Genomic DNA, 143,156 nt, shown 5'->3' with positions numbered 1-143,156 from the left:
TTCAGCCACCAATGTTGCTAAATTGGTTGAGAGGTGCCATCTTGTGGTGAACCAACACAGAAAGCCTGGTCTTTTAATTGTAGTAATTTTGCTAGCAGGATCCTGTCGCAGGGAGGCCCCCCCCCCGGTCATGTTATACATTATGTGGACATACCTCTTCCCCTATAAAATGATGTGAATCTATCAAGGGGCTTTCTGAAAAACTTTGGCTGAGCAGGACTCTCTGAACCTACCTTAAATTTTGCTTCACACAAAAGCCAGATACTCCTTAACCCCTTCTTTACTGATGTCTCAGAATAATCCCATGCCATCTACTTAGAAGTAACTCCTATTGAATACAGGACTGCAACCTAAAATACAGAACCCCCATCTGTTGAGTGTCAGGAATGGCAGTCAGGAGCAGGTTGGCAATAAATCACACAGCATCAGTGAAGTTAACTCTTTATTCAAGGAAACACGGTCGTTCACTCCTCCTCTCTAGCCTCTGCTTCTGTCTCTGATTGTGAGCTTCTCTCTACCACAGACTCTACCACAGACTCTGCCCACTCACTAAACCCAGTTATTTCTTCAACTTCCAACACACAGAGCCAGTGTGGTGTAGTGGTTAAGAGTGGTATACTCGTAATCTGGGGAACCGGGTTCGCGTCTCTGCTGCTCCACATGCAGCTGCTGGGTGACCTTGGGCTAGTCACACTTCTTTGAAGTCTCTCAGCCTCACTCACCTCACAGAGTGTTTGTTGTGGGGGAGGAAGGGAAAGGAGAATGTTAGCCGCTTCGAGACTCCTTCGGGTAGTGATAAAGCGGGATATCAAATCCAAACTCTTCTCCTCCTCCCAGTCTTCTCCCTCTGGGCACTCATGGTTGTCCCACCACCAGTCCCTTGGCTCTGAGCCTTCTTCCCTTGGGGGCTCCCTAGCTGGCGCCTCTCACCACTCCTCTGAATCCAGCCAATCCTTGAAACTGAAATAGTTTAATTTAAACCTTTAAATAGACTCAATTTAAACCTAATTTGTTCCAATTTTAAGAAGGCTTCTATCAACGGATGATTTTGTTGCGGTCTGAATTTTATAGTATTTTCCCAGCTGAGCTTTGGAACATAAATTAACAGCTAATCAAACAGCAGCCTTCTCCCTCCCCCTTTTTATTAAAGCAGAAGCTTCAGTATCTATGTACATCATCTAAGTAATCCCCCTAGTAAGTGTCAGGGCTTGCTAATATTAAATAATTACTGTATTTATTACTGCCTTGATTTTTTTTAGATAAGGCTTGAGAAAGCATGAAATTAATAACACAAAGTTGAAAAGAGCTGTCTACAGGCAGTCATCAAGTCATTTATATAATTTCCCCTTTATTGCTTCAGGCTAGCTGTGTTTGGATTGCTGTGTGGGGAACTACTGGCGCTGACTGCAAGCTTGCAGGCTGCTGATTATCCGAGGTGCCCTCTTCTGATTTGGCTATTATACAGTAGGAACAGACAGATTTGCCCATTTCCAACCTGTGTCAGTTTGGCAGGCCATTCTGTCAGAGCTTTTCAGTAATGATTAAAAAACGTACTGGCGGAACTATGTGGGGGAAGTTATTTGTTGAAATAAAAGCAGTTACTGGACAAAACACTTTCAGATATCCAGAGCTGGCGCTGCTCAATCTTTTCACGGGAGATAACACCCCTAGTGCAAATTCCCTAGTAAGGTCTCTCTTAGTGTCAGCCTGGCTCATAATGAGATACGGGAAGAAGGGAGAGGGGAGCTTCTTTGTACAAACCGGTGTAATAAATTAGGGTGAATAATGCTTGTGGGAAGTTAGCACAATGTATGAAGCATAAAGACTCTTGCAACTGACTGGTGCAGGTTTATTATGACTAAAAATGAAAAGTGGTACCTCGCAAGACGAATGCCTCGCTAGACGAAAAACTCGCTAGACGAAAGGCATTCGCTAACGAAAGGGTGACTCGCAAGACGAATTTCCCTATGGGCGCGACTCGCAAGACGAAAAATGTTCGCATTTTTTTTCGTCAAACCACGCTTCCCCGTCCGTGCTTCGCAAGACAAAATTTTCACTAGATGACAGCACTCGCAGAACGAATTACCATATATACTTGAGTATAAGTCTAGTTTTTCAGCACATTTTTGGTGCTGAAAAAGCTGCCCTCGGCTTATACTCGAGTGAGGCGGGTAGTGGGGGTGGCGAGAAAGAAGCCCTTTCTCTCCGCTCGTGCCGCCACCCGCTCTCCCCAGTCAACCATTTCTTAAGAAGTGTACAAGAACGGCGGTTCTTTACTCTCCCCAGGCAGCTTGTTCCATTCCTGAACTGCTCGCATAAATGCAAACTTGGCAAAGGAAGAAGAGGAAGGAGCAGCCCAAAGGGTTGCTTTCGGGGTGCTCGTTCCTCCTCCTCCTCCACAGCGGCAAAGGTGAACCGGCTTATACTCGAGTCAATAAGCTTTCCCAGGTTTTTGTAGGAAAATTGGGTGCATCGGTTTATATTCGGGTCGGCTTATACTCGGGTATATGCGGTAATTTCGTCTTGCGAGGCACCACTGTAAAGGATTCCCCTCACATTCTAAAACTTTTAGGTTAGCATGAGCTGTAGGGTAGAAACTTGTGTTATTTTGGATGTGGTGCCTAAACTCCATCTTCTGGAGATATTTTATGTATGATATTGTTATATGCTGCAAGAATTTTTTTTTAAAAAAAAACATTTATCACAAAATAGGCATTTAGAATGTCATCTTGTTTAGCATTGTAGGAAAAACAATTGTTGGGGCCTCTCCTGGCCTGAGATTGCCCAGCCAGAGTTATTCATGCTCCTTTTTCCGAGCACAATTCAAAGTGTTGGTGCTGACCTTTAAAGCCCTAAACGGTCTCGGTCCAGTATACCTAAAGGAGCATCTCCACCCCCATCATTCTGCCCAGACACTGAGGTCCAGTGCCGAGGGCCTTCTGGCAGTTCCCTCGCTGCGAGAAGCCAAGTTACAGGGAACCAGGCAGAGGGCCTTCTCGGTAGTGGCACCTGCCCTGTGGAACGCCCTCCCACCAGATGTCAAAGAGAAAAACAACGACCAGACTTTTAGAAGACACCTGAAGGCAGCCCTGTTTAGGGAAGCTTTTCATGTTTAATAGATTATTGTATTTTAATATTCTGTTGGAAGCCGCCAAGAGTGACTGGGGAAACCCAGCCATATGGGTGGGGTATGTATAAATAAATAAATATAATAATTTCTTACTGTTACATGCGGGTTAGATTACCGCAATGTGTTGCTTGTGGGACTTGCCACTTAGCTCAAAGACATTCCTTTGGTCCAAATAATGCCAGGCTCCCAGCCTCATCGCCACTGCCTGGCTGTCAGAAACTTGCCAACCACCCAGAGACCTACCAGTAAATCCCAACCTACCTTCTGCCTACCTTGGCTCCAAACCTTTGAAAGTGGGCACACCATAAATGAGTGTACAAAAAAATCCAGGTGCAAAACGTTTGGGCACCCATATCAAGCTGGGTTATTTACATTTTATTTGTCAAGTTACTGGAGTCAGTTTTAAGTTAAGAAATAATTAAAAAAGAGAAAATAGTTAGCATGATGGAATATCAGAACACACAAAAACATTTGGTACAGTATACATATTTAACCAATGAGCACAGGAAGCCTCATGTGTTGTTACTGCGGCCACCCACGTATAATGCTGGCCGTGACTGATGTTGGAACATCTGCAGGTGTAAACTAATTCACTGCGAATGTCCCCGGAAGCAGCAAAACTACTTATCAGCTGTGATGCAGTGAATGGCATATCCCAGAGATGACTGCACGATTCAGACTGTGTTATTTTACAAAGCTACCTGGTATTTCCGCAATGTGACACCCACCAGTTGCATCGCAGTAAAGACAAAGGAGAATTTTTTAAGCAAACGGGTCTTAAATGCAATCTTCATTTTTTTTGGGGGGGGGAGGGGAGGAATAATAGCTACTATTATTTCTGTTTATGTCTGCATGCTGAGTGTTTACCCAACTCACCTGCGGAAGTCGTAAGGATGTCGGCAACTAGCAGGTCAAACTACTGAATGCCATATTCATTAAAATGGTTGCAATACTAACAGAGGAAGCGACAAACATAAAACTCTCAACTTCCTTGCATGTATTAAAATTCCATAATGTTTGACAAAAAGATGAGCAACAGCTAAAATGGTAAGGGTGAGTTTTCTTAAATGGGTCCAGATGAAATAGCTTGAATTTTAGGTGAAACGGGGAACAAAGAGCAGGTTTATTTTTTTAAGGCAAAATTCCCAATTGCAAAACATGTGTCACAACTGGACACTACATGCAAAGTGACACTCTTGCAAGTGGCAAGCCATATAGAGAGCCCATGCCCCTAACCCCTATGGAAGCACTTTCACATCGTCACTTGCCAATGCTTGCATGGGCCAAAAGCTGCAACCCTCTGTCGTTATTCTTGAGTAAGCAGCAGTGAGAACGGCGGTAAATTTCCAAGTAAACCTGCATGGAATTTCACTGGGTCTCCCATAACTTCCACAAGCCTTGTTGGTGCAACATACTCTAAGGTTCTGAAGAAAACCCTTTATCTGCTAAAGGTGAAATTTATTTTAACTCAACTGCACAACTTCAATCTACTCCAGCTAGCCTTTGTAGCTAGAACCTGCCTCCACTTCTTACGTGACTGAATCAACTCATAGTCACTGATCAGTTTAAAGAGTAGCTGCAGTTAGGTAGCATTTCCATTAGTCTTTGGGCAAGTCCAAACACTGGTGCAGGTTTGTGAATGATAACGTTGTTGTTTTTGTACAACAAACAAGCTTGCGCTAAGGAGAATCAGATCAGATCTGCTTAAGGTTGCCCACTTGGGTGCCAGAGAAGCATTTTGGCCTCCCCCTACTCAACTATCTCAATCCACTGTAATTGAAAGCTCTTCAGTCTCTGCTTTGGGGGTTGTTTGTGGGCTTGGGAGAATCTTGAGGTCATCGCCACCTGCTCTTTACAGCATGAGTCAATGGAGAGTCCATGGCATCACATCTCCCCACCAATGCTTCCATAAAGAAAGGAATACTTTCAGCTCAGGTGAACACCCCTTCTCCTCCAACCAGACTTCCAGGGATCTTCCCTCGGCCTTTTGGGGGACTCTGACTGACATCACAATTCATTTAAGAACATTTTAGCACAGGCTGGGGAACCTCGGGCCGTCCAGACGTCATTGGATTCCAGCTCCCAGTCAGCACAGCCAATGATCAAGGGTGAAGGTAGCCCACCAACATCTGGAGGGCCGGAGGTTCTCCATCTCTGTTTTCGCAGGAAATGCTCATGAACTCAGCACACAGCTAATGTGCGTAGCATTTCAACCAAACTCTTCACCACAGCCAAGCTTGACTGGGATGCAGGAGGGGGCTCGGCGGGAAGAGTACTTGGCCTGTAACCGATTGGATAATCCAAAAGGCGGAAGCTACTTGGTGTGGACCAAGCATGTGATGTGCAAACATAGCTGGAAGAGTGCTACATTGTCGGCAGGCGCAGTGCTACTGAATCAGACTGAGGCAGCAGGATTGCTTAGGGGATAGTGTTCTCCATTTTCCAAAATGTCAGGAGGAAATGATTACAGGTGTCTTGCTCAAGAAGCAGTGAGCTGGACAAGAGATACCAATCTAGCCAGAAGGGCACCGTGCCAACAAGCTTTCCCTGAGTCCTCTGCGTCACACTGCTGAATGCTACATCGAAAGAAAATCTAGGCAAGCAGTAAGTCCTCATCAACTCCAAAGTCACTGTGCTTCTTTGCTTTGAAGGAGAGGTCATTACAGCCCTGTACAGTCACAATTTTGCCCACTCCTGAAACTGCCCGGTGGATGATCCATTCCTTGGTTCAGAGGGAACAGATAACAAGTGCTAGCTTTCCAGCCATGCAGCTATGGTACGGACATTTCACCAACCTGCCGGAGGGATGTCTGGTGCCCTTCCGCATCTTTGAATGAAATGTATCTTAGCTTCCTCCCTAAGTGAAGCCTTTTCAGAATATCTATTACAGAGAAAAACCAGAGCCATCAGAAACAGGATAAAAACTTCAAACAGGGGTCACCAACGTGGCACCTGCAGGCCTTTCCAGGGGCTGCTCCGCTTGCCTCCACTGAAGTCTTGAAGGAAGCATTTTACAGGAGCCAATAGGTTTCAGTAGGGGCATGGTTACATTACACGGGAGTGCGGTGCTCACGAGAGTTTCACAAATCTGAAAATGTCTGGCGAACCCTGAAAATCAGCAGGTGCAACACAGAGTCTAATGGGAGGCAGGGAACAATCGGTCATTGGCTTTCATGGACAAATAAGTTTTGAGCGGCATTTTTTTTTTAAAGCTGATATCATCCAGTGGACTGTTGTTATATAGCGGTAAATCTGATAAGGCAACCATTTGTGGGACGGATTGGGGGGGGGAGAGAAAATGAGGCAAATTAGTCTGAAAACAACTGGCATAATTTAATTTCAAGTATTTCCTGCCACCACATCCACCTTAAAGAAGCCAGTTGCAGAAATATTTTTGATACGCCAGGGTTTTCATTTGCAACGTATTCAGATTTAAGAGCATCGTTGTTTTTTTACGTGCACAGAGTACAGACCCAGGTTTTCTGTCGTGCAGTACATGTAACAGGCCTGTACTGCCATGTTCATTACATGCTTCAATAGATGTTAATTAAAAACAGAACAAAGAGGAATTTCCAAGAAAAGAAAAGAAAAGAAAAGAAAAAAGAGCAGGGCAACCACTTCAGAGGGTGGGAAGATAGGAGCCATTGATGGGTTTGTGAATATTGTCATCTTCAAATTGCTGTTTGATTTTCCAAAGGGTGTCCACAGGTAACTAGACAAGGAACAAACAAAAACCCCAAACAAACAAAGCTCTTAACGCAAATGTTACAACTCCGAAGGAGGTCACTCAAGGTTGCTGTTCAAGATGAGGAGTCTATAGATAAGAGTCTTCAGGAGGGCTTGATTTCAGCTGCTATCAAGCATTAAGACACTTTTCCGTAGTCGTTGCTGAGCAAAACTGCAAGGAGTTGAACAAGAAGAAAGTCAACACAATTCAACAAGACACATCCTGGAGTTGAAGGAAAAGTCAGCCATGAGCATCCTGGGTGGCATCATCATCTCTTACCTACCACTGGTTCAAAGTCAGTATCAGTTATCTTCTACTGCGGTTACGGGTGCTAGTTTTATGCATTTTATGCATACTGAAAGCAGTGTCAATCAAGTGGGGGCTCCCTTTGCCCAAAGGCAAAACAGAAGCATTTGCTAAACTGATCATTTGTTTGAGGAACGAAAGATGCAAAGGTCCCAGTCATACAATTTAGCAATAGGGCGAGACTATGGTTAAAAAGCTGCCCCCCAGAGGTTTGTCAGTAACTCGTTTCAACTGATTTTTGGTGCAAAGGATGCAAAAAAAGAAGATTACTAACTAACCAATTAGTTAGTGCCTTAAAAAAAAAGACATTCCATGAAAGATTTGTAACAGATACTCCTGTCCTCTCTCCATTAGAGAAATAAAAAAAAAGGATTTGACGACACATACACACTCGTGCACAAGCCTGATGAGATCTTAAAAGCAAAGCAGAGCAAGGAACTGCTGTGCATTGAAACGAAAATGCTGTGTTTCATTGCCCAATTACGTTTAAGTCAGTTGTCAAAGCCTCCACATGAGCCTAACAGCAGATTTAGCCTATGGACGGAGGCACCCTTTTAGGTCACTGACCAAGGCAGAACACCCTTGCGTAAGTGGATAAGGCTGAAGGAAAGACACGCTTCCTCTTTGCAAGACGCAGAAATGAAGGATCGCAAGAGATGCCACCTGCGATGAGTCGCAGTCTTATGCAAAAGCAGTCAGTAACCATTTTCAGCTTTGGGAAGCTCACCCACAAATTCACGCTGGGCCTAACCATTGAGGAACAGATCCAGGAGTGTCACTCCCTGCCGACTCTTCTCCAGAGCAGGGAGGAGCCATTTCTGCTCCACTCTCCTTGTTTCTCTTCGGTCCCATCTTGCTCTCCATTAAAATCTCACCGGAACCTCTTCTGAAGCAGTGTATAGTTAAATTCCAGGAGTAAAGGAATTCACAAATACTTGGCCGTCCTCGTTTGGCGTATCAGCAGTACCAGACTACTAAGCCACAGAAGAGTCGCCGGCTGCCCATCTCTTGAGGATTGCCCAGGAAGCTCCAATTAAGTTGCTTCTTCAGCAGGTGCCCTTCGCTGCCGGGCAGATCTCCTCTGCGGTGTGGGGAGCACATCCTGCTCTGCTTCTGGCTCAACCACGGCGTTATCCCCTTGTTGAGATCCTGTGTCTCCTATCAGCTCTCGTAAGAACCGGAACTGCGATAGGAAGAGGTGCCAGACAACGTACCAACCTACAGAAGGTGCCAGGAAAGGGAAAAAAGTTGATGTTGTGAACATCTACATAGAAAAACAAGAAGAGGCTGTGCCAGGGCAACTAAACACACACACACACACACACACACACTGCCCCATACATGAATAGATGTTGTATGTGTAGATGTTTATGTTACCTTTGGCACACACAGAAAGTTTAAGTGCCAGTGTGATGTAGCTGCTAGACTGTCAGGCTCTGACAGTGAAGACCCAGGTTCAAGTCCCCACTCCACACATCATCCTCATCATCATAACAACCATTATTACTTTATATACCGCTTAATCAGCAAAGTGGCTTCTAAGTGGTTTCTAAGTATAAAAGACAATTACAAAATATTACCAGTAATGCTTGTTAACTGAAAATAGACAATAAATACATACAATTCCATCAAAACATTGAACATTTTAAACACGCACATTTAAAATGCGCAATAAAACAAGCCTGTTAAAACGGCATAACAATTAAAGCAGGAGGTTGGAGTCAAGAAATCGGGGGCATGCTTATCTAAACTGATATGTCTCCAAGTGCCAGTAGGATGATAAAACTTCAGAGGCAGTGCTATTTTCCTAGAAAAGGAGGTGCTGGAAATCACTGTGAACAACTCCCTTGTTCTCTTATAATGGCAATGGCACCCAACAGAGAGGTGCCAAAACTGAGTTCCTGTAAGTTCCCCCGGGGAGCCCTGTTGCCCTGTTCAGAGGACTGTTGTAAGGATAAAATGCAGACATGGGAACATGTGTGCTGCCTTCAGCTCCCTGGAGGAAAAGCAAGACAATCTATCTAACTGTTGAGAATCAGCGTGGTATAGTGGTTAGAGCAGGGGTAGGCAACCTAAGGCCCGGGGGCCAGATGCGGCCCAATCACCTTCTCAATCCAGCCCGCAGACAGTCCGGGAATCAGCGTGTTTTTACATGGGTAGAATGTGTGCTTTTATTTAAAATGCATCTCTGGGTGATTTGTGGGGCATAGGGATTTGTTCATTCCCCCCCCCCAAAAAAATTATAGTCCGGCCCACCACATGGTCTGAGGGACGATGGACCGGCCCACTGCTGAAAAAGGTTGCTGACCCCTGGGTTGGAGTGTCAAACTAGGGCCAGGGAGACCAGAAAGTTGTATAAATCCAGACTGTAAAATACATAGATTTCAAGTCAATGATAAAAGAAACTGAAAGGCAGATTGTCAAAAAGGACAGCCGTACTGCAAAAGAAAACATAGCAACCCTGAAGGCTGGTTGTTAAAGGCTTCCAGGTGCTTCTGCACCTGCCGGCTACATGCTCACATCTATTTTTGTGGTTTTACAATCCCTTGTTTCCCCCCTATCCAGTTACACCTCCTGGTTGCTGTGTTAATAAAAAATCAAAAATCTAGGCCACAAATCACTTGTCCGCAGGAAGCAAATAAGGTACTACATTGTCACAAGACACCATCTAATGTTCAAAGCCTTTGGTGGTTTGGTGGAAAGAAGCCCTTTTTACCCAGCACCCAAATGCTGAAAGAGTTAAGCTCGAGCGTGTCACCTGGAAAAGCAGCAAAGCAAAAGTAAACAAAACCCAGCATGTTTTAAAAGGACAGGTGTGTTGTAGTGCATCTGCCAAATTCCTCCAGGGGCACAAGCAGCTGCTTTCGGTTATTGGCAATGAAATAATCCGGAGCACCTCCATCTCAGCATAAGCAGCTGTATCCATCTTGGTCACAGCAGGACCAGAGCAACACATGGAGAGGAGGGCAACCACCTTAGAACACAACTCCCTTAACAAGTCTGCGTTCTGTTCCTAGAATCAAAGATCTGGGAAGAACCTTGCAGGAGGAGCGACCCCCCCCCCCCACCTCTCAAGGCAGGCTGTTCCATTGGCAAACAGCTCTTGCCCCTAGGTAGTTATACCTAATGTTTGGCCGAGATCAGTTACCCTGTAACATCCACCCACCGGTTCTAGCCCTGCCCTGTGGAGTAACAGGGAGCAAGCCATCTTCTGTGTGTGGCAGCCTTTCAGATATTTGAAGGCCACTCCCAGTTCCAGCCCAAGACATTCTGCTCCCTGCCCATATTCTTTAGCAACATGAATTTAAATTTAAATTTCCCAATGTCCACAAGCTTCTGTTTGCCATCGATGAAGGCCTTCAGTGAATACATAAAAGGTCAGGAAATTACATTCCATGCATGATACACACTGTACTAGGTGAAAATTTGAAAAGATTTCCAGTTTCAGGTATTAGCAATATAGATTCCCCCCCCCCCAAACTTGATGCCATGTTCAAAATGCTTTTCTGAAGCAACTCTAAAAGGTCTAGGATTTGCATTAAAAGGAGAAAATTTCCACCAGGTCCTGCTTCATCTATCACTTGTGTACTACTGCTGTTGCAAAAGCCGCACTTGGCAATTTTCTACCCAAGTCTTGTTGGGAGAGGAATCTTGCAACTTACGTGGGGGTTACTTTCTGGGGATCGCACCTAAAGCCAAAATTGTGTATGGTCAAAACCCATCGGCTTCAATGGTAGGTGGGATTGCCAAAGTCATTTTTCCTGGAACCCCACCCCCTTTATTATTTATCTATATCGCCATGTATGTAAAGCTGAACGCGCACAAATAAATGCGTGTAAGTTGCATGCTTACTGTATTTAGCAGGTGTTTGTACACAAGCTGTGTGTCTCCATGAAGTGTGAGAGTATCAGAATGTGGGGGGGGGATCTCCTGTCAAGAAGGGAACCCCTTCCCCGTTCCATATAAAGCCATCTGGACACTTACTTAACAATAGCTACAGGATAGCATCCTCCAATGCACCAGAGGCAGCAATGTCATTCTGTCTAATGATAAGGGTCCAGCTCCAACTGCTATCATATCACCCCTGAAGTGTCTCGGAAGTCAAAACATGCACAGCTTTTTCAGCCACTTACCGTATTTTTCGCTCCATAGGGCGCACCGGACCATAGGGCGCACCTCGTTTTTAGAGGAGGAGGATAAAAAAATATTTTTTCTGGTTTTCCTCCTCTAAAAGCCGTTTTTTTGAGGATCAGCTAAACGTTTTGCAGCTTTTTTGCAAAGGGAAAAGCCCTGTTTTTTTGAGGATCGGCTAAAGGTTTTGCAGCTTTTTTTGCAAAGGGGGAAAAGCAAGGAGGAAAAGCCCCTTTTTATGGGGGTTCAACTCACATTTCTGCAGCTTCTATAGGAAAGGGAGCCTTTTCTACAGTTTCCAGACAGATAATCTAATCAGCCAGTCATATGTCGCTGGGGAAACAAACAACCTCCCTCTGCAGCACATTCAACAATGGAGGCTGGGGCTGAAAGGGAGCGAGGACTCTTATCTCTCTCCCGATCTCTTGCTGATCAGCTGCTGAGCGGGGTCCTTTCAACACCCCCTTTTCTCTTTGTAAAATAAAAAGCATGATCCTCATTTGGCCCCTGGGCAATTCAGCTCCAGGGACCACCATTCGCTCCATAAGACGCACAGATATTTCCCCTTACTTTTTAGGAGGAAAAAGTGTGTCTAATGGAGTGAAAAATATGGTATCCCCCCCCCCAATTTTATAAACCATGCCTCCATTTCAAAAAAACGCTGCATATGGATGAATTTAACATATACAGCTGTAAATTTTGTTCCACGAAAAGGTGCTTTCAATTCGACCCACATGGGTATTGAAACAAAAACATTCATGGCAATTTAGTCATAGAGGCTAAAATCTTGCAAGTGTCTTATTTTAACGCACCAGGTGTTGTGGCTTCATTGCAAATGTAAAAACCCTGCAGGGATCACTAACTTCTGTCATTGTCACATACCATCACCGGCGATAAGGCAGTGGGAAGGGAGCAGTGATGCCTAGGGGTTGTGAAGGTTCCATATTTCTGGATCGAGGAGCTTGGAGCTGCGAGAAAGCTGTTGGTTCAGCAATTGAATGCCCAGATCAAATGGCTCTTTCTCCTCCTTTTAGGAGACCTCAGATTTCAGCTGGGCAGGACTGAACTCCAACAAAAGGCTCATGGTGAGCTTACGTGACACTCACTGAGTCCTAAGAGACTGCAGAATGTGACACCCCTCTATGCTTCTTAAGTCTTGGTTCAGCACTTGGTTCAGCATTCCTTTCATTTTTATGAAGGCTGTCCATCTATCCAAGGACTATCTAACCCCAAGGGCCCCACCCACACTATCCATTTAAAGCAGCACCATACCACCTTAAACAGCCATGGCTTCTCCCAAAGAATCCTGGGAAGTGTAGTTTATTAAGGGTGCTGGGAATTCTTAGGAGGCCTCTAAGTGCAACAGTTCCCAGAATTCCGTGGGAAGAACGGCCACCTATTAAAACCACTGTCCTCCTGTGAGGGGAACAGGGGTCTCCTAACAACTCTCTAGCAACCTTAAGGAACTACAGCTCCCAGGATTCATTGGGAGAAGTCATGGCTACTTAAGGTGGTATAATATTGCTTTAAATGTGTAGCACAGCAGGGCAGCAGCTTCCCGCATTACCTGCTACCGATCCTTTTAACCAGAGGTGCCAGCAACTGTGCTCCCCCCCCCAGTGGTGCACATGCTCACCCCCCTATCATCCCTGCCAGGCAAGTTTCTTTCTGCGCTTTGGCCAGTTGCAAAACCTGTATGATTAGAGATAAAACAGGGCAAAAATAAATGGATGCCAGCTATCATAGCACCTGCGGCTGTCGTAAAAACCACCAACTGCTTCCATTCAAGCCCAAAGCTCTTAAGGGTTAAATAACTACAAACTGTTATTCAGATAACACAGACTCTTCTTAACTTCATTCCTGGCTATTTTTGGACATTGAGGGTGATTCCTTATTGCTGCTGTTTTGGGACTATAAGCTACTGCCTGGACACCAAGATAGACTCCATCTAGCAAACTTCCACGCCACCAAAGTCCTTTTTTATCAGTTTGGTCTTTTGAAAAGAAATCTAGATAATCAACTCTGGTGACAACTTACAATCTCAGTTGGAATTATATTTTTAGTAAGTGTTTAGGTTTTCATCTTTTCTTCAGTAAACAGGGAAAGGTGACCATATTCTTTCCTCCACTCACTTGCTTCACCACAAATCCGGGGTGTGTGTGTGTGTGTCCTAATACACCCACACAATTAGAGCAACAGGTTTAACGTGAATCCATTTAAGGGCCTCTTGTCAGAGTATTCACCCCGAATAAGTGTGTGGCTTGTTTATTTGTATGTCTATCACGTATATTTATATCCTGCCTTTTTTCTAAGGAGCTCAAGGAAGCATATGCTGTTCTCCCCTTCCGTTTTAATATTAGAACAACCACCCTGTGGGGAATTTGAACCCACACCCCCCCAGGCTTATTGCAGCACTTGTGGCTTTCTAGCTGGACCATAATGAGGATGATAATTTAGCATCGTTCCCAAAATAAAAGCGGACAAAGAAAGGCTGGGAAAATCAGAATTGTTTCACGCTATTGCACCTTTCTCTTCTTTCCTTTTTCTTTTTCCACCACAGGAAAGGGAACGGAGAGGAAAAAGGCAATACACTTCTGGTTACTGGAAGATACAGTAAGATAAATAGAAAGTACTCACCGCAAAGCACTAGCAGCAGAAAGCAAGCGAGGGCGGCCACGACGACCAACAAGGACAGGCCAATGCTTTGCCACATTTTCGCAACTAAGAGCTGGGGCTTTGCTCTTCACGGTTCCCTTGGGTTAACTGCGGGAAAGACGTCGAGAAAGAGAGAGGCGATAGCAACATCGCTGCCCGCCAGGAGTGGGGAATCCACCGCGACAAGCAAACGGATGGTTTGGAGCGCGCTTGCCCCCTTTCCCGAGGGCTTCGCGCTGGAAATCAATAGGCAGGGAGTTCCGCAGGACGAGGGTTCCAGGAGACCCTAGAAGGAGCTCGAAGGGTGGAAATGAATGAAGCCCAAACTACACGGATTAAAAATCAGCCAGGGCAAGGGGCTCCCAGGGCTTTGCGGAGTTAAGAAAGCAAGAGGAGCGGCGGCACCGGCGGCGAGCGGTGGTCCCGAAAGGGAGACGTGCAGCTGAGAGTGGGCAGAGCGCTATTTCCTCCCGGACCGGAGGCTGAGAGGCGGCAGCTCCATCGCTCCTTCCGCGGGGGGGAGGAAGGGCGCCAACACCGTTGGCCCCCTCCACCAGCCGCAGAGTGGTTTCTCCCCCTCCCTGAAAACACCCCCGGCAGCCGCAAAAAAAAGAGCCGGGCGAAGGAGGGAGGGAGCTCAGCCTCCCATCACCCGGACATGGCTCTCTCTCTTTTCTCCGGACTCTTCAGCGAAGGCATCATGGGAAGTGTGGTTTCAACGTAGAGGGGAGAGCCCTGGCGGCGCACGGAAGAAAGAGAGCGACTGGGACTTCGATTCCCATCGGGCCTTGCGGGTGAAGGCCCGCCTTCCCCGCTCTTGGCGCAAGTTGATTGAAAGACGCGGGGGCGGGGGGAAGAATTGTCATAGATCCAAATCAGGGCAGTGGTTTTCTAAATCAGGGCAGTGGTTCTCTAAATCGCTTCGGATGGCTGTGGAGAGCGTTTTAGATATAAAAATTTTGAACTTTCACATACACGCACATTTAAAACAATGTATTCTTTCTTCCATGTCTGCAACCTGGCTGGAAGAGCAAGAGGTTTAAATGTACACAGTATGTTTGCAAGGGAGGAGGATGGGAGGAAAATCAGAAAACCGTGCCCCCTGTAACTTGGTTGGCCACAGCCCCCAGTGTCCAGTAGACACCCAGACTGAATATCTTCATGCAAAAGTTAAACTCACTGGGCTACAAACACAGCTTTATTAATCGTGAAAGGATAGCATGGAATTTGAGAGGGTTGAGGAATACTTTTAAAAACATCATATGTAAGAATGAATATATCACAAACATAAATGCCACTAACAAGCATAGCGTACTAGGTTGCCAAATACAAAAATTGGACAGAGCGCTCCTGCTTATTAGGGCTGCCAACTTACCAAAACCATGCTTAAAATTGAATTGTTTTGGATATGGTTGTTTTCTTGTATCTTAATTATTGGTTTTGGTAGATTTTATGTAGGCTACTGCATTATTCTAAAGCGGTTAGTCACACATACTGATGAATTAAAGCAGATTAGCAGAGATTAAATCCCGCCGCCTTGGCTGTGCAAACCTGTTCCCTCCTGAGAACAAGGCACATAGCCAAGGCAGGATTAAAATCCATAGCTGATGGGCAGGTGAGCGTGGTTTGAGGGAAATGGCCTCATGGGCCGAACTGGATCTTCTGGCAGGCCAAGATTGGCCCAAGAGCCAGGGTTTCCTTACCCCTGAGTTGAAGCATCAAACAGTAGGAGTGGTATTAATGGTCAGGCAAATATCTGAATAAACAGGTATGCTTTAAGTTGTCAGTGGAAACAAGCCATAATTGGGAACCACCTGATCTCCATGGAGAGATCATTCCCAAACTAGGCACCACTGTGGAGAATTAGGCAAGAGTAGGGTTGCCATACAGTATTTCAAAAAGTAAACTTCCTGACACCCACAAAATTGTTGAGCTTTTGTTGACTTGATCCCATTTTGTTCAATACATGAAGTGTTATCCTCAGTAACCATGTGCAATATGAATGAGTAAACGTGAACATTTTTTAAAACTGTCGGGACTTAAACTACCAATGCTATACTCACCTACCTGTAAGTTCCACTGAACACAATGGGGTTTACTTCATAGATATAGACATATCTATGTATCATTTATTTATTTTTATTTGGCTACTGAAAGAGCTTAGTTGGTAGAGCATTAGACTCTTAATCTCAGGGTTGTGGGTTCGAGCCCCATGTTGGGCAAAAATTATTGCAGTGTAGGGGGTTGGACTAGGTGACCCTCATGGTCCCTTCCAAATCTATGTCCCACCTTTCTCCTAGTACAGGACGCAAGGTGGCTCACAGCATGAATTAAAACAAATCCAGCTACAAACACACAATCAATAGAAACATTTTGAAAAGCACAATTAAATAAGTAACCATATTAATGACAGCACTAGAAAAAAAACTTAAAACTATTTAAAAGCACATGAAGAATAAGAAAGTAAGTACAACATCCACCCTCAGAAGACCTAGCCACAACAGCCAGTTGGTGGCCAAAAGCCTATCTCAAGAAATAAGTGTCTGCCAGTGAAAGGAAAACAAATCCTATACAGTGGTACCTCTGGTTACATACTTAATTCATTCTGGAGGTCTGTTCTTAACCTGAAACTGTTCTTAGCCTGAAGCACCACTTTAGCTAATGGGACCTCCTGCTGCCGCTGCGCTGCCAGAGCACGATTTCTGTTCTTATCCTGAAGCAAAGTTCTTAACCTGAAGTGCTACTTCTGGGTTAGCGGAGTATGTAACCTGAAGCGTATGTAACTCAAGGTACCACTGTATATCTGTTTAGGAACACACTGCACATGACAGTGAAATTTAACAGACAGCAGGAGGCATACACAACAGAAGGCAAATATGGCTATAATCGTTATGATAATACGTATAAAATGGATAAGAAGGCAGCTGTTAATCCACTCCAACACACTGAATAGACGGGGTCACATTCAGTTGACAGCCTCCAATGATTCATGCCAGGGTAGCTAAGGACAGCAGCAACCTTATTTTTGATTAATGATTTTCCACGGACCAGTTGTTGTCCTTAACCTCAGTGCCTTGTGTTTGCTTAGTATATAATGTGGCAGCAGGATCTAGCAAACCCTTTGTGACCTGACGTTTTCATTTCTATGTCTTGAGGAAGGCAACAAGAATTCACGTGACGTGGTATTTGCAGTTTGGCTTCTGTCCATTTCTGACACAGCAGCAAAGCTCTAGGTCCTCTCTCTTAAAATAATATTCACTGCAGTGCGTGCCCCAGTCTCTGAGCAGTGAAAAAATTCAGGGGTGCCAGCACATTCCTCGTATTTGGTTTCCTTGGAATAAAGGGGGCCAGAGATTGTAACACATGCTTTTACTTACACATACATCCAGGCTGAGTATAAGTTGGAAGGTCTCACAGCATTAACATTCCAACAAATCTTGGTCTCCGATTGGGTTTCTAGGAGGAGGGGCAAAAGCCATGGCTTTTGTTTCAGCACAGAGAGCAAGTCAGGCCTCTATGTCTTCCCAGCTATGTCTTCCCAGAGCAGACAAGACTGGTCCTTGGCCTATTGTTCTCTTACTTCTGGTATACCTTGGTCTACAGCCAGGTGAGGGAGTTAAGGCCTGCCACATTTTCTGGAAGTGACACTAAGCTTGTTGTTTCTATGGCAGCACACCCTGTACTTGGACAACTCTTTTTGTTATGTAAAAAAGAGTCTTAACAGGCTTGTCTAGGGCCATTAGCTTAACAAAGAGACTGTCTTAAATGCAATATCCCCCCCAAAAACCCATATATCTTACATTACACTCCTTTATCGTTCTCATTGCTTTGCTTATACAGTGGAACCTCAGTTTTTCAAGTGTCTCAGAAGCTGAACGATTCAGAACCTGAATGACAAAAACCCAGAAGTAAATGCTTCCATTTTTGAATGCGCCTTGGAAGTTGAACGGCTTCCGAGGTGTGTTTCTCCATTTTCTCAGTGGAATTTGCTGACCGCCCATTGCGCCTTGGTTGTTGAATGTTTCGGAAGTTGAACAGTTTTCCGGAACAGATTACGTTCGACAACTGAGGTACCACTGTATTTCAAGTCCCGCCTATGATTTCATTTGACTATAGTATTTTCTAAGATAGTCTGAGAAGGGTCTGCATTCTTCAAAAAGCATTTTGTCTCTTATTTTTGCTCTCAATTTTGCCATCTCCACATAGTCCAATAGTTTTAAAGTCAGTTCCCCTTGTGTTGGAATGTCTTCTTTCCATTTCTGCAAATACAGAATTCTGTATTTTATGTGGTAGTATACATAAACAATTTAACCAGATTTTTTTGGGGGGGGGGATCTCTGCCCCTATTATTCCCAGAAGAAATGATTCAGGCCTTTTGTGAATAACTATTTTAAACATCTTCTTCAATTCCCCAAAGCCTGTTGCTTTTTTACAAGTCCACCACATATGAAAAAATGTCCCTTCAGCATTCAGCACAGAATGAACTCAGGCTTGCTAGAGAGGTTAAAAGCAATAAAAAGGGCTTTTATGGGTATGTCTGTAGCAAAAGGAAGAACAAGGAAACAGTGGGGTCACTTAGAGGAGAAGATGGTGAAATGTGAACAGGGGACAGAGAAAGGGCAGAACTCCTCAATGCCTTCTTTTCTTCTCCAAAAAAAGAAAGCAATGCCTGACCTGAAGAATATGGAGCAGATGATTCAGCAGGGCAAACACAGCCCAACATCATATGTAGGGACAGAGCTTTTCACCTAAACATTGACTCAAGGAGGAGAGTGTTATAATTCAAAGGCCCACTAAGGGGCGGCATAGACTCATCAACATTCAACCAAGAAGTTCTAAGTGGCTGAACAGAGCTTACAACATGCAGAGGTACCTTGGTGTACCCTCAAGGTGGGATGTTACTTGGTAACTAAATACAGGTTCATTAACAACACACTGCAGGTTCATCAAGTTGCCTCAGCTATGGCCCTTGTGTGGTTTGTCTAGGACAATTACTTAAGCAGATCATCTAAGGTGGTTTGATTACTTCTTCTGAGGCTGTGTCTTGAATTTGCTTTTTCTGTTGCTTTTTTGCTTCCTTTTTGTCTTGATTTCGATTTACTCGTTATTTGCTTTACTATGCATTCACAGTGAGCTATCATAAAGGCATACGTTGCATTAGTGAGGTGCAGTCTTGCCCTCGGGTATCCTCTCCCCAAAAGAAGTGCTCAACATTCTTGCACAGAGGACCTTGAATTTCGGATGAAGCACAGAGGTCAAACTAGGACAGAGGTTACACATGAACGGTTTGATAAATAAGCAATTCAAGTAGGCTCAATGGAAAGCTGCTTACCGGTATTTTCAACAGTATAGCAACCCACATAATTTATGTCATGTGTTCAACCTGGCACGAAGATCATGTGAACGAGTGCCAAAAACCGTATCTATAAATCTATCCTGAGATTGTGCATTGTCTCTAGAACTTGTCCATGCAAATCAGCCTGGGAACAACAGCTTGCAGATTATTATTTTATTTTTCAGTGGCACCACCCTGACTCCTTATGAGCTTCCCCCCCTTTTAGCAATGGCTGATGGTTGGGGTGCCTCCCTTCCATAGGTGCACACAGGGAAACAGGGATAGTTGGACACCAGTTTTGCATAGGCACCTTATCGGTATATCAATACAGAAGTCTGTAAAAATGACAGGGCACCCTCCAAACCACTGTCCGCAAGTGTTCAGTCAAATGGGGGGGGGGAGCTGTAAGTACTACGTTGTTGCTGCAGAACAAGTTGTTACCAGTTTGCACTTTGTACAGTTCTACAAGCCAACCACCACACCTACACATAGTGCCACAGCAGATGCCCTCAGGTCCCTTGGAAACACGTGTGTGAGGACCAGTGTGTGTTTCCTGAGCATTCCAGTAGTGGTAGTAAATTTTGTCACACCCATGTGCCCAGAGACCAGCATGTTTGGCAGAGGGCCAGCTCTCCATAATAAGGTGACTGTTTACATAAGGGAGCTTCTATGTCAGAGACTGTGTCCAGAGACTGTATCCAGTGACCCTGGACCTCCTCCAGAGTCCAGCACCAACCAGCATATTTTTTTCCTTTTTAATGTAGAATGCTAAAGAGGCACAGGAAATATACAGTAGACAGAGAAAGTAGACTGCATTCCTAGAGCACCAGGAATGGGTACCTTTCTTTCGCAATAAAATTAATTAAAATGGGAGGTTATAAGCTGAATGTATATGTATTAATTCAACTATGAATTTAAGCACCATACCTGAAAAAAATAAAAAATAAATAAATAATGAACTGGAAGATGGAATTAGAGGAAGGTTCCATCAGAAATGAATAGCAGCGAAAGCAAAAAGGTAAATGAGGGGCAGAGGGGTGAGGCCTTGTGATGAAGGTATGCATAATGCCAAATAGGTGGAATTTTGAGAGGGGCAAAACAGAGATAACTGAAGAACTTTGATATGGCAGATGCATGCATGCTGCCAGGCAAATCACCATGTAATCAGTTCTGGGGAAAAAATCTGTATTACTGCCAGTTAGTCAAAAGATGGATTTTGATGGTGTGGATGAGATCTTGGTCCTTTTCCCCCCAGTAGTGATTTTGTAGAAGAAAAATCTTAGGGGGAAAGGAAACTGAACAGACAACAGCAGTGAAACAAAAAACTACCAAACTGCCCAATAAAAAGGTAAAGGTAAAGGGACCCCTGACCATCAGGTCCAGTCGTGTCCGACTCTGGGGTTGCGGTGCTCATCTCGCTCTATAGACCGAGGGAGCCAGCGTTTGTCTGCAGACAGCTTCCGGGTCCGAAAGTAAAGTTTCCTTAGCAAGCAAGGAAGTGAGTCTTGTGTTAGCACTGCATCTAAAAGCAACACCAAATAAAAGCTGGCAGCAATCAAAAGGCAGAGGTGGAGTACAACAAAAATCAATATGACTACCCTGTTAGAGCTCTGATGGAAACCCGGCTGTGTCAATCTGATACAAGCACACAGTTTAAAAGTCATGCCCAGAAAACTGGAGGGAAGATTGCCCTATCCTTTGCCTGGCAAGCGGTGGTAGATAAGCACTTCTCTAACCAAGCAACATTCACACTAACTCTTAACAGGAAAACTGCACTTTAAACTCCCAGTAAACCCCCCCCCCCAATTGCTCTATCATGAAAAGCTGCATGGTATTTGGAGCAATAATTACCCCCCACAACCACATGCAAACCAGAACATTAACCAACCATTTCATGTCATCAGATCCTTCCCAATAACACATGCATACCTCAAGGAAACAACATTTAAGACTAATATTGAGATGAACAGAAAACCTATTGGGAGGTGGAGAGGTGAAAGAGAGGTAGAGAAAGAGTTTGTAGGTTATTGTGTGCCTGGGGAGCAGAGGTTTTTCTATAGGCATGGCAAGATAATTTTTTTCTGACACACAGACAGAAATAGTTATTACGCCGAGTTACACTTTTATTAAACAAAAAACAAAAACACAGTACAGACCATCATGCAAAATGTTTGAAGCCTGTGCAGCCCCATGCTGAGTATTCACACAGATGCATGGAAAACATTAGCCATCTGTTTCAACACTTTTCCATTCCAGAAATCTACCGAAGAGCTTTTAGTAAACAAAAACAAAGAGAAAACTGGCCAATTTTCTAAGTCGTGCTTCCTTGCAGCAGAAAAAAAAAATCATCTGGGTGGGAATGCTTCTCTCCCAAGTTGGCTTGAAGGTATGGAATTATTTGGAGAAAGCAATACAGTTATTGCACTATTTACAGCAGCAATACCAGCCAGGACTGGAGCGGGGTGCAACTGCAATATGTACCACAAATCTGATTGATTATTAGGAATTATTATTGTTGTTGTTGTTGTTGTTGTTGTTGTTATCAAATTTCTAAATTACATGACAATCCCACAATATATAACTGTAGATTTAAGATCTCTTCTTCTATGCCCTCCTCTGCATGCTGTGTTCCATTTATCCCCAGTTTTGTTCGTTTCTCACACTCTGACCTCCACACCTTCTGCCAGCTTGTTCCAATGTCTGGAACAGGTTGCCTTTAATAGGCAAATATCCTCCTTGGAAATCCCTTCCTAACATTCACTGCGTAGTTTCACCTGGCCTCTTGCATTGGTTACAAGCCACTTTACATTGGGGTCTCTTCCAAATGTACAAATCTATGATTTCATGGGGCACAAATTCCCATGAACAAACCTCAGTGTGAAGAACAACTCCTGGTGGACATCACACGAGGCCTTGGTTAAAAATTAAGAGTATGAAGCTTGCCTTAAGGGTAGCCTTGCTCACTTTGTTTCCGGAGAGCTATTTAGAAAAGTGTCTCAAAAAATGAGCCCATTTATGGCTCCTTCCTAGTAATCTTAAGTGACAGAAGTTTACAAGTTAAAGTCTTTGGGATTTATTTTAATCTTTCTAAACTGGTCCTTATTACTGGAGCTTGTTTGCAGAGATGATGTCTGGTCACGTTATTAACCTAAGAAATGAAATACATAGGTTTTGCACATCCCAGCTTCGGGCATTGCAGATTTGGTGCATTTCTCTAAAAACTGCTGGCTCCAAATAATTGGGAGCTTTATAATTATCTTTGTACTTTAATCTTTGGTGATGTAAGCAGGCCCTTTGGTGTCATGAAAAAGGGAGATAAAGACAGTGGGAGGAAAGTCCACATGAAAGGCAAATAGATGCTTGCAACTGGTATTGATGCAAGGTAAGGGTAAAGGTAAAGGACCCCCGGAAGGTTAAGTCCAGTCAAAGGCAACTATAGGGTGCAGAACTCATCACATTTAGGCCGAGAGAGCTGGTGTTTGTCCACAAACAGCTTTCCAGGTCATGCGGCCAGCATGACTTAACCACTTCTGGCACGATGGAACACTGTGACAGAAACCAGAGTGCATTGAAACACTGTTTACCTTCCTGCCACACCCGTACCTATGTATCTACTTGCACTGGCATGCTTTCGACCTGCTAGGTTGGCAGGAGCTGGGACAGAGCTATGGGAGCTCACTCCGTTGCGGGGATTTGAACTGCTGGCCTTCTGATTGGCAAGCCCAAGAGGGCTCAGTGGTTTGACCATGGAGCTGTCCAACACCAGATGCAATATAGAGGCTTGGAGCTGCAGACGAGGAACTCTGTTTTTCCCAAGTTGCCACCATCATTTTGCCTAAAGTGAAATTTGTGCCATATGTGCAAACTTTTGAGTGGTTAACTGTTGAGGTAGATCAGAGGAAGCCAAGGTGGCATCCTCAGATGTCTGGACTGCAACTCCCATCATCCATGAACACCAAGTTGCTTACCCCTTAGATAGGTGTTGTTGTTCAGTCGTTCAGTCGTGTCCGACTCTTCGTGACCCCATGGACCAGAGTACGCCAGGCACGCCTATCCTTCACTGCCTCTCGCAGTTTGGCCAAACTCATGTTAGTAGCTTCAAGAACACTGTCCAACCATCTCATCCTCTGTCGTCCCCTTCTCCTTGTGCCCTCCATCTTTCCCAACATCAGGGTCTTTTCTAGGGATTCTTCTCTTCTCATGAGGTGGCCAAAGTACTGGAGCCTCAACTTCAGGATCTGTCCTTCTAGTGAGTACTCAGGGCTGATTTCTTTGAGAATGGATAGGTTTGATCTTCTTGCAGTCCACGGGACTCTCAATAGTCTCCTCCAGCACCATAATTCAAAAGCATCAATTCTACGGCGATCAGCCTTCTTTATGGTCCAGCTCTCACTTCCGTACATTACTACTGGGAAAACCATAGCTTTAACTATACGGACTTTTGTCGGCAAGGTGATGTCTTTGCTTTTTAAGATGCTGTCTAGGTTTGTCATTGCTTTTCTCCCAAGAAGCAGGCGTCTTCTGATTTCGTGACTGCTGTCACCATCTGCAGTGATCATGGAACCCAAGAAAGTGAAATCTCTCACTGCCTCCATTTCTTCCCCTTCTATTTGCCAGGAGGTGATGGGACCAGTGGCCATGATCTTAGTTTTTTTGATGTTGAGCTTCAGACCATATTTTGCGCTCTCTTCTTTCACCCTCATTAAAAGGTTCTTCAATTCTTCCTCACTTTCTGCCATCAAGGTAGTATCATCAGCATATCTGAGGTTGTTGATATTTTTTCCGGCAATCTTAATTCCAGTTGGGGATTCATCCAGTCCAGCCTTTCGCATGATGTATTCTGCATATAAGTTAAATAAGCAGGGAGACAATATACAGCCTTGTCGTACTCCTTTCCCAATTTTGAACCAATCAGTTGTTCCATATCCAGTTCTAACTGTAGCTTCTTGTCCCACATAGAGATTTCTCAGGAGGCAAATGAGGTGATCCGGCACTCCCATTTCTTTAAGAACTTGCCATAGTTTGCTGTGGTCGACACAGTCAAATGCTTTTGCATAATCAATGAAGCAGAAGTAGATGTTTTTCTGGAACTCTCTGGCTTTCTCCATAATCCAGCACATGTTTGCAATTTGGTCTCTGGTTCCTCTGCCTCTTCGAAATCCAGCTTGCACTTCTGGGAGTTCTCGGTCCACATACTGCTTAAGCCTGCCTTGTAGAATTTTAAGCATAACCTTGCTAGCGTGTGAAATGAGTGCAATTGTGCGGTAGTTGGAGCATTCTTTGGCACTGCCCTTCTTTGGGATTGGGATGTAGACTGATCTTCTCCAATCCTCTGGCCACTGCTGAGTTTTCCAAACTTGCTGGCATATTGAGTGCAGCACCTTAACAGCATCCTCTTTTAAAATTTTAAATAGTTCAGCTGGAATATCATCACTTCCACTGGCCTTGTTGTTAGCAAGGCTTTCTAAGGCCCATTTGACTTCACTCTCCAGGATGTCTGGCTCAAGGTCAGCAACCACATTTCCTGGGGTGTATGAGACCTCCATATCTTTCTGCTTAGATAGGTAGCCTGTGATAAATCCAGCACCCCAGGTAGTCTACTAGATTTACTGGATTTGACCTGATATTCTCAAGATTCAATTATGATCACCCAACTACATTATCCAGTGCTTTAATGCATGATTACACCGAGGAGGTCTCCGGCTAGGCTCCAGTCACATCCAGCAATTGATAGTGAACAAGGTGAGGCAGCAAAGATCGTACACATTGGGTCTGGTATTTTGCTTTTCTATAGTACAGGCCATGTGGACAGCAGCCTTGGACCTTGCTTTGCTGAAGTGTGCTCAGTTTTATCAGAAATGAGATAAAACCTTATCCTTCATGTTCAGAGAAACACAGCAGAAATCCTAAAATGGCCACTGTCAGTAACAAAGCTTCCTTGAAGGTACTAAGGAAGGGTTCTACAATGCTGTCTAATAATAATAATAATAATAATAATAATAATAATAATAATAATAATTTATTTGTACCCCGCCCATCTGGCTGGGCTTCCCCAGCCACTCTGGGCGGCTCCCAAACGAATGTTAAAACAATACAGTGTTAGATATTAAAAACGTCCCTAAACAGGGCTGCCTTCAGATGTCTCTTAAAAATAGGATAGCTGCTTATTTCTTTGACATCTGATGGAAGCGTGTTCCACAGGGTGGGCGCCACTACCAAAAAGGCCCTCTGTCTGGTCTTAGACATGGCCATACAATCTGCTAAAGGGAGATTCCAACAGCTACAACAACATTAGGTCCAGTCACAAACAACTCTGGGGTTGCGGCGCTCATCTTGCTTTACTGGCCGAGGGAGCCAGCGTACAGCTTCCGGTTCATGAGTAAGCCGCTTCTGGTGAACCAGAGCAGTGCATGGAAATGCCGTTTACCTTCCCACCAGAGCGATACCTATTTATCTACTTGCACTTCGTGCTTTCGAACTGCTAGGTTGGCAGGAGCAGGGACCGAGCAACAGGAGCTCACCCCATTGTGGGGATTCGAACCGCCGACCTTCTGATTGGCAAGCCCTAGGCTCTGTGGTTTAGACCACAGCACCACCTGCGTCCCTTTTAATATATACAGTATCAACAACAAATCTACTGAAGATGCACTTAAGGCCTGCAAGAATTTGGAAAAATAATTGATGCACCATGGAAACAAATATATTGATGCTGAAGATCTGTGCTGTGAACTTATAGCGATAGCTCGAAGACTTCCAAAGTCTTTGCTGCCACAAGGAATACTTCTCTTCGTACTACAACAAAGACTCCTGGATAACGTGCCTAACGTTTCTGTTGATCTAAGTATCCTTCCCACATTTTCAGTCTCAGTGGCAAGTGGTGGACACAGTTTCTCAAAACTCAAACTTTTACAAACTTACATATGCTCAACAATGTTGCAAAAGAAACTGGTTGGCTTGGCAACTATATCCATGAAAAATGCCCAAGCATCAGCACTCAGTTTGAAGGAACCAGTGGCAAAATTTGCAAAGGAAAAAGTGAGATTTTGATGTGCCTGAAATTGAAACTTAAATTTTAACACCACAATTCACAAGATTATTCAAAATGATTTGTGTGCTAAAACATTTTCTTTTGTATTTGAGAAGCTAATCAAAGATTGTTGTATTAATTATTGCAATTTAAAATAAATTTAGCAGATTCAAGTTTGGTGCTTTTCATTTTTTCTGCAAGACGTCTGTTTTCGAAAACTGAAGTGAGTAATTTAGGATGTGTTTGTGCAAGAAGTTAGCCTTGCCTAGGGTACTAAAGAGTCTTGTACCAGTTCTGCTTCTGTGCCTCAGTGGTACAGTACCAAAAGTTGCCTTTATGCAGTACAGGTTGTATTACTTTGAAAAGGCCAAATATTCCTATTAAAGTAATAATCTTAGGTAACTGTCTGAAGGTAGAAATAAGCCCCATTGCAGACACCTCCATACTGGCGCTTTTTTGCAGTTCTGCAACATTTCTTTATTTTTTTTAAAATTACATTAATATCCTAATTTAAAGGAGGTCATGGTGGTTCACACAGTTCTCCCTTCACCATTTTATCCTCACAACAACCCTGTGAGGCAGCTCACCTAGGGTCCATTAGCATCCTAACCTGCCTCACAGGGTTGTTGTGAGAATAAAATGGTGAAGGGAGAACTGTGTGAACCACCATGACAAACCACCGTGAACACGCAATGGAAAGCATGTCTGAAGGGGCCCTAAGTTCCATGGCACTTACTTCCAGGTACCCACAGGAGTGCACAGGAGTTGCAGGCGAGGGACCCTCGAAGCTGCTGCTGCTTGCTTGCTTGCTGTTGCAACTTTCTTTTTAATACCGAATTGTCTATCTATTGATCGATCGATCGATCGCAGTTTGCACCCCACTTTTTTCTCCATGGAGCTCAAGGTGCACGGTTCTCCCTCTCCTCGTTTACTACAACACGGCGAGGTCGTTTAGGCTAAGAGAAGATAGCCCAAGTGAGCTTCATGGCAGAGAAGGGATTAAAACCCTGGTTTCCCAGGTGCCTAACTCTAACCACAGCACCACAGTTAGGGAATCCATTGCAACATTCAAGATCTGCAACTGGAGGTTGCTAAACTCGCCGCCCCTGCAAGAGAAACGGGCTGGCAGCCTTGCAGCAGCCCCGGAGCCAAGTGGGCCAAAGGAACCCCGCGGAGGGGCTGCAAAGATCAAACGTCCCCGCAAAAAGCGGGCGCCGCCGGCTCCCTTTCCCTTGCAAACCCACCAGCTGGCGCGCGCAAGCTGAGCTCTTGGCTCGCGCTGGGAAAGGAGGAGGAGGAGGAGCCTCCGAGCCTCCCCCGGGGCCGCCTTTGGCCCCGCCTCCTCTCTGAAGTCACCCCAGCAGCCCCTCGCCTTTCGCGTGAGGCCGGGGGGCGGGGCGGGAGCGCGGAGCATGGGGAGACCGGAGCTTGGCTTAATCTGCAGAGAGAGAGGCGGAGGCGGAGAGAGCGGGAAGCCAAGCACGCCCGGCCGGGGAAGGAGCCGCTACTCGCTCGAGCGCTTGCCGAGCTGACGGAGAGCCGGGATACCCTGGACAGCGCCTCGCCGCGCCTCCTCGCCTTTCCCCTTCTGCAGCCGAGCGCGCCCCGCCGCCTTCCCGCCCAGAGACTCCCTTCGGCGGCGGCGACATGGTGAGTGAGGGAGTGAAGGGACCAGCCTATTTCTGGCGCGCCGGGAGCGGACAGCCGCGTTTCTCCCGCCGGGAGACGCTAAATCCCTCCGAGGAGGAGGAGGAGGAGGAGGAGGAGAGCGCGCTCTCTGTCTCTCGCGCGCGCTCTCCCTCTTCAGCCATGGGGGCTGAGAAAGAAGCCAGGAGACCCCACGGACAGGAGCCGGGCTCTCTCCTCCCAGGCGCCTACCCACAGCAGCGCCTTTCCCACCCCAACACCTGCCACAGCCCTCGCTTCTCTGTGCATACTCGCCCTCACGCGCGCCATTCATGCTTTCCTCGTAGACGCTTACCAAGCGAAGGATACACACACAGCATCTCTCTCTCTCTCTGCCCACGTACACAAACGCAGGTGCACACATTCCGTTCATTCTCGTCCACACATGCTTCCCTGCCCTCAACACACACACACACACACACACACACACACACACCCTCCTCCTTATTCCTCTGCCTCATCCCCTCATTTTCTCCCACATCATTACCCGCAGGCACTTTTTCTCACACCTGTACATGACATGCTGCCTCACACTCCTATACCCCATTTTCTCTCTCTCATGCCCACTTTATTCTTTGTCTCACATCTAGCACAAAGCCATCATTTTTTTTTACACCTTGAGCCTTTTCCTTGCATACAAATGCTTGTTCTCTGCAAGACAATGCACCTCGCGCAACATATGCACCACATTTTCTTGATATGCACGCTGTTCTCGTTAGCACACCCACACAGTCCTCGCACAGGCAAACACCATCCATTTCTCTCACTGTCTCTCATATATATAGCTCTCTCTCTCTCTCTCTGTGTGTGTGTGTTTGTCTATAGGCAACAAATGCTGTGCCCACATTACTTTATCCTCTCTCTTCCCCGCCCACACCTGACCTCCCCAACTAATGTTTCCTCACACACAGAAGGACACATGTTCTTATCTGCATACAGGTATTTGTTTCTCAACACATACAGATTCACAGTTGTTCATTTCCTGCTCTCAGACCCATTAACAAAACCACACTGAGGACCTCATGGAAGCCATATTTTACATACTGGTTTCACCAACAGAAGACACTGAGCTCCCTCCTTCCCCTCCTTTTCTGCCCCACAGCTTATTTTTTTTAAAATGCATCCTATGAAGAATCAGGGTGCAGTTTTGTGTTGCTCTATCTATGAAAAGCTGCTCTACTCATGCACATACTTGCTTCCTATATGGTGCAATCTTATACAAGTCTACTTGGAAGTAAGTCCCATTAAGTTCAGTAGGGCTTACTCTCTGATAAAGGGGGTTATAGGATTGCAGGCTTAATCGGCTGCCCTTGCAGATCTTCTGTCTTCGTGTGCACACTTGAACAGAAAACATTCATGGTGCCACTATAGTAAGGGTTAAAAGAAGAAGAAACTTTCCTTTTACCTAACTCTATTGTAGAAATGGGTGAAGCAGTTAGTTTTACCACTCCATTGTCACAAACTGGCCCTAACATCAGCTTAGGCAGGCCTTGAAGAATTCTAGGAGGAATCCTTGGCTGCCAATAGTACTTCCAAATTACTCCTTCCCCACCTACCCTAGTAGTATGCAAATTAAAGATGAAAGGGCAGTTTAAAGGGACTTAAAAAACCAAGGCAGACATGTAGGTTCCTTAAAAAAAAAAACCCCACCATACATAGTGGGGCCATATTTTTATTGGAATCAATCAAAATATCACAAAAAGCTCCACACTTTTGTGATGTTTTCGTTGGTCCCAATAAAAGTATTGCCCAGCAGATTTTGCACTTTAAAAGGCAGCACTCTGGTCCTTCCTCCCTGCTGCAGATCCAAGCTATTTAGAAAATCCTAGGAAATTCGGATCTAGCTACTAGCTTTGGGAACGAATCCATTTGAATGTAACAAATGCATGTTACAGAATTAGCATTCCAACTTCGCCACCATTACCCTTATTCAGTTGGGATCTTCATGACGATATTTGGATTAGATCTTTTATGTGAGTGTTCAGATTGTATATGTATTCTGTTGCGGCAAAATTAAAAACTTATGTTAGGATAACAGCTCAGGGAATGTTTTCAGCCTGTAAGACGAAATGAGGACAATGACATATTTTATTTTATTTTTGGTCAAAATTTGGGTCTTATTGTGTGAAAAGCCCTTAGTTACTATCTGGAAGGTTGGTTACCAGACCAAAGGACCATTGTAGCCAGATGACAGGTATGTACCTATTCCCTTCTGACAGTAACAAAGCTAAAATGGGATTTGTCTCCCCACCCCCATCTATCTAAAAGAACACTAAGCTGTACATAATGAGAAATAAATAATAAGTATTCAAAGACCTGCAATGCCTAGTATGTTAATGAATGTTGTAACAGCTTACAGACACATCACAGAAAAAAATGCAGTAAGAATGGAAGGAGAAAGGGTGTGTTTGTGATAAAATTCCAGTTGTATATAGCTTTATCCCTAATAGATTTCATGCCTTTCATAGAATGACATGAAACAAGAGAGAATTAGATAAGCTTTGGAAACCCCTTAAAGGTTATTGTATACATTTCTGGCTGTGCCAGTTCCAAGAAACAAACCTAGTTCTGCACTGTTGATAGCTTTAAACAGGTACTCTCCTGGGTTCAAATCTTTCTTAACTAAGGCAAGTTTTACAAATGGGGGGCTAACAGATGAATGAAAAATGCAATCTTACTGGGTGACTTTTGTGCCTGTAATTTTTTTTTTATAACCCCTGCCAAGCGTACACCTTTTGAAATGTAAGAGCATTTGAAATGTAAGAGCATGAAATGTAAGGGTGATCCACAAAGGGGATTGTAAGCCTCATGTTAGACCTGTTAGCCGGGCCTATCAGTCATCTCAATGAATATACAGATGAGAAAAGGAAGGTTCAAAGTGGCTCACTAGCTAACCCAATTATCAGTAATGTGTTTGTGTGTGCGTTTGTAGTTACACCATTGAGCCTGTGTCCCAGAGGATCACAGGGACTGCACTAATGATATGATGAAGTTAATGATGTATGATATAATGAACAACCTAGTGCACCTAACCTGAAACCTTTGGTTTGCACAAGTTACTCTGAACTTTCCATACACCCAAGTGGTTTTGGGAAATTAGATTTTGGACAGCATAAATATATTCCATGCTTGTGATTTATCCTGGCAGTGTTTTATGTTACAGGTAGGTAGCCGTGTTGGTCTGCCATAGTCAAAACAAAATAAAAAATATACATGACAAAGCTATCTTTAGCCATCTCACCCTTTGCTTTTTCCTGTAAGACCAATTGCAGTCGTTAACAGTCCTCAACAGGTTTTCCACACCCATCAGCCAATCACCCATTCCCAGCACCCTTCTGAGTAATACCCCTCCCCACTATCTCACTATATATAAGGGTCTGGTGACTTCTGTTTCAGTGTATCTGAAGAAGTGTGCATGCACACGAAAGCTCATACCAAGAACAAACTTAAGTGGTCTCTAAGGTGCTACTGGAAGGATTTTAAATATTTTTATAGTGTTTTATATGTTTTATAGAATCATAGAGTTGGAAGGTAATATGTTTTCCTGCTTGGCAGGGGGTTGGACTGGATGGCCCTTGTGGTCTCTTCCAACTCTATGATTCTATGTTTCTATGTGCCAATCTCCTGCCCATGGAGGGAACTCACTGCATCCAAAACATATTCAGAAATGCCAACATGGCTTTTTGTTTGCAGTTGGTTTTTTAAGTCAGTAACTTATTGGAGAAAATCAATGCAGGAAATGAGATGGACACACTTTTTACACAGAGACATGTGTAGTTGAACTTATATCTTTTGATATAGCCATGCAAAGTATTTGTGAGAATCAGGATACAATGTTTCACCCCACTCAACCATGAGAATCATTTTGAAGGCATCAGGGTGTTTGTTTGTTTTGTGTTGCTGTTTATGGAATATACCTCCCATATTAACCAGCATTCTCAGCCTCAGTTGTATGCTTATTCTGAGCCATGAGCCTGATTTCCCCCAGGATCTCCAGTTAAAACTGGATCATCTCAGGTAGACAGGCATGGAAATACATTGGAAATCCGCTGCCAGTAAGAAGATACCCTGCTGAGCCAGATGGACCAGTAGAGGCAATGGGAGCAGATTTTGGAATGACTGGGGAGCTGCAGCAGGGAGGGGAGGGAATAGGCAGGAGAATCTCCATTTATGCAAATTGAATTTTTGTTGTGCAGGCAGGCTGACACCATTGGATGTCACCCCATATACTAGACTTCAGGAACCACCACTGTTTTCTGCAGCAATTGCAAACTGTGAAACACCCCAGACATGCCATGACCATTGCCTATCTCTGGCAAAAGTGACTGATGATAACTATCAGTTTGTCTAGTGACAAAGGACCAATTTACACCACAAGTTTCCTCACACCCACTGTGCAGCGATTCTTCACAGCTACATAGGATGGGGTGGCCAGAAATGTGGCCCTCCAGGGGTCCCTGTCTGGCTTTCAGGATTGTCCCCAGGACACACCAAGCCAGACACTCAATTGGCTCTGTTTCGTGCCTTCCCTGAGTGCCTCTGCCTTGCTGGAATGTGTCCTTGACCTGTGACAATGCCTCGTGCTTGCCTGGATAGAGAGAGGGTGGGGAAGCAGGCACCCGTGCGCAAGAAATGCGCTCCGCTCCCCACAGCGGACCCATGCTCCCTCGCCCTCTTGAATTTCCCCTCTGCAAGCTGCATCCATAGATAGAACATTGCACCTAAATATTTCCATTCTGCACGACGTGCAGCATTTGCACGACCCCCACCTGACAGCACTACACACAGAGGGATAATTCCCACATACAGCTTGATGGGCACATGTGGCCTCTTTCCGTAGCATGGTCCTCCAGCTGCGCGGGCGGGGAGGTGGGTGGGTGGTGGACTCTCCTCCTCCTCCTCCGGCTCCTCCCTCAGTGGTGCTCTAGGATTGCGGAGGGGGAGAAGCTCTGCTCTCCCCGGACTCCAACTCTCCTTCCCGGACACTCAGCTTGCCGCCCGGCCCTGGTTCCCCACACCACTGGTGCCACCGGGTAGAGACGTGCCTGGGGAGAGGAATATTCCCTTTGAAATAAGGGAAATTTAAGGGATATAAAAAATCAGGGATAGCAGCGGGAAACGGCTTGGAATAAGGGAGTTTTCTGCAAAAAAGGGAGACTTGACAGCTATGATCAACATTCACGATACTTTGCAAGAGGACAGGCCCCCTCCCCAAGGAGCATTCAGTCTAAAATTCAACACAGGAAAAGGTAACAGAAGAAGGAGAGAGGAGTGAAGGCAGGGGTGAACAGGAGCAGAATGTGCAATTATTTCAGTTATACATACTTAGGATTAGTTATAGGCTTAGGCTCTTATTTTGGAAAATCATACAACTTGTGTCGGGAGCTTGTGCTTCACTTAAATAAATAAGTGTTGCTAAACTGTGGATTACAGCACTCATCTTGAACTATCTGGCAAATACTTCAGGTATTCAATTTTTCACTGATATTTTTCCCTGTAAAAAGAATGTCTCTGCATTGATTTGCAGCCAGCACGATCCAGATTTGGGTCCAAGTTCACTTACTCCTCAGCTGTTTGACTTGAGATAAAATTTGTTGCCTTCAACTTCCCCATCACCAAAATGGGAATAACAGAATTCCATTGGACGGGGTTAGTTGCTAGCGTGATGAAGCATGGAAAGTTTTGTGCAACATCAGTGATTAAATTTATAAAAGGGGGAAAAGTAATCTTGCATTCTCAGTTACCTGTTCCTTCCTTTACCTATCCCTTTAAACCATGGGTAGGCAAACTAAGGTCCGGGGCCCGGATCTGGCCCAATCACCTTCTAAATCCGGCCCACAGACTCAGCATGTTTTTACATGAATAGAATGTGTCCTTTTATTTAAAATGCATCTCTGGGTTATTTGTGGGGCATAGGAATTTGTTTGTTTGTTTTTTCAAAATATAGTCTGGCCCCCCACAAGGTCTGAGGGACAGTGGACCAGCCCCCTGCTGAAAAAGTTTGCTGACCCCCGCTTTAAACAGTCTTCACTGGGCTAGTTTTTTAATTTATACAATAGCCTATGTAATTGTACTTGCAAATCTAGGCTTAAGTAACATAACTGGGGCCCACTTAGTTTTAATTTAAGAGAGGGTTATTTTCCAGTATTCATTTCATCCACTCAAGTGGCACTGGGTATCTGATTCTGCAGCTTCCACTGCCTTCCTCACACATGCATTCTTCCCAGCCAGTATTAAGAAACTAGAATCTCTGCTGCAAACTCTGAACATAATCCTTCCAAAAAGCATCATACTGGCAGCGAGTGAATGACTGGCACAAACCTCCAAAAGGGGGTGGGGAAAACACTGTTTCAAGGAATTGGCATTCTCTTCATCAGGGTACAAGTTCCAAATAATGGCATCCACAGCACATTTGCTTTCCAGTTACTTGTTATGTAATGGCTTGCTTTGGTTAGTTGTGTAGGAAGTCGAATAAATTATATTGCGACAGTGTCTTTAATAAGCATTTGCTGGTACAAAAGGACATTTTATTTAGCTTTGTTCTGAGCCAGGGGTGGTAGTTTAGAGGTTGAAAAAGACAGCCAGGTATGATTCTGACTGTTTACTCCACTACAACCCCACTGATGTTACTAGATCACAGCAAGAATTGTAACCTTGGGCAGTAGTTCACAATTCATGAATTAAAGTCAATGGGACATCTATGTGAAACTTTGGACCTCTAATGCTTACTGACATTTAAATTTTTAACATTCACTCTCATAACTAATTATTTCAGAGTGATTCCATTATAGTTGACAGAGCTCCTCCTCAGAGACATAAAAGGAGTCTTGATAGATGTGCGTCTTAATGCATGACACATCAATGGAAGACCATAACATGATGTCAGAAGTCATGTTGTAAATTTACAGATTCCTAACCAGACAAGGAAATTGACACTGTTCCCTGCACCAGAAGTCTTCAGCTCTAATAATCCTGCACTCTGGAAGAAATAGAAGAAAATATTTGCTTGCTTTTGTCTGGCCTCAGAGGAATAGTGCACATAAAGCTCATCATTTTATGTTTTGGGGGAAAGAAGCCAACAATGGCTGCTATTCATGTAAACTTGCCTCAGAGTAAACCAATTGGATTCAACCGGTTGATTTCAGTGGATATAGTCTGAGTATGGCTAACAGTGGATATCGCCCAATGTTTGCAATTCTTTATCTTTGCTGAAGAGGGCAACAAGCACAACCGTAGATACCCATTTCACTCCCAAGAGGAATGTAGCTTATGAGAAGTCTGCTGTTGAAGACTAGTCAAATCCCTGAGTCATTTTTTAGGGCTTTGTCTGAACAAGACTGAATTTACTGCTAAAAAAAGAAGAGCGCTGGTAGAGATAGAATGGTGGCTGTAATTCTAGAAAAGGTCTCTCCAATCTTTTGCCCTCCATCAGTTATGAACCACAGTTCCCACCATTCCTGACTATGGGCCATGCTTGATGGGGCCAGTGGGTACTGTAGAAGTGGCATTACCCATTGGGACTGGTAACCGTAGGAAGAATCTGAGCCAATTGCAAGCAAAACCAACTAATGCTAGTTTTGCCTCCATCCTCCTCTATGTTGAGTTCTACAAGAGCAACATCAAGACAGAGGAAGGGCAAGTGGACAGCCAGTGCCACCCCCCTGGGCTGGTTGCGTGGCAATATCCCGACCCCTCCCGTGGTGACATAAAGACACAAGACACCATAAGTAAGGTTAATGGGCATAAAAAGGCCACAACTTTATTGGTTACGGATGTTGAACGGTATTGGCTTAGGCATTGGACCTAACCGACTATATCTGACTCCAGTCCATTGTACTGGCAGTTCAGGAAGGGTTAACCACCGATAGGTGAGCCCTGCCGATGCACATCGGCTAGGAACTCACCCTGGGGCCACCGATGGGGGCATGCCTTGGGACAGGGCCACGCCCCTCAGACTCCTGTAACGAAATACCCTTCAGCATTTTGGGGGAGGTGATGGCCCAACCTCCTCCCCACCTTCCGCCTTTCAGAGATAGTCCAATGCCTAACCACCAAAACTAAAGCTGTGACAAGTTGCTATGAGGTAGGCAAAAACCACCAGGCCATAGCCAATTTGCCAAGTGGGAAAATTCCTACCAGGCCCCTCAACAGCGACCAACCAAGGTCCATAGCAAGGTCGAAAATGGCCCTGCCCAAAGGGTGGGCGGGCGGGAAAACCGGAGCAGCTGGGTGAAGAAGGCAAGAGGCTGAGCCCCGGCCACGCGCTTGCTTAAATGCAGCAAGCCACGCCCACCGAGTGACCAGATTGGTTGCTCTGAGCAGGACCGCACCCGGGGCTCAGCCAATGGGCCAGGGGATGGCAGCCATCCCCTGAGCATGTGCAGGGCTTGTGGTCGCCCGCAACCCCCCCCCCCACTTGCTAATGCGGAAGGGGCTTTGTGAGAAGGTGGGGGCTGGCTGAAGGCAGAGTGAGGTTGGTGGGGGACTGCCTCATTCACTCCAATGAATCATTATCCACTGCACTGTAGACTCAAATGTCTGGAAAGCACTAGGACAGGGAAGGCTTTTCTGCAGAAAGGGTTTCTGAAAGAATGGAGCTAATAGAAGACTCAGTCCTTCACCAAACCATGGAGATAAGCAAAGGAATCAGAGTACATCAAAAACCCAGAGCAGGATAGGAAAGATAACTTGGGAGCAACTTGGAGAAGGTAACCTTTGCTTCACAAAACATTAGAAGAAGAGGTGGTCATTTTGAAAAAGAGTAGATTCATACCAGAAGCCCAAGAAAAAGCAACCCTGCCATTTTAAAAGCGTTCTGCGACACAAGGACAGCCTTTCAAACAGCATGCACAAATTGTGGAAGAATTTACAGATAGTTTAGCAGGGTATTTTGCTGCGTTCAGAAGTGACCACAGTGGTGGGTGTCTTATTTTTCTTAGGTTCCATATTTTGTAAAGACAGTAACCCTTCCTGAAGAATATATTTGGGACAATCACCGTCCCAAAAGTGATTTATGAGCTGATGCCACAGCAATTTAAGAGGGATGACCTACAGAAGATTTCACAGCACCCCACCCATATTTACATAAAGCAGAAACCATTTTACACAGCCTACTAGGTGTCACTTTTTATGCTTTACAACACAAACAAGCTACAAAGAGAAGCAGATTTTGTTCACTGAGTATGCAGTAGTCATAACCTGGATAATCTCAGTCATGGAGAAGCTCCCATGTATGAGACTACTGAAAACAGTGGTGGGGGGGGGGAAGAGAAGATATGTTTGGGGACACTGGTCTACTTAAAAGGAGATCCTGTGGACATTGTTTTAAGATCAGATACCAAACCATACTTGTCAACAGGTTTTCCACCCCTATCAGCCAATCACCCATTCCCACCATCCTTCTGAGTAATACCCCTCCCCACTCTCTCACAATATATAAGGGTCTGGTGACTCCTGTTTCAGTGTATCTGAAGAAGTGTGCATGCACACGAAAGCTCATACCAAGAAGAAACTTAGTTGGTCTCTAAGGTGCTACTGGAAGGATTTTTTGGTTTTATATTTTGTTTTTTCATATAAGATACAAACACCCTGGAAGGTAGAAATTGAGCTGGAACAGATGAAGAAGGAGCATAACATAATTAAGGAGATCATGTTAAATTTTCAGGAAGCATGCCTCCCAAGCACTGTGGAAGGCTACTGTTGGAATTGGGGATGTGGAAGCTAATGTGTGCGCGCAGCATGGCCTTCTGGTTTCTGAAGCACTTGGTTTATTTGAAATGTGACATCTTAGCCAAATGTTTAAATGAGTAAGCAGGGGAACATTTGCATTTCCATCTAGATCAAGCTCTTTAAGTTACAGGTGGGTAGCCGTGTTGGTCTGCCATAGTCAAAACAAAATCGAAAATTCTTTCTACTTGCACCTTAGAGACCAACTGAGTTTGTTCCTGGTATGAGCTTTCGTGTGCATGCACACTTCTTCAGATACCTGAAGAAGTGTGCATGCACACGAAAGCTCATACCAGGAACAAACTCAGTTGGTCTCTAAGGTGCTACTAGAAAGAATTTTCGATTTTGTTTTAAGCTCTTTAAGGTGGCAATACTGCACTGTGTGGGGATGAGTGGTAGAAAATCCTTTATGATCCTGCCTGGCAGCAAAAAGAGGAGGAGCCCCTGGTACATTAACCCCAGTCTTGGGGACACAGTGTTACATTGCAGGCAGCTGGAACAGCAACCAAGAAACCTCCTTCTTAAACATAGAGCCGCCTTTGTCTCAAGGCTAGACAGGGAGCTGTTGTAAAACTGAAGGCATTCTCTCCCCCTCTCTCTTTCTATTTAAAAAGTTCAATTGCTGAACTAGCATAGATATCCTGTGCACAAGCTGTGTCTGAAATGCGTTAAAATGAAAGATGTGAAAAAGATCGTCAATGGGATAAAATTACTCCCCACCCCGTTTCCATTCTCTTGCAGTAATCCAAAATGTGTTTCAAATAGCAAGAATGGAAACAAGTATTTTTTGTTAATTCCAAATGATGATGGTACCAATTTTGATAGCTTTCTGTTGAACGGAGGCATAAGAATAAGTTAGTGTCATTCTGTTTCAGATAGTTTATCGATAGCATGAAGAATAACACTTATTCATTCTTATGCCTCCGTTCAACAGAAAGCTATCAAAATTGGTACCACCATCATTTGGAATTAACAAAAATGTATGGACAGCATGACTTTGACATACTCGTTCAAAACTTTTTCTATAAATTTTTGCAATGTCTAACTATTAAAACACATGCATTATTTATGTAGCATTTTAGAGTGCTGAAATGCACCTATGGATTCTTCTGGTAATCCTTACAGCAACTCTACAAGAGAGGACAATATCACCATCATCATCATCATCTCCATATTGCAGATATAAGATGGTGGGTGACATAAAGGGGCTTGCTTAAGCCTTGATCACTTAATGAGTATGTGACTGAGAGAAGATTTCAGCTAAACACTTCCTGGATCATAGCCCGTACGCTTAAGCCCTAGAGTGCACTACTGTCTCCCTATTCAGACATCGATCTGTGTACAGTGGTACCTCGCAAGACGAATGCCTCGCACAATGAAAAACTCGCTAGACGAAAGGGTTTTGCGATTTTTTTAGGTGACTCGCAAGACGTAATTTTCTATGGCTGTGATTCACAAAACGAAGGCGTTTCGTTCCGCAAGGCATTTGTCCGCGAGGCATTCATCTTGCGCAGTACCACTGTAAGAAGAAGCACAGGAGCCTGAACCCCGCTGCGAGGAGAGCGGTGGTGATGGTGGTGGGAGAGCGGGGAGAGCGAGCGGGGAGAATGGGCAGCAGGACAGCAAGGAGAGCAGCCTGCCCGGCAATAACACTCCTCCTCCTGCTTGCAGCCTGCCCGACAACAACACTCTGCGAGGAGAGCTGCGGCGGGAGAGCGAGCGGGGAGAGTGGGGAGAGCGAGCGGGGAGAGCGGGTGGTGGGAGAGCTGCGAGGAGAGCGGTTGCGGCAGCGGGAAAGCGGGGAGAGCGGCCTGCCTGACTACAACACTCCTCCTGCTGCTTGCAGCCTGCCCGACAACAACACTCCTCCTCCTGCTTCCCCTCAGGCACACCTTGAGCCCGGTCAGGTGTATTCGCTTTTACTAAAGTGTGCTGAGTTGCATCACTATCTTGAGTGATATATTTAATGAATGAAGTATGAGTGTATGATGAAAGTGTTTTATATTTTGTTGCAAATGGTTGTGTCCCTCTCGATATTGCATGTAATGAGAGGCAGGATATGAACCTTATAAATAAAATAAAATAATAAATAATAGATGTGGCCATTAGGCTGCAGTTCTTGGAAGTATGTCCCACTGAACTCTATGGGGCTTACTTCCAAGTAGACACACATAGGCTTGCATGGTTAAAGAGCAGACTTTCCTAAAGTCCAAATCCAGCTAATCTGATTAGTGATGTTTACCGCTCCTAAATGGATAATTACCCTGCATCACATTGACTGGATTATTTCTCATACTCCCCCCCGCCCCCCCCACTCCTTTTCAGTTTTCATAAAATGGAAACATTTTATGAAAACTGAAAGTGTGGTGGAGTCTCCTTCTTTGGAGGTCTTTAAGCAGAGGCTTGACAGCCATCTGTCAGGAATGCTTTGAGGCTTGACAGCCATCTGTCAGGAATGCTTTGAATGCTTTGATGGTGTTTCCTGCTTGGCAGGGGGTTGGACTGGATGGCCCTTGTGGTCTCTTCCAACTCGATGATTCTATGATTCTATGATTCTACCATTAGCCAACTCAGTGTTGCCATTCAGCCCGGCTGCTTAGAAATACTTGGTTACACTTGTATGAGTAAATATAGACTGCAATGGAAAGTGCAGAAATTGATACTAATTTAGATAAGCATACCTGATCTGCTATTAAATTTGAATGCATGGAACTGAACCTGAGCAGTAAAAGTTAGCAAACTATTTTCCATCTGTAGAGCTTGCCGGGTCTATTGAACCTACTCAGGCAACCAAGATAGCCACAGTATGCGGAATCCAGTATGTGGATACCCAGTGCAGTGTACATCTATGACCAAGCATGGGATTTATGTTACAGCACTCATTGGGACGCTTACCCCTAACCCAACCCCACCAATGCTTCCCCAAACATGCTGAAAGCTGAATACTGTGTGTAGTAATACCTTACTACAGACTGGCAGTCGTCACAAGCATGGATGCCAAGTATATGTTCTGAAGTTCCCACATGCCTGCTGGTTGTGTGAATGTGTCCTGGCTGTAGCATAATAGCTTTTGTTGTTTGTGCCAGAGATTTTACATTCAGTTGCACTATTAGCTAGGAGATACGCCAAAGGCACCATAATTTCTTAAACATCCAGTACCTAAACATATGCACTAATGTGCATTTGTCTGTGTCAGCAACATAACATGCATCAGCCTTCTCTCTTAATATTTTGTTATGCTAGCTGCACAGATGTATGCATAAATGATTTCCTTGCAAAACTGATACGATATCAAAATCCATAAAACCATCCGAAAAGCAACTAGTAATCAATTGACTGCTCAGTTTTTCTTAGCGTCAGATCATTGTAAAATATTCTAAGAATGATGCTGTGTAGATGTGTGCCAAATAATTTTTACTTAATTATGGTTCCATTTGTCAGTAAGGGCAACATGTCTCATAGCCTGCAGCACTCAGGGGTAAACCTAGCAGCACAGCAAGATTTCTCCCACACTGGCCCACTGCTATAACTGTAGGAATCACCAAGCAAGATCACAAGCAGTCTTCGGGGGCAAAGGTCATTGCCTAGTGGATGGAACAGAGCCAGGGAATTATTTTCAGCCTAAGGGCTTTACTCCCTCATAGGCAGGGCTTGCCCAAACATTTCGTCACCTGAGGCAAACCAAAAAACAGTGGCCCCCTTCCCACCAGGGATGAAGGGGTGAGGGAAGAAGTTCATCAGGAACAAGGGGCAATAAAGATTTACAATGGAACCTGCTGCCCTTGTGAATCCTGCCACCTGAGGCAATCACTTCAACTTGCCTCATAGGTGGGCTAGCCCTCATCATAGGCAATTTTTCAGGGGCTTCTTTCTTGAGACTGGTAGGCAGGGCCAGAAGGAAAAGTAGCCAGAGCAATTAATGTGACCCTTCCTTGTATAGTAGGCTGCACTGCAGTCACACCAAAGCCAGAGGTTTCTATATGCACATTCCTCCAGCCAGGCAAGCAAGAAGCACATTATTACAATTAAACAATGTCTTCCAGACATGCAAGAGCGCTCATGGACCCCATGGACCAGAGCACACCAAGCACTCCTGTCTTCCACTGCCTCCCGCAGTTTGGTCAGACTCATGTTGGTAGCTTTGAGAACACTGTCCAACCATCTTATCCTCTGTTGTCCCCTTCTCCTTGTGCCCTCAATCTTTCCCAGCATCAGGGTCTTTTCCAGGGAGTCTTCTCTTCTCATGAGGTGGCCAAAGTATTGGAGCCTCAGCTTCAGGATCTGCCTTACAAATAGTTGGAGATAAATCTTTACTTTTCATGCAGGCCCCAGTTGAACAACAAGTATTATTTACATATGCATTCATGAATGGAATGCATTTCTCTCCCTTGAGCTCAAGAGAGGGTTCAGTCCTGTTCTGTTTTCAAAACTCCTTCAGAGCAATGCATACATTATTCACCCATTAACTTGCCTGTCCTCACAGTGTCCTCCAGACAGCATCCCCACAACTCTCACATTCACAGTTAAAGACAGAACTAACAAAATAACCAGCCAACTGCCAACTGCCATCTCCATCTGCCAACAGCCACCTCCTTTCCCCAATACCATTTATGCTACAAATACACTACAAATAACTAACAATGCTGAGCACGTCACATACATTTCCTGCCTAAGGAAAGGGCAATTTGTGAAGATGAACGGCAACTATGCATGCTGGGCTAAGCTCCTTGCAGAAACGGCAGGGCGAAAGTGTGATAAAATAATGTATTCTGTTTTAAAACCCATTATTTCATGGTAGCAGCCATCTAACTTGGTTTTTGTAGCTAGCGTAAGCCTCAAACTTATTGGCAGTTTTCTTTGATGTTGCACTCAAGTAGAAAGCCAACATTTTAAATTCTAAGAATAAACAATAGAAGTGATTTATTTATTTACTATACACATTTACTTATTATACAAATTTATAGCTTGCTTAATAAGATAATATTCAGCAGTGAACAACAGAAAATCTCACGGGACAATATTTGTTCAGTATGTATGTAAAATACAATTCAGTGAGAAAACGATACACGTAGTTTTAACTATGCACTGTGTGAAGAAGTAGTTCATTTTATTAATCTGGAACCTTCCAACATTCCGTTTCATGGGATGCCCACAGTTTCGAGTGTTTTGAGAGAGGGAGAAACACATTTCTCTATCCACTTTCCACAGGCCATGCATCAGTTGCAAACTTCTGTCATGTCACCTCTTGCACACCCTTTCTTTCAATGAAAAAGTCAAAAATTCTGGAACCTTTCCTCACAGGAAAGTCACTCCATCTCCTTGATCATTTTGGTTGCCTGTTTCTGAATCTTTTCCAACTCTGCAATATCCATTTTGAGGTGAGGTGAGCTAAAGCCAGCCTCCCCCACTCTGATAACTTTCAGGCGTTAAGACCAGTGGCGAAGCTTCATGCTCCGGCACTGGGGTGGAGAGCAGGCGGGGGCATGGCTGGCGCGCATCCTGGGGGGGGGCATGGCGCGCATCCCGGGGGCATGACACATTGCCCACGGGGGTGTGGCATGTTTCCCAGGGGCGTGGCACGCTGCCCCGTAGGGGCGTGGCGCCCGGCGCGGTGGGGGAGGTGCACGTCACGTGCCCTGGTATGGGCCACGATGGCACCCCCTCCCCAATGGTGTCAGGGCGGGGCGCTTCCCCTGTCCCTCCCCATTCCTCCGCCAGTGTTTAAGACTCCCATCAGCCTCAGCCAGCATGCCTGCAGCTGACGAAAATTGCAGTACAAAACATCTGGATGGCACCAGATTGGGGAAGAAGGCTTCATCAGATACTCTCTCCCCAGATAAATCTTCCTTAATTACAAATTAAGCTGATGTTCCACTATGAAGTAGGTAGAATAGAATAGGATTACTTTTAAATGGATTGCAGTAATCTCCTTTCCGGGCCAGGCTCATTTTGCAGCGTTAAGAGCAGGGAGATTCCAGAGCTGCAAACATCATATTTTCTTAATTTGGCCAGATCTTATGTGTGATACGTATGTTTGCAACACTTCATTATAACAGGGTTGTTTTCTTAAAAAAAAAAAAGATAGTGGAATGGGTACTAGACAATCGTCTAATAAATACTAGAATCATAGAATTGTAGCGTTGGCAGGGATTCCCAGAGTCATCCAGTCCAACCGCTTGCAATGCAGGAATTCTGCCCACAGGCACACTGACCACAGAGATGACTTACTTACTGCAGTATAAAGGGTACACACAAACCCCCTTTTTGTGTTTTTATTTTGAAGGAAAGGCTTTAGTGCTGGGACTCTGGGCTCAAAGATACCAACATCCACTTTTTCTTCTTTGCTAATAGATTTTGATCAATGTCACTTCATTTTAGTCTTTCCAGGTAGAGATGGTGTACGGAATGCTTTTTGTGAAATACCTGGTATCTGTGGCTATCCCCTCAGTGCCACCTTCCACTCAAGTTTCCCAGATGCATTCCCACTATTAATAAAACACTGGGTTAGGATATTCTACTAGTTGGTTCATAAGTTTCACCATCTGGACAGGAACAAGAGTCGGCAAAACTAAGCAAATATGCGCTAATGGAAAAGAACGAACAAGCATTTTTCATTTTGTTTTTTCTCAAACTTAAATTAGAGTATTGCAATTAAATTCTGGATTTGGAAGCAGAATAAAATTAGGATGCAAATATGCACTCTTAATAGTAGGCATACAAAGGAAATAAGCTTATAGACCAGGGGTCAGCAACCTTTTTCAGCCGCGGGCCGGTCCACCGTCCCTCAGACCATGTGGTGGGCCGGACTATATTTTTTTGGGGGGGGGGAAATGAACGATTTCCTATGCCCCACAAATAACCCAGAGATGCATTTTATATAAAAGCACACATTCTGCTCATGTAAAAACACCAGGCAGGCCCCACAAATAACCCAGAGATGCATTTTAAATAAAAGGATACATTCTACTCATGTAAAAACATTCTACTGACCATCCGCGGGCCAGATTGACAAGGCAATTGCGCCGCATCCAGCCCCCAGGCCTTAGGTTGCCTACCCCTGTTATAGACTCAGTTGCTTTTGGGTCCCTTTCTCCCAAACAGGTCCAGGGATGGTCAGTATCTACAGAAGTCTATCCTTTCACACTCAGCAAGAAGGCTGGCCACAAGTTCACTATTTTCAAAATTGCAATGTGCAGAATGTTAGCTGCTCTGCCCTCCTCTGAAGCAATATTATTGCAATAGTAATAGGCATATGAGGCTATTAATCTAGTGGACCTTGCCCCATTTTGGTTAAAAGAACACTATTCAGCATGGAATCTCTTGACTTAGATCAGTTCTCTTTAAAAAAAAACCACTGTATTTTGCAAAAACACAGTTGGAAGTTTGGAAATGGGTTATACAAGAAAGGGTTAATGGAACCTGAAGTCATCTGTCAAAGTTAACAAGTACCTCCTTTGTTAGATTGATTGGCAGATTGCTCCCAATAGCAGGATCTTCTTGAGTCTTCTGAATGGCTTGGACAGTGATGGCGAACCTTTTAGGGATGGAGTGCCCAAACTGCAACCCAAAACCCACTTATTTATCACAAAGTGCCAACACGGCAATTTAACCTGTATATCTCATTTTTTCCTGTGTGTTTCACATTTCTTCTTTATGACTGCTGTTGTAATAAATCATCCTTCATAAAAGTTATTGCATTACATTCTTCATTAAATTATCTTTCCATTGATATATAATTTTATGGTAAAACTCAGTGCTTTTTTTCTAAAAAAAAAAAGTTTAGGGGTACTCTCATTTTGACTCACCGGGGGCGGGGGCAGGAAATAAATACAGTGGTACCTCAGTTTTCTAACAGCTTAGTTCTCAAACTGCTTGGAACCTGAATACTTCAAACCCGGAAATGAGTGTTCCGGTTTTGGAACTTTTTTCGGAAGCCGAACGTGCTCTGTTCTGAGTATAACTTCTGTTCTGAGTGCCACACTTCCCTTACACGAGCAGGCACGGGATGTCTTTGCCACCCACTCCCCAGCCTGCTCCTGCATGCAGGCAAGTAGGAGTGGGATCGGGCTGCTCTGCTAGGCAGCGTTGCTGCTTGCATGGGAACAGGAGCTGGATCGGGGCTGCTCAGCTGGGGAGATGCAGGCTCCATCACACTTTCCATTGAGCACAGGGCCGTCTTAGAGGGATCGGCTGCCGTGGCGTGTCGATCCCTCGGCGCCCCCGGCGTGCCGCCTCTCTGCCCACCTCCCTCCCGTGCTGGCCGCCCCTCGGGAGGGGGGGTGGGCGAGCAGGGGATGAGGGGCATGGCGCTGGAGCGGCGCGGGGCTTTGCGCGCCCTTCCAGCGCTCCAGCTGGGGCTCCGGGAGGCGAGGGCGGCTGGCTTGCAGCCCACCCGCCCACCCGTGGGGGCGGGGGCGGGTTGGGGAGGGGGAGCCCGGTATGCTGGTGGGCTTGCGGGGGTGCCCCTGGGGGGCCCGGCGCCCTGGTGCGCCACACCACCAGCCCCTATGGACGAGATGGCCCTGTGGCTGCACTCCCCTCAAGGGAGAAGTTTAAAGGAGCCCCCACCTCTGCATCAGATCCCCTGCAACCCTGTGAAGGCAGCCAGGCTGGGGTTGGGGAAGGTGGAGGCAGCCCAGAAGCTGCATCTGAGAGCCCCTGCACCACCTGAAGGCAGACAGGTGCTCCTCAGCTAAGCTGCCCGATCCCACTCCTACTTGCGTGCAAGCAGGAGTGGAGGTGGGAATCTCTCAGTGCAAAGCCTCCACTCCACTTCTGAGAGATCCCCGCCTCCCCTCCTTCTTGCACACAAGACCTCCTCTGCTCCCCACCCCCCAGCACAGAAGCTACGGCCCTGCACGTATGCCCACTGAGAGGCCTCTGAGTGCCCTCTCTGACTGGTACATGTGCCATAGGTTCGCCACCATTGGGCTAGGAGATACATGAAACAGGGCATGACTTTCTCCCTCAAGTCCTAGGTAAAGATTATGTCATCTATGTCTGTATATGGGAAAACACAGACCACACTTTTGGAGTGTGGAAGAAGTTACAGAAAGAGCCTTCACACATTACATTCAACAACTGTGCAGTCTGTGTGCCTCCGTACACAGTCCAGGAGTACTGTACAAATCAAGAAGTGTTACACACTTGTAAATGTGTAGAAACAGGTTATGTTCAGTGTAACCCTAGAAAAAAGCTGTGTTTGGGGGCTCGGTAAGCTAACAGCATTTAGGGTGCCATCTCTGTCTGGGGAAATGGATTTGGCCCTCTGTTTGACTGCTTAAGCTAGGGCTCAACCTGCATATTTGTAATTAAACACAAATATTAGAAAACTCCATAAGCCTCCAAAGTAAAATTAGACCTGGGTAGCAAGCAGGCATCAGGCGGAACAATGAGGGAACAGCAGTGAGGAATTGCAGGATAGATCTCCTTGTGCACAGCCTGTCCTCCCTAAATTAACCTGCTCCCTGCCCCCCTGGGTAATAGATTCAGCTGCCAGTCTAGTCAGCATTTTTCTGTGGAATGGGGTGGTGGCACTATATTGTTCCTCAGCTCGGGCAACTACGGTAAATTTCTTGGGCTGGTCCTATTTCCCAACATTGCTGTTCTATTAGAGATATGGCCATTAGGGTTTAATTGCACCCATTTGTCTGTAACATGTAGATTTGCCATCATGCACAGCAGATGGACAAAAGGAGTCAGAGACAGCATAGTTGGGGAGTTTTTCAAGAGAAAAGACATGCCCTACTTATCTGAGCTCTGATTAATCACTAACATGGAACATCATAGCTCCACTGTTGTATTCTGCTTACCGGTAAATAGCATAACTCAATATGGTTCACTTTTGGGTTCAGGGAGAGTTGAGAAACAGAAGCATCTGCACTGTGTAAAAACCTAGACAGAAAGTGGTTAGCTTTTTTAAAAAAAAAAAAGTTTAAGAAAAGCTTTTAGAGTACAAACAAATTGAGAAGCACTGAATAGCTTGATCTTAATTGCATGTGACACATTTTGAGTTAGAGAAGCAAACTTAAGAAACACACCACATCCTCCTTACATGGTCCTGTCTCTTTTCTCTCCCCTCATATCTCAGGAGATATTATTTGCTCAGTCATGTGGGAAATAGTTCTGCTGTTACATAACTTTTCGTTCCAATGTGTGTAAAATAAAAACTCTATATAGTATGAAGTCTTCAGCTCTGAAATTGAGGAAGAGACCTGAGTATTCCAGAATGGAGAGATTTTTTGCCATGGTGGAATATTGGCAGATCATATAACGTTGGTTCACACATGCACACCTGTCATTTGATAACTGTGCCACCAACTGATAACTTGCATGTGTGTGTGTGAATAGACCATCACGGATCTGAAACCATTCCACATACAGAACATTATTGTGATCCTGTGTCACTTTAAATGCAATGCTTTCAGATGGAGTCGGATCACACATTCAGCACCAGCTGCATCAAGTGTTGCTGAGTAATCAAATAATGGGAAATACAGTAATAATTCATAAGATAGCTGCAATCTTTACAGCAATGCCACAAAATGAATCAAAATGGTTAGTATTCCCCATGTTGTAGAAAGGCTGAGACAGAGAGAGCAGTTTGTCTAAGAAGGCACCTAATGAGTTCATGGAAAGGTGAGAATTGAGCTGGGAGCTTCTTGCTTTGTATCTCAGTCTCTTCGTTGCTGTGCAATGCCAAGTAGCTTAGTATTGCAGTCACAGCAATTGCACTAAATTCAACAAGTTCTCTCATTAACAAGGACTGAAGGAAAAGCAGCGAGCGGTTATATAGATTTCGTTCACACCAAAAGAAAAAGCTTGATGGAAAATAATTTCATGTGGTTAATGTGCACAGTAAATGGAAATAGTAATTTTACAGGAAAGCCGCTTAGATGCAGAAGTTTTTCTTCCCAATGAATTCCCATTTTGCATTTCCCAGCTTTCATCCACCAGTACCAATAAACCAACATGTCCCTCATACGTATTAAAATTCAGCCTTGGGCAGAGATTAGTCCACTGGCATTAGAATTCATGTTAATAGTGATATTGTTCCTATTTTGTGTAAATGCCACTTATGTCACCTAATAATAAATTCAAGCTTTTGTGCTTTGATTTTCAATTTGTTATAAGCCACGCAGAGATGAACAAAATATTGTTACATTTTTAAAATGTCATGTTAAAACTTTGGACAATGGGATCTCTGTAAAACAGAAGGCTGTAAGAGAAGGCTAAAGTTGAGGTTCTCTGTTTTCTCACACTCCACGTTTCCTGGCCCAGCTCCTCATCTGAAACTTTTTGTTGTTGAAACCAGCTAGCCTTGTGAGCACAGTTCCCTGATAAGTTTTAATATGATAGACATAGTTGGAAACTTGTATTTATCACATTTGCATCTTACATTTCTAAAAAGGTAAAGGTAAAGGACCCCTGACAGTTAAGTCCAGTTGCAAATGACTCTGGGGTTGCGGCGCTCATCTCGCTTTACTGACCGAGGGAGCCGACGTTTGTCCGCAGACAGTTTTTCCGGGTCATGTGGCCAGCATGACTAAGCCCCTTCTGGCAAAACCAGAGCAGTGCATGGAAGCGCCGTTTACCTTCCCGCTGGAGTGATACCTATTTATCTACTTGTACTTTGACGTGCTTTCGAACTGCTAGGTTGGCAGGATCTGGGACCGAGCAACGGGAGCTCACCCTGTCATGGGGATTTGAACCACTGACCTTCCGATTGGCAAGCCCTAGGCTCAGTGGTTTTAGACCACAGCGCCACCAGCGCCCCTATGTGTACATTTCTAATTGTACATTTAAAATGTTTTAATAGTAATGTAGGGCAGATGCAGGCAAATGTTTGAACTCAAACTATTTGAAGATATATTCTTATGGATATAGGTTAAATCATCTTAAGGTAAAAGGTAAAGTACAGTTAATCCAGTCAAAGGTGACTATAGGGTTGCGGCACTCATCTCGCTTTCAGGCCGAGGGAGCTGGCATTTGTCCACAGACAGCTTTCCAGGTCATGTGGCCAGCATGACTAAGCCACTTCTGGCACAACAGAATACCATGACGGAAACCAGAGTGCACGGAAATGCCATTTACCTTCCTGACACAGTGGTACCTATTTATCTACTTGCACGGGCATGCTTTCGAACTGCTAGGTAGGCAGGAGCTGGGACAGAGCAACATGAACTCACCCCGTTGTGTGGATTTGAACCACCAACCTTCTGATTGGCAAGCCCAAGAGGCTTTAGTGGTGCCACCCACATCCCAAATCATCTTAACAGAGCAAGTGAAAGTATCGTTTTGATTGAAACATTTTAAATCAGTAGCACTTTTGTAGAATCGGGCTGGTATTTCCAACCAGATAATAGTATTAAAAAGGAGTCTCAAATTATCTATTCAGAATACAAACAGAGCATTCTGATATACAGGCAGCCCTGGGACCAATGGCATGTATGCTTTGTAATGATGATAACAGCCAAACCATGAGCTGAATGGCAGTACAATTAAAGAAGAAAACTAGAAAACATACATTGGTCTCAAAATGAAACAATCCATGCCTCAATCACTATACCTTTCAAAGGTACTTTAATGCTTCCCCATCTTTCAACTGAACGTATCTTCAACAGCATATTTGGGACATCCATCCTGCCTTTGCTTTTGGGCATGCAGATTTCACTAAATAATGCAAACTGTGTATGTAGATCCTCTGCAGAATATAGTCTGCCCCAAGGAGTGTTTGAAGAACACATTGATCCTATTGATACCCATAGCTGGCAGAATTTGCACAGAAGCTTACTATGCTGACAACCCTTATGGAACAAGTCTGCCACTTATAACATGTTACTGCAGTACATTAAGTGCATTGGGATGCGTCCTCCATACAGGTGGTGGTTTCAGTAGAAGCTGAAAGGCCTGTAGGATAATATATTAGGAGATCGTCTCAAACTTTGCCCCCATCCTCTCATGCTCTGTCTATTCTGTGTTCATTTTTGTGCTGTTGCATAATCATTTCGCAAATCGCTGCAGCACCTTGTTGGCTTATCTTGGTTTGTAGTATCAACATGACATTGGTGAAATGTCCTGGGTCAACTCCTGTTATGAACCACTTGTTTGCTTTTATTGATTTGCCCCCCCCCACCCCACCCATCCTAACTTGTAATTTTCAGTTGCCAGCCACAGCAGATCATGCATATGCATCTGTGCCTACATGGTGACTTGCCCATTCAAACCCTCCATAGTGTCAGGCTGTGTTGGCAGATACTTTTGAGGCACTTTTGCAGAAAAGAATCTCTGCCAGTCTCATCTGACCTCAGAAAAGGCAACTGCTAGCAACTAGCAAAAGAACATTTCAATCTCTCAGGATATGTTGCTGCCCGCCTAAAAGTTGCCGCTCTCCTACAAAGGAATTTCAGGGGGAGACTTCAGTGTGAAATAGCTGAATTATAACAGTTTGAGTCTATTCATTTGGAGTTGAATAGAGACAATTGTTTCCTGCTTTTACTAAGGAATGATAAGGTTATTGTGGAATCACCAGTTACAGCTTTTGTGGTCAATGTGATTATTGCTCATTGGGCAGTATTTAACTAAGCTTATTCAGAGAAGACCCACTAACATGACTAAGTTATGTCTATTAATTTCAGTGGCTCTACTCTGAGTCTTCCTTGGAGCTTTAATTCTCACAAACAGTACCTTTTGCAATTCACTACCACAACCTCACTGTTTACATTTCCTCCCCTCTGTACTAGTGGATCCATATATGCCTGTCAACTGAGGGTAGCACTTCATGCATAAAATGGAGAAGTTTCTAGATCATGAGAGTTTGTGCCATAATAAATATGTTAGTCTTTGAAGTGCTTCAGGACTCCTTGTTGTTTCTTGCCGATCTTACGTTTGCATTAAGATCCTATGAAGAAGATCCCTTTTGGATCAGCCCAAGGATCCATCTTGTCCAACATTATTTTTCCAAAAATGACCACCCAGATGAAGAAATGCAGAAAGACAACCTCTCCCCGTTGTTTGCTGCTAGTATTAGATGTATGTTGGTACTACATGTGGAGGTCAATTTACCGGTAGCTGTCATGGCTGTAAAAAAGGTAAAGGTAAAGATAAAGGAACCCTGACAGCTAAGTCCAGTCGCAGACGACTCTGGGGTTGCAGTGCTCATCTCGCTTTACAGGCCGAGGGAGCCGGCGTTTGTCCACAGACAGTTTTTCCGGGTCATGCGGCCAGCATGACTAAGCCGCTTCTGATGCAACGGAACACCGAAACCAGAGCAGCACATGGAAATGCTGTTTACCTTCCCGCCGGTGCGGTACCTATTTATCTACTTGCACTGGCATGCTTTTGAAGTGATAGGTTGGCAGGAGCTGGGACCGAGCAACGGGAGGTCAACCCGTCGTGGGGATTCGAACCGCCGACCTTCTGATCGGCAAGCCCAAGAGGCTGTACATCTCTGTAAATGAGGACTTAACAAACCTGACCCTTGCTTCCTTCTGCTTTCTTTTTAGGAACACCTGAAGGCATTTGACCATGAAGTAAATGAGTTTGTGGACTATATGTTTGGAGCTAGAGGTAGGTGTTTCTTTCATGGTGCTACCAGGCTCCCCTCACCTGCACCAGCTCTACTGGAGGGTCATTATAATATCTGTGCCATGGTGATTAAAGAAAACTGGGAGATAAGTGCATTTAGTTCAAAAAGAATATATAGCTGGTTCTGATAACTCCTAGTGGAATGTATAACAGGCAGCATATCTCATTTATTTACTCCCAGGGAATTCTTTTACATGTAACTTCACACTTTTAAGTTGTTTTTTTAAAAATAAATAAATAAAGCCCCCTCTTATTTCCTGATGTAATATTTTAGTTAAAAATTTGGAAGCTAGCGCTTAGTTTAAAGAAATTATTGACACTTTTTGCTCTCCTAATTGCCAGTGCTTTAAAAAAAAAAACCTTTCTGTTCAGAAATGCAACATTGTTCATTGTGGCTAATAAAAATCACTTGTTATAGCTCCCAAGGGACTTAAAGTTACTTAAGTCTAATGAATTCTACCTGTGCCAATTTGTTCATTTGATGAAAGGGGAAGCTTGCTTGACAGGAAGAAACCAGTGTTTCCTGTGAAAGCAAGTTGATGTGAATGACTTTTACCTGGTCGTAGGAGGATACAATTGTGAAAACATTTGCTTTGTTGGCTACAACAAAAAGGGAAACTGCCAGGATTTAGTAGAACCATCAGGATTTCTTTGTGGGAAGAGGAAACTATTGCATATCCAGCCATTGACTAGTCCAGCTATTGACTAGGTAAGCATAGAGGGAGCATTGTGCTGTGTTGAATTTTGAGATAATTCCTGCTCTTGCTGCTTTTTTAGGCAACTTAAAGAGCTTAAACAAAATATGGTGTGACGCTAGAAACGTGAATAGGCAAAATGCTTTGTTGGGTGAGGATAAAAGTCTATTTCAACTGCAGCATTGTGTTTTAAATAGTGGCAATTCAGATGCCCCTGAGAAGCGGGGCTTGGAAGCAATAGCCTTTTGCTCTTTTTTGTCCTTATCATCTGGTGCAGAGAGGGATACCTCAGCTGATCACAGGGTTCTGTTTTGATACACTTTCTTAAAGTAGGCCTACAGGGTATTGGTTTGCAACACACATGCCTCTGTTTTCTCCTCTTACTTTTTTAATAGGCTAGTGCAGGGGTCAGCAACCTTTTTCAGCTGTGGGCCGGTCCACCGTCCCTCAGACCATGTGGTGGGCCGGACTATATTTTTTTTGGGGGGGGGGGGATGAACGAATTCCTATGCCCCACAAATAACCCAGAGATGCATTTTAAATAAAAACACACTTTCCGCTCATGTAAAAACACCACGCAGGCCCCACAAATAACCCAGAGATGCATTTTAAATAAAAGCACACATTCCGCTTATGTAAAAACACCACGCAGGCCCCACAAATAACCCAGAGATGCATTTTAAATGAAAGAACACATTCTACTCATGTAAAAACACGCTGATTCCCAGACCGTCCATGGGCCGCATTTAGAAGGCGATTGGGCCGCATCCGGCCCACGGGCCTTAGGTTGCCTACCCCTGGGCTAGTATCAAATGTGTTAAAAAATCATAGCAGATGTTTTGTTGTTGTTGTTGTTTGTTGTTTGTTTTAAAAGGGTGCTTCCTTATGGGTGTTTTTACCTGGAGCTGTTACCTAGCAGGTTCAGAAGTGCAATCAGTGATTGTTGCAGCATTGCAGTCATTAAATCACATCCACAGAGAGGATGGTACTATCCAAGTTGATTGCTGGTATAGTTAGTTGGCTTTGCACAAATAGTCACCTATTTTGGGAGACTTTGAGGTAGTTATGCTTGGCATTCGTCAAGGCCCGATAAAGAAAAGGAAAAAAATGCAGCATGGATAGCAGGAAGGGATGAGTCACTTTATTTTTTTATTAAAAAAATCCCTAGTGATCCAAAGCTTCACTTGTGCAAAAGCTTCAGGCCAGCTACCTTAAGAAAGTGCCAAAGGCATTTAGTTGATAATGTAAGGGCTTATAGCTTTACAAGGAAACACATAAAGATTCAGGTGTGAAAGTCCAAGCTTAGAATGGAAATGAACTGATGCTTTTGCCACAGCTACCCAGGGGGTGTGCAGTTGACAATATTTGTGGTTTGGGGACAATAAATAATGGGGATCAGACACTGGCCAGGTGTAGTAATAATGTAGTAATAATGATTAAGCAGAGCCCCACTTGCTATGGTCAAATAAGGTAGTGATATAAGAAAAAATCTGCCCTTATTCCCTTATGGGGTATACAAGAGCCCTTTTAGGTTCTCCATCGGTAGGAGAATATAACAGAGGCCAACCAGAGAAGATTGAGAAGCAAAGTCTTTATTATTGCTGTTGCAACAGGGTGTTTTGTAGGCAAAAGACCTCGAACAATGGAGCACAAGCTCCTATATAGGTTTTCCTATATAGGATCACCCATTCCCACCACCCTTCTGAGTAATACCCCTCCCCACTCCCTCACTATATTTAATGGTCTGGTGACTTCCGTTTCAGTGTATCTGAAGATGTGTGCATGCACAGGAAAGCTCATACCAAGAACAAACTTAGTTGGTCTCTAAGGTGCTACTGGAAGGATTTTTTTTATTTTAATTTGTTTTGATTATGGCAGACCAACACACCTACCTACCTGTAACTGAAGCTCCTATATAGACTTTTGAAATTGCCCCCCTCCAGCTCAAGACCACCCCTCCATACATCACACATACATCAGAATTACATCACAAATTGGGAGGGTCAGAGGAGGTAACCTGAGAATTCTCACACCTGTGCCATCCCTCCTTGACCCCTCCAAGACACACATTTCTGCAAAACAAAAGGTTTCCTGCCCTGGCTGGTAGGGCTAATGCGAGGCTAATGGCCCGTCCTTTGTGAGGGAAATGGCCCATCATCTGGCACTCAGGCAGAGGGCTGCTCACGCCTCTCTCCTTGCAGAGAAAACACTTGGTCAGCTGGGAGTCAAAAAATGGTGTCAGGCCTGCTGCTTCAGACATGTGGCCTTGTTTGCTTGGTACATTACCGGTAATAAAAATTATTATATATAAATAAAAGACCTTAATATTCTTACAACAGTAGGATCTTATTTTTCTGATTCTAAGCTTCCTTCTTGATCTCTTAGAGCAGGCTTTGTGCCCCCAAACTCCACTCTGGATGACCCTTCAACCCTCTGGAGCAGATTTCGGGGGCACGTGGGTTCTGTAGGGGGTTGAGAAGAAAGAGAAGCCCTGTTGCACAAGAAGACACTTGCTTGTGCTACTCCAGAGCTCACCCATTAAATTTAATTGAATAATCAGTTGTTGTTGTTGTTATTTATTAAAAATTGTATGTACCACCCTTCATCCATAGATGTCAGGACGGTTCACAACATAAAAGTACTGGGGGGGGGGCGGGACATAATAAAAACAAGAGCAAGAACAAACTAATAACCCCACATTATAAGAGCATCCTAGGAGAAGGTTGTAAAGACTGGAGGGTGGGTATTACTGGGAGACTGAACAGGCGTTGGCCACCCATCAAATGACTGTATTGAACAAGAAATATTTATATGTGCTGATTTCATGAGGCTTTTTGCTTTGCTTTGTTCCTTCAGATCCCAGGGTCAGAGGATGGCTCATGCTGGATTCTTACTTGCCCACTTTTTCCCTCACTGTTGCGTATCTTCTCTTCATATGGCTGGGTACCACATTTATGAAGAACAGGCCTGCTCTGTCACTCAGGGGTCTTCTCATCCTATATAACCTTGGAGTCACCATGCTTTCGTTTTACATGCTTATAGAGGTGAGTCTTTTCAGCGTTGGCCCAATTTTGTTGTTGGTCTCTGAATTGAACAGATTGGGCAATTTGGTAAAATTGCTTTTCACAGGTCTATATTTTCTGGGAATCCTAGTGTTTTACTTTCTATATTTTGCTCTTTATTTTAACCAGTATCACATGACTCACTTGCCTGAGCCATCCAGACATGCACAGTTTGAATTATTCCTTGCTCTACATTCAGGGTGCATCTATTGCTACCATTTCCATAACTGACCTTCTATGATCTCAGTGATCTTATAGGAGCTGTATTGAATTATGTGTGCAAGGACTGGACTGGGTGACCTTCTGGTGACTTCTAGAAATGAGTCTGTAATGAACTATATTTTGAAGCATGAACATAAGAGATGCCTAACATTACCATTTTTTAGCCATTTGCTTTACAAAAGAAAGGAAAAGGGGGAGGATCTGAAGCACTATCACCACACATGATACACAAATTATGTACAAAACAGCCCCAGTGGACACTTTTCTGCATTGGGAGAAGCTCATTTTGAGCAGAGGGGCCATGCATAACTCTGTTTTTTTCCTCCACACTGCAAAACAAAAGCAAAAACAAACCCACACAATGCTTCTTCCTCCCTGCATTCCAAGCATTTAAATTTGACTCGGGCAGGTGGGGTGGGAGGTGGAATCTAGCACCTCTCTCCAGCCTGAGAGTCATTATATTAAGTAACACATGGCCAGAGTAATAATATCTTCCTGTTTAGCTAAGGCTGCAGTCCTAACCCCATTTACTGGAGGAGACGTAAGACCCATTGAATTCAATAAGGCTTACATCTGAGTAGGCAAGGTTAGGACTGCACTGTACATCTGTGCTGGTGTTGTTGTTGTTTAGTCGTTACGTCATGTCCAACTCTTCATGACCCCATGGACCAGAGCACACCAGGCACTCCTGTCTTCCACTGCCTCCTGCAGCTTCATCAGACTCGTGTAGTGTTTTTAAAAGGTCAACCATTAGTCCAGTTAAACTGTGATGGTTGCCTTCAGAACATGTGGGAAGTGACAGTCCTCGGACGAAAACCCATGACCGCATGAGGAGGAAAGGAGGAGTCTCCTTTCCATAAATCTCATTATACAGGTTGCCAGAGACAAATACCCCTGGCTCGGGTGTGCAGCTGGATGCCAAGATGTTGCAAATCCTTCAGGCAGCTTCTGGACATATAAAGGCAGGCCAGTGAATGTGAGCAACTACATAATGTTTATTGTCCACATTTACTTGTGTAGCTCCATTTGGGTTTTTTTTCAGGCACCCCCCTCACTTCTTGGTGTGGGGCTGTTTGCCCGTGTTTGACAGTCACCACATTGTCAGTATTGGACCGTCTACCCTATTTTGGATATATACTGTAGCATATAACGTCCGCTGTGTTCAAGTAATATTTGAGGTCTCTGGGGCACGCTAGCAGCAGTCTTTAAGTACGGGCTGCATTATATCTCAGCAGCCCATCTAAAACCACGGATTAAACAGTGGCTCTTCGAAGATCATCTAAAAATAGTCAACCTACATAGAAAGCAGGGCTTCAGTGAAGCAGGAACTCTGGAGTGCTGAGTTTTCTCTAACTTCCTGAACAAATAGAAATGCAGGGCCTTTTCTCTCTCCCCGCCCTCCACCTCCAGCTTTTGCTTGCAGGATCTGTTCTGGTTCCTTCCATGGATCCCTCCTAATCCATCCTAAAAGAAGCAGACTTCACCTCTTAGCCAAAACGCAAGGCTTTAGTTTCAGTAAACCCTTTGCTTACCCCAAAGCGTGCTTATCCCAAACAGAAGAGTCTTGCCTCATCCTCAGGTTCTAAGGTGCGACAAACCTCCACTTCACACTCTCCCCTTGTTATTAAGTGAATTTCTAATCAGGTGTTCTGGGTCAAATTTCAATCCACCCCACCTGTCCCTCTGAGGTCCGTCTGTGATGTCAATCCCCTTTTATTAATAATCTGGGAATCTCTTAGTAACGGGAGTTTTCCTGTCCAGCGGCCGTGGCCGGTTATATCCTCTGCTCTGGGCTTCAGGGGTTAAACTCTTCTTTGCCTACAGTTCGGGGTCTCCCTTTCATTAGATCCCTCACTATATCAGTTAGCTAAGCCCTCTTAGCAACTCTGTGGCAATACCAGGGTTTCCGCCCACTAGCCCCTCCTGAGGGAACTCTAAGACACAAACTATCACCCTGCAGGTCAGTTTTGTCCTTTCCCTGAGTTCACCTCCTCATGAGCATACATAGCTCGCTGGACCAAATGGAGGACGATATTTTCTTAGCTCAACAATAAGAAGTCTTTATTTCTTTCAGAACATAACGGTTTCAGTAATGGTTTATAAGCTTAGTTTCATAACAGTGTAAACTCACTCTTTCAGCATCATATACACATCTTCAATGATCCTAACCTAACCTAACCCACCACTATCCTGGCCCCACGCCCTCCTTCTTCCAGTCACCACTCTCCTTCACTAACGGCTGCTCCCTCCTTTTAAAGAGCGGAATGTCCCGCCTCCCAAGGGATATCTGCCACTCAAACTGGGGTGCCCATTAACTCCTAAAACACCGTGGGTTTCTGAAAATCCCTTAACTTATATCCGATTCGTTACAAGGATACAAAGGAATAGAGCTGACAGGGGAAACCCCAATAGCAAACCTTTCTTGGGTCCTCAGCCAGCTCAGCTCACGCCTGTTGTGCATGGCCTCCAATGTGGTTGCATGTGGAGCTTCATTTACAAATGCAGACACACACCCATCAAATTCAGAGAGTTGTGAAGCAGTTGTACATGAGGGTGTTTGTATTCATATGCGGTACTTGAGTTGTTTGCTTGGACTGTTGTCATGGAGTTCTTGCCGGGTTGCAGTGGCTATTTTGGGCCTGTTCACTTTGCTTGAACTTCTCCCTCAGATAACTTTGCCAGGTCTTCTTTCAAGCCAGCCAGTAAAAGTATATATACTGCCATCTTCAGCATAGTTTCACTTCCCCGTGTCAGTATTCGGAAATGACTTCAAATTAAGGGTGTTTTCTTTCCCATATTCCCACATATATTCAAACAGGCAGGATAATTATGCTTAGAACAAAGCTGCCATTGTGAGTAGAGTCTATTTATACTTGAATTGTCAAACAGAGGCCATTTACTCATATTACAATGGAGATTTGTTCATTAGGGTTATCCGAGTTGAGGTAATTTGTCCCCTAAAATTAAATATCAGGATGTTTTGCTGTTGTGCAGAATTTTATAGTATTTCATTATTCAGGAACTAATGACAAACATAACTATATATCATGATAGCTGAGATAACATGCTACAAATATGCTAATAATAATAATAATAAATTTATTATTTGTACCCTGCCCATCTGACTGGGTTTCCACAGCCACTCTGGGCGGCTTCCAACATAAAAACGTAATAGAACATTAAACATTTTAAAAGCTTCCCTATACAGAGCTGCCTTTAGAAATAATAATGATCATTTATTATGGATTGTGTGCTACAAATTATGAAGGGATGTTGTCCCAAAACAAAACGCTGTTCTACCATTGAAGGGGTGTTAAGATAGTTTTTTAGAAACAGACAGGTGTTTAGGACTGGACACTTAAGATGCAGCCCTGAATGTACTTTTCTGATGATTTAAAAACTAAGGTCTAAAGCTGCCGTTCAGATACCACTTGCTCCAGCAGCACTGGGCTATAGGTATTCTGGCAGGATCACACAAAGTAAAGGGCTTACAGGAGTGTCTAGGTGGAAATAAGACAATAGATGCATACAGTGCTGGAAAGGGAATACAGAGACAAGATCACCCACACGGTCACAGCTGAGGAACTTGGACTGGGATGGTTGAAATTAGGATGCAGGGGAAGAGTGGAAAGAAAGACTGATGGGGAGGCAAGCAGAGAATGTGGCAAGAGAACCAGCCACACAGGCAAGGGCAGAAGGTAGCCTCTAACCTGGAAGCATTTATATCCTGTCCAGCTTAGGAATGCACAGTGGAAAGTTTGATGCACTTCTGGAGGAACAGGGAGCTTTAGTTTCCTTTCACTCTCTGAATTAGCCGACCAGCATGGCTTGACGTTTGGCGGACTCTTAATAAACTGCATGCTGAATCAGTGCAGGTATGCAGCCTTGCATTAGATCATGGGAAATAAATATTACTGACTCACTGAGTCACACTCTCTCCAACCACTTGCAAAAGACATAACTTTTGCAGCTTTCTAGGGCTGTGGTTGTTTTTGCAATGGTTCCTATGGCGATTTTTGCAGGTGGCCTCCCCCACTTCGTTAGTGCATGTAGGTATTTTCTCTGGTTTTAGTGGGGAATAAGGGGCAACACATAGACAATTCAGAAGTGAAGACTTGCTTGTCTATTTAACCCTCCCAAAGAAATTCTGACACAGTACATTCTGCACTGCATGCTTTGCCAGCCTGGCACCGACCAGATGTTTTGGACTACAGCTTCTTTCAACCCCAGACAGTCCAAAACCTCTGGAGGTTATCAGCCAACAAGTTGGCAAAGGCTGCCTTAGAGCCACAGAAGACGCATCCCTAGCATAGAGGAAACTGGTGGAATGTAACAAACAGGGAGAGAGCAGGTGCTTCTTGGCAGAATTAGTAGGATTGTAGCTTCATCGGGCCTTTAAATGGGACCTCCTAGCTCTATTTTGAAGACAGAATCCCCAGCCTCCTTGCCTGCCTTTGTGCCCTCACACCACCCTGCAAGCAAGTGAAATGATATGCAGGCTGCTCTAATGAATAAGAAATCTATGCTCCTTCAGTTTCCATCAAATATATTTGTCAGTATGCAGTGGTCACATTACTCTTCCCACCTGCCTCTCCTGCACTCATCTGGGTGCTAGCCACTGCTCTCTGGATTATTCTGACTATAGGCATGTGACATTTCAGAGTTAAAGGGGCTGTGTCCGATAATGACCTATTTCATTAACTCCATGGATTCGCAGAGTAAAGGTATAATTCCTAAAAATTAAAAAATTAAATAAAATGCTGCAGTCCAGTCCACCTTCAGCTCGACTTCAGCACTTTGCAAGCCTCCATTGAAATGGATGGTGTTTCCACATCTACAGTGCTGAGTGGATCCTTTTGACTTGTCATCTTCTAAGCTGGAACACCAGTGAGTTACTTTTGTAAAGAAAACAGGGTTGTTTGCCTTTCAACTCTTGAAACAGAGGTCTTGGGGCTTTCCCAGACACTGGGGGGGAAAACAACAACATATTCACCCTACGCCACTACGCTCTGAGCAGGCAGTATTTAGAATTTACTAAATGTTTGATTTAAACAATAAAATAAAACAATGCCTACAACAATACAAGGTGGCAATGAAGGGCAAAAGAGATAAAGAGTTGTTGAAGGTCACTGCTTCGTTTTATTAAGTGAAAGTTTCTGAAATGTGTTAGCACGCAGTGTGCCTTTGAGTAAGGATATCTGTCTTCTGCTTCCAAAGAGAGGACAAGTGAAAAGCTGCTCAGGCAAATAGCCAGCGTAAGGAATTACTAATGGGCAATATCAGTTTCAGCTCTGGCAGCAGAGTAAGTGCAGCGTTTGCCATGCTATTACCAACTGGAGTTCATCAATTGCACTGTTGTGGAAAGTGATGAGAGTTGGAAATGGTTTGCAAGCCCTTGGCAATTAGTAACTGGCAATGAGCTTTGCAATCGGCATCAAGGACCTGGCTTTCAAGAGCAACTGCAGGCCTAAAAATAAAAGGAATACCTTGCTTTAGCAAAGCATGGTTTGGCAGCGCACGCCTATACATGCACACCTATACATGGGAAGTCCCATTCTTTCCAATGGGGCTTACTCCCATGTAAGTATGTGCAGGATTGCTGCCAGTAAGGCATCTCTACATACATGCATATGTATAGATTTAAAAGAAGGATGCTATGGTTAAAAGGGCTCTGTTGGCTTTCTTAGCAGTAATGGCGGCAGGGGAGGGCGCTGCAGCAGCAGAATAAAGCCAGTCTTTAGAACAGGGATGAGGAAACATCAGCCCTGGGTGGGACTGAATGCAGTCATTTGAGTCTGTCTAGCTAATGCTTCCTTGTTGCCTGGATGGAAGCTACAGAGGGGCGTCTCAGTGTGTGCATAGGTGAGCCTGCTGTGCCAAGGTAAAATTTACATCTGTTGCTCTGCTCTCATTTCGCTTTGGCCCCACCTTTGCATATGCCCCACCCCGGGTGACAACTCCTAGGAGCTGAGGTCCCTTCCCCACCCCCCGTAAAATATTTGAGAGGGCCAGGCCCTGCCAAAGTTGATGGAAATTGCCATTCAATTGGTGTGTGTGTGTTTGCTGCATCTTGTGATTGATTATGTGGGTCGGGGCTTACCTGCCCCCTATTCTATTCAAGTTGGCACCACTGCCCCCCCACCATCCCCGAAGGTTCCCCAGAAAGGAATGTGACCCAAGTGGAATCTAGACACACATTAAAAAAACGCTGTGAAAATGCTTTTTAAAAAACCGTTTGAAAAATATATTGAATTTGCCGTAGCTCACCATTGCCAGCTAGTGTCACATGTGTATAATGCACTGTACAATACACTTAAACATTTATTTGCAGCTGTATAGCCGAGTCCCCTCAGTCTGGAAAAAGGTTCCTCACCCCCTACTTTAGAGACCAGTATATAGAATTTCATCCGTGAAATCCATGATTCTATTCCCAGTGAGCACTCAGGGCTGATTTCCTTAAGAATGGATAGGTTTGATGTTCTTGCAGTCCATGGGACTCTCAAGAGTCTCCTCCAGCACCATAATTCAAAAGCATCAATTCTTCGGTGATCAGCCTTCTTTATTGACTTAGTCTGGATCAAACACAATGCAGATATTTATTTAGGGTGTTAGTAGTGAGACTACAGTTGAAATTTTTGAAGATTCCTGCCATTTTGTTCCTAGTGATTTTTTGTTTTGTTTTGTTCTTTCATGGTTTTCAATTATTACCCCCCCCCATACTTATAATTTTGCACCTCTTTATTTATGAGAACAGAGATTTAAATTTGTTACCATACATAGAGATTTAAATTTGTTACCATACATAGAGCTGAAAGCTATCCACCCTTCAAAACCCCACATGCCTGCAGTGATTAATAATTATCAACAAAGGGAAATTCTATTTGGAGTAACAGAATCTGTTTTCTTCTTCTGCAGCTAATTCTTGCCACTTGGGAAGGAGGTTATAACTTACAATGTCAAAACCTGACCAGTGCAGGAGAAGCCGACATCCGGGTAAGAAACAAAAAGCAACCCAATAACTAAAAGGTGGCTGGCAGGAGTCGTATTCCAAAATATCTGGAAGGCACCAGGTTGGCAAAGGCTAGGCTAGCCTCACCTTAACGTCTCACAGTTCTTTCTTAGGTTGTATTCATGTATACACACTTACCGGTAGCTTAGGGGCAAGGCCCATTGAACTCAATTGGGCTTCCTTCTGGATATAGAGGATTGCACCATTGCCACATTTCTATACCTTGGCAGAAATTAAGAAAAATGCATTTATCGTTCTTTGGCTTAATCCTTAACTCTGCTTTTTAAAATTGGTCCATTGGGGTGGTTTGGTTTGTTTGTGGTTGTTTTTTCACATGACGATCTCTTCGGTGTACAGCTTGCTTTATGCTGGTGCTTTTTAATGGGAAAATTTGAGCAAGGATTTCCTAGCAATAATGTTTTTCCAAAGGAAAAGCTTACAACCTTCTGCAGCTAAGATAGGCACAACTCCCCCCCCAAAAAAAATAAAGAAAATGCTTCCTACCTTTCCATGTATCTCTTCTCATGCTGTGCCCTCTTTAGTAGCTGTCTGGATTCAACCAGGACCCAATTCTAGAAAAGAAGCTACGTTTCTCTTCTCTTTCCCTTTTTGCACTATTTACATGCCTAGTAGCGAAAGCTGGAATTGGAGAGTAGCCTTAAATAAACTGCCTATCAAACTTGTATTTGTATGTGGGTCTGTGTATATCTCTCTCTGTATACTCTTTATATCTTTAATCTTAGAGTTCTAAGTGAGACAAGAAAAGGAACTGGCACGAAAGGTATTCTTCTAACTGCAATTGCCGATTTCACTTCCCTCTGAACTTCCCTCCCAAAAGCCTTGGTGCTGAATTCACCTTAGATGCTTTTACTGTTGGCTTGCTGTTTCTGCTCCTCCAGATTCAAAGGCACTATTCACATGCATGGAATCATAGAATTGTAGAGTTGGAAGCGACCCCCAAGGGTAATCTAGTCCAGGCCCCCCCCCCCCGCAATGCAGGAATCTCAGCTAGATCACATGTGAGAGATGGCTACCCAAACTCTGCTTACAAACCTCCAAGGGGAAAGCAAAGTTGGAGGGGAAATGAGGCGGGGGGAGCTAGGAATAGACTGTTGCAAAGACAGGAACAGAGCCATAGGTGAGTGGGTAGCACATCTGCTATGCATGCAGAAGAACCCTGCTTCAATCCCCAGCATCTTCAGGCAGTGCCTGGAGACTCCAGCCTGTGACCCCCGAGAGCCACTGCCAGTCAGTGTAATGTATTTTTCGCTCCATAGGGCGCACCGGACCATAGGGCGCACCTCATTTTTAGAGGAGGAAACCCAGAATTTTTTTTTCTGGTTTTCCTACTCTAAAAGCCCTGTTTTTTTTTGAGGATCAGCTAAAAGTTTAGCAACTTTTTTGCAAAGGGAAAAATCCTGTTTTTTTTAAAGGATCAGCTAAAAGTTTTGCAGCTTTTTTGCAAAGGGAAAAGCCCTGGGTTTGTTTTTTTTAAGGATCAGCTAAAAGTTTTGCAGCTTTTTTTGCAAAGGGAAAAGCCCTGGTTTTTTTGAGGATCAACTAAAAGTTTTGCAGCTTTTTTGCAAATGGAGAAACCCTTTTTTTTGAGGATCAGCTAAAAGTTTTGCAGCTTTTTTTTGCAAAGGGGGAAAAGCAAAGCTCTTTTTGCAAAGGGGGAAAAGCAAAGAGGAAAAGCCCCGTTTTTATGGGGTTCAACTCACATTTCTGCTGCTTCTAAAAGAAAGGGAGCCTTTTCTACAGTTTCCAGACAGATAATCTAATCAGCCAGTCACATGTTGCTGGGGAAACAAACAACCTCCCTCTGCAGCACATTCAACAAAGGAGGGCGGGGCTGAAAGGGAGCCGGGGACCCTTATCTCTCTCCCGATCTCTTGCTGATCAGCTGCTGAGCGGGGTCCTTTCAACACCCCCTTTTTCTCTTTGTAAAATAAAAAGCATGATGCTCTTTTGGCCCCTGGGCAATTCAGCTCCAGGGACCATCATTCGCTCCATAAGACGCACAGATATTTCCCCTTACTTTTTAGGAGGGAAAAAGTGCGTCTTATGGAGCGAAAAATACGGTAACTAACAGGGCTCCCTAAACTTGGATCTCCAGCTGTTTTTGGACTACAACTCCCATCGTCCCTAGCTAGCAAAAACCAGCGGTCAGGGATAATGGGAATTGTAGTCCAGAAACAACTGGAGACCCAAATTTGGGAAACCCTGAGCTAGAGGGACCCACTGGTCTGGTTCAGTAAAGGTAGCTTCCTATGGGTTTTCTGGCAACAAGTGGCGTTGGGGCTGGCCCTACTGTTAGGTGAAGTGCTTGTTTCCAGCGGCGAATGATCATCCTCCCTGCTGCTTCCCACCCCTCCCCCAATTCAGCTACACTGAGGGCAGCGTGCAGGAGGCGATGATGAGGCTGGTGGTAGTATCACTGTACCTTCCCCTGGTGTTGCTGGTGGCAATGCTATGATTGTATTGTGGTGGGGTTGTGGCTGTAGGCTCAGACTGCTGGTCTGGGTGGCGCAAGCACCGAGGAGCCGTCTCTGCTAATCTTCTGCCCACTGCGTTTCAGGGAAGTGCCTGTGACCTGTGCTGTTCCCCCCTCCCCCCCAAGAAAGTTGAGCAGCTAGCTCAGTTGAAGTTAAGGTGACCCAGATGAAAGGCAGTATTTGGCATAGCAAGTGCTCTGCATTTAAAAAATACCAAAAAACAAAAAAACCCCTCTCTGATGTTTGTTTGCTTGCTTGCCTGCCTGTGCTCTTAACATATCAGTACTTGGTCCCCAGGCAGCTGGCTTAACTGAATTATGCACACAGGGCACAGCTAAACTCTGGAATTTGGTACCTACAAGAAGTGATGGTGCTTCTAGATGGGTGCTTATTGTGCGAATACATGCAGGGTTGTTGTCGGAACCCCCCCCCCCCCAGCATTCAAATGAGTGAATACAAAGGATGGTCCCTATTATCTCCAATGAAATCTTAAGAGTGGGCAGTGTTGGACTAGAACTTGGGAGGCAGAAGTTCAAATTCCCACTCAGCCATGAAGTTCACTGGGTAACCTTGGGCTAGTCAATGACCCTTAGCCAAGTTATGCTTGACATTGGGGGGGCTTTGTCACGTGCACGTGATGTCACAAGTGCAGCACACACGTGTGACATCACAAGTATCGGGAGGAGGCCACGGGGCTGACAGGGCCTCCATCACCGTAGGCAGGCCTAACACAACTGGATGGAGGCCCAGCGGGGCCCTCTGCCACTGCAGGGAGGCCTGACAAGGCCTGCAGCAGCCAAGACCCTCAGTATTGGGGGGGGGGGGAAGGGCTCAGCCCCGTCCCCACTTATTTCAGGGGGGCTCAGGTATCCCCAGCCCCATAGAGTTGGCACCTATGGCCTTAGCTACCTCATGAGACTGCTGAGAGGATAAAATGGGGAGGGGGAGAACCTTGAGCTCCTCAGAGGAAAGGTGGAATATAAAATCAATTAAATCCCATAGTAGAGATTTAATGTACTTATAACTCTCCTTTCTCCCAAGCTGGGACTCAAGGAGATATGCCACCTGTCAAAATATGGTACACTGCACTCTTGTACCACATAAACTTAGTCTGGCAGAACAGGGAGAGAGTAAGTAAATATTGCACAAATGATTTGCTCCAACATAAGGGAGCCTCTGATTATAGCAAGCATGTTCTTTGTAATCTGAGAACATTATATTTACTCCCACCATGTGCAAGAATTTCTCCACAGTCAATGGCATGCAGGCCCATATGTAAATGCCTCACACAATTTATTTGTTCTGCTCAATTCATTATCCATTATTAGAGCCTGATACCCTGTTGCAAAGCCCACCATGAATTGCATAGTTCTGCTGCTAGATCGTGATGCTGAGGCGTAATTTGGAAGCCTTGCTGAGAAAATGCAAAGGAGAGAGGGCATTAATAAACAACAGCTGCTCGGGGACTCAGCATTGCATACTAAGTAGGTTCCTTTTCTAAGACAGGAGGTGTAGTTGCTCAGAATTAAATCCCACTGGAATCTGCAAGGATTACTTCCAATGACTTGCGTTTAAGACTACTTCTAGGAACTAAGTCTGAAGTCTGTTGCAGTCTCTGGGCTTGTGCACACTGCTCTTTCCAGACATGGTCCATGCTTAAAAGCTCTGTGTCTGGGAACCCTTTTGTTTGCTCTTTAAAATCCGCCCTTTGAAGCTCAATTGGAGCAAACGGCAATCCGCAGAAAACCTGAATTGATGTTTGCTTTGACTGAGCACTAAAATGGAGAAAACTCCAAGGCAAAAAGGAAAGCTAGGACACAGAGCTTTTAAGTGCAGACCTGTGCCTGTAAAGAGTAAGCCCCATGGAATACAGGGGGGGGGGCTTGCATCTGCATAGGACCAGGCAGCACCCAATTTTCAATTACTTTAAGCCAGAGATGGGAAATCTGAGGCAGTCCAGATGTCGATGGACCACAACTCCTCTCAGCCAATAGCCAGGGATGGTGAAAGTGGAAGCCTAACAACAGTTTGAGAAGGGCAGGTTCATTGCCCCTGTTTTAAGCCATAGGAAAATATCTTAAATCTGACTTTTGCCTGACCTATAGGATTATTCAAGGATAGCAGAACGTGTTCTTCCAAGAAGAGAGATATTAATCCATCTGTCTTGTTCCTGCAGGTGGCCAAGGTGTTGTGGTGGTATTACTTCTCCAAAGTCATCGAATTTGCTGACACGATGTTCTTTGTTCTGCGGAAGAAAAACAGTCAAATTACTTTCCTTCACGTTTATCATCACGCCACTATGTTTAACATCTGGTGGTGCGTCATGAACTGGATACCTTGCGGACAAAGTTAGTATTCGGAGGCGCGAACTTAAAATGTAACCAAGCAACATAGCTAGATTACCTTCATATATGAAGGCAGATCTATGCAGTCCAGCCATTTGGGGGAGAAAGGGGAGGTGAATCTCATTTAGTAAGCATGAACAAAATGTTGAGTAAGCTGTTAGGCTCACTCTCCGTCTGAAGTAAAAACGCAGCAGCAACAGTAGCAACTCAGTTGCCATTTTGCTCTGTTGAAATGTTCTGCTGCATTTAGTATATTGTAGAACCGACCTCAGACACCACCTGTATCCTGCAGATGATGTGATGGATTAAAGTGCACAGAACAGCTAGAATACTGCAGCACATTCCTTGAGATCACTAGTTCATATCTCGCATGCATACCATCCCGATCTTGGTTTTGTGAGCATTGTGCAGAAGCCCCTGCTTCTTCCTTTTTGGGTTTCCTTTGTGCAAAGAGAAAGACCGAGGATGCAAGAATTTTCTGTAGTCCTCTGGCAGAGCAAAGGTTGGAGGGGACTCATAGATCTATTTTCCCCTTGTAGTGAGGTGAAGTAAAGGAAATGCCTCTCAGCTAATTAGCCAATTAACACAGGAACCGGTTGCAGTTTTAAAAGGATAGAGCAAGGGTGAGAAACTTTCCTTTTTTAAAAGAAAAATAATTTATTTTTCATTTTTGAAAATAACATTTTCTTCTTTTTAGATATACATATCTAATCCAAATTTTCATTAATTAACTTCCCCCTGCCCCCCTGGTTTCCACCCCCTCTTTTATTCTCCTTGCATATAAATTATATTGGGGTGAGAAACTTTTCAAAGGCAAGAGCAAGGTGCTATCTTCCCCATCCCCCACAGGTGGGGCAGTCTATCTGTCAGTCATTTCACATCCGAATGACATTTTGCCTGCAGTTTGGAATCGAACCATGCTAGCAAATGCACAGCCTGCGAAGCCCAACTAATCGCCAGTGCTTGCAGAGAACTATGCACAGAACTTTGCAGGCACCACCCATTTAGAGGTGCTTGCAAATTCCCTTTCGGTGGAGCCACATCTCTTTGGCCTCAGGTGTAGGGTTAGGCTCATCCTACACCTGACGCCATAGAGATACAGTTTCACTGACGCCTCCCCAGTCCAGCGCCCCAAGACAGCTGCCTGGATTATCTGTCCCTTAAAGCAGTTTTAGCCACCCCAGCAGCAGTTGTGAGCCAGCTCACCACCAGAACCAACACCACTTGAACAAAGTTAGAAAGAAACCCATATAGGCTACAAGAAGGAAAACAGCATAAACTCATGGAACCATCATTATGTAACACTCCCACGCCATGGTAATTGAGGCTCTGAGCTCGGCTGCCAAAGGAAACCCCACCGGTTCTTTACATTGCCAGTGAACCATAGTATTGATTCTCAGAAGAATCAAGGTCTTAACAATGTGTTCAATTCAATCACAGGTTTCTTTGGACCCACCTTGAACAGTTTTATCCACGTCCTCATGTACTCCTACTATGGGCTGTCCGTCATTCCATCCATGCGCAAGTATCTGTGGTGGAAGAAATACCTCACTCAGGCACAACTGGTATGCTTACAACATTTTGTTGTTTGTACTGACCATAGTTCTGAAAATAAATATATAAATCCTGTGTAGCAAGGTCAAGCTAGCAATGAGCCAGTTTGCAATGGAAGACAAAGTTGAGGGTGAGGAAGCTTTTAGTTCTTCAAGGCAGATGATGTTCCTTCTCCTTCCACTGTCCAGAGACACTTGCACAATGGCAAGGAGTCACAGCCCCATCCCAGCTTCCAAACGTGCATATGCACATCTGCATCATGCATTACACATTCACACTGCGTGTGAGAATCAGTGTGATGTAGCAGGTGGGTTTGTTGTTTTTTTTGCACGCGGCAAGCCATGTAATGCACGGGCCTTCAAAAGCAATGTGTGAATCAGCCCAAGTCTGATCCCACAGTTTGTCTGCAACACAAATCTTCTAGGATGTGTATATGCCTAATTCTGCATAGGCTTGGGCCATCCCAGTGTAGCTGCTCCACCGGGAGAACCACAAAGAGACCTTATGTTTTGGAAGAAGGGAGCAATGAACATACAGCCAGGCAATGAGTTGCTCAAGGCCAGTATTTGGGAGAAGTGTGATGGAAGTAAATCAATTTGAAAAGCCACAAGGATCTTATAAGAACTGGGTTTTGGGAATATGCTATACTGGAGCAATACCAAGTGCTGGCAGGAATAGAAGTAGCCCCAGTGTAATTGTAGTTGATCCCTCTTCTCATTGACACTGCCCCATGTTTCATTGTGAGCCTTGCCTAGGTTCAAATTCGAAGGACAACCTGTGTGGCACAGAGGCAAGTCACATTCCAGATATAACACGGTGGGGATAGATCAAGGGCATTGCACTTGTGCATCCTTCCCCCTATGCAATGCTGTAATAGCCAGGGCTGCTCTGTGCTGAGACAATGTCTGGGCATGTTCTTTGATGTGCTCTTGAGGGATAGTGTTATGCCCGCCACATTGACACGGGTGCAATTTGGAGCATGGTTGTGCCATGCTCCTGTCTTGACTTATAGAAAATTAATGTATTAAGTGACCTGGAGAGTTTCCAGGCTGGTGCCATTAGACATAACAGCTCTTCATGCACTCAGCAGTTTGCCTTGGGGCAAACTACTCAAGATATTAAGGCCAGGTGAACAGAATATATAAGAATCCCTAAAACATTAATGGCCTTATTTTTGTTGGTGTTGCCACAAGCGTCAACAGGTATGAATAGTCAACACTGCCGCTATGGTGTCAAGGTGTGACTGGTAACTTTCTGAACAGAATTGATGTGGAGTCACCCTGGCTTTTCTCTCTAGCAAAACAGCCATTCCAAAGGGCAGCTGCCATTTTTTAAAGATTCATTAACAAACTGGGTATGAAATGTAGGTGAACGGTGGTAGAGCAGAACTTGCAGACTGACAGCACAACCATCAGCCATGAGAAAGGGGTATGAATTTCACCTGGGGAAGGCCTAATCCTGAAAACGATGGGCGTTGATGTTTCTTTCTTCAACAGATCCAGTTTTTGCTCACCATTACACACACGCTCAGTGCAGTTGTGAAGCCATGTGGATTTCCATTCGGTTGCCTCATCTTCCAGTCTTCATACATGGCCACACTGGTCATTTTGTTTGTTAACTTCTATGTTCAGGTAAGTTGAACAGGAAAAGAACAGCTGCATATGCTTAATGAAGGGTGTCTTGAAACTTGGCATTCCTAGCTTTAATGGAGTCAGGCTTGGTTTCCCCCCATGCTGGTTTTTAAAACAAACTTTTAAGTATCTTCCTCAAATTGCTCATTGAGTTGAACTTGAAGGGGGCACTGAGGTGAAGGAAGCACAGTCATGCCGTCAGCATTTATGCAACATTCACTGCAGTGCGATATAATGTTTCTTTTTGGCGTGTCCAATTCTGCAATGTTAAGAGCCTTTGTTGCAAGGCTCCTTGCAGTTCCCGTGAAACGTGGGGGAAAGGAAACGTGACAGCAATATCAACCGGACCTTCACTTATAATGAAAATATAGATACGTCCACTACTAGTGTGTCCACCAATTCAGCAGAATCCAGCAAACTCTATACTACAAAGCTTCAGCAAGCAGGCAGCAAATACAGGCAGAAATTATGCTTCAATGGCTAGTGTAGTCCTAATGGAAAATGATGGGCAGGCCGAGTTAGGAATGTGTATTTGTCATCCACATCAAAAGAAAATAATCTGGCCGCTTCACCCAGGCCCAACTAAGCTTCGCAGTTCAGGTTCATCTGCTGCATATGTAGAAGCTGTTTCTGTGGGCAGACCTTTCTTGGTGAAGCAGGGCTGAAATATTTAATCTAGTATTATCTTTATTATAAGATTGACATCCTACCTTCCCTCCAAGAGCTGAAGGTAACGTGGGTTCTCCTTGCAATTTTCCCCCTCCCAGGTTGTGCTGGGGGATAGAGATTCTTCTCTCCCCCCCACCCCCGCTCAAAGGACACCAAGTGAGCATCATGGGCTAAGTGGGGATTTGAACTCTGATCTCCCACATCCTGGTCCAGCACTCTAGCCACTATGCTACAGTGGCTCTTATCCCTTCTCCGGGTGCAGAATGGGCCAGAATCAAGGGCAACTTTAGTTCCAGCAACAGATTCTTAAGCAAGAGAGCACAAGCACCTTTTCCACATCACTTTTCAGTGCAATAAATTTGCTTTGCTATTAACTTGTTTCACACGCTCCACTTACTTTTTTCTTTTTCAAGGCTGTTCTTCTGTTAAGAGTTACAGTGTTCTTCTTGTACTCAAAGCTACACTATATTATTATCTTATTTTATTATCTAAATTCTTTGAGATGGTAGCACATTCAGTGCTGCTTGTAAGAGCAGCGCTGTTCACATTTCGGCAAATCTAGCGCTCGAGTGCTGACCCTGCATTTTCAAAGAAAGAAAGTGGCAAAGCACATCCCTCCCCTGCCAACAGTAATTTCTCGAACATTATACAGAGGCCTCCCAAGTACGTATCTATGTGCCTATATATATATTTTAAAGAACAGCAGCATGGCTAACCCCTTTTATCCTATACATACAGGGTTGGAATTTTGTGCTGTTGTGTCACAGAGAAATAGCACACCAATGACAGAATGCAACTACTGTGACATACTCTATTCAGTCTTTGTGGGAAAGGATCAAATTAAAGGACTTTCCTGTGAAATCTTGCACAGCAATACTTAAATGGGAAAAGAAACTGGAAGTGGGGAGAAAACACTACAAAACAGCTCTAAATTTATTGCATAGCGCAGCTCAGTTCTTCCTGCAGTCAGGTGTAGATAAAATCACTTCTAGATGCAATAGATCTACATCTAAGATTATTGTAGGTGTTCTTCTCCGTAGCAGTTGACTGGGTGGTCAGCAGCATCTCTATAGCTTGCTGAGAGGAGTGAGGCTGGTGCACACACACTGGCTGAGCCAATCCAATGTGGCCTCTGATGGGTTTGCACTGCAGCACCACCCCTCCACCTCTTCCTCCCAGTAAGCCACAGCAGGGCTGATGATGAGGTCAGTGGCAGGCAGTCGGGTAACTGCTGCTGCCTTGCTGACCTCTAGTGGTTTTGCTGATCCATTTCTTTTTAGCCCTCTATAAAGGATGCCTATTGAGTTTGTTTAGGTAACTTAGAAGGAAGAGGTTTTGTTAAGAGAGAGTTGATAAGTAGTGGCAAAAGCAAACACATACAAAAACAGAATTTCTCCAGCATGATACCATGTATTTCAAACAAATGCAGCTGCAATTAATTTATCTGTGTAAGTCCAGAATTATGGTGCTGGAGGAGACTCTTGAGAGTCCCATGGACTGCAAGAAGATCAAACCTATCCATTCTTAAAGAAATCAGCCCTGAGTGCTCACTAGAAGGACAGATCCTGAAGCTGAGGCTCCAATACTTTGGCCACCTCATGAGAAGAGAAGACTCCCTGGAAAAGACCCTGATGTTGGGAAAGATGGAGGGCACAAGGAGAAGGGGACGACAGAGGATGAGATGGTTGGACAGTGTTCTCGAAGCTACTAACAAGAGTTTGGCCAAACTGCGAGAGGCAGTGAAGAATAGGCGTGCCTGGCGTGCTCTGGTCCATGGGGTCACGAAGAGTCGGACATGACTGAACGACTGAACAACAAAAAAGTCCAGGAGCACATTTCTGTTCTTTTCAACTGTCATTCCGTTTTCTGAGCTTCTGGAAGAGATTTCTTGGTGGATAATGAGTGTATTTTCTCCCTAGGTATGACATTTTAAGTGCAAACAGAGAGAGAGAACTAATCTACTCCATTCTGTTGAGCATGGTATTCTACAGCCAACACCAGTATGTTATAGCAGTTGCCATAATACCAGCTTGATGAAAGCTAGTATTCAGTTGGGGTTGCATTAGTTGTTAGTCCTGTTCAGGGTAGACTCATTAATGGCTCAGGCTCATTAATTTCAACAGGGTCTACTTGATGTGAACCTTAGTTGGATACAGCCCCGAGTATGTTTATTTTGTGAGGAGAAACATTAGCAGTACATTAGGCAAAAGCCTTTGGAAAAAAATACTGGATAAGGAGGCACTATCAATAGTGGAAACTGTTAAAAAAAGAAGTCATGCTGTTGTGTGCTTTTTAACTACAGGAAAAATAACTTTGGCTATGGCTAAAAACATTCAAATCTACTTAGAAGAGGATGGCCCTAATTTCGATTACTTCTGTTTTTCCTTCCAGACATATCGGAAAAGACCTTCAAGAACCAATACAAAAGAGGCCTCTCTGGTCACAGAAGTCAGGAACGGGTTCCATAAAGACTACATAATGGCAGCTAATGGTGCTCTGAACAAAAAAGCACAATAAGAAATATATTTTATTATACTGTAGTGTACAAAATCCTTTTTTCTTTTGCTAAAGCCCCCCAAAACATGAGTTGACCAGGCAGTCGTGCACAGCTTTAGTATGAGATTTGACTCTGTTTCGTTAACATTTAGCAATTTTTACTCCCTTGTTTAACTCACAATTGATAACTTGTTTTTAACAATGTAGTTTCAAACGTTTTGATAAATACCTCCATTGAAATGGTGAGGACATGCTGTCTCTTTCACCCAGCCAAAACAAAGCCACATTTTGTAAATTTTAAGTGTGGGCAGAATGCCTGACAAGAGTTGTTTCTTGGAATAATGAAGGTATGGGGTGGTGGGTGCTTTGAACAAAATCCTGCCTATTGAAACCAGCGGCAGGTTCACAGGTATTAGTTGTGCAGACATACAGTATATAATCTGTCTTAGGAAGAAGTGTGTGTTTTAATATGTTTGCATGGTGACACTAAAATTGTTTCCCCCTTGGATTCCAGGAAAAAAAGTGACTTGTATACTAAAAAGCTTTGTTATTATCTTCACGGGGATAAAGAGAGGTAGGAGGATTACTCCTATTCCAAGTTCTAGCAAGAGGCAGTGTAAGGTGCTACAGAATTTCCTCCAACTTCACGTGCCAACTAAGAACATCTGAACTGCATTGTCCACCCTGAAACCATCCAAATGCTGGTGTACCTGCTGCCACCCTTTAAAAATGTGCTGCAACAGGTATACCAGCTGCAGATCACCTTGCAGAAAATGTGTTTGGGCATAACCCGTTATGCTAAGCAGCGATGGGTCACGTGACAGAGCCGACTGCAACCTTGCTATTGTCTTTTTTTACCCTTCACAATGCTTCCTTGGCTCACCAAGAAAGGTATGGTTTATATCCAGCCCCCTGGTTTTAAATCTGTGTGACTGCAGTTCACTAGATGCGCCATCATATTCTTCCTGTGAAGCAATAATGTGGAAACCAGGAAGAGTGGCTTGTTTACAGGCAGGCATCATTATTACTGCAGCAGCATGAAAGTGCACAGCTGATGAGACTTTTAAGAAAACCCTATACAGGTTTGCTGAGAAATAAACCCTACCCATTTCAATGGGACTGACTGTCCGGTGTGTGGGATTGCAGCCTCAGAGTTTTAGCATTAAAATATGACAAGTCAGATCACTTTCACCACCAGCAGCCCCCGTTTTGAAGCTGAACCCCTGCTTCTTGAGCTTTGCGCCTTCTTAATTTCTTGCTGTGGGTCCATAACGCCAAGCTGAAACATGTTTGAGCCACCTTCTCCAACATTTAAGTGCTTCTCTCTCTACTCTATTCCAGCAGCCACCATACCTGTTTTAGGTGTGGTCTGTTACCAGCGGATTAAGCCTGTTCACCACTCGGATGCTATGGCCTACGGTTACAGTGGTAAGAAGCTAGATTCTGCCACACATTCATAAGTGTCACCAAAGCATACAGTCCTTTCAAACAGTTTTATCTTGTGGGACACTTAACAGGCACTTAACATTTGCTGCTGGTGGACATTGGTAGTGACAGAGCTTGGTTTAATGCACCTTTTATTCCCAATATGAACCTAAGAAATTTAGCCTACCAAGCAGCTGCTTGATTCTGTACTATGACCAAACATCAACAGGAGGAAGCAGCACTGCAGCTAAGGCAGCTCAGCCATGCTGCCTGCAGATAGCGTAAGAAAAACACCATTCCGCACATCCGTTATTTCATTCCCATGTTGGCCACCCCTCTCCCAGCTGGTGCAAGCAAGGCCGGCCACCTTAGACAATTTGGCACCCTAACTTTGTATGACTGATGGCTCCAAATGTAATTGGCACATATTAAAACCTGGAGGATGAGGAGGCAGAAACGTTGGGAAAAGGAAGAAATAGTTGTGTCTGGAGTCCAGGTGCAGGACACAACGGAATCCTAAAAGCTCAGCGTTAGCACAAAGACTATGACCCTGAGCATGTTTACTTGCAAATGATTATTACTGAAATAAGTAGGACTGGGGAGAAAAAAGCTTTGCTAGAAGACAGCCCCCCCCCCCCCAAATATATGCACCATGCCTTTATGAAGGTGAACTGTTGCCACTGATGGGCAAAACAACAAAACAGTATCACATTGGGTGTAAGAAAATAAGATTCATCAAAGCACCCTAAGCATTTGATTCTTAGAAACCGTTAGGAATTCAAGTGGAAGCCAGGAAGCAATGACAATTTTCCCCTCTAGAGGGTAGCACACACAGCACTACATGAAACAAAATGACCACTTGTTTGTTGCCAGAAAGATCCTTGAAGTGACCATAATTCCTTGCCTCTATTTTACTCAAATAAAATCCACTTTAATTTAGAGTTCTGGCATAGAAATTCTCACCAGCATTCCATAATGCCTGAAGCAATCCCCCATCTGTGTGAGGAGCTCCCATATTCAGCAACCTACAGATGTGTAGCCTGCTGAAGCCGTGATGGGGGCTTGATTCCTTTGTCTCCGGGAGACATGGTTCCACTAGACTTCCAACACTTGATGACTGCTGAAAACAACTCTTGGAACGAACAGTTGTTTGAATTTTAACCCGAGACAGACACACTTTTAATCCAAACACAGCCTGAAAACCTTTGTGTCGGGGATGTGAAATTCATCCAAAAATGACAAGCCATTCTAAGGAGCTCTCAGATCTCTTGGTATTTGTTAGTTCAGGTGTGAGAGTTTACTGTGCAGTGAACATCCACAACAGGGGTGGCTAACCCTTGCTGGTGTTGCTGATGCCCCAACTCCCATTCAACTTGGCCAGGCTGGCAGGTACTGGAGGCTGTTGGGAGTGTTGGAAACTGCACACCCCACCCCTGGGTTTAAAGGGTTTTTGTTTTGTTTTCGAAGGATGTGCGGGGGGGGGGGGCAGGGAAGGGAAGGGAACATTGCCTTACTCAATCTTTCAAAGGGCTGAAAAATACACTGTAGATTTAAAACCACTTGATAAAATCGTAATCAGGTTACACGTCTGAATACGCAAAAACTAGCAACGTGCTGCTATTCTGAACAACCATCAGGATAACAACTTCTGAAATTATTTTCCTGTATCAGTGTTTGCCGTTGAAAATAAAACACGTTTTACAGTCAATGCATTTTGCGGTCTTCTGTTCTTGTTATGTGACAGTGCAATAGCTTGGAATATGAAAATACCCAAGATTTGGCATAAGAGGGGTGCGGGAAGGGTGTTAATTATTTTTTTCAGCACCAAGTTTTTTTTTGGGGGGGGGAGCCACATTCTTATCACCCATTACATGCCCTATTATATTCCCATTACATCCTGCCTCTCCCCATATAAACTGACCCAAACTCTTGTGTTCATCATCTGAGGCCCTTCTTCACGTGTCCCCTCCCCCAAGAGGTCTGGAGTGTGACAATACGAAAATAGGCCTTTTCTGCAGTGGCTCCCTGTTTGTGGAGGAGGTTCGTCTGGAACCTTCATTATATATCTTTAGGCGCCAGGCAAAAACACTCATCTTCAACCATACCTTTAAAATGGGTTTGTGGGAGCAGGGGGGTTTATTATTTTGATGTGTCTGTTTTAAATATTTATTTGTGCTTTTACCTTGTATTTTTATCTTGTGAACCGTCCTGAGATCTTGTGATGAAGGGCTCTATATAAATCTAATACTGTAAATAAAATAAAATAAGTAATTTGGAAACTGCCCTCGGTCAGGTAGAAATGCAAGACAACTCTTACCCATTTCCTTTTGAGGTGCTGATTAAATGTGAAGTCATGAGTTGTTTTCTGCCCATGTTGCCAGTATTATTAAAACCTGGCAGTTATGGCTTTTAAGAACTGTGCTGCCGTACCTTATTTGCTACACAAATCCCTTTCATGGGCACTTGAGGCAGGCAAAACTGAGCTGCGATTTGTGCCACACCAAACACTGCTAGATGGAATCACTTGTGTCCAACAGACCACACTCTTCAAATACATTTTTTAATCTGTTAGTCCCTTGGACAAGTCAAGCAAGTGTTAAATCATAAAAAAGAATAAAAAGAGTTTCCATCCTATAAGAAATGGGAGGAGCACTCAAAACAATTGCTTCTTGTTAGGAGGTTATCTTTGATTTGTGTTTACAACATTTCTAACACAACTGGCTGTATATAAAATATAAATGACAGATAAGGATGGGAAGGAATGGTATCAACTGAAATATCAGCTACGCTATGCATTTCACAAATTGTTGGCACCAGAAACCCCTCAACACTACCCCCTTGTGGGAAAGAGAGAGCAAAACTCATTTAAGCATTGAGTACATGTTAACAGACAATTGCTTATAGCTATGGACTGAAGGCATTTGTCCAGCATATTTTAAGAAATGATTCAGACACGTCAGCATTTGATCAGAGCTCTTCGCGCCAGCTTAAATTAATTTTAATCAGTCAGAGGCAATGACAGAGGCCTTGCTTCTCTCCTCCTCATGGTCTACTGCTTCTTCAAACTGTGGGGGAGGAAAAAAGCATGCAAAATTTATTAGTGCTTTACAGCACAGTCCTTACCTATATTCACCGAGTACTACTCAGAGGAGACCAACTGAAATAGATGAACCTAAGGCTTGTTAACTTCAATAGGTCTACTCCGAGTCCCACTGCCACTGAATAGCACCTTAAGTATTTCCATACATTTGGGACCAACACATCACAGGAACAGACAAAAGCCATTGTGACTGTGGGAAGCCTCGTTCTATGAAAAATGACCACGGCAAACCCTTTATGGAAAGGGATAAGGAAATAGCAGTACTCTCAAACTTACACCCAACCCATTAACTACACCAGGACTGAACCTTGGTTACAGGCTGCAAGCCACAGTTTATACCAAAGCAGCTGCCACTTCCTCTCAGGGAGCCTGTGGATTTGTCCCAAGGCATGGTTTGGCGCAGAGATGCACTGACTATAAATGAAGGTGTTAAATAGTTAGATAAAGAACTGCCATCTTGCCTGTTCAATAACAGCCTTTGCTTCTCCTTATAGTTCCTAAGACTCGCACCTGCTGTTCAGTATGCAATGTGTGGCAATCTGCACAGGTACAGCCCTTACCTTTCCATTTTGGGCTGCGTCCTCCAGATTCTTTGCTGCTCCCTCCAGCTCTGAATCCATGGACTGTATCCTATGAAAGAAACCAAAATGGGTATAGTTGAATTTGGTGCAACTAAAGTTACTGCTCATGCTCCTCCAAGCTGCAGTCAAAACCCAGCGTGAAGGCTGAAGCAAGGAGGAAAGAGAGAGAGACCGGGAAACGCAGCTCTTCCACAGCTCACGACGCTGCCTGATGATGTTGGTTGCCAACAGTATTAAGGCAGCTCTTTGTATGGTGACAGCTGAAGCCTGGGATGGGCAACCCTAGCATCTAAGACAGTGACGGGCTGTTGAACATTGCACCCACTACATAAAGTGCCCCAAACATTTCAGCCTGATTGACCCTAGACTTTCTTCGCTGGTGGAGGCTCCTTTCCCAACAGTTCATCCATGAATGCAAGGATGAGATCCTCATCTGAGAATGCAGTGGCCACATGGATTTTGGAGATCAGGGAGGGTTTAACCTTCTCCTCCTGCCACAAAGTCCTAACCACGAAAGAAACAGGGATGGGGACGGAACTTAAACAAGCACCATGGCTGTTATTTTTAAAAAGAAAGAAAACAACACCTCAAACCATATGCACACACAAAAGTAAAGATGCAATGCATTTTGTGTAAGATGCAATTTGGCCCTTAGCATCACCATTATTATTCCTCCTTTTTAATTTTTACAAAATATAATGGGAACAGGAGCCAGGAAGCTGAGATTCAGCAAATGTTCTGGGGATTACTGGTTCTGCATGGGCTGATTTTTTTTTTAATGCCATTATGTTATTTTTCATAAATGGCTTTTGAAATTGTGGTGACGGATAAGGAAATTGACGTTTACATCTTACACAGGAGTTGTGCTGCAGGCTTGTTGGAGGAGGGGCATTCAGCTTCCCCAAACTTACAGTTGATTGCGGCTTTGAGAATTGCCAGGGGAAATCCAATGTCCCTGGCAGCAGAAGCACATCTTTGTTCAAATAAAATAATCTGGAAAAGCATGAGCAGATATACACCCACCCACTCACTCCAGGGTGGCTGTGTGAAAATAAAAGTACACAAGAAGGAACACCCAGTCAACTGGGCTTGCTTCTCCCAACTGTCCCATTTGGAGACACCGTCAGTGATGTGGAGATGCATGTGCTAAAGTACCCAGAAGATAGCAAGCCCAACAGACGGAGGAAAACAGTGCACAATTTTTTAAGTGGTGCATGCTGGGCAGACAGCAAGATGATAAATACCTCTGCATTTGACGAATACAAAAATTGTTCATTTTTTTGTTGAGTATGTTGGATTGCTTAGTCCAAAATTCCTGAAACAAACGTTCTCAACGTGAGTCATTAAATCGATCCACAGACAACAAATAAAATGGAAAAGAAATACACAAATACCAAAGTATCCTTCTCAAGGTTTGAAAGAAACCGAGTTCTCTTCTCAAGATTGGAAAGTTCCTGGGCAACCGTCTTGTGGAAGCGTTCCAGTTCATTCAGCCTGTTGCGGACAAACGTAAGTCATTTTACCGCTTCAGGAAAGCAGCATTTGACACTCATATCGCACTAATGCAAATTGACAGAGCTGGGGGGGGGGGGGGGGAAGATGCAAACACAACACAGAAAACAGAATAAGGAGAACCATCTACTACACCAGGCAGCTGGCTTGCAGCTAGGTCCCTCGACATGCAATGCATTGTGACTCCCTGATGGACACCTCTTGCACTGGACTAGTAAAGCAAGACTAATAAACTGCAAGACACAAGCTGGAAAACAGTTTTCATTGATTGAGATAAGGGAGGAAAGCAGCTTAGAGAACAATGCTCCCAAACCTGCTTCATTAGCTCTAGAAAAACCTCTATACCAAAAGAATAGTCATCTTCACCTCAAGTTAGCCAATAACAAGTCACGTGCATGATAAGACTTGAGGCCTTTGTCAGCAATTACTGCAGAAGAAATGCCACAGTTATTTATTTATTTATTTATTTTATTAAAGATTTTATGGATGCCACGTACTGGCTCTGATGAATCTGATTCAATAATGCCAAAATATGCTGTTCAGACGTCCTCATAACGTTTTGGGTATAAATCGCCATCCTCTTGTACCTAGACTAGACACAATGCCAGCAAATTAGAATTGGGGAAATACTTGGGGAAGATGAAGATACATGTTGAAATATTATGCACTTAAAATAAGCATGATGTTGCAAATTAGTTACCCAAAACTTTTTCTTCAATACTTGTGTGAAGCTTTCAAATGCAGCAATGACCTCCGAATCGCCAGCTCCTTCCTCAAGTATTTTGGAGGAAAATATGTCTTCCTCTAACTCTTCTAAATTATGGCCTGCAAGAAAGACACACACACACACAGAGTATATTTCAGAACAACAACCAGGCCACTAACCAATTCAGCCCCGTAGACATGGGTGCTAACAAGTTAGGAAGCTGGTGTTTAGTTCAACAAGTAAAAAAATAAAGAACTTTGTGTATGCTCAGAATCTTGGGGAAATCACTACCAAACTGCAGCAATTTTAAAGGAATAGTCTGGAAGCATTACAATGTGTTTTGCTGTCCTGGGCTCCTTTGGGAGGATGGGCAAGATATAAATTTAGTTAATTCTCTCTCCCTCTCCCTCTCCCTCCCACACACAGACACACAAACAGCAAAACCACACAGCACATCAAATCTAGCTTGGCCACCTTTCCAGAGAGCAACTGATAATAAAAGCCAATCACAGAGTACATTAAAAAAGCATCAAAATCAACGGCTGCCAGAAGCCAGAGTTACTATAAAAACAAAGGAGAAACCTCTGCAGTGGAATGCTCTGGAAAACACAGGTAGATCTTCACTGTCAACAAAACACAGGAAGTAGGGGCGTTAGGAAATGCGAAAGGTATTCGATTCAGTACAGCTGCAGCAAAGGCATGCTGGTTTCTGTTTAAAACTAGTCACCTTCCTGAGTCTCCTCTTCCATCTCCGTGGAGTTGAAGAGTTTTCTTGTTACAGAAGGAATGGTAGTCTCATCCCTGGATTGCCTCCTGGTGAGCTTTGAGCGCTTTCCACTGGTACCAGCTGACAAATCTAGCAAAGACAGAATCCCAAACCCATTTATTTATTTTTGTTGTTGCTGCTGCTGGAGTTTCTTATAAGGCTTTGCTTGCTGACAGCCAAATGCTAACATGCCTTCTCCTTGAATTAAGTCCCAAGGGACTTCAGTGAAACTTCTCTGTTAAAGCAAACTTAGGTCCATACCACGATGAGATCCCAAACTTTCACCACCAGGAAGCGTCTCCACCACCATTGTTCAGCCCGGACACTGAGGTCCAGCTCCGAGGGCCTTCTGGCGGTTCCTCACTGCGAGAAGTGAGGTTACAGGGAACCAGGAAGAGGGCCTTCTCGGTAGTGGCGCCCGCCCTGTGGAATGCCCTCCCACCAGATGCCAAGGAAATAAACAACTATCTGACTTTTAGAAGACATCTGAAGGCAGCCCTGTTTAGGGAAGTTTTTAATGTTTGCAGTTTTATTCTGTTTTTAGTGTTCTGTTGGGAGCTGCCCAGAGTGGCTGGAGAAACCCAGCCAGACGGGCGGGGTAGAAATAATAAATTATTATTATTATTATTATTATTATTATTATTATTATTATTAGCCTTGCAATAGTGGTGGCTGCTCATATCCCTGGGCTTAGGATACTGTAAATGCCGTGTGTGTGTGTGTGTGTGTGTGTGTGGAAAAAGAGAGCCCATTTCTCCCTGTTAAATCAACCAGGAAGCGAGTATTTTCAAGCCAGCTCATTTGTCTTCCGATTGAGTTTTTCTGCCACTCTTCCTCTTTACCTGAAAACCTCCGCTTGGATTTGGAGACTTCATCCTCCATGAGCAAAGTACTAGAAGCAGCTTCACGTTTCTAGGAAGAGCAAAAGCAAGACAATGCGGCAACTGCAGTATGTAATAAAAAAGGCATATGATATCCCCATATAGCCGTACCTTGGACGTCAAACGTTTGACTTCCAAAACGTTCGGAAACCAAAGTGCGGCTTCTGATTGGCTGCCGCAGAAGCCCCGTTTGGGCAAACCAGAACACTCACTCCCGGTTTTGCAGCATTCAGGAGCCAAAACGTTTGAGTACTAAGCTGTTCGAAAACCAAGGTGCAAAGCAGGGAGAAACTTATTTTCATTTACCACAGCTCAACCCATTTGGGGACATGGGTGTCTTCTTTAGGAGCAATCTGAAATCTTTCTTCAAATTCTGCAGCTTGCCCGCATATTGCTTATCTGGCAAATACTGCTACCATGATGCCAGCAGCAGCCATTCATGTTGTTCCAGCTGCTGGAACAGAAATGAATGAAGTTTAAGATCGCTCCCAAAGAAGAAAGTTAGGTTTCTAAACATGCTGACCTGCAATAAATCTGTCTAGCGAGCACTTCTGAAATCAAGTTTCTTCCTTTTTGCATTCTTTCTGGTTTCTGTGGCTCCCTGTATGTCTGTTTACAAATAACAAGTGAAGCGTTTCTGTTTCCACACACACACACTTTTATCTATATTTCATGTGCGAACAGGTGAAATATCACAAATGCATCACCCACACATCCGGGAACTGTACCTTGCTCGCTCCAGCTTCTGAGCTGATGGGCGAAAAGTGACTCGGCAAAGTGTCGCCCGCCATTTCCAAGTCATCTAAAAAGAAAGCAATTAATCTGTGAGACGCATCTGCAGGTCCTTGAAGTCCACAGAATCTCACCAAAACACAACAGCATGAAAGCGTCAATGAGAAGTGCTGCTCCATCTACCTAGAAGTCTTTATATCTGGACAGACAAGCCAGTACCCACAGCCTCCCAAACTGCAGATGAGGTGACAAACCTTTAACCATGCAGAACTTTGCACTACTGGGGGGGGGGGGGAAGAATCACAGAATCGTAGAGTTAGAAGGTATCACAAGGCTTATCTAGTCCCACCCCCTCTGCAATGCAGGAATCTTTTTGCTCAATGTGGGGCTCAAACCCACAAACCTGAGATTGAGAGTCAGGGTCCAACCGAGCAAGGAGGGACTTGTAGGATGGAATGTTGTTTTCCCCCCACAACTGAATAAAACAATACAATACAATAACATGCCAAGAAGGCTAGACTACAACTCTTCTCCTTGACAGGCTATTTACTATCTGCAGGGTTTTATTTTTGTATGGAAAAAGTATTCCACTTTTGAAGGTGACTCGGAAACTACAACTAATCCAGAATGTGGCTGCTAGACCGGTGACTGGAAGTGGCCACTGGGACCCTATAACACCGGTCTTAAAGGATCTATATTGGCTCCCAGTACGTTTCCAAGCTCAATTCAAAGTGTTGGTGCTGACCTTTAAAGCCCTAAATGGCCTTGCGAGAAGCAAAGTTACAGGGAACCAGGCAGAGGGTCTTCTTGGTAGTGGTGCCCGCCCTGTGCAACACCCTCCCATCAGATGTCAAGGAAATAAACAACTATCTGACTTTTAGAAAACATCTGAAGGCAGCCCTGTTTAGGGAAGTTTTTCGTGTTTGATGTTTTATCATGTTTTTAGAATTCTGTTGGGAGCCGCCCAGAGTGGGGCAGCCCAGTCAACAATAATAATAATAATAATAATAATAATAATAATAATAATAATAATAACAATAATAATAATTTCCACTGTGTAAAGCCCCAAGTGGTACAGTCCAGACATAGGCTTGCCAGTCCATCTGTTCTGAGAAACAGACCTTAGAAACAGACTATAGGATTGTGCTATGCAGATGAAGGAGGAGGTACAATTCTTAGTGACTGGGGGTTGCCAAGGCACGGCCTTTCCCCATTGTTGAGAGACTTCCAAGTGCATTCAAGTGAATACAGGCCCCCTTCAGTCATCACCACTCCACACTCAGCAGCATCCCTAGGGACTAGCCAGGTTGGCCCCTGCCAAGGGCCCAAACCCGGGGGTGAGGTGCGGTGCAAGAAAAAAGGCAAAGAGAGCTGGTGGTGGTTGCCAAGGAACAAGTGGGTGCCAATATAGCTCCTTGCCAAGGACACAAGGGAGCCTAGCTACATCTCTGTCCACATTCAGAACTTAGTGCAGTGTGATCGCAATTTACGCTGATTTTACTTACACAAACACAGGTTTACGCACTTGGCTGGGAGGAAAAAATGAATGAAAAGGGGGTGGGAAAGTGGAGGAGGGATGTTGGAAGGGGCCATTCAAGATTCTGCAAGAGTCTCCAGTGCCCAGTAAATCAAGGCAGAGGGCTTAAAAAGCTCTTTCTGCACCGGGTTTTTCTGCCTTTGCCTTGCTTTCCGGGCTCTAGGGAACTCCACAGAGACTTCATGGGATCTCAGACAGCCCCGCAAGATCTTGCGGGAGCCTCCCAAGAAGAAGAGGAGGAGGAGGAGGAGGAGTAGTTTGGATTTGATATCCCGCTTTACCACCACCCAAAGGAGTCTCAAAGCGGCTAACATTCTCCTTTCCCTTCCTCCCCCACAACAAACAATCTGTGAGGGGAGTGGGGCTGAGAGACTTCAAAGAAGTGTGACTAGCCCAAGGTCACCCAGCAGCTGCATGTGGAGGAGCAGGGAATCGAATCTGGTTCACCAGATTTTGAGTCTACCACTCTTAACCACTACACCACACTGGCTCTCTTGCAGAGCTCATATGCTATCTCGCTTGAGCTCAGTAAGCAAGATGGAGGGCTAAAAACTGTTTTGGCCTGGGGGCAAAGGCCCGCTCAGCATGCTGGCTTCAGTCAGGTAGGGATGGTTTCACGGGGGCAGTCTTGGCAGTTGTCTTGACAATGCAATTTTGCTGTAACGCGCAAGCCCCCGGAACGTGACCCCCGCCTAGGTTGCAATGACACTGCAATGCTGCCTGATGAGGACTCGGCTCTCAGTCAAGGCAAGAACTACTAAGAGAGGGTACAGAGCGAAGCTTATGCTTTCCAGCAATCCACTGGCTTATCTTTTCCTCTCAAAACAAAAGCCTGAGAATCACAGAGATATATGGTGTATTAGGGGGAACCACCTACTGTGTCTAACATGCGACATAGGAGTTGAGAAAACAGTTGGTGGCTGCATTGCTGCAAAGTCAACCAGCTCTGTGCTTGGCTTCATCCCCCTCCGTGAACTCCCCACCTGGAAGAGAAGGCAAAGGCATCAAGTCTACTGTGGGAGAAAGGTCTAGCAGCGGAGTATTGAATGTGCAACCCAGGCTCTTAAGAAACAATAATTATCTACCCGTGTAGCTCATGAAACATACTCTATTGGGAAGGTCGCAGAGCTCACTAGTGGAGCAGATACTTTTTATGCAAAAGGTTCCAGATTCACCATCATCTACAGGGCTGGGATTTATTCCCGCTTTAAACTCTTAGAGAGATAATCTGCTTAAACAATACTGAGCGAGGCAGACCCATGGAATAAAGGCAGCTTCTGCAGTGGTAAGAAAGAAATCAAGTTAAATCTCACTGTGAGAAAACTTTTTGCAACCCCTCGTTTCATATTGTCACTTTGGATACATGGCTGAGATAAAGAATCTTTGCTATCACTTTAAGTTTGATCGAAATTCAGCCATATTATTTATAAGAATCGGAAACAGCACATGAAGATTTTCTTATGTAAGCAGATCTAGATGGTTCAGGAATGTTAGGCTTTCTGACACTGCAAGAGCCTGGTCTCAAAAAAAATATAAATATTAGAGTTGAGCATTTCCTCGTTGGCAGAGGAAGGTGGGTGCGGTAGGTGCAGCCCAACCCGGGTCTCATCCTTGAGGGGGGTGACATCGCCCCCGCCCCCCTGGGATGCTCACCTGGGTGCCGCCGCCCCCGCAATCACCACTCTGCCCCCACCCCTGGGTGCACAGCATGTGTGCCGGAGCAGCCAGCTTCACCTCTGCATTTCCTTACCTTCTTTCCACGGTGATCGCTGCCACTACTTGGAGAAGACAATGGCAATACTAAGTGAGGGAGGGGCAGACAAAAGGTATTCATTAAGAAGAGTGGAAACATAAGATAGCTTTTCTAATCTGCTAAAGTTAACAAACTAGAAATAATACTTATGAATGGCTCTTGCCGATTGAGTAAGGCTTCATATATTTCAATAACTGAAGAACCTCAGCATTCTTGGGTAATTTCAGAGATTGTTTTTTTTTTGGAATTCATACTTTTTTATTAATTTTTTACTTTAACATACAGACATAGAACTCATCAATTATATTTACATTGTTATTCCATATTTTATAATACATCCCATATCCTTGTGTCTTATATCATCCTTATATTCTTTTTTACCTCCTATAAGTTCCATTCTTCTTACAATACAAATCTGTCATTACCAAACCCCTCCCTATTCCCCCCCTTTCTTCCCCCCCCCCGGCTTCCCCCCTTCTTCCTCTGTTTTATTCTTTCTTTTGTTCAGTTCTTGCGGTTTCAAACCTCTTTATTGTTTTTATCATATGTTCTTAATTATTTTCAACTTTATCCTCATCTTTTCCTCCTTATATTCTTATATATTTCCAACTCAATAAAGTGTTCTAAATCAAGCAATGAGATTCTAGTTACTATTTCAGATTCCACATATTCTATTCAAATATAATAAAAATTTTCCCCATTCTTTTTCATATGTTCCACTTCCTGTTTGCCGAATTTTCACTGTCAATTTTGCTGTTTCCATATAGCTCACCATTTTTTGTCTCCATTCATCTACAGTTGGGATTTGTTGTTGCTTCCAAACTTGTGCCAATAAGATTCTCGCACCTGTTGTTGCGTACATGAATAGAGTCACATCCTCTTTTTCTACATCCTCTCCTACCATACCCAACAAGAATGCCTCGGGCAGTTTTTTGAATGAGTATCTATAGATCTTTTTTAATTCATTGTAAATTTCTTCCCAATATTGTTTCACTTTAATACAATTCCACCACATGTGGATGAAGTTTCCCTCCTTCAACCCACATTTCCAGCATTTTTTATTTCCTGATTTATACATTTTGTACAGTTTAGTTGGGGTGATGTACCATCTGTATATCATCTTGTATATATTTTCTTTCAACTGTACTGATGCTGTAAATTTCAGTCTTACGTTCCACAGTTTGTACCACTTTTCAAATTCAATATTATAGCCTAGATCCATTGCCCATCTAATCATGACACTTTTTATCTCTTCATCCTTGGTGTTCCACTCTAATAAAAATTCATATATTTTGGACAAGATCTTGGAGTCATTTCCCATCACTATTTTGTCTAACAGTGTCTCCTCCTGATCAAATCCTCTTTCTTTCTTATCTTTTTGAAAAACACTATGCAGTTGACAGTATTCCAACCATCCTTGTAGCCTGTCTTTAATCTCCTCATACGGTCTTATATTCAGTTCTTTCTTATCACCTATTAATATGTCTCTATATGTGATCCATTTTCCCTCAGTATTGGTTTTTTTTATTGTAAAGGCTTCTTGAGGTGACAACCATCTTGGTGTTTTCCTCTCAAACCATTCTTTATATTTGTTCCAAACTAAAAATAATGGTTTCCTTATTGTATGGTTTAAGAAACCTTTGTGTGCTTTAATTTTATCATACCATAAGTATGCGTGCCACCCGAATCTATTTGAGAAGCCTTCCAGATCTAATAAATCTGAGTTTCCTAGCTTAAGCCATTCTCTTATCCATAGAAGACAGGCTGATTCATAATAGATCTTGAGATCTGGCAGTGCAAAGCCTCCTCTTTCTTTTTTATCTGTCATAATTTTAAATTTTATTCTGGGCTTTTTGCACTGCCATATAAATCTGGAGATTGTTTTCTGCCATTCTTTAAACTGATTTTGACCCATCACAATTGGTATGGTTTGAAAGAGGAAGAGCATTTTAGGCAGGATCATCATTTTAACCGTGGCTATCCTCCCCAACCATGACAATTTGAGTTTTTCCCAAATTTCCAAGTTTTTTGTAATCTCCCTCCACGTCGTTAAATAATTATCCTTATATAAATCACGATTTCTTGCTGTCAGCCAAATGCCTAGATATTTCGCTTTCTTCACCACTTTTATTCCTGTTTGTTTTTCCAATTGGTCTTTTTGTTCTTCGTTCATATTCTTCACTATCATGTTTGTCTTTGTTTTATTTAATTTCAACCCTGCCAGGGCCCCGAACTCTTCAACTTCTTTTAACGCTTCCTTTAATGAGTGTTGCGGATCTTGTAATGTTAAGACTATATCATCTGCATAAGCCTTAAGTTTGTATTCTCTATAGCCTTGTCTGATGCCTATTATAGCTTCATTTTTTCTTATTTTTTGAAGCAAGACTTCTACAGTTGTTATAAATAATAAAGGTGACAATGGGCAGCCCTGCCTTGTTCCTTTCGATATTTTAAAATCTTGAGTAGTTTCATCATTTACTATAATTTTTGCGCTTTGATCTCTATATATCGCCTCTATACACTTCATGAAGTTCTTTCCAATGCCCATCATCTTCAGATTTTCCTTCATAAAACTCCATGACACGTTATCAAACGCTTTCTCCGCGTCTAGAAATATCAGGGCTGCCTGTTTGTCTATTTTTTCATCCAAATATTCAATTATATTAAGAATATTCCTCATATTGTCTCTTAGCTGCCGACCCGGTAGGAAGCCTCTTTGGTCCATCTGTATTTGATCTTTCAGCACCAGTTTCAATCTTTGTGCTAATATATTTGTAAATATTTTATAGTCACAATTTAATAAGGATATCGGCCTATAATTTTTAACATTTGTTTGTTCCGATCCTTGTTTATGAATCAAAGTAATACGGGCTTCTTCCCATGTCTTAGGTATCCGACCTGTCTTCTCCACATTCCGTATTACTTCCTTCAATGGTGCCATTATCTGTTCACTTAATTTTTTATAATATTTGATAGGTAGTCCGTCGGGCCCGGGCGCTTTTCCATTTTCTCCACTTTTAATTGCATTTAAGATCTCTTCTTCTGTTATGGGTTTTTCTAGCATATCTACCTGTTGTTGTGATATTTCCTTTAATTTATATTTTCCCAGGTATTTTTTTTATTTTCTCTTCATCCTCCTTTGGTGCTTTATATAATTCTTTGTAGAATTTCAGGAATGCATTCTTTATCTTTCCTTGTTTGTCCAATGTCTCATTATTTTGAATGATTTTATTTATCGTGGTTGCCTCCCTTCTCTTCTTCAATTGCCAAGCTAACCATCTTCCGGTTTTATTAGCAGATTCAAAATTCTTTAATTTCAGTATATTCATTTTCCACTCTACCTCCTGGTTTATTAGTCCATCCATTTGTGCTAATAGTAGCTTATATTTCTGTTTTATTTCTATATCTTCCGGTTTTTTAACCAATTGATTTTCTGCTTCTTTTATTTTCTTCAATATGTTTTCTTTGTATTTATCTCTTTCTCTCTTCTTGATTGAACTCTGCTGGATGAGGTAACCTCTTATTACTGCCTTACTGGCATCCCATACTACATTTATGTCAGTTCCTTTATTTAGATTACATTCAAAATATGTATTTACTTGTTCTTTCACTTTTGTTAGGATCTTTTCATCATCCAATATAGTTTCATTCATTCTCCACCTAAAGTTTTTCTTCCGTTTAGTCTCCCACTCCATGCATACTGCCCTATGATCCGACAGGGTTTTTGGTAATATTTCTGCTCTATTGACTCTGGTTGTTAAATCTTTCGTTGTCCATATATGGTCAATTCTGCTCCAACTTCTATTTGCATCTGAATAGAATGAAAATTCTTTCACCGTTGGATTTTTCCATCTCCATATGTCAATTAAACCGTTCTTTTCTGCCATCAATTCGAATATCATTGGCAGTTTCCCTTGATTCATTCTCTTTTTCTCTGATCTGTCCATTTCCAAAGATGGTACTCCATTGAAGTCCCCCATCAGTATAATTTTACAGTCAATATAATCATTTAATATTTCATCTAGTTTCTTATAGAATTCAGCCTTATTATCGTTTGGTGCGTAGATTCCTACGACTATTATTTTTTCCTCCTCAATTTGAACTTGCAGTCCTAAAATTCTTCCTTCTTTGTCTTTAAAGATTTGTTTCGTTTCATATTTATTTTTTACATATATCACCACCCCTCTCTTTTTCTGAATATCCGAGGATATAAATTCATTTCCCAGTTTTTTGTTTTTAAGGACTCTATTATGTTTTTTTGTCACATGAGTTTCTTGCAGACATATTATGTCTGCCTTTTGTTTTTCCAATACGTGTCCAATTTTATTTCTCTTATTTTTATCATTCATGCCATTTACGTTCCACGAAATTATTTTAACCACCATTTTGTTCGTTTAAATAAATTTTATTTCACTTTAGTTCTCTCTATAAAAGAAAAAGATGCGAGATCTTTATGAGGCTATCTCTTTAACCTCTTGTTCTTGTATCTCGTTTTCACCTTCCGACTCCGATTCACCTGATTCCAATTCAACTCCTTCTATCTTTCCTAATTCCTTATATCTCCTTCCGAATTTCTTTATTTCCAAGATAGAGTCAATCTTAAATTTTTTGTCTTTATAGAAGAAAGACACTCCCTCTGGATATTCCCACCTAAATCTTATCTTATTTGCCGTCAATATCTTAGTCAATCCTTTATAAAGATTCCTTTTGTGCAAGAACCTTTTCGGGATGTCTTTAAACACTACTATTTGTTTCCCATTTACTATCCACTTTGTCTCTCTCCCTTTCCTTAGAATTTCATTTCTTACTTCCATAGAGTTGAGGGTTACTAAGCAGTCTCCTGAGTATTTCTTTGCTCTTCCCTGAGTTGGGTTAGGCCTAATCCTGAAAACCTTGATAATCTGATTCTCCACCTCTTCCATTTTCCAATCAAGCAATTTAGCTATTTCTTCAACAATTTTCCCTCTTAAATTCTCCCCTACCTCTTCTGTTAAACCTCTAATTTTCACATTTTGTATTTTTTTATTCATTTCCAACAGTGCAATATTGTCCAAAGTTGATTCTTGTATTTTTTCCCATTTCTCCATTTCTGCCTTAAATTTCTCTCCTTCTTTCCTGTTCTCCCTAACTTCTTTTTGAACCTTCTTAGTTTGTTCTTCCACTGACTGTACTTTACTGCTTAATTCTTTCATTTGGCTTGAGAATTCTGTCACAATTTCCGTCAATTTTTCCCCAATACTTTTTTCACTTTCTTTCATTTCTCTCCTTAATTCCTTTATTTCAGATAATATCTTGGCCAAATCCCCTTCCCCTTCTATTTCCGCCCTAGAAGACCTTCTTTCCATTGGTGTTGTTATTTTTGTAGCCTTATGTGCCATTTTATGTGTGTTATATTCCTTTTGATCACTAGAGGTCGCTTTTTCCAATGCCTTACCAGTAATGTTTTTTTCTTCCCTTTACACACCAACTTAACCTTCCATTAATACCTTTGGTAATACATTTGGTATAATTAATACAATTATATGTTCAATTATATATTATACCTTGTACCTTGTGTATTATCTTTTATATTCTTTATCAGTTCTCCCCCTTTTCTTTCTTATCCCCAGAGTCTAGATGTCATATCCCACAGTCTGCAGAGTTTCTATTTCTCCTTCTACCACCTCCAATAACCCCCTCCCCCACTTGGCTCTTCCTCTTTCCACTTTTCCCGTGGCGGGTCGAAGCTGGGTCGTCTCTGGGTTGTGGGTCAATGTTGAGTCGTCTCTAGGTCTTTGTTACCCCCCTCAGTTCAATCTGGAGCGTTAATAATTCAGCGTAAGGTCTTTAGTATCTCTCTCTCTCTCACACAATGTTTCTTAATCACAGCGACTTCTTGACAAGATGTACAGCTTCTAGTGAGCCAAACAGGATTTTTCCCCCACCTTTTTTTTGCATTCTCAGTCTTTCGCGACCCTCACCCTATGAAAGTTCCACAATTCAGGTTTCTCCGCTATTTCAAGGTTCAAAGTCAGAGTCTTTTTCTTATAGCCCAATATCTCGTCAGTTCTTTGTCAGCAACATGAAAACAGCATTCCCGTTCATTAAAGTTCGTTACAGTACCTTTCGGCTTTTCCCAGCGAAGCAGAACTTCCTCTTTCAGTCTGTCTCTTTGTTTCAGCGTTACCACCTCTCAGCTACTTTGTCTCACTTACTCAGCAGTTCCTCCTTCTCAAAGCTCTACGCCCCGCGCCATTTTCTCCCGCAGCGTCCGAAGGGTTTCCTTTCTTTCCACTCTCTTTACTAACTCCCGTGTCTTTTCTCTCTCTGTATTTTAATCTCTTTGTCTAATGTTGCAGACCTTCGGGAGTTCTTTTCTTTTTCCGGAAGGTCTCTCCGCTTTTCGTGGAGTTCGAGGCAGCGCTTTGCAGGTTAGTTTAAATCCGTGCGTCCGCGGCTCAACCCGGCTCCCTCCAGACTCTTCAGAGCGAGTCCGGTATCCGAGCTGGGGAACCTTCTTTGGACGCCGCCGTATCTATGCCACCAGAACTTTATCGTCCTGTGTTTGGGTGTTTGTTTTTAGCCTTTAACAAACCCCTTAACCCTGCAAAACTCGGGTTACCTCCTGAGAGCTAACCCGCGCTCCTTCCCGAAACTGTTTTGGCCTGGGGGCAAAGGCCCGCTCAGCATGCTGGCTTCAGTCAGGTAGGGATGGTTTCACGGGGGCAGTTTTGGCAGTTGTCTTGACAATGCAATTTTGCTGTAACGCGCAAGCCCCCGGAACGTGACCCCCGCCTAGGTTGCAATGACACTGCAATGCCGCCTGATGAGGACTCGGCTCTCAGTCAAGGCAAGAACTACTAAGAGAGGGTACAGAGCGAAGCTTATGCTTTCCAGCAATCCACTGGCTTATCTTTTCCTCTCAAAACAAAAGCCTGAGAATCACAGAGATATATGGTGTATTAGGGGGAACAACCTACTGTGTCTAACATGCGACATAGGAGTTGAGAAAACAGTTGGTGGCTGCATTGCTGCAAAGTCAACCAGCTCTGTGCTTGGCTTCATCCCCCTCCGTGAACTCCCCACCTGGAAGAGAAGGCAAAGGCATCAAGTCTACTGTGGGAGAAAGGTCTAGCAGCGGAGTATTGAATGTGCAACCCAGGCTCTTAAGAAACAATAATTATCTACCCGTGTAGCTCATGAAACATACTCTATTGGGAAGGTCGCAGAGCTCACTAGTGGAGCAGATACTTTTTATGCAAAAGGTTCCAGATTCACCATCATCTACAGGGCTGGGATTTATTCCCGCTTTAAACTCTTAGAGAGATAATCTGCTTAAACAATACTGAGCGAGGCAGACCCATGGAATAAAGGCAGCTTCTGCAGTGGTAAGAAAGAAATCAAGTTAAATCTCACTGTGAGAAAACTTTTTGCAACCCCTCGTTTCATATTGTCACTTTGGATACATGGCTGAGATAAAGAATCTTTGCTATCACTTTAAGTTTGATCGAAATTCAGCCATATTATTTATAAGAATCGGAAACAGCACATGAAGATTTTCTTATGTAAGCAGATCTAGATGGTTCAGGAATGTTAGGCTTTCTGACACTGCAAGAGCCTGGTCTCAAAAAAAATATAAATATTAGAGTTGAGCATTTCCTCGTTGGCAGAGGAAGGTGGGTGCGGTAGGTGCAGCCCAACCCGGGTCTCATCCTTGAGGGGGGTGACATCGCCCCCGCCCCCCTGGGATGCTCACCTGGGTGCCGCCGCCCCCGCAATCACCACTCTGCCCCCACCCCTGGGTGCACAGCATGTGTGCCGGAGCAGCCAGCTTCACCTCTGCATTTCCTTACCTTCTTTCCACGGTGATCGCTGCCACTACTTGGAGAAGACAATGGCAATACTAAGTGAGGGAGGGGCAGACAAAAGGTATTCATTAAGAAGAGTGGAAACATAAGATAGCTTTTCTAATCTGCTAAAGTTAACAAACTAGAAATAATACTTATGAATGGCTCTTGCCGATTGAGTAAGGCTTCATATATTTCAATAACTGAAGAACCTCAGCATTCTTGGGTAATTTCAGAGATTGTTAAGTGCTAGATTAATAGCGGCTGACCTTTGTGAAAGATAAGCAAACAAACAAACAAACAAACAAACATGTGGACATGCAAAGGATCCACATGGACAAGCAAAGGATGTTACTTCATTTTGCAGCACACAAAACATATAAACCACTCAGCTAGTTTGAAATATAAGTTTACTTCAAGATAGCTATATGCTTTGCTGCCTTGGCAAAAGAAAACTTAAAATGCAGCAAGCCAGACTCACATCAATCCACAAGGCACATTGCACCACCGTCATGTGACTGCAACTCCATGACAGAAAACACACCTCTTCGCATGCACACATGTAACACTGGCTGCTGAACTTTCACTCGCTATCACCACCATGCTTTATAGATGCTCCAGCTAGCCCAGTATCTTTCTTCGGAAAGGAAAAACTTTGAAGTTTTTAAATGAGACAGGCACCCACCAGCCAGGCAGGATACGAAGAAGAAGAAGAAGAAGAAGAAGAAGAAGAAGAAGAAGAAGAAGAAGAAGAAGAAGAGCCATAGCTCAGTGGTGAGCGCATCTGCTTTGCATGTAGAACATCCCAGGCTTAAAGTCCTGAAATGCTGCTGCCAGAAAATGTAGACCATCTTGAGCTAGATAATTGAGCTGTTTAATTATTATTTGCTGATGTTTAATTTTACTGTTTGCTATTAAATTCTGATGGATTGTTGAATGTTGCTTTGTTTGATATAAGTTGTTTATTTTAAAGTTATTGTGACTTTTTAAATCTTGCATCAGGTTGTTACTGTTCGATGTTTTATTATGTTTGTACATGTGTTGGAAGCTGCCCAGAGTGGCTGGGGCAACCCAGCCAGATAGGCAGGGTATAAATAAAATTAATATTATTAATATTCAATGGCCTGACTAGCTCTAAGGCAGCTTCCTATTTCTGTGCATCATATAGCTCAGCCAGTATAGAGCAAGAGACTCCTAATCTCAGGGTTGTGGGTTGTGGGTTTGAGCCCCATATTGGGCAAAAGATTCCTGCATTGCAGGGGGTTGGACTAGATGACCCTCGTGGTCCCTTCCAACTCTACAATTCTATGGTCAACTCTCTATATAGATGCATGCTCTGTAAAGCCTAATGGAAGCACCTTATTTAAGAAAGCATGGCTTTAGGAGTTTCCTTCATTGGGCAGCCCTGTTCCATACCCCCAAATTGATTGGATAGCCCTGTTCCACCCACCCCAGAATGCAACAGTCCTTTATAACCAAAAAAGAGGAAATAGACCAGTCTCCCCACTCCAACCCCCTAACATTAACTGGAATGCGAACTACCAATCCACAAGCTGTTGCATTTATACACACTCTCAAGCCACATTATTCCTGCTTTTCTTAATAATACAGTTATTTTAGCCACACCCAGACAGGGAATAATATGAAGCCAAGAGAGCCACAAGTATCTGTCCTTACAGGCTCTGGCTATAGCCCCATCCACACTTACTTGGGTGCGAGTCCCGCTGAAGTTTTCAGGGCTCATTTCCAAACCAAAACAGAATCTGGCTATACCTCTCATTTAGTCTGCATCAGGTGACTAATTCAAAATCGTGCTGTATACCCCATTTTCACCTTTTAACTTGCTCCTGACCCTGGTCTTTTTTCGAGTATAGTCTGCAGATTTTGACATCAGCTTTTTCTGAGAGTCAAGGACCCAGCTTTTCTCGCTCTCGCTGTTGCTTGGAGTTTCTTGGTTGCTCTCTGAAAGGGGATTACTCCTGTAGCTGGCAGACTTGTAAAAAAAGAGAAAGAAAAGTGAAGATACAAGTCAGTTCGATCCACCAGCTCTTGCAATAATGAATGGGGATGTCACATCAAAACATTTTAAATGCACAAATCTAAAAAAAAAAAGGTTATGCCAGCGACTCTAGTTTCAAAAACAGTGTTTAACAATACAGGGTGGAGGGGGACCTTTCCAAGCAGAGGGCCTTCTCGGTAGTGGCACCCGCCCTGTGGAACTCCCTCCCACCAGATGTCAAGGAAATAAACAACTATCTGACTTTTAGAAAACATCTGAAGGCAGCCCTGTTTAGGGAAGTTTTTAATGTTTGAAGTTTTATTCTGTTTTTAATATATTGTTGGGAGCCACCCAGAGTGGCTGGGAAGGCCCGGCCAGATGGTTAGGGTACAAGTAATAAGTTGTTGTTGTTGTTATAAATTATTCCAACTCAGAAGCCAAGTAAGTGCTCAAAAAGCCCCACAGCTGATCACACATTTCAAGAATTACTATTTCTTTCTGGATGCCTGACAACTATGCCCCATCCATTTCTGATATCCCTATTCCCATGAAGATTTAAGAATGGGCCTTGTTACCAGTCTTCGCTCAGACTTGCTCCGTTCAAGGTCTCGTTTGCTGGAACTCCTGCGCACAACACAAAAACCAAGATGTTAAAGAGATGGCACAAGACGATTCCAAATGATTTAGGACTACTCTGCAGAGTCCTGAGTGACACATGCTTAGATATTGAAGGCTACAGATCTAGAAGTCTCCCAAGCTCAGCTCCCGGCCACACTTCCCTGCTAATTACAGCAACTTTACCTTCAGGCATTAAAATATCCAGGTTGAGAGCCAGAAAGGGGGAAGGAGTGGCCAACACCACAGCCTTGGACCTGATCCTGCGCTCCCAAGCAATTTTTTCTGCCCCCTGTATGCCCACAAGACACCTTTGATTGCGGCAGTGCCAAGCAAAAATAAAGAGAAAACCAAGCAGGCACTCCAGTGCCGAGTGGGTGGAGAGGTCTGCCCTCTCCCATCATCAAATCAAGCATCCCCACCTCAGCTGATCGGCACACTGGTAAGTAGAAGAGGAGAGCTGCAGGATCTTTATGTATGAGGGTATGCATGTGAATGTGTGAAGTTGCAACACCCACTTTGGGTTGCCAGTGATGGCCAAAGGAAAATGTGGCCCACGGGTTAGAGCAGTGCTTCCCAAACTTGGGTCTCCACCTGGTTTTGGACTACAACTCCCATCAACCCTAGTTAAGAAGACCAATGGTCAGGGATGATGGAGACTGTAGTCCGAAAGCAGCTGGAGACCCAAGTTTGGGAAACACTAGGTTAGAGCATCAGACTGGGATTCCCAGATTCACATCCTTGGTTAGCCATGAAGCTCACTGGAAGACCTTGGGCCAGCCACTTGCTCTGAATAATCTAATCTTTTTATAAACTTATGTTTTTATATGAGCTGGAAGCCACCCAGAGTGGCTGAGGAAACCCAGCCAGATGGGCGGGGTATAAATAATATAATATAATATAATATAATAATAGGACACCCCTATTTCCATCGGTTGTTGTTGTTGTTGTTGTTGTTGTTGTTGTTGTTGTTGTTGTTACCTCCCAGGGTTGTCGCAAACAATCAGAATTCATTAAGTGGCAGCAGTGGTGGGTTGTAAGGGGCGGAATCACATTCTTGGCCGGCAGGCCATAAAGTCACAACACAAGCAAAATTTAATTCAGTCGTGACAACATGGCATTGGCTCTTACCCCAGAACCCTTTCCCTTAATTTCAATGCCTCTCAGACCAAGAGCTCCTCAAGTGAGCAATGGCTTACTACTCACTGGAAGATCCCACATTGCTCAAACTGGCTCACAACTAAAATACTCTTAAGTGTTTCATTCCCCACTCATTTCATTTCTCAGGCAGCATCTCTCTGATTTTGCTTCTCATTTCCAGCATCTCATCAGGATATACTTTCATCATTAAATCTGTGCAACAGCCCAAAGGGAATTTCAATGCAAAATTCCAACTATACCTGGGTAAAGCAGCCTTCTGGACAAAAACTTTTTGCTTCATTTCAGAGACCTGAAAACAAAGTGAACTGGAAATACGTTCAAGGTTTTTTGGTTGTTGTTTTTTAATGAAAAACACTCCCAACCCCAGCACAATAATTCTACTAGGCCCTGTAGCGATCTCACCAAATTTCCTACAAGGCTGCGTTTGAAGTCTCAGCTATGAATTCATTTCTAATTTACTACTGCCAGCAAGTGTGCCAAGGGAACAAAATCTTTCTTTCTTTCGTTCGTTCTTTCTTTCTCTCTCTCTCTCTTTAAAAAAACCAAATTCCGGATGTCTGAGAAACACCACTGACTGCCAGGTGTGTGGGGAAGGTGGACTAGAAGGGCACAATTTATATTAACTATTCACGATATAATTTGTTCACCAAAAACTCTATTCAAAACATTTCTCCAACTTTAGTGTCTCACCATCTCATGTGTGGCAGGATCAGACGTGTATTCAAATTCGTACGCATCCTTCCTGCAAAGTGAACATTTCCAGATAAAGCGAACTTTTTTACTCCTGTGAAAATAACCTAAAAGGAGGATGCATTTTCAAAGCCGCTATGAAAATTCAAAGATGGGCAGCCCAATGGAGCTGCAGCCATAGCTGTCCAAATCAATGGCTGAACTCAACCACCCCCTACACTACCTCTAGCATGATGGCCTCTTATGACAACAAGAAGCTGCATATTGGGCAGACTATTGGTCCAGGCTTGCTTTGACTGACCAGCAGCAGTTCTCTAAGATTTCTGGTGGAAGATTTCCAAAACATCTGCTGTCTAGTTCGTTTTAACTGGAAGTGTCAAGGATTCAACCTGGGATTGTCTGCTTGTAAGGCATGGGCTCTCCCACTTCCTACCCTTATGATTCTCGATGGACTGACATTTCTTGTGTTACATTTTTACATGATCAACACCAGATTTAGGGTGGTGTGGGTGGACTGCCCACATAGGACGCTGAGCTGAGAGGGTGCAAAGTTGAGACAATCTGTAATTGAGAAGATCCATTTGTTTGTGCCAGATTTTGGCCTCCCTTAGGATATCATATTAGCCAAGACTACTGAAGTCCACCCCAGTCACATAGGGATTTATACCAATTTAGTGATTCTTGTAGAAAGAGATGGTATCATTCATACCAGGCCATGGCAGATTCCTGTGGGTTTCTCTGATGTGCAAAATACTTCTTCTCACTTCACAGAGAACGAATATGGATAGAGTTTGTCACCATGCAAAATGAACATGAAAAGTCATCTCATGAAACATATTTAAAAAGTTAAGGTAACCTCTGATCCTTAGGAGCTACTTTTAAAATATTATACTTCTGCCATGAACAGAGTATTGCGGATGTTTGAAACAGAATTACCTGCCCTTAATCAATGAATAAGATGTTACTTAAAATATTCGCCCTGTCTGTTTAAAACATACCACACAAAACTTCCTTACTTTGCCTCTGTGGTCTGTCTGGCTGAACTTCTGATTGGATTTGTCTTCTCCAGCAGAGCATCCTGGAAAGGAAACATGGAGAGTCAGAAAATCACAAATTCAAGAATGGGAACATAGTCTGCTTTGTTTTAATTAAAAGTGGGTATAATAAAACAGCAGCCACGAAATTAAAAGATGCCTGCTTCTTGGGAGGAAAGCAATGACAAACCTAGACAGCATCTTAAAAAGCAGAGACATCACCTTTCCGACAAAGTTCCGTATAGTTAAAGCTATGGTTTTCCCAGTAGTAATGTATGGAAGTGAGAGCTGGACCATAAAGAAGACCGATCACTGAAGAATTGATGCTTTTGAATTATGGTGCTGGAGAGTTCCATGGACTGCAAGAAGATCAAACTTATCCATCCTTAAAGAAATCAGGCCTGAGTGCTCACTGGAAGGACTGATCGTGAAGCTGAGGCTCCAGTACTTTGGCCACCTCATGAGAAGAGAAAACTCCCTAGAAAAGACCCTGATGTTGGGAAAGATGGAGGGCACAAGGAGAAGGGGACGACAGAGGACAAGATGGTTGGACAGTGTTCTCGAAGCGACTAGCATGAGTTTGGCCAAACTGTGGGAGGCAGTGAAAGATAGGCGTGCCTGGCGTGCTCTGGTCAATGGGGTCACGAAGAGTCGGACACGACTGAACAACTGAACAACAACAAATAAAACGAAAGGAAACAGCAGCAATCACCTCACACCGGTAAAGGTACTTTTTAGAAAAAAAAAGAGAATACTACCAAGCAAAAGTAGGGCCAGTTATCAAAGGAAATAACAGTGTTTTAATGTCATAAATCAATTATATAAAATTTCTTCCATTCCAGCCCACTACACATTTACTGTATGACTGGCAGTGCTAAGCCACCCCACCCCCTGTCAAACCTTTCAAAAGGTGAGTTGCAAGTCCCTTAAATAAATAAAAAAAATCAATAAGCTAATCAAGTGAAACAGAACACAAGCAAAGAATTAAAATGTTTGGAACCAGCTAAGGAAACCAAGTTTAAAAATCCAAGTTACCTTCACTAAATCCGTACTGTTGCAACCCGGTGCAGGCGTAAAGTCCACCTCTGCGGGAAATGTTTTTATACCTTGCAGGTGTGATTCGCCTTCCATGCTTGGCTCACTAAAAGCAGCAGAAAGGAGGACATGCAAGAATTATATGCCAGAGCTGTCATCCCAAGGCCAACAGAACCAAATTGCATCTGTGGAAAGATCGCTTACATGTTAATCCTAACACAAGTTTGCTGGGAAGGATACCCAGCCAGTTTCAGTGGGGTTTTTCTCTGAAGTAAAGATACTTAGGTCCAATGTTATGGACTTCCAAATACTGTAGGGGAACACACAAACATACATTCTTTTTCATTACAATCCCCATGAAGTCGGTTAGCTGAGAGAAAGCGACCTTGTTAAGATGCCTCGTAATTTTTCCCCGTACAAAGCACAAGTCCAAACCCAGGTCTAATTATAAAATGCTGTTGGAATGGAACTTGAAAGATGAAGAAGTAAAGTCGGTGATGATTCATTGGGACTTTGGACATAACATCATGCTAGAGGACTGGGAAAAACTTTGGAAGGAAGGAATGAAATTTACGGCATGCACTTCTATAAAAGAAAATATGTTAAAAATGATGTATAGATGGCATATTACCCCAGTTAAACTAGCAAAGATGTATAATAAGTGTTGGAACTGATGGAATATGCAGAACTGGATAAAATGACGGGAAGAATCCGGGAACAGCGGGACCAGAAATTCATCAAAGACTGGTTAAAGTTTACGAATTATTTAAAAGACAATTTACAATTGAATACGCTAATAGGACTTCAAGAAGTTTTGTAGTTAATGTGTAGAAATATTATTGTAAGTATGGTAGTTAGAGTAAGCAGGAATTTTATGACAATGTAAGCAATGGTTGATTAAAGAAGTATAATACTAAGATATAATTTTGAAAGCCATGTGGAAGGTCTGAGGGAAGTCATGGCTATGTCAGCCAAAATTGAAAAATGAGAATGTATGTTGGATTTGTTTTGTTGTAGTATAGCATAAAATAAAATAAAATAAAATATTATAAAAAACAAACAAACCCAGGTCTAAAAGTTTGCCGCACAAACAGTGACACTTTCTGTATAAATCGATGAAGCTGCAAAGCAGTCAGATGGACCGCCAGACAACTGAACATTCCAGAATAAAACTGTATTTTTAATAGAGATCTCTATGGCTGCACTTACGCAGCCCTATCCTTTCGTCTCAGCGGAGAGGCTTTCGATGCGCTTGTGTTCAATGGCGGAGGAGTTTTCAAAGCATTTGTTCCAGAAACTGCACCTACATCACCAGAAGCTTTCAATTGGAAACGGGAGAGAAAACTAAATCAGCAAGAGTTTATAAACATTACAATGTCATGCAAGGCTAGAAACCCAACCCTAAATTCATTTACTTTCTGAAGCAAGTCCTACTGGTTTAAATAATAACCTTCTTGTGAAGTAATCATACACAGGCTGCAGTCTTAACCTCATTTATCTGGGAGCAAGCCCCGTTGAACTAAGCGGGGACTTACTTCTGAGCAGACATGGTTAGGATTGCAGCCTTGGAAGAGGAAACAGCAAGAACCATTCTGACCTTGGCTGCCATTTTGTTTTCCTGTCAGTTGACTCTCTCTAGTTGCAGTGGCATCTGCAGGAACAATGATTTTCTGCTAGAAAGAGAGGGGTGGTGGATGAGCATCAACAGAGTACATTTATAAATGTATGTTTGGGAGATGTAAGAAAATAGATATTTACACCAGTTAGAAATGTATTTTTCCAGGCTAGAGATGGAAACAGGCTTTTAAGCAGAGTTGCCTTTGGGCAAAATCAGGGAAGTCCTACATAACTAGATTTTCTTCTTCTTTCAGGTGATGAGTAACTAATACAAGCATTTAAAGAAAATAAAAAATAATAAAATTCCTTCCAGTAGCACCTTAGAGACCAACTAAGTTTGTTCTTGGTATGAGCTTTCGTGTGCATGCACACTTCTTCAGGTACACTGAAACAGAAGTCACCAGACCCTTATATATAGTGAGAGAGTGGGGAGGGGTATTACTCAGAAGGGTGGTGGGAATGGGTGATCAGCTGATAGGTGTGGAAAACCTGTTGACGACTGTTAACGACTGCAATTGGTCTTACAGGAAAAGGCAAGGGGTGAGATGGCTAAAGATAGCTTTGTCATGTATAGCATTTAAAGGTTGACTAACTATTATTAACTATTACTACTACTACTATTTGTACCTCGCGCCCATCTGACTGGGTTGCCCCGGCTACTCTGGACGGCTTCCAACAGATTTAAAAACATAATCAAACATTAAAAACTTCCCGACACAGGGCTGCTTTAAGATCTCTTAGGAAAAACTGTATCAGTGTTTATCTCCTTGATATCTGACAGGAGAACATTCCCCAGAGCAGGAGCCACTACCAAGAAGGCCCTCTGCCTGGTTCCCTATAACTTCACTTCTCACAGTGAAAGAACTGTCAGAAGGCCCTGAGAACTGGCCCTGAGAACTGGACGATGGGGGTAGAGATAGTCCTTCATATATACAGGGCCAAACAATGACGTGTGGTAGCATTTGTATGGACTTACTGGGAAAGCTAACCAGGATAAACAAATATTATACTGCTAGCAGGTTCATACCTGGCTTTGCTCAGGAATTCTAAGAAACAAACAAACAAAAAAATCAGCTCCATTTTGAAAGGTTCGGGCCATAGACTTGCTTCAAAATGGCTCCCACTGTATCCAAACATAGATGAAAACCTGTTCCTTGATCTCAGGAACCATCATGCAAAATTGAGGCATACAAATGCACATCAAGCAAACAACTTTCCGAAATATATAGTGAATTAATTATCAAGATCCTCCTCCCTCCCCCATCTGCCCCAACAAATCTGTTGGGGTTTTTTTTGCCACCCTCTTTGCAGCAATGTACTTTTTGGGTGCTTTTTTGTTAAGGTGCTACACTCAATATGCCAGCAAGTTTGGAAAACTCAGCAGTGGCCAGAGGATTGGAGAAGATCAGTCTACATCCCAATCCCAAAGAAGGGCAGTGCCAAAGAATGCTCCAACTACCGCACAATTGCACTCATTTCACACGCTTGCAAGGTTATGCTTAAAATTCTACAAGGCAGGCTTAAGCAGTATGTGGACTGAGAACTCCCAGAAGTGCAAGCTGGATTTCGATGGGGCAGAGGAACCAGAGACCAAATTGCAAACATGCGCTGGATTATGGAGAAAGCTAGAGAGTTCCAGAAAAACATCTACTTCTGCTTCATTGACTACGCAAAAGCATTTGACTGTGTCGACCACAGCAAACTATGGCAAGTTCTTAAAGAAATGGGAGTGCCGGATAACCTCATTTGTCTCCTGAGAAATCTCTATATGGGACAAGAAGATACAGTTAGAACTGGATATGGAACAACTGATTGGTTCAAAATTGGGAAAGGAGTACGACAAGGCTGTATATTGTCTCTCTGCTTATTTAACTTATATGCAGAATTCATGATGCGAAAGGCTGGACTGGATGAATCCCAAACTGGAATTAAGATTGCCGGAAAAAATATCAACAACCTCAGATATGCTGATGATACTACCTTGATGGCAGAAAGTGAGGAGGAATTAAAGAACCTTTTAATGAGGGTGAAAGAGGAGAGCGCAAAATATGGTCTGAAGCTCAACATCAAAAAAACTAAGATCATGGCCACTGGTCCCATCACCTCCTGGCAAATAGAAGGGGAAGAAATGGAGGCAGTGAGAGATTTCACTTTCTTGGGTTTCATGATCACTGCAGATGGTGACAGCAGTCACGAAATTAGAAGACGCCTGCTTCTTGGGAGAAAAGCAATGACAAACCTAGACAGCATCTTAAAAAGCAAAGACATCACCTTGCCGACAAAGGTCCGTATAGTTAAAGCTATGGTTTTCCCAGTAGTAATGTATGGAAGTGAGAGCTGGACCATCAAGAAGGCTGATCGCCGAAGAATTGATGCTTTTGAGTTATGGTGCTGGAGGAGACTCTTGAGAGTCCCATGGAGTGCAAGAAGATCAAACCTATCCATTCTCAAAGAAATCAGCCCTGAATGCTCACTAGAAGGACAGATCCTGAAGTTGAGGCTCCAGTACTTTGGCCACCTCATGAGAAGAGAAGACTCCCTAGAAAAGACCCTGATGTTGGGAAAGATGGAGGGCACAAGGAGAAGGGGACGACAGAGGATGAGATGGTTGGACAGTGTTCTCGAAGCTACTAACATGAGTTTGGCCAAACTGCAAGAGGCAGTGAAGGATAGGCGTGCCTGGCGTGCTCTGGTCCATGGGGTCACGAAGAGTTGGACACGACTGAACGACTGAACAACAACAACAACTTTTTGGGAACTAAGTCCAACCCTCTGCAATGCAGGAATCTTTCTGCCCAACATGGAGCTTGAACCCACGACCCTGAGATTAAGAGTCATGGCTCTATGTATTTTTGTATTCACTTGTATTCAGCAGCAAAGGAAATAACAGAAAGCTGGGCACCCAGCAACTGTGAGAACCCCATCTCGCAAATGCTGTCCCCAAATATACTCACAGATGTAGCTGTAACCGGCAGTAATGTTGAAACGTTCAATAAGGAATCTGAACCCACAAGATCTTTTCCACTCTCCACATGTCTGCTTACCACTGTAAAAAATAGATAATAATAAAAAATCAGCACTATAGACAAATCTTCTAAGCCAAACATGGGCATGTTGTTGCCTAAGGGTACAAATGCAATTTATTCCACACACCCCAATACCTCCAGAAGCTGCCCCATTTTGCCATCCTTCCAGAGTTCCCATTTTAAAATTCCTCTCCCCCCCCCCAGCTTTGAAAATTGTTTCCCTCTTTCTATGCAGTTTCAGAACTATCAAAAGGAGCCACATTTAATTTGATAGAATATAAACTTTTTCATAATTGTATGGTTTGGACAGGAAAAAGCCTCCCCCCCAGCTGTCTACCATTTATATGAAGTGTAATGCATATACAGTGGTACCTCAGGTTACATACGCTTCAGGTTACATACGCTTCAGGTTACATACTCCACTAACCCAGAAATAACGCTTCAGGTTAAGAACTTTGCTTCAGGATAAGAACAGAAATGGTGCTCTGGCGGTGCAGCGGCAGTGGGAGGCCCCATTAGCTAAAGTGGTGCTTCAGGTTAAGAACAGTTTCAGGTTAAGAACGGACCTCTGGAACGAATTAAGTACGTAACCAGAGGTACCACTGTATATGTGTGTGTATTCTACACTCTATGTCACACTGCAGTCTCAAATAGTGCTTTGTCCCCCCAGAAAAAGGGTGCCAGAATGCACTTCCCCCAGCAGACCCACCCCAGAGCTCAAAGAGGATAATCTTCGGGCTCTGGGTATCTCCTCACCAGCCAGAGGCTGGTTGAGGCTGCTCAACTGAGGGGAGGGGAGGCTTCCATTCTGGATGGGGGAAAACCCTGGTCACAAATGATTAATTTCACTTGCTTTCCAGTACTGTAGCTGTATTGGTTAGTTGTAGTAAAGAAAAAAAAATACTTGACATGAACTCCACCAAACTCAGAGGGTTAACTTCTGAGCAGACTTGAACGAGGCTCTAAAGAGGCAGCTATGGTAAAAACTAAAGCAAGGAGGCATATATTCCAGATTAATTAACCTAGAAGACTTTTTTTCTCCATGATTAGCTCTGGTGCCACCCATACAGTCCCTGATGTAAACATACTCAGGATGTAAACAGAAGAGACATGAAGTCTCCAACCACACACATAGACCCCACACTTCTGGCCCCTCTTTGCCATGGTCCATCTTGACTTGTCAATTACTTCTTTATTGAGAAAACTGGCTCAGTCGGGCATGTTCAGTTGGGATGCTTCGGATGCACAAACTATTTCTATCGTCAAAAACATTTGCACAAGCCATGTGTTTTTTTTTAAAAAAACACACCCTTGACCCCAATACACAGGAAGAGAGATGGCTCTTACTGCAAATGAAGCGTGGCGCCAAGACCAAGGGAAAGCCCAACCCAAATCTCAATTTACCCTTTGTTTAATTCTCCCTGTGAAGATAGGGAGGCATAACTCTAAAAAGGAATGCTTCTGGAATGCCAGCTGTCGAAAGGCGAAGGGGCAGCAATGCAACTCTGTCTTCTCAATCTCGGGGAACTCCGGTTGTGGGGAAAAAACAAGGGCTGAATAAAAACAAGGGCTGCATTCTGTATGTGTTTACAGGTATATCAATAAGTGTGTGTGTGTGTGTGTGTGTGTGTGTAATATTAAAAAGAATAATCGTGCTTCCACACTCAAGTCTCCTGAAGCAATAGCCAAGAGAGTGCAAGGAAGAAGCACACAAAACAGTTGTGAAATTAAACCAACACAAAAGGGGGGAAAGCCTAGAAAGAGTCCTCTTTTTTTGGCTAAAATTGCTGCTCTTGTACAGATGGGGATCTTTATATACAAGATATGGCAAAAGTTAAGATTGAGGACATGTACATACATGGGTGAGACCAGTTAATAGGCTATCAGTAAATTTACAGGCTGCCCTCCAGTACAAAACTCCTCAAGGTGATGAGCAACAACAACAACAACAAAAAGCATTCAGTACAAATCACAGAAGCAATAGCCAAAACCACAGTTAGAATCAGTGAATCTGTAAGACACGCATAATTGACCGGCTATTATAAAACATGCCGATCGCCTGAGCAAATACAAGACGACTTTGCTCAGCACAAAAAATAAATAAATCACAGTTGGAACCAGGCAATCCTCATTGGGATGCACCTGGAATTACAACCACAAGATGCCACAAGGAAGAGCACTTTCTCCTTGGTTACCAAACATCTAGCATCAAATGGCCGGAGGAGCCAGGAAGGCTACAATTAAGCATCACATCTGACTTGGATACTAATATTGGCACATTCAAAAGACACTCACCTATTGTACTTTGCTGTGGCTGATCTCCACTGCAGTAATCGTCATCTTGGTTAAGCACTATCTGTCCAATTAAGTTATTGGAAAAGCAGAGTTTAATCCAGGAAAAGCACTCGCTCATGGATATAAGTTGTAGGAAATGAAAAAATGGCTGCCAAGTTCAGAGTCTGCAGCTTTCCAATCTTTGCTGTTATTATTAAGCAACCAGCCAGTGCTTTATAACATGAGGCAAATGGAGCAGGTATTAGTTGTGCTTATTTGTTGTGCACGGAGCCCGGACAGCCCCGTGGTTTTCCCTGGAGCTGCAGGTGATGAAACAATCGTTGAGACAGCTAGAGCGCCGGTGGCGGAAAACTCATTCTGAATCAGAGCGGACACAGGCTAGAGCTCAACATTGAGCCTACCAAGTGGCAATGGCAACGGTGAAGAGGACCTTCTTCACCGTTTCTATTGCATCTGCAGAAAACAAGAGGAGGAGACTCTTTCAGGTGGTTTGCAATCTATCAGAACCACCTTTGTCACCGGGGCCTGGAAGGGACTGCGCTGGTCAATGATCTCCGGTGGGCTAGGGACAAAGGTGAGAGCTATTTCCTAGTTCTGCTGGATCTCTCAGTGGCCTTTGACACCATTGACCATAACATCCTTCTGGACCGTCTAGAGGGGTTGGGAACTGGGGGTACTGTTAGGAGTAGTGGTTCTGCTCCTTTCTCTGGGGCTGTGTCCAGAAAGTGGTGTTGGGGGATAAGTGTTCAGACCCCTGGGCTCTCACTTGTGGGGTGCCTCAGGGTTCTGTCCTCTCCCGCATGCTTTTTAATATCTATATGAAGCCGCTGGGAGAGATCATTAGGGGGTTTGGGCTGGGTGTTCATTAGTATGCAGATGACACCCAGCTCTACCTCTCTTTTAAATCAGAACCAGTGAAGGCGGTGAATGTCCTGTGTGAGTGCCTGGAGGCGGTTGGAGGATGGATGGCGGCTAATGGATTGAGGTTGAATCCTGACAAGACAAAAGTACTCTTTTTGAAGGACAGGGGGTGGGTGGGGGTAGGGGACTCCTTTGTCCTGAATGGGGTAACTGTGCCCCTGAAGGACCAGGTGCGCAGCCTGGGAGTCATTTTGGACTCACAGCTGTCAATGGAGGTGCAGATTAATTCTGTGTCCAGGGCGGCTGTCTACCAGCTCCATCTGGTATGCAGGCTGAGACCCTACCTGCCTGCAGACTGTCTCACCAGAGTGGTGCATGCTCTAGTTATCTCCTGCTTGGACTACTGCAATGCGCTCTACGTGGGGCTACCTTTGAAGGTGACCCGGAAACTGCAATTAATCCAGAGTGCGGCAGCTAGACTGCTAACTGGGAGTGGCCGCCGGGACCACATGACACCGGTCCTGAGAGATCTACGTTGGCTTCCAATATGTTTCCGAGCACAATTCAAAGTGTTGGTGCTGACCTTTAAAGCCCTAAACGGCCTCGGTCCTGTATATCTGAAGGAGTGTCTCCACCCCCATCGTTCAGCCCGGACACTGAGATCCAGCGTCAAGGGCCTTCTAGCGGTTCCCTCATTGCGAGAAGTGAGGTTACAGGGAACCAGGCAGAGTGCCTTCTCGGTAGTGGCGCCCACCCTGTGGAACACCCTTCCATCAGATGTCAAAGAGAAAAAAGCAGCTATCCTATTTTTAAAAGACTCCTGAAGGCAGCCCTGTTTAGGGAAGTTTTTAATATTTAACACTGCATTGTTTTAACACCAATTGGGAGCTGCCCAGAGTGGCTGGGGAAACTCAGCCAGATGGGTGGGGTACAAACAATAAATTATTTATTTATTTATTTATTTATTATTATTATTATTATTATTATTATTATACAAATGACCTATTAACACCAATTATTATTATACAACTGACCTATTAATGCCAATAAAGTGAACCAACATGACACACAAAATTCAAGACCACAGAAGAGTTCTGAACAAAGATCAAATGAAGGGGGGGGAGGAGAAATACTTGCCATCACTTTGTCCTTTCCCATTACATTGAAGAGCTGTGTCAACACATCAAACTGGCTATCAAAGTGAATTTGTATCTTCGTTACTTCTTTTTTGTTGATGGCCATGGGATCCTTCAAGACCATTTTAAGAATCTTTTCTCCCCCTTCCTCTTTAGAAAAAAAGAAAAATGCATGTTTTCTAGAAGATGCCAACACTTTGTTCAAACAGCATAAATAAGGCACCACAAAGGCAGGCCACAAAAACAATTGCAGCTGCAATAATGGTTTAACCTTTCTCCAAACCCAAGAAAACCTCATGGTGTTTTTTTTTCATATCTGCTATCTTCTCCCTACATGTCAAAAGTTACCATTATTTGCCTGTGGCAAGATGGCCGCTCCTGTCATCTACACAGAGTGGGACAACTAGGGAGAGCAGAGCAAAAAAAATAAAATCCAGAAGGAGGCTCTCTTAAATCTGAAGCCACAAAACACCTTAAGAATCTAAAACGCTCTTCCTGCTTCACATCTGGATTCATACAGCAAGTGTCTATTTCCTGTCAACAGTAACTAAGATTTCTCTCCATTCGCACAAGCTCAGTTTACACATATATGTTTCCTTTGAGCGTATGAAGAGTCTCACCTGTCAGATGATAGCTACTAACTGCTTCTTTTGCCAACCTCACCGACTCCCAAAGACCACCCTGAAAGGATATTTGAAGTAAAATTGTGTCCGTTATTTTAATACAGCTAAGAGCAGCCAAGGGCAAGGGGGCTCGTTATCGTTTTCTTTTCTTTTTACCTCAAGGTTGTCCACGTAGAAAGTAATGCTCTCACTTCCAAAATTGAAGTCAATCCAAAACTCCTTTAGTTTGTCATCAGCTGGTTTCTTTAACTTTGAAAGGAAAAGGAAAGTTTTCTGCTTGCTTTCAGAAAGAAAGGAAAAACTCGATAACCTGTGGACTTCAGTACATGAAAGCTTAAGCCACATTTGTTCATCTTCAAGGTGTCGTCGTAAGACACTTATGTTTACCCCTCTACAAATTGTAAATATATTGCTTAATGGTTTAGAGAACACAGGAAACAAGCCACATATGTTACAAATCCATGACTATCCCACTCTCCCTTGCATGAGTACTGCTTTGACCACCATGGGGGTCCCAGCACCAATTAGCAGGGGTTGTGGTTAAGCCTTCCTTTCTCCATCTCTCCCAAAACATCTCCCCCAAAAGTGGCTTGCAAGGGAAACGAAGCCGCTTAGCCTTTGCTGCACATGGACAGCTGCAGTGTAAAATGCAGGTTTTCCCAAGTTAGCCAGCTTTAATATAGTTAAAGAGTTAGCTGCTTGGAGTAAAAAAGCACTGACAATTCAGCAAGTAGTCCCCCCCCCCTCCGATTTCAAGCAGGATCAAGGACTCTGTTCTAGTGGTCTTCTGTGAGATAGAAGGGAGAGCCTCCTGTACATTTTAGGTCCCTGGAAGAATCAGAAGTCTAAAAACACTCGGGGAGCATCTAAGAGGACAGGAAGCTTCTAGTTTCAGAAGTCTGCCCTCCCACTTGTAGACAGCAACCAAGACAACGATGGAGGTGGCATGCTGCTCCCCACCACCTCCCTCTCATTTATTTACATTGCTCAGATGCAGAACACCTGAAGAAGGCCATAGGAGCCCTATTAAGCACGATCAAGCTTAATGCAATATCACAGCGATTTTTAAGCATTACCTGGTTTGTATCAGCAACAGCAGCTTTGCATGGAACTGAGCAAACCCTGCAAAAGAACAAATTCATCACTAGGATATCGGTCTCAAATACAATCTGCTCCGACCCCTGCTTCCCCTGTCTCATAGCTATGGAAACAGCCTGTCTCCCTCCAAACTTTCTCCCCTCCCCACTTTGCCTCCACCCCCACATTATCTACAACAAAAATTGTCTCAAAATGACTGTCATTGATTTGTATGAAGGATGCTAAGACGTAAAAACAGACACTGAATATACTTTTGTTACCTATGAAAAATCTTTCAATAATAATAATAATAATAATAATAATAATAATAAATGCCTTTCGCAAGATTTTAATTTAAAGCAGACAATGCTATGTACAGCCCAAACAGGTAGAAAATGCCCCACAAACAACGCCGGCAAGCCTGAGCATGGAAATGGACGAGTACAAACATGTCTCAGGTGTGTTACCGTATGCATGCTGGGGGTAGTCAATTTGGTGTCCTACAAAAATGTTACTGGACTAAGACTACTGCCACCCCTGACCACAGGGCATGCTGGCTGGGGCTGATGGGACCTGAGATCTAACAATATCTGGAGGGTGACCCGTTGACTCCCTGTGGTCTACATGCGCATGCTGTTCTCTCACAGCATCAGAATGTACAATTGCAGTGGCAGGCCTCCAAGTTAGCGATGACCTACAGCAAGACTGAACATGAGAGGTGGTGATTGAGCCTAAGCTAGCCCATCTGTTTGGAGAACTTTAAGGCAGGTCAGCACCAGCTCACATCAACACCATCTGCCATGGCAAACAAGGTGGGCCCGCATCTCTTCCCATGCCCCATCAGCAATTCACACTTCATTAAGTAAGGTCCTTTCCTTTCCACACTACTACCAAGGCAATCATATCAGCGTATCAAGTGAAAGAGGTTGCCAATATGGTTACTTCCTGAGCCAGCGTCTCACTGGGGGACAACAATGGCATGGGAAGCAGACACGCACACATGACTTCCAGCTTCCAATGTGGTCGCATAGCCCTTTCCATGCCGCTGGGGAAACACCCAGCAGCATAGCTGTCAACTTTCCCCTTTTCTTGCGAGGAATCCTATTCGGAATAAGGGAATTTCCCTTTAAAAAAGGGAAAAGTTGACAGCTATGCCCAGCAGATTTTGACAACAATGGAATCGGGGTAAAAAAATATTGAAAAACAAATGAATAAACCATCTCCCATCTCCTCTGAAAGAAAGTTTGCCCTTTCAAGGTATTTAGAAGCTTAAGCAAAGGGAGTTACTTCTGTGGATAAGCCCAGAAATAGAGTCGGTAAACAAAACCTGCAAAAGCTTGCGAGAAATGGGTGCTCCAGCTCTCTCAGGTGAGCATGTTTGTGGCAAGTCCTTACCTTCTTTTATCTCCAAGTCTTTCATTCAGTTCGTTAAGAAATAACCTGGAATCCTTCAAGAGGGGGGGGGGAAGCAAAGCAGAATGTGACAATTCTTTTCAAAAATTGTTCCAACACCAATTCCTTTAAAAAAAATAAAAAACAAACATTGCATGCTCTTCCCAGTGGCACATAAGTCACCGTACAAACGCAAAATGAGTTGAGAAGGCCTGAGTATCACAAATCAATCCATTTCAGAGTTGTTTTAAAGACAACCAGCAATGCTTGATTTTCTTCACTGAGAAGGCACCGTTAACAGATTACATCCATTAATTCAGTGAAAAGGGAGAGAAACCAGTTTGCTATACTCTTTCCAAAAAAATAAATAAAAAAAATCCGCTGTTGCTATACATTTGAAGATTAGCAAAAACTAGTAGCTGAAAAAACAAAAACCCTTACTGTCTCAAAATCTCTGTCTTTGATTTCTCTAAAAGCCTTAGCAAGGTACTGATCTTCAAACCAGTCGTGAACAAGATCGACTCTCCACTTTTTCAACGTTATCCTGAACAGGGCTTCCACAATAGCAATCTGGATATCATAGTCTGTACAAAGAAAAGAGTTCTTGAAAACAATATATTCAGCATCCCATATGCAAAGTATCTTACCAAGTGCTGAAAAACTTCCTTCCTTCCTTGCACTACAAGTTTAGATCAAGAAATTCCCGCTTTATATTCAAGCCTTTGCCCGAGTCCATTATTCCAATATTTTAAAGTGCAGCATGCTTTCTCTCCCTCCTTCCCTCCCGGGACGTTTGATGCTATTGCTACACTATTGATCTTGCTAAAGGAAAATGTGATTCATTACAACAGTGCAATTTTCTTTTTCTTATGACTTTCGCATTTCCAAGAATAGTCAAATATTCATGTGCAACCATTACAGGTTCATTGGCCATGACTCAACAAATATCTGTCCCTTTTATCCATTAAAAAACATGGGAATTAGAACTAGTGCCACTAACGCACCTAATTTAATTCTACTGCTGGGGAAGAGATCTCACCTTTCCTAAGAACCTGTCACTGAAAATGTTAGTAATATCAAAAGACTTGACTTTTGACATGGCATTTCTGAAGAAGAGCTGCTTCAAGATAATTCTTGTTCTTTAGAGACAGCAGTTTTACCCATGCCTAGTCAGTGTCCTCTTAAATTTTTAACACAAAACAGGAATAATAAGAATGGAGGGTATTGGATATTAGAGCAACCAATGAGGGCAGGGAAGCTACAACAACCTCACCCTAGCATTCCCTGAGACTAATCAGGCCTACCAGTTATTTGCATTTGGCCCATGAGGCTGTTTTTGCCCACATGGCATCATCTATGCCATTAGATGTGAGGCAGGTAAAAGTGCTTTGTAAGTCCTGATGATCAGCTGAGTGGGCAAAAACAGGTCACGGCATTTCACTGGGACACCAGGTGACATGTTGTCGGAATACGTTTCACGGATCCGCCATGGATTCATATTTATTTGGTTATTTTATAAGTTTTTCAAGGTCTACTTTTAGTATAATTGCGCCTAAAAGCGAAAGTGAAAGCATGAATGAATAGTGTGGTTCACTTATGAGATTAATCCGCCTTTATTTTGTAGATCCGGTCATGTTCAAAGTTGTTAATGAGCGTTAAACTTGCTTCCCGCCTTTTTGGAGGGCAGTAACAGTGATTTTATTGGTTAAAGTACTAATGATGATGTCACGTTTGTTCCCTAATAAAAGGCAGAGGCACCCCGCTTAGGCACGAGACCGCACGTTCTTTTAGAGGATTTCGTTCATGTTCTTTTAGTTGGGTTTTAGTTGAAGTCAAGTTTAGTTTAAGGGACTAGGAGCGGGCTGGATGGGTTGGATGGGTTTTTCTTTAGTTAGAGTTAGATCGCGGAAGATCATTCGGTTTTAGTTTTAGTTAGGTTTTCTTTTAGGTTAGCCTAGGGTTAGGCCCGCGGAAGATATTTCGGTTTTAGTTTATTTAGTTAGCCTCGCGGAAGATTGGGCGCGCAGGGTCTTTAAGCTTAGGGGAACTTAGCTTAGGGGACGAGCCTATGCGGGTTCTGCCGAAGCCACTAAAGATACAACCGGTGTCTGTCTTCCTTTGGGGTTAAAGGGGGGAGTAAAGTAAAAATTTTAATTTCTTTAATTTGGTCCGCCTATTCAGAGTCAGGGTATATATTTTATTTCACAAGGCAACTTTTCATTAAAGAAGGCAATTAGGAACTCACACACCACCAGAGTCTTCAATTGGCTTACTCATCATCCTTCAGACTGTGAGGCTTGGCCGGCGACCGTGCTCAAAAGCACGCGGAACGCTGGCCGCTTTCCCCGCAACTGGTGCCTCGTGCATAACCAGTCCAAGGCCGTGCACGAGGAGCTCCAGCACCCAAACCCCGACAAGTGGTGCCCCGTGTGAGGCAAAGCGTAGTCAAAAATCGCTTCCACGAAGACTCCGGTTGAAAGCAACATATCGGAAGTGGCTCGGAAACAGACATTGAGAGGTGAGGTATAACGGCCCGGTTTATCCAGGATTTCGCTGCAGTAGCGCGAATCCACCGCTTGCACAAAGTACTGTAAATAGAAATTGCGCGCGTGTATTTTTGCCCCAAGGGGTCCCCGGGTAGAGCGGCAAGGAGTTTAGTGTAAGCCTACGGGCAGGATAAGGTCTTCCCTAAAGCCTACGGGTGGGAAGGGTTCTGGCAAAAGCCTACGGGTGCCAGGGTCTGGCAAAAGCCTACGGGTGCCAGGGTTTTCGGTCAAAGCCTACGGGTAGGGCCGGTGTCTCCCGAAAAAGCCTACGGGTGGGAGGGAAAGGTTTTCTGGCTAAAGCCTACGGGTGCCAGGTTTTTCGGTCAAAGCCTACGGGTAGGGCCGGTAGCCCCTAGTAGAAGCCCACGGGTGGGGGCGGAGGTTTTCTGGCTAAAGCCTACGGGTGCCAGGTTTTTCGGTTAAAGCCTACGGGTAGAACCGGTGTCCCCTAGTAGAAGCCTACGGGTGGGGGAGGAAAAGTTTTGGAAAAGTGCTAAAAAATGGGCTCCTCACTCTCAACTGCTCAAGTAAAATTTTGTGAAGATTTATTGTACCTTTTGAAAAGAAATGGTCACCCTGTCTCTGAATCAGAAGTAGAGCTTTTAGTTAAAACCATTGGGGAAATTTGTCCCTGGGTCCCTAAGGAAGGAACGAAAGATTTAGCTTCATGGGAAAGGATCGGGTTAGAATTTATGGCCAACCCGAAAATCGGAATTCCTGTACAATTAGTATGGAGCAAAGTAAGAAACTGCTTTCAACAAATCGCTCCAAGAAATGTTTTGCTTAATGGAACAGTGAATTTAGGAAATACTGCTTTTAATAGTGCCCCTGTGCTGCCGCTTGCGGTTGTGCCATTTTCGGCCCCCTCGCAGCAGCCAGTTCAGGCCCCGTTGTCGTACATGCACTCGCCCTTGTCCAATTTGTCGTTGCCAGATTCATTGCCGCCTGTGCCGGTGCAGCAGACGCCGTCGGCCTTTCAAGCCCCGCCGCGGACTGCCCCACCGCCAGTCGCTCAGCAGTCATCGCAGGCCTTTTACCAGCCAGCGATTTCAAGTCAGCAGCAGCCGCGGACCTCGCTCCAAGCAACGGTCCCGCTTCCTCCATCGCAAGCCGCGCTTTTGCCAGCGATCCAGCAGCAGCAGCAGCAAGCAGCCTTTTTGCCAGCAAACCCTGCTGCCCTGCAGGCCGCGCTCAAGCCAGCAGCTCCAGTTTTGCAGCAAGCTGATTTCCAATCAACAGCAATCCAAGCTTCAATGCAAGCAGCACAACAGCAATTTACCAACCCTTCAGCACCTCCAATGCCAATGCAGATTCCAAGACAAGAGCAAAGCCAAACAATGATGATCCAGATGCCAGGACTTGCAGTACAGAGCCAACAACCTTATGCTCCAACTCCAAGTCAGCCATCTTGTCTTCATCCAACTTCAAGTCAGCCATCTTGTCTTCATCCAACTTCAAGTCAGCCATCTTGTCTTCATAGTCAGCCATCTTCAAGGCATCCAGATGTCAAAGACTCTTTAGCGCCATCTAGTGGCTCATCATTTGGAAAGCATCAAGAAGATTTAAACTCACTGATGCCACCTACAGATCCAACAGCAATGCAACCCATCTGCAGAACTCAAGCTTTAGAAGCAGCTTTGGGACAAATAGACTTTAGTGCTGATCCAATGCACATCTTTCCAGTTATTCGTGCCAATGGAGGACAACCTGCAAGATATCAAGCTATTCCTTTTGAAACACTACGTGAACTGCGAAAAGCCATCCGCGAAAATGGACTTCAAGCTCCTTATACTAGAAGTTTACTTGAAGGACTGTCCACTAGTAGACTTCTGCCATCTGATTGGAAGTTGATACTTCGCACCTTCCTGTCGCCTACAGATGCTCTTCTGTGCCTGCAAGAGTGGAAAGAAGTGGCAGCCAGACGTGCAACACCACTTGCCACAGAAGATATGCTCACAGGATCAGGACATTACTCCAATCTCAATCAACAGCTAGCCATACCTGATGCTGCACTCGTCACCATAGCAGACATCGTGGTCAAAGCTTGGCGCAGACTACCCAATCGCACAGATGCTAGCTCAGTATCAGGATTCGCTGCAGTTAGGCAAGGTCCAAAGGAGCCTTATGGGGACTTTGTGGATCGCCTGATTGTTGCAGTGGAACGCCAGATAGAAGATCGTCATGCCAGAAACATGCTGACAAAACAACTTGCCTTTGAAAATGCCAATGATGACTGCAAGAATGCCCTAACAGCAGTTGCAGCTCGTCCAGATGCCACATTGACTGAGATGCTACGCGTCTGCCAGAATGTCGGTACCCACTCCTACAAAGCACAGCTCTTGGCAGCTGCGGTACAGATGCCACGTCAAGACAGCTCTACGCCAGTCAAGAAGTGCTATGGGTGTGGAGGCGATGGGCATTTCCGGTCGCAGTGCACAACAACGCCAAGGCCTTCTGCCAAGCCGCCAGAGAGATGTCCCATCTGTCAGAAAGGATTTCATTGGGCGAACGATTGTCGTTTGAATCCACAAAATACATCACCTACCTCATCTCCAGTTCAGGGAAACGGTTCTGCGGGCCGCGCCCCGGCCCCGGTAAAACAATAGGGTGCAAGTTCAAGAACATCATGAAGGTCAATCGTCCCAGAAAGGTGAACAACGCTACTCCTTATCCAGGTCATCAGGAAAAAAGAGTGATCCAGAGAGATATCTACTCTTCAGATGTCCAGAGAAAAGATGTGACCTCATCAAACATTCAGGTTCCAGAGGTTTCATCATCTGCCTTACCTATTCAAAGGGTTCCAGTAGAGAACACAGCATTCAGTTCACCTTCTGCTGACCGCCCTTCAGTTCCTGCTGATGTAACCCCTGCTTCACAACAAGCAATCACAGTCAAGTCTTTGATCGCAGAATTGCCTTCAACGTTGAGAAAACATTCTACTGAGGTCAACCTCACAGCACCTGAGCTTTACTCACCTTTGAGTCAAGGTCAATCTGTCATTGAAGGACATTTGCCCTTGATGAAACAGCAATATCCAGGTAGCAGCCCAGCTGATGATCACTTTCCATGTGGCCAAAGAATGCAAGTGAGTGAGACAGCTCCCTCTTGTGGAAGCTTAAACATCACTCCAGTTAACAATGTCCACACCTTTGTGTCACCTCCAGCTTTTAAGCTCAGCCCGCCACAATCAAATAATTATCATGAACAACAACTTCAACTGCCTTGTGTCAAAGAAGAAGTTCCATCCTGCCAGTTTGATGCACAACTGACTGAATGCCAACAGGTTCGACAGCATCAGCAACTCTCACCAACGGAAGAACCTCAGGTTTGCCAACTCAACGCCAAGCAGCTTCAGAGTTGCCAACTTCAGCAGTGCAAAAAACCCGAAGCCAAAAAGATGTCTTCAAACACTGCCAACGAAGAACAAGAAGAATCTTCTGTCCCAGGTATACCACTCTTCTTAACAGAGGACTGTTACTTTTCAAATCCATGGTTTGCTCAGCAATTGCCAACATCCATTCGTGGTCCATTCCCAGACACTTCAATTTGCCTTATCCTGCCTAGGATGGATCGCCTCCCTGCCACAGTCACACTGACTGCAGGCCTAGTTCGAATCACAGATTCATCGCAATTGCTGATTCCAGGATTTTCAACTGTTCCTTGTGTCCTAACAAAAGGTTTAGAAATTGCCAGACTTTATTTGCTTACTTCTACGCCTACAGCTCCTGTAGACTCTTTGCCTCCTCAGGCAGCAATGGCGCTAATCAAGATTACAGAAGAACGCCCTCATCTCGTCTTAGAAATGGGTGGACGAAAGATCAAGGGTCTTCTTGATACAGGCGCAGATGTTACAGTGATCGCCAGAAAAGATTGGCCTGACCAGTGGGCAACGACTGTCACCCAGGAAGTCTTCGGAGTCGGAGGTTTCGAACCCGCCCACCAGAGCGTACATCCGATTACCTTCCAGTCAGACTCAGGCTCCATGGTGCAGCTCCGTCCACTTGTTATGGATGTGCCTATCACCCTTTGGGGTAGAGACTTATTGTCTAAAGCAAGAACTGTTATCCATACGCATTTTTGATGTGGGCCTTTGCATCAGCGCCAGTACATGCTCTTCCACTCACATGGAAGGAAGGACCCCCTGTATGGGTCGACCAATGGGCGCTGACGTCAGAAAAGCTCGCTGCAGCAGAGGCCCTAATCAAAGAGCTACTACACCAGAATCGCATGCAACCCTTTACTCTCCGTCAGTACCTCATGGATAAAGCTCCACAGTCATTGACCTTAGAGCGTTCCCTTGATAGTCTCAACACTGTCCTTTGCAGTAAGCCTATTGCAAAGTTCTCCTGGAAAGTTTCACTGCTTGGTAAGGTGAATTCTCCTGTCTACAAGTTCTGTTCAGCAGCATCTTCAAGCACTCTCACGCCGCTGAAACTTTCCCTTGTCTTAGTGATCCAATCGCCAACCATGGGACGTTCCTTGCTATGTTCCGTGCTGTCTTTCGCATGGGCATTCTGTTGGCTGGTTTTGAATGGCACTCACCGTGTCTACAGATTGCTGCCATCACTTCTTGCAGCATACCTGTTTCCAACCAAAACCGCAAACCCTTTTCACCTGCTTTCTGTTGCTCTCTACCTGATTGCAAATATGCTCCGCACCTCCCCAGGTATTCTTTTGGAGTATCTTTTCCTGCATCAACCAAGGACTCTACTACAGGCTCTTCAGACGGTTCCTCCTTGTGCTCAGAAGTACGGTCTTCCGCAAGGAACTCTTCACCTGAAAGTCAAGTCATGTAGCCCTGCGTGGTACTTGCCAGCCTGCATTTTCAACGACAGCCCCTTGTTGCTTAATCCTCTCGGCGGAGGACTGTCCTTGCTTCTGTGGAAAAAACCCTTACCTCTCACGCCTGTTTGTGCGTTCAACATTCATTCCTCTCTAGAAGACACGCTGGACAAACTTTGCGTGAAATCCGATGCTCCCTTTTCATCGCAAGCCGTGATGTCTAACTCTGGTTGTTAGCTACTCGCTAACTTCTCAACTTCGTGTCAAATGCAGCAACTCTTCAAAAATCCTCAACCTATGCCTTTTGTTTGCCTCTGGGTGGCCTTTGGTTCCTGGCTACCTAGATTTGTTCCAGTTATTCTCTTACCTGCATTCACTAGCAGATCACCTTGATTTGCTTGCTTAACCTCCTTTCTTCTACAGGTATTGTTGGTTCTTCAGAACTCAATGTTTCAGTACTTTCCTGAGCTCCACGAACTTTTCCTGAGTTCCAGGACTATTTCTTCTACATGGTCGTGTGTAGTCGGAGAAGAAGACGACCGGCAACTCATTCATCGTCTTCATCCTCCTCTCCAACACCATTTTGCAGTTCTGAACCTGTCTTGTACTTTATATTGTACTTGTAAAAATTGCATATTTACCTTTGTATGCTTCTTGAAATATCCGCCTCGCATGTTACATGTGTTTTCCTTATAGCTTGATAATTAATGATATGGATGTTTATATATGCAAAGCTTTTCTGAAATGGTTTCCATTTAGAGCGTCACAATTTTGATGATATGGAAATGTTTATGTAAGGTTAAAAACATTGTCTTTGTGCAGTTCTAGTCATAGACATATTCATGCATATATGTTTTATTTCAATGATCCTAAATCTCCTCGTTGTGCTTGCAAAAGTTGTAATTCAAAATGTGGTAACATTTATATACTTTATTTGAAATGACTTCCTTTGGTCAAAGTATTGGTCATTCTCGGATTTGTTCAAGATATATATGTCAAGTCTGGTGGTGTCCTACCCTCTTGGTACCCCTTTTTCTTTGAAAAAATCCCCCTCTATATGCTACCTTTGGCAGTAAACCAGGTTCCCAGCTTTTCCCTTCACCTTGTTTCCTGCTGTTCATGGGAGACCTTTATGTAGTTTGGTTTAATTCCCATCTCGTTTCGCTGGAAACCCTTGCGTAGATGGTTTAAATCCTCATCCTGGCTGGGACACCTTTATATAGGTAGCTTAAATCCCCTCTTGTGGCGCAAACCACTTGTACTTAGGTGCCTTAAATCCCCTTTCTGGAATCGGACCCTAGTTCCCCGTTACCTGTGGTCGCTGTGGTAAGTCCAGAATCTAAAGTTCCCTCGATTCTGTAGCCTCAGTGCCACACACCTTTTATGTTTCCTTATCCATTTTCCTTAGTTTCCAAATAAAATATTAAAAAAAATGGGGGAGGGGTCTGGGTAGGCCATGTAGCCCCAGCTCTAGTTATATTTTAATTTTGGGTCCCGGATCGGGACCTCTCTTATGTTTGAGCAGTCATTATCCGTTATTTTTAATTTTGGACCTGCATCAGGTCCTCTCTTGTGTTTGGGGAGTAATTTGTTGTTTTACGCTGCACGCGAAAGTATACATACTTATGAGATGATTTGTTGTATTACACTACATATTGAAGTATTTATATATGCCTTAAAGGTTTACAGTGTATCGGATCGATCACTTTTTATGTTCGGCTAGTGGTTTGTTATTTTCATGACTTTATTGCTACATTATTGTACAAGTATTTCCTCTTATGAAGGGGGTGGATGTTGATAGTGTTACTGGTGTTTATATCACAGTTTTGATGTGGACACTGTTGGCACTGTTGATGCTCTGCCCTTTCATGTCAAGTTATATATCAAAACAAATGGTAATGTTTATGTCAGATAAATACTTATGATATCTCTATTTTTTTTATATAACTAAATCAAAATTAATTTAATTTAAAACAAAAAAAGAAAGATGATATGTCGGAATACGTTTCACGGATCCGCCATGGATTCATATTTATTTGGTTATTTTATAAGTTTTTCAAGGTCTACTTTTAGTATAATTGCGCCTAAAAGCGAAAGTGAAAGCATGAATGAATAGTGTGGTTCACTTATGAGATTAATCCGCCTTTATTTTGTAGATCCGGTCATGTTCAAAGTTGTTAATGAGCGTTAAACTTGCTTCCCGCCTTTTTGGAGGGCAGTAACAGTGATTTTATTGGTTAAAGTACTAATGATGATGTCACGTTTGTTCCCTAATAAAAGGCAGAGGCACCCCGCTTAGGCACGAGACCGCACGTTCTTTTAGAGGATTTCGTTCATGTTCTTTTAGTTGGGTTTTAGTTGAAGTCAAGTTTAGTTTAAGGGACTAGGAGCGGGCTGGATGGGTTGGATGGGTTTTTCTTTAGTTAGAGTTAGATCGCGGAAGATCATTCGGTTTTAGTTTTAGTTAGGTTTTCTTTTAGGTTAGCCTAGGGTTAGGCCCGCGGAAGATATTTCGGTTTTAGTTTATTTAGTTAGCCTCGCGGAAGATTGGGCGCGCAGGGTCTTTAAGCTTAGGGGAACTTAGCTTAGGGGACGAGCCTACGCGGGTTCTGCCGAAGCCACTAAAGATACAACCGGTGTCTGTCTTCCTTTGGGGTTAAAGGGGGGAGTAAAGTAAAATTTTTAATTTCTTTAATTTGGTCCGCCTATTCAGAGTCAGGGTATATATTTTATTTCACGAGGCAACTTTTCATTAAAGAAGGCAATTAGGAACTCACACACCACCAGAGTCTTCAATTGGCTTACTCATCATCCTTCAGACTGTGAGGCTTGGCCGGCGACCGTGCTCAAAAGCACGCGGAACGCTGGCCGCTTTCCCCGCAACTGGTGCCTCGTGCATAACCAGTCCAAGGCCGTGCACGAGGAGCTCCAGCACCCAAACCCCGACAACATGTGGGTGGCTTCACTCAATTCCTAGGCAGCAGCTTAGTTTCACAGCTAACATCAGTTGAGAAGCACCACTCTACACAGGAGTTTCCGTATTCTTGGGTTTTAGCATCAGATTTCTAAGGCCTCGTCAAAACGGGTACCTGGACTTTTCCCAGCCCTGACCAAGATGCTAAGTTTTTCTTACCACCAACATCCAGAATTGCTTTTGCAAGTTCTTTCCTGAAACGACATAACCCATTAATGAGCTTGAAGCCTTAGAGAGAGAAATCATTGGGGATTAAATATTTAGATGTAAGGTATGAACAGTCAAAACTGAGAAACAAAACATGCATAATAGGAGTGGACTGAAAGGGAACTTTTGCCGAGACTGTCCAATTTAATCTTTTCGGAGCAACGTAGCAATTTAGGGCCACAGCAACCAAATGCCTTTCTCCCTAATATTCAAATGCACCATTCATAAAAGGAAGTTCTTCACTCGAACAGTCATATGGATCTTCAACTACAAGTGCAGTGCTGCGGTATACAAAAACTTAAAACTGTCTCCATATGTTTCCCAGCAGTAACTGAAGCAGGACTATTTATGGAGTGCTCCTGTGCTCATGTTCTGCTTTCCCCACACTGGGCATCTGGTTGGCCACTGTGAAAACTGGACTAGATGGGCCATACGCCTGGTCCAACAGACTAGTCTTATGTTCTTAGGTAGCCAGTGGTGGGTTTCGGCTAGTCGAGTCAGGGATAATGGGAGTTGTAGTCCAAAAACAGCTGCAAGACCACATAGGCTAGCCACACTGCACTAATGCAAGACATTATTGGATGCAAACGTCTCCTCATTTACTTCAGCAAAAAAAATCAAACTTTCTGTTAAGTACAAAAGAGGGGAAAGATTCCTTCCTAGCACCTAACAGAGCACAGAAGACACACAAGGATCAAGCCCACATGTTACAAAGCTACTTACGTAAGCAGACACATCTCTTCAGACCCGGCAAACCTCTTTTTCTCCTCTTTTCCGGTGTTATCCAGCAGAGTGTTTAAGGTTCTCAAAGCCTTTGATAAGTGTAGGAAATGTAGGAAGACAAGAGTAAGTAACTGACTCACGACTTTGTTTTACTTCATAGAAATCATACCACATACTCCTTGTTTGAAACTGACCTCCTGTCGAAGGAAACAGCTCACATGAGAATCAACAGCTAGATGTCCCAAATATGGTATGAAAGACTCCAGCAACTGCTTTCCCCCTATAACAGAGAAGTTGGGAGAGAAACACACATTTGTTACCAGTTAGACAGGGAACGACTTCTAAGTTTCAAAGCAGTGCCACAGTCTCTCTTATTGGAATAGCAATCTTCCCAAATCAGTGTGACCTGCTTTTTGTAATATTGTACAAGAGGTTTGCTTTTCGCTCCCTCATTGCAGAAGTTTAAATATCTACTGCATTTTTACTAGAGCTGTACACAGACTAGATAATTTTTAGCTGATCAATAATTTGCTTTTTAGTCAATTAAAAATATTTGTGCATTACTGAGGTGTGTGCGACTTTCGCAATATGGAAGACAACAGAAGGAAAATCCATTTCTAGTGTGTCGCCCATTCCAATTCCTTACTACAGCAAAGCATCAGAAACAAAGCATCAAAAAACAGACAACAGTACAGTATCCTAATCTCTTGGTCTGATTAACTGGAGGGGACCCACTAGAATGATCTAAGCAGCGGTTTCCATTTGCTGGTCTGCAGACACCAGGAGGTCCATGGCACCATTCACATAACAAAAACTACCATAGAGATATCAAAATTGTCCAAATTAGGGAGCCCATGGCTTTTGAAAAACAGGGGCTCCTCAGTACTTAGCTAATTGGGAACCACTGATCCAATGTATTAATTGGTTGTCTAATTCAGTCTAAATAAACCTGGCAGCCTCACTTCTTTTGTTTACTCCTATTCTCCTCAAGGACTCAAAATAATTTAGAAAGAAAGCCCAACAAAAACATTGCATGTTCATTCAGTAGTAAATCTCAATGTGTTCAATTGCACTTACTCCTGGAGAGGTATGCATAGTACAGTATTGTAGTTACAAATCGTATGCATTTAACAGCCATAAATTCTACTTAAAACCACTTCTTTTTAAAAATGTAACTTTTGCATTTGTCCTTTGACATATTGCCTCAAGACTGTTCTGTACAAGGCAATGAATAAATGTAATAAATCATCATCAGATACTTAAAGGTATTTAGCGACTGACCTTCAGTGTTGCTTTTGCCAATAATCTGAAAGCAAGATGTTGTGGGGATGGGAAGAGAAACAGAATGGATATAACTCAAAGTTAATACCTTATTGGCATGCATCAAAATACAGCACATCCAAAATACTGCCCAGTTTATAAAACTTAACACACCAGCACTAATATATCACAGCATTGTAAAGTGTGCTTAACCGTAATACCCGCCAGGTTCAAACAGAACAAGTTTCCGCTCCTCAACGCTGAGTTTTATTTCAAAATTAGACTCGTCCTGAATTATTATCATGGTCATTCATGCAGTGCATTTCAACCATGTACAGATTTTCTACATTCCCATTTTCCCATGCAGGTTTTGTAAAAATGTTACATAGTATGACGACAAGTTAGGGCCAACTGCTATGCACTTTGAACAACATAGCTTCCAGCAAAAATTGCATGGTTGGGTCTTCACAGGAAAATCTGAAGCAGCACCCCACATTTGTTGCTCAGATGTCATGGCTGCTGGCCTCACTAGCATTGCCACCCTGTGGCGCTGGCGTGGTTACTTGCTAGAAGAGGAGGAAGAGTTTGCATTTGATATCCCGCATTATCACTACCCGAAGGAGTCTCAAAGCAGCTAACATTCTCCTTTCCCTTCCTCCCCCACAACAAACACTCTGTGAGGTGAGTGGGGCTGAGAGACTTCAAAGAAGTGTGACTAGCCCAAGGTCACCCAGCAGCTGCATGTGGAGGAGCGGAGACACAAACCCGGTTCACCAGATTACAAGTCTACCGCTCTTCTTAACCACTACACCACACTGGCTACACAATGCAGCTGAACCATATGGGAAGTGAACATAATGTTCCTGCAGGCACATAGGGCACTGAAAGCCCGGAAGCACAACTTCCATTTTCCAGTTGGTCACTGGGAGCATTTATCAAAATCAGCCTTAGCTTGCACAACCACACCCTCCAACATTTCTCCAATAAAGAAAGGGACATCGTATTCCATAATTATTATTAATTATTGTTGTTGTTGTTGTTGTTGTTATACCCTGCACATCTGATGGGGTAACCCCAGCCACTCTGGGCGGCTTCCAAAGTATATAAAAACATAAACTTTTTTTTAAAGTCCCGATATATACAGATGCCTTCTAATGGTTCTTTGTTACTTATCTCTTTGGCTGGGGGGGGGGGTCACAAAACTCCATACCCTTCAATATTTCTCTGTTTGAAATAAGGACATCTTAAGGAAAAGTGGGACAATCTGGAATTAAATCAGAAACTGGTACGGCTTCTGTAAATCCAGGACTGTCCCTGGAAAACAGGAACACTTGGAGGGTCTGCACAACACCCACATACATCTTTGCATTTTAACAGGTTCACAGGATGGCTTTCCACATTACCATGATGTTCTAGTGTAGCACAAAGCTGCATCCATACAGTCCATTATAAACATACAAGGAAAGCATTAGCTTACCACTGAGCTGGGGAACTTGTTCCTCCAGATGTTGTTGGACTACAGCTCCCACCATCCCTGACCTTTGGCCATGCTGGCTGGGACTCATGGGATTTGGAGTCTGACAAATTCCGGCAGGCCACATGCTCCCCTAGAGATTTGTGGGGTTCATAACCAGCCGCTTCATGGCACACAAATATGGTTGCCAAAAGGCCGCAACACAGCACGGTTGTCTCTGTGCACTTACCAAGGCAGTGTCGAAGAAGTCTTCAACAAGCTGGACCAACAATGTACTTTCACTTGGTTCTATCAGACTCAGAAATTCTCTGGTTCTTTCAAACCAAGTGACTATGTAAAACAAACAAGACGCACACAAGCAAAGTCAAAGGAATGTCTCAAAGCTAGTTTTCTACCTACAGAAATGCAACTAGGAGAAAGAAGACAATTACACAGGTACAAGGACCCACGAGTGTTTTTATTATACAGGGAGGGATGAAGAGCAAGATAGAAGCTGCCCATGGATATTGCCTGCCCGTCTTATGTGGGTTATTCCCAATTTATGAAACAGATCTCTTCTTTCAATGAAATAACACAAATCTTCACTGAGCCATGCCTAGCTGCATAAAACAAAACAAAAAAGGAAGATTGCAATCCTTGTCTACAAGTAACAAAATGAGGTCAAACAAACTGACTGCAATTTTTTTTAAAAAAAAAATGTTTTTTGGCGGGGCGGGGGGAAGATAACTAATTCCCAACGGAAAGAAGGGCTATTTAGAAGTTTGGTTTGGTCAGCTTTTGGCTAAGATCACCAGTTCTTAGAACAAGGACATTTCTGTTTCATGGAGCATTAGTATGGTTTATACATAGCATAGCACTTAAACAGCCATTCACGCATAGGGTTACTTATCTTTGCTATCAATCCCTCCTGAAGAAGCAAATTTACACCATTTCGAGGATCACTTCTACAATACTGCTGAATGCACTTCAACAATAGGGATACATTTGTGAACTCATTTTTGTCCAGTTCCTAGGATGGAGGGAAATCCTGCATTACTGCATAAACAAGCAATTCAAAGGACTGAATTTTAAGAGATTAACAGCGCAGTCCTATAAATGTCTACTCAGAAGTGAGCCTCATTGAGTTCAGTGGGGCTTACTCCTCAGAAAGAAGCTACAGAATTGCAGCTGAAGCAATGGCTCCTTTTCCTACTTGCCTTTTTTAGAACTTTGTCCAGTTGGTTTAATAGTTGCTTGCTGTATTTCTGAGGATAAATATCATTTCCTTGGATTATTTCTTTTATTTTCTGAAATCCTTTTCCCTTGAAGGCATCACAAAGTAATGACTCTAGCTAGAAAAAAACATGCAGAAGCAACATATTGAAAAACTTGTAGCCTCTCAATTATGGACAGATTAGCTTTCTCACCATTGATCATCTAGCTCATGGGTAGGCAAACTAAAGCCCATAGGCCAGATCCAGCCCAATCGCCTTCTAAATCTGGCCCGCGGACAGTCTGGGAATCAGCATGTTTTTACATGAGTAGAATGTGTCCTTTTATGTAAAATGCATCTCTGGGTTATTTGTGGGCCCTGCCTGGTGTTTTTACATGAGCAGAATGTGTGCTTTTATTTAAAATGCATCTCTGGGTTATTTATGGGGCATAGGAATTCGTTCATTCCATATATATATATGTGTATATCAGAAAGATATGGAGGTCTCGTACACCCTAGGTAGTGTGGTTGCTGACCTTGAGCCAGACATCCTGGAGAGTGAAGTCAAATGGGCCTTAGAAAGCACTGCTAACAACAAGGCCAGTGGAAGTGATGATATTCCAGCTGAATTATTTAAAATTTTAAAGGATGATGCTGTTAAGGTGCTACATTCAATATGCCAGCAAGTTTGGAAAACACAGCAGTGGCCAGAGGACTGGAGAAGATCAGTCTACATCCCAATCCCAAAGAAGGGCAGTGCCAAAGAATGCCCCAACTACCGCACAATTACGCTCATTTCACACGCTAGCAAGGTTATGCTTAAAATTCTACAAGGCAGGCTTAAGCAGTATGTGGACCGAGAACTCCCAGAAGTGCAAGCTGGATTTCGAAGGGGCAGAGGAACCAGAGACCAAATTGTGAACATGCGCTGGATTATGGAGAAAGCTAGAGAGTTCCAGAAAAACATCTACTTCTGCTTCATTGACTACGCAAAAGCATTTGACTGTGTCAACCACAGCAAACTATGGCAAGTTCTTAAAGAAATGGGAGTGCCGGATCACCTCATTTGTCTCCTGAGAAATCTCTATGTGGGACAAGAAGCTACAGTTAGAACTGGATATGGAACAACTGATTGGTTCAAAATTGGGAAAGGAGTACGACAAGGCTGTATATTGTCTCCCTGCTTATTTAACTTATATGCAGAATTCATCATGCGAAAGTATGGACTGGATGAATCCCAAGCCGGAATTAAGATTGCCAGAAGAAATATCAACAACCTCAGATATGCTGATGACACAACGTTGATGGCAGAAAGTGAGGAGGAATTAAAGAACCTTTTAATGAGGGTGAAAGAGGAGAGCGCAAAATATGGTCTGAAGCTCAACATCAAAAAAACTAAGATCATGGCCACTGGTCCCATCACCTCCTGGCAAATAGAAGGGGAAGAAATGGAGGCAGTGAGAGATTTTACTTTCTTGGGTTCCATGATCACTGCAGATGGTGACAGCAGTCACGAAATTAGAAGACGCCTGCTTCTTGGGAGAAAAGCAATGACAAACCTAGACAGCATCTTAAAAAGCAAAGACATCACCTTGCCGACAAAGGTCCGTATAGTTAAAGCTATGGTTTTCCCAGTAGTAATGTACGGAAGTGAGAGCTGGACCATCAAGAAGGCTGATCACCGAAGAATTGATGCTTTTGAATTATGGTGCTGGAGGAGACTCTTGAGAGTCCCATGGACTGCAAGAAGATCAAACTTATCCATCCTTAAAGAAATCGGCCCTGAGTGCTCACTGGAAGGACAGATCCTGAAGCTGAGGCTCCAGTACTTTGGCCACCTCATGAGAAGAGAAGACTCCCTAGAAAAGTCCCTGCTGTTGGGGAAGGTGGAGGGCACAAGGAGAAGGGGGCGACCGAGGACGAGATGGTTGGACAGTGTTCTCGAAGCTACTAACATGAGTTTGGCCAAACTGCAGGAGGCAGTGAAAGATAAGCGTGCCTGGCGTGCTCTGGTCCATGGGGTCACGAAGAGTCGGACACGACTAAACGACTGAACAACAAATATATATAGTCCGGCCCCCCACAAGGTCTGAGGGACAGCGGACTGGCCCCCTGCTGAAAAGGTTTGCTGACCCCTGATCTAGTCACTTCTTGGTCCATACCAACTTTGAAAACAGAGGGAGGAATTCAACACAGCACTATGGAAATGGGTCCATCAGCACAAGCATTTTAGCTTGCTCTCCTTTCCCCACACTCTTCTCTGGCGCTTCTCCTAAAACACACACAAGCCAATTTGAAAGAGTGTGTGGGGAGGACAATGGTGGAAGTCTTGTGTGAGCTTCTGCTGCTGGGGCTCATTTGGCCCTCAATATGCTGAAAAGATGAGAGTCTCTAAAACAAAGACATCTGATTTTAAGCCGACTGAACAATGTTGTGCACATGGTGATATTTACATAGTATTCAGATCTGTCCAGCATGTCACCATCATTTTCTCTACTCTCTTCTTCCTATACAGGGGGGGGGGGGGCAGACACACAATAATTTCAAACATACAGATTTTGATTAGAAATATCTACCCAGAGCTCAAATTGTGGGCAGAAATGGCAGAGGGTCCCTTAATGGAAGCCCACTTGCCCAGCTGCTCATACTCACCAATTTTCCCCACTAGGCCCCCACCCCAAGAGCATTAGGAAAGGTAGAGGCAATGGCCCTCTCCACAATGCGTCCCCACCCACCCCTGTAATTCCAGTACTTTACTTATGTTGATCACTGCAAAATAAATAAATAAATAAATAAATAAATAAATACTGGAGATGTCCTCAAGACAGAGCATCAGTGAACTTGTGCCAGAATTGTTTTTAAGTGAACATAAGAAAAGCATCAATGGGAAGCCCACAAACAGGACCAGAGTACAGGAGCTCACTCCACTCCTGTGGTTTCCAGCAACTGGTGTTCCCCATGGTGGCTGCTGTAACCCACATGGGACAGCTGGGTATTTCATCTGGTATAAGCCGCTCCTGGTAGTATTTGATTAAAAGATAGGGCATAGATTTTCAATGTGTCCCCAGCAAATAAAAATAAAATCACCACCCATTTGCAGCCAAGAAAAAGTCAGCCAAAATCCCAGAAAAAAAGACCTTTGAGGCTCATTGGGTAACCCCCCCCCCCCACCTTGAGCGTTTTGCAAGGTGGCCCTATGCATGAGTTATTCTCAGGTCACGCCTAATCAGACGCATGTGTACTTGGGAAGGCTGCCCCACGGGGAGGGCCCCATGGGGCACACTCTCCAAACAAAAGCCCACAGCAGGCTTGCCACCCCAACGGTCATGGGCACTATGCTGGAGAACCAGTCTTTGCGCCAGTCAACAGAGCCCCTCCCCCGGGCCTGCAAGCGGCCCACCGACCTGATCCTGCATGGCCGGCTCGGCTCCAAATCTTCCAGGAAAGGGCGGCGCGCGCGCCAAGCGCGGCCTTAATAAGCGTTCGGGCAGCACCTGACGCGCGTTCCACGCGCAGCTGCTACTGCCACCTGCGCCCAAGGGCGTGAATTGAGGGTGGGGTGGCTGAGCGCGCTCGGAGTCCGATCCACTCCCCCCCCACACCCTGAGTCGGAGCCTCGGAGGGGTTACTTTAAGAGGCGATTTCCTGAAAGAAAAGCTTTGAATCCCTTCTTAGTAGGAATTGATTCCGGGGGTGCAGGGAGAATTTTATTCCCTGCTGCGCATATGTCCCTAGGATTGGTTTATCAATTATGCGTTTAGGATGGGGATTGGGGACATTATTTTGTAAGTAGGAGGAACGAGAAGAGATGGAGTTCCGCGCCACGGTTGCAATCCGGTGCCGAAGTAGGAAGTATTACTTCTGTCCCCGACTTAAAAGAGAGAGGAAGGAAGCGGGATCGTTGAGTCCCGAAAGAGTTGTGCGCCTTTCATTCTGCCTGGAAGACGAGCCTACAGAATTTATCGAGTGGATTTAAAGGGTCACTTCGGCGGAGGTGTTGCAAACGCAGAAGGGATTTTGCAGTACGTTTACGCAGACCTACTGGATTTAATGACGCTCCTAAGTGAAGGTGTGCCTATATATGATTGAAGCCCAAATGGCTAATGTTTTCTGTATTCAAGGCAGATTAAAATCTCCAACCACAAAGGAAAATTGGAATTCCATACTCCCTTGTAAGAAATTGTGGCGCTACATAGCCACCTGCGATCTCTCCCTTACACACACACGGCACCACTACCAAGAACGCAGTTTATAGGGCAAGTCTAAATTTGTCTGCTCAAAAGGAAGTCCCATTGTGTTGGAGACCTTAGGATCCTGCCAAAAAATAAGCCTATCACAACCGGATTTTTCGCCCATTATAGCCATCTTGTGAGTGGAACATAAGCTTTTTAGTTTTAGCAATCCTATACCCGTTTACCTTGGAGCAAACTACACTGAAGTATAGGGCTGCTCTTTTACAGAGTAGCTATAATGGATGGTATTCAACTAAGTTTTATGCATGTTCATTAATGTCAACGAGTCTACTCTGACTCTTGAGTAAAACTTAGTTGAATACCAACCGGCTCATGTAAAACGGTGTTGTGGATGCGTCATGACCAGTTCAACAGGTGCCACTTATTTAGTTTTGCTTCACAATAACTTTGGAGGTTAGCATTAAACAAACAAGAATCTATGGTTTAAAAGATGTTTAGGAACGTGTTTCAGAAAACATGCCTCCAGGGTCATTGGAGGGAGGCCCCGCCTTTATTTTATTCATGTTTTAAACAGATAGACAGACAGATGGAAAAGCGGCCAGTGAAATAAAAACAACAAAATAAAAACATACATTCACAAATCGGGTCTAGCATTATGATAACTCCTGGTCACAAAAAATTGAAAGAATGTAAGGCAAAGCGAGGGAAGTAAAGACAAAGGAAGAACATTGTCAATATGATTCTCGTTCCAGTAATCCGCAAATAAAATAACTGGCATTTTATTATTTTTATTGGAGAACAAAAATCTATAAAGTTTCGCGTCATATATTTGCCAAACGGTCGAGGGGAGGCGATTTCTTTTATTATCGGCCACAACAAAATAGATCCTAGCAGTGCATAATTTTAGAACAAACTCTGTCACAACTATTACGCTGAGTTTATTTAGAATGCTTGTTACGGGGACAAAAATCAAAAATATATATAAAAGGCAGAATATACCCCGTGATATATTTTATTAACAGAACGATCCTTTTCCAAGAGGTTTGTGCTAGGCAGAACCAAGTCCGCTGATTGTACTCAGCCGCGTCCTCTGCTTTTGAGAATGCGCGGTAGCGGAATCCTGCGCGAGTTTTTCCCCCTCGGGGGTAGATCCCATTTTCTTCATTGGGGCTCACCCCCTAGCAAGTGTGGTTAGGGATCGAGACTGTGGCGGAATAAATGCGTTATTTCAGCCCTGCAGGTTTGCTAAAATACCCCAGAAGCGTGTAAAGTTTTTAGGGTATTTTAGCAAATCTGGACGGCTGAAATTAATAACGCCTACGTTACCTGCCACGTAAGTGTTCATCGGATACGATCGCAGCCAGTGCCCTGCACAATGCTGAGCATCAAACGCTGACTTTATTTAACGTGTCTCCTCAAAGGTAAGTTCTATTAGATTTACTTCCAGGTAATTGTGTGTTGGATCGTCGTTTTACGTGCCAGCAAGCTGGCTTAAATGTCTTCAGGTTCAGGATGGTATCGGCGAATAAAACCCAAAATCGAAAGTGAAAAACAGAAAAGGCAGGAAAGTATTCAGTGTATTCAGGAGTCTAGGCTTTTGTATCTTAGAACAGAGCAGAGATTTGTTTAATTAACTCAAAAATGTGTTACCTGCCTATCGGTTTAAAAGCTACTAACATTATAGGGAAAATGCAAAATCGTTATGAAACAATACTTTTCGTTGTCAGCGTGCAGAAATGGCTCCCCTCTCCCTCCCTGCCTGCCGCCACCGGTGTGATGGAATTTTGTCACATTGCAGAATTAACATTAGAATATTAGAGGGAGCTTGCCTCGAGTTGTTGCAAAGGATATCAAACAACAACTTTGCAAAGCCTTCCGGTTTTCCACCACTCGATATGAGAGAACCAACATGGTGTGTAGTCTAATTCTTGTTCTCTAATTCAGGCTGCAGTCCTTTCTCCACTTACCTGCCTGGGAGTACGTCCCATGTCATTCAACAGGATTTACTTCTAAGCAGACATGGTTCGGATTGCACTTGGTCACTTCCAGCTCCAGCTGCCTTCGTTGTAGTTGTTAAGCTCCTTTGTATCTAAACATTTCAGGGACAGTGAATAATAGAATTGTAGAGTTGGAAGGGACCTCAAGGAAGCGACCTCATCTGGTCCAACCCCCTGCAATGCAGGAATCTCAGCTAAAGAATCCCAGACAGATGGCCAGCCAACCTTGGTTTAAAAACCTCCAATTAAGATTTCCTGTACTTCAGCTTTTGCTCAACCTGGTGCCCCTCAGATGTTTTGGACCGCAACTCCCATCACCATCCAAAACATCTGGAGTTATAGTCCAAAACATCTGGAGGGCGCCAGTTTGGCTAGCCTAAGCACTACTTAGATAACTATACACCCTCTTAAAGTTGAGCGCGCAGCTAGGTTAAAATCCACTCAGCGCTGGAAATCCATTCAGAAGTTCTGAGTCGATCCTGAAGCTCAACGCGGTTTTGTGGAGTGCAATTTGGAAGCTGTTTTTGGCCGAAGAGAGTGCTAAAATGCCGAAATGCGTAATGATAATAATCATAAATTATAAGTTATTGTAGTAGTAGTAGTAGTAGTTGTTACTGAACTGCAGTCAGGCAAACGGACTTCTGAGTAAGCGGATTTCGCATTGCAGCCTCCCATTTAGAGGACACCTTTGCTCGCTTGGGGATCGGCACCCTATTGAGGGGCTTGATTGTTTTGTTTTGTTTTGTTTTGAATTAATTTTTGTGTGTGCAGGGCGGAGAATACTGGATTCCTGCGCCTTCAGCTCCGGGGCTGAAGGAGAAGGAGGAGTCGCCCTCCCTCCCCCACGTGCTTTTAACACCTCGGAGGACAGCTATGTGGGAGGGTGAAGGTTGGGGACAAAAAAGATCTCCTTCCCGGAGTGAGCAGCAGATCAGAAGCGGAGCTCGAGAGGGTAAGGGCAACAGCGGGCTCATTTCAGCACCACAAGAGACGGACAGCGGTCAAACGCAAAGGCGAGGACGCCGCTGTTTATGGCAGGTTGTGTAGCACCCTTGGCTCCCTCTCCTGTCCTTGACGTCTCTCTCTCTCATCCTCACCTTCATACCTTTCTGTTTGTTCTCTTTTGCCAACACTGTAGAGACATAGGCACCTTAAAAAGGGAGGTGCTGGGGTATTTATTTATGTCTGCCTCTCCTCCAAGGAGCCCAGGCGGCCTGCTCATATGATTTCTCCCACCAGCTGCAAATAGCAGTCTTGTGAGGTAGACGAGTCTGATAAATATAAACTGGCCCCGAGACACTCAAGGAGCTTCGTGGTTGAGTAGGGATTTGGAGACTGCAGCCCTTTAACAGCCACTCCACAGAAGCTGTCCTGGACTGTTGGGCTGTGGGTGAGAATGGTGAACTGGGAGCAGACATCATCTATAGCAGCTCCCTCATCAACCATGAACTCGCTTCCTGGCCTTAGGAATTGCATGATTCTCTTATATTCCCCTCCCCTCCTCTTAGCTGGGGCATGAGGATCACCTTACTCCAGTGTTTTTCAACCACTGTTCCGCGGCACACTAGTGTGCCGCGAGATGTTGCCTGGTGTGCCGTGGGAAAAATTGAAAAATTCAAGAGAATTACTTTATATATAGTCAATATAGGCACAGAGTTAATTTTTTTAACATTTTCTAATGGTGGTGTGCCTCGTGATTTTTTTCATGAAACAAGTGTGCCTTTGCCCAAAAAAGGTTGAAAAACACTGCCTTACTCCATAGATGCCTGCTCAACCACTTAGATATGTGGGACATTTTTCAAGTGCTGCATAATGTTCATTCCTCACTTGCAAGGATTTCCTTCCTTCAGTTTGGCAGCACCCCCCTGCCCATTGTCATTAGACAGGCACCTTCTCTACCACTGCTAAACATTTATTTAAGCAAGTGTGCCCCGATGTCTAAAAATGATGTGTATTTTAATAGGACGTTTTAGTTTCTAGTGGTTTTTTTTAACTGCTGCATTTATTTTGAAAAAAAGAAGGCTAATTTTAACACCTGCCTTTAATGCATATTTTATGTGTTAGGTAAACAGCTTAGAGGTTTTGACGATTAAGGAATATATAAATTTTGTTAAATAAAAAAATAACGTAAATATAATGTAATTCTGGCCTTCTTTACAGTTTAAGGTTAATCTTTATCTCCAGATTAATCTTTACCTTTTGCTGTATCTTTTTTGTTATATTATTCACCTAGATCCATGGTTAATATGTCAAAGGACTCAGACTACACCTGCTCCTATGGGATGAAGTTAACCTGGGATATCAATGACCCAAAGTTACCACAGGTACAGTTCAAGGAGGGAGGTTTGGAAAAAACCTACTTGAATGAATTTGTGGGCTAGTTTTCTAAGGCTGCAAAACACACTTGAAATTCAGTCTTACTGAGCTCATTGGGGCTTTTTCTTGAGTTGGTGTGTATAGGATGACCCTGTACACCCCAACAAAGCACACCCCCAACTACACTGTATCTTTGTAGGATGCTCCTGCAACAGCAAACAAGGAATAATGGTATGGTGGCTGATTTATAGAGAACTGCTAAGAGTGGTGCAGAGGTGTTTCTGTTCTTGTTCTCCCTCTTATTTTGTAGATCCAGCTGGATATTTGCTCCAGAAGAAGAGAAGGGGAGCAAAGCACCCCTGAAAATTTAAAACAGGAGAGGTCTACAAAATGATATTTTATATGCGTGTGCTTGTGCCAGTGGAGTTATATTACCGGTAGCTGCTCATTTCTATTTAAAAATATTCTCCACTGAAGCCCATTATATATTTGTTGTTGTTCAGTCGTTCAGTCATGTCCGACTCTTCGTGACCCCATGGACCAGAGCACACCAGGCACACCTATCTTTCACTGCCTCCCGCAGTTTAGCCAAACTCATGCTAGTCGCTTCGAGAACACTGTCCAACCATCTCATCCTCTGTCGTCCCCTTCTCGTTGTGCCCTCCATCTTTCCCACATCTCTGTGTGTGTGTGTATGTATCTTGAATAATAAAGCCCATAGAGGAGAATTGCATTGTTCATTACCAATAAGGTCACAAGGAAACTGCATTAGCTGCTTGAGCCTGTGACATTTGCACAATTACATGCCCACAACTATAAATCTAACTGATTTCAATGGAATGTGCAGACTTGCAGCTTTAATTTGGGATCTAAGTGTGGAGCTGAACTGGACATGGATGCCTTTTGGGAAGTTGCTGTCATGGTGGATCTTCACATGTGCATTTGAGCCGCTGCTTGCATTATTTTGTTAATACATATTTGTGTGTGTGTGTGTGTGAAAATGATAAAGGCCCAGACTGGTTGTCATCTTAATGAGATGCTTTGCTAATATAGCCTCCATCCATTCCTCTTTCTCTTATCCCTTTGCCGCTGTTGCAGGAGCCCAAGCACTTTGATTCCTTCCAGGAGTGGCCCGATGGCTATTTGCGGTTCATCTACTCCAACGAGGATAAAAACGCACAGCGCCACCTCAGCGGGTGGGCCATGCGCAACACCAACAACCACAACTGCCAAATCCTCAAGAAGTCCTGCCTCGGTGTGGTGGCATGTGCCAGGAACTGCACCCTGTTGGATGGGGCCAAGCTGCAGCTCCGGCCTGCCATTTGCGACAAGGCTCGCCAAAAGCAGCAAAGTGAGAGAATTGTAATGGGGGAATCCACCCAATGGCTGTACCATCTTGCTCTGATTTGGGAGCCATAGGGGACCCTTGTGGAATTTACAGCAGAGAGTTCAGTCGAATGGCATCCCCAGGGAGGTACACCTGGCATCCATGCTATAACATTATTGATGCCCAGTTAAAGTCTTCTTATTTGCAGAGGCATTTTAGATGGTGGCATTTTTAGCTGGTTGGACGGTTTCATTCCTCTTAATTTTATTGTGCTTTTTTGTTATAAGATTTCTGCCATTTTAAATTTCTTTGTGTATCGCTTTGGAATCTGTTTTTGGATGAAAAGTGCTTATGCATTGTAAAAAGTCCAGGAGATTTCAAGCCTCAACACAGCTCCATTAAATCTTTTCTCGGTGTTTTTAAAAGTACAGTCGTACCTTGGAAGTCGAACGGAATGCATTCCGGAAGTCTGTTTGACGTCCAAAACATTCGGAAACCAAAGTGTGGCTTCTGATTGGCTGCAGGAAGATCCTGCAGCCATTCAGAAGCCCTGGAAGCCCTGTCGGATGTTCGGCTTCCCAAAAAAGTTCAAAATCTGAAAGCTCAACAACTCTGGGCAATCTCCCCCCATTTCCTCAATTTGGAGTGCCCCAAAAATATGGGTCGTCTTATACACAAGGGCGTGTTATACATGGAAAAATACGGTATTCTGCCTGGAGATTTAAATACAGAATTATTGAATCTGACTTCCCTTCTGTTCATCACTTTAACCTATTATCCCTCTGTCTCACAGAAAAACTTTGTCCAAACTGCAATTCAGCTCTTGAGTTAATTCCTTGCCGGGGGCACAGCGGCTACCCAGTAACTAACTTCTGGAGACATGAAGGCAAGGCAATATTTTTCCAGGTAAAATATGAATAGTTCTCTTTTGGATTTTGAGCAGCTTATGTTTTTTCCTTTTCAGTGATTTGGAATTTGTGGATGGAAAAACCTGTGGTCTATGTGTACCACATAGAAGGAATTCATACTGGAATTGCTTATGATAATCACCTGTACTCTCCCTTTTCATTTTTGTAGCACTTTTGAATGAAATTAATTATGTTGCACTCACTGATGCTCTGCAACAATAGCCTGGCAGTGATAAGATGGCAGGCCTTGTAACTTTTGGTTATTTAATATGCTGAATATTGACATAATCCCAAGCCACTGATTTCGAGGTCCAAAAACATGGTGGCCGGAATCCAATTAATTATATGAACAATTTATGCCCCAAGGACTTTGAATCTAAATTGTAGCCCCAAGGTTCCATGGCAACCTTTTTTGAAATGGAAGGACATTTCAAAGAGTTTGCTATCATATGGCACAATGGGTATGCCTCAATCCTTTGGCATGTCCAAAGCAGCTGTCTGGATCCTTTCCTATGTTTGATCCAGCATTCACTACTTATTTCATTTATTTATTCATTCTCAATATTTATAGATCACTTTTTACCGTAAATGGTCTCAAAGCAGTTTAGAAACCAATCAATAGAACAATGCACTAATCAATTAATTTGGTGTTTAAATCAATAGAAGCCACACAGACCTAATGCAACTTACTTAAAGTGCCTGCTAGAAAGCAAAGGTCTTCCTCAAGTGCTTGCGGCTCAACAGGGGGTGTCTGATCTCAGCTCGGTACTACAGAGTCAGGCCTGAATGCACAACTCCTGGTGAAAATAAGCTGTCCATCTGAGCCGGGAGAGACCACCAACACTCACTTTCATCAGTTTCTCTGGTTTATTTCAATGAGGCTTGGACAACAAAAGTTGACTTCATTTTTTATAAATGATACAAACTTCAATCCACAGACGTTAACAAAACTCCAGATAGATTAAAAAAGCAATTTCTTGATACAAGTCCTCCTGACCATGGCTTTCAACAGAAGAAAATGACCTTCATACCATATTATAAGATCACTCCAAATTAACTAGTTTATGGATGGGTTGCAATGTCTCTCTGTTCATATGTTTCCTGCAACTAAGAACATTGTTCATGTGTCCGTATTTCTCCAGGCCAAGGGAATACATGACCACCCTAGGCCAGAGAGTAAATCAGAAACGGAGATCAGAAGAAGTGCCCTTAAAAAGCAAACACCACCTTCTCATTCATCTCAGAAAAAAAGGCTTCTGGATTTTCAGGTAACTATAAGGTTGCAGAACCATAGAGAGCTTTGTGGCACCTTAAGGACTAACAAATTTATCTAAGCATAAGTGTTTGCGAGTTTCAGTGTGTGGGGATAGATAGGCAGCTACCCAGCCACTATGTCCATCTGCTTCACTCCTCACCTTTGGCAAAGCAGGGAAGTGGTGTGTGTGTGTGTGTGTGTGTGTGTGTGTGTGTGTGTGTGTGTAGCACTAGCAAAAGCTGTTGCAAGGGCTGGGGAGTTGTCTAATTTGGGGGGGGGAGGCAATGCTAGTGTGGAGGCAGTGATGCAGGAACATCACATAATAATTTATGAAGCAGGAGGTACAGATACCCCACTTCAAATCCAGTACAATTTCACTTTAATCCCATCAGTGGGTTGCTGCTGCATACACCCACAGCACAATACCTATCTGGAGGTGCCCTAGGTTTGAAATAAACCAATAAATATAAACCAATAAAATTAAAATTATCCAACAAATGTTTATGGTTTCCAATATGTGTACAAAACATCAGCACTAGTTCCAGGTGTTTCTGATGCCAACTAGCCATTTGAAGCCATCTCTGATGCTTCATCTGAAAAACCTGAGCGAAATTAATTTGAACCACAACTGGCAACAACTGAAATAGCCATTCACCATATTTCATTGGTGCATGCAGCCATTTCTCCTGAAGTCTTTTTATTTATCTTCTCATTAGACAGGAATGTGTTTTGAGAACAGCAGTCACTTTCATTATATTCATCATCTGGGATGTGAAGAAGGATCAGAAAAAATCAACATAATTGCAGATACTGGCTTGCCACTCCTAGCTCAGCCTCACCATTTATTTCAAAATACAGAACCTTATAACATTACCTACGATGCAGCCAGCTTTCAAGAGGATGTGTTATCACCACTTCAGAAGCACCCAAGCCGCAAAATCTATACATCTAAACCAACTTGTGGCTATGAATGCTCATTTCCTGGTTACATCAGTTCCAGTCTGCATACATTTCACAAAGATCCAATGGATATTCCAGGGGATGCTGACCATATTGTGTTGAATGGACTTCAATACCATGTAAATTCACTAAATGCCCATGAAAAGAACTTTGATGGCACCCATAAACACCATGGACTAAAACAGGCCTTAGCTGAAACTAACTACGGAGAAAGGATTGGTGATGGATTGAGTCAAGTCAATGTTAATCATCCCCATTACAGTGAAGAATATGCTTGCAGATATAGCAGTCATTCCTCTTTGGAAGCCCCGCCTTTGCAAACTGTTATAACCACAACTACCAAGATGTCCCTTGAAGCCTACAAGCCTCCTGTGACAAAGTACGGTGACAGTTTATATGATCCAAAAGATCTTATGAGCTGTTCCTTGGCAGAGAGCATTTCAGGGAATGTCTGTGAAGAGATAAGCCTTCAAGACGACTGGGGAATGGGCAAACCAAGTGAGATTGGTGAGCATTTTCTGACAATTGATAAGGAGGAGCATATAGCATCAGTGAATAAATGCCAGGATAGTACTGATGCAGGAAAAGTTTATACTGGATATGAAGAACAAACATTCCAGTTTGAGAATACTGAATACTAAGCCTCAGGTGTGGCAACATTTGTGTACACACACACACACACAGAGAGAGAGAGAGAGAGAGAGAGAGAATAAGGATTTATTTTTTTTACCAATAGATTATACCATATTTTGTGGCTTTGGGAGATTTGATCAACACTGTGGCTCATGTTATTCTTTCTAAACGTAACATTACAGTCACAATGTATAAACCGCACAGCAGTTAAGTCATGGACAGGTTAAAGGGTGATGCAATGTCAGTCATACCAGAGGTCCATTGAAATCTGAAAATGACTTTGTTGGATATCATCTAAATATTTGCAAGAATTTAAGCTGTTGGTGTATACTAGGGGTCTCCAAACTAAGGCCCGTGGTCCGCAAACGGCCCACGCGAGCCAATTATCCGGCCCCCAATGACTTCCGCCACCCGCTCTTACTGGCGTGGGGTGGCTGCCCATCTCCAGGTCGGTGCGGCACCAGAAATAGCTTGTGCACATGCGTGAGCATCATTTCCAGTGCACTTCTGGCATGGCACGGCGCCAGAAATAGCTTTTGCGC

At 43.8% G+C, this 143,156-nt stretch overlaps 5 protein-coding genes and 3 long non-coding RNA genes across 9 annotated transcripts; 2 read left to right on the top strand and 6 right to left on the bottom strand.

Annotated features, from left to right (window-relative positions):
• Positions 1 to 7,583: 7,583 nt before the first annotated feature.
• Positions 7,584 to 14,572, bottom strand: SMIM13 (small integral membrane protein 13). Its single transcript, XM_033154560.1, has 2 exons — positions 13,932 to 14,572; positions 7,584 to 8,381 (listed from the first exon to the last, which is right to left on the bottom strand). Exons 1-2 carry the CDS (start codon positions 14,005 to 14,007, stop codon positions 8,197 to 8,199), a joined length of 261 nt encoding a protein of 86 aa, XP_033010451.1. The 5' UTR covers positions 14,008 to 14,572; the 3' UTR covers positions 7,584 to 8,196.
• Positions 14,573 to 27,737: 13,165 nt separating this feature from the next.
• On the top strand, positions 27,738 to 75,420 carry ELOVL2 (ELOVL fatty acid elongase 2). 2 transcript variants are annotated; one of them, XM_033154558.1, is made up of 9 exons: positions 27,738 to 27,961; positions 52,228 to 52,291; positions 53,087 to 53,155; positions 55,861 to 56,048; positions 63,204 to 63,281; positions 67,969 to 68,140; positions 69,578 to 69,702; positions 71,188 to 71,322; positions 74,383 to 75,420. In XM_033154558.1, exons 1-9 carry the CDS (start codon positions 27,959 to 27,961, stop codon positions 74,506 to 74,508), a joined length of 960 nt encoding a protein of 319 aa, XP_033010449.1. In that variant the 5' UTR covers positions 27,738 to 27,958; the 3' UTR covers positions 74,509 to 75,420. The 2 variants fall into 2 exon arrangements, with proteins under 2 accessions (XP_033010449.1, XP_033010450.1); XM_033154559.1 differs by lacking the exon at positions 53,087 to 53,155 and having other exon boundaries at positions 27,740 to 27,961.
• Positions 75,421 to 78,463: 3,043 nt separating this feature from the next.
• On the bottom strand, positions 78,464 to 83,848 carry LOC117049752 (synaptonemal complex protein 2-like). Its single transcript, XM_033154653.1, has 9 exons — positions 83,843 to 83,848; positions 83,420 to 83,489; positions 82,539 to 82,667; positions 81,806 to 81,930; positions 81,603 to 81,697; positions 80,988 to 81,087; positions 80,838 to 80,908; positions 79,573 to 79,642; positions 78,464 to 78,977 (listed from the first exon to the last, which is right to left on the bottom strand). Exons 1-9 carry the CDS (start codon positions 83,846 to 83,848, stop codon positions 78,915 to 78,917), a joined length of 729 nt encoding a protein of 242 aa, XP_033010544.1. The 3' UTR covers positions 78,464 to 78,914.
• Positions 83,849 to 84,186: 338 nt separating this feature from the next.
• On the bottom strand, positions 84,187 to 87,529 carry LOC117049421. The gene is made up of 3 exons (XR_004426995.1): positions 87,478 to 87,529; positions 86,605 to 86,710; positions 84,187 to 84,260 (listed from the first exon to the last, which is right to left on the bottom strand). It is a non-coding gene; the product is annotated as an uncharacterized LOC117049421 (long non-coding RNA).
• A 6,916-nt stretch (positions 87,530 to 94,445) lies between these two features.
• Positions 94,446 to 97,169, bottom strand: LOC117049392. Its single transcript, XR_004426987.1, has 3 exons — positions 97,140 to 97,169; positions 95,313 to 95,362; positions 94,446 to 94,545 (listed from the first exon to the last, which is right to left on the bottom strand). It is a non-coding gene; the product is annotated as an uncharacterized LOC117049392 (long non-coding RNA).
• Positions 97,170 to 97,880: 711 nt separating this feature from the next.
• On the bottom strand, positions 97,881 to 100,852 carry LOC117049401. The gene is made up of 4 exons (XR_004426989.1): positions 100,788 to 100,852; positions 99,772 to 99,823; positions 99,321 to 99,370; positions 97,881 to 97,929 (listed from the first exon to the last, which is right to left on the bottom strand). It is a non-coding gene; the product is annotated as an uncharacterized LOC117049401 (long non-coding RNA).
• A 2,193-nt stretch (positions 100,853 to 103,045) lies between these two features.
• SYCP2L (synaptonemal complex protein 2 like) lies at positions 103,046 to 132,444 on the bottom strand. Its single transcript, XM_033154651.1, has 19 exons — positions 132,430 to 132,444; positions 131,479 to 131,532; positions 129,030 to 129,164; positions 128,719 to 128,842; positions 128,063 to 128,163; positions 126,381 to 126,405; positions 125,294 to 125,379; positions 125,100 to 125,188; positions 124,329 to 124,363; positions 114,309 to 114,451; positions 113,871 to 113,923; positions 112,475 to 112,520; positions 111,555 to 111,647; positions 111,396 to 111,456; positions 110,777 to 110,925; positions 108,779 to 108,839; positions 106,412 to 106,503; positions 103,438 to 103,513; positions 103,046 to 103,158 (listed from the first exon to the last, which is right to left on the bottom strand). The coding sequence occupies exons 1-19, from the start codon at positions 132,439 to 132,441 to the stop codon at positions 103,046 to 103,048; spliced, it is 1,548 nt and encodes a 515-aa protein (XP_033010542.1). The 5' UTR covers positions 132,442 to 132,444.
• A 522-nt stretch (positions 132,445 to 132,966) lies between these two features.
• On the top strand, positions 132,967 to 142,925 carry GCM2 (glial cells missing transcription factor 2). Its single transcript, XM_033154042.1, has 6 exons — positions 132,967 to 133,094; positions 137,449 to 137,539; positions 138,630 to 138,882; positions 139,652 to 139,764; positions 140,909 to 141,034; positions 141,738 to 142,925. Exons 2-6 carry the CDS (start codon positions 137,453 to 137,455, stop codon positions 142,620 to 142,622), a joined length of 1,464 nt encoding a protein of 487 aa, XP_033009933.1. The 5' UTR covers positions 132,967 to 133,094; positions 137,449 to 137,452; the 3' UTR covers positions 142,623 to 142,925.
• Positions 142,926 to 143,156: the final 231 nt, after the last annotated feature.

This window comes from Lacerta agilis, chromosome 7 (genome assembly GCF_009819535.1).
Source record: "Lacerta agilis isolate rLacAgi1 chromosome 7, rLacAgi1.pri, whole genome shotgun sequence".
Classification (NCBI taxonomy): Eukaryota; Metazoa; Chordata; class Lepidosauria; order Squamata; family Lacertidae; genus Lacerta; species Lacerta agilis.
Note: the sequence above shows the minus strand (reverse complement) of the source record. Positions and strands in the feature narration are given on the sequence as shown.

Coding starts and splice junctions, on each gene's coding strand:
- SMIM13 (XM_033154560.1), bottom strand. CDS start 14,007: ATGTGGCAAAGCATTGGCCTGTCCTTGTTGGTCGTCGTGGCCGCCCTC. Junction 8,382..13,931: donor TCTGCTGCTAGTGCTTTGCG/GTGAGTACTTTC, acceptor CACCTTCTGTAG/GTTGGTACGTTGTCTGGCAC.
- SYCP2L (XM_033154651.1), bottom strand. Junction 125,380..126,380: donor TGGCAAAAGCAACACTGAAG/GTCAGTCGCTAA, acceptor TCTCTGTTATAG/GGGGAAAGCAGTTGCTGGAG. Junction 108,840..110,776: donor TGGGAAAGGACAAAGTGATG/GCAAGTATTTCT, acceptor TTAATTGGACAG/ATAGTGCTTAACCAAGATGA.
- GCM2 (XM_033154042.1), top strand. CDS start 137,453: ATGGTTAATATGTCAAAGGACTCAGACTACACCTGCTCCTATGGGATG. Junction 137,540..138,629: donor ATGACCCAAAGTTACCACAG/GTACAGTTCAAG, acceptor CCGCTGTTGCAG/GAGCCCAAGCACTTTGATTC. Junction 138,883..139,651: donor GGCTCGCCAAAAGCAGCAAA/GTGAGAGAATTG, acceptor TCTGTCTCACAG/AAAAACTTTGTCCAAACTGC.
- ELOVL2 (XM_033154558.1), top strand. Junction 53,156..55,860: donor TAGGCAAAATGCTTTGTTGG/GTGAGGATAAAA, acceptor TTGTTCCTTCAG/ATCCCAGGGTCAGAGGATGG. Junction 71,323..74,382: donor TTGTTAACTTCTATGTTCAG/GTAAGTTGAACA, acceptor TTTTCCTTCCAG/ACATATCGGAAAAGACCTTC.
- LOC117049752 (XM_033154653.1), bottom strand. Junction 82,668..83,419: donor ATCCAAGCGGAGGTTTTCAG/GTAAAGAGGAAG, acceptor TGTCTTTGCTAG/ATTTGTCAGCTGGTACCAGT. Junction 81,088..81,602: donor AATCAGATTCATCAGAGCCA/GTACGTGGCATC, acceptor TGTCCGCAACAG/GCTGAATGAACTGGAACGCT.